The sequence below is a fragment of the Cervus canadensis genome, chromosome 15 (assembly GCF_019320065.1).
Source record: "Cervus canadensis isolate Bull #8, Minnesota chromosome 15, ASM1932006v1, whole genome shotgun sequence".
Lineage (NCBI taxonomy): Eukaryota > Metazoa > Chordata > Mammalia > Artiodactyla > Cervidae > Cervus > Cervus canadensis.
In genome coordinates this window covers 45,002,730-45,146,908 of record NC_057400.1, presented here as the reverse complement: position 1 = coordinate 45,146,908, position 144,179 = coordinate 45,002,730, and the positions used below count along the sequence as shown (strand labels likewise).

General features: G+C 37.8%; 1 protein-coding gene across 5 annotated transcripts; it reads left to right on the top strand.

Annotated features, from left to right (window-relative positions):
- Positions 1 to 65,363: 65,363 nt before the first annotated feature.
- Positions 65,364 to 121,926, top strand: SLC38A11 (solute carrier family 38 member 11). 5 transcript variants are annotated; one of them, XM_043488332.1, is made up of 12 exons: positions 65,364 to 65,443; positions 66,286 to 66,403; positions 68,553 to 68,627; positions 74,429 to 74,563; positions 75,540 to 75,605; positions 76,819 to 76,925; positions 79,079 to 79,158; positions 99,728 to 99,798; positions 100,465 to 100,626; positions 103,488 to 103,600; positions 110,123 to 110,254; positions 120,291 to 121,926. In XM_043488332.1, the coding sequence occupies exons 3-12, from the start codon at positions 68,567 to 68,569 to the stop codon at positions 120,582 to 120,584; spliced, it is 1,221 nt and encodes a 406-aa protein (XP_043344267.1). In that variant the 5' UTR covers positions 65,364 to 65,443; positions 66,286 to 66,403; positions 68,553 to 68,566; the 3' UTR covers positions 120,585 to 121,926. The 5 variants fall into 5 exon arrangements, with proteins under 5 accessions (XP_043344267.1, XP_043344265.1, XP_043344266.1 ...); XM_043488330.1 differs by having other exon boundaries at positions 65,373 to 65,639; XM_043488334.1 differs by lacking the exon at positions 65,364 to 65,443 and adding an exon at positions 73,155 to 73,247 and having other exon boundaries at positions 66,378 to 66,403.
- The last annotated feature ends 22,253 nt before the right edge of the window (positions 121,927 to 144,179 follow it).

Below are 144,179 nucleotides of genomic sequence, written 5' to 3'. Positions count from 1 at the left end.
AGTTAAAACATGGTGGGTATAAATTATGTCCTGTAAGTGTAAGATACACACTAGATTTTGAAGATTTACTACAAAAAGTATATAAATAATGGAAAATATTTATTGAATACTTATGTTTTAAGATCCTATTCTAAGCATGTGTGAGATCTTAACAACCCTATAATAAAGTAACCACTGGTCCCAGTTTGTCTGGACTGAGTAGTTTTCTGAAGGTGGAACTTTAGGTATAGAACCTGGAAACATTCAGAGCAAACCAGGATGTGCTGGACACCCTAACTCTACCTACCTAGAGTAGAGTACCTAACTCTACTCTATTATTTACCCCATTATATAGACGAAAACATTCAAGGCTCAGAGAGACTCAGCAACTTGTGAAAAATCACACTACTAAAAAGTGACTGAGAAGAATTCATGTTACACCTGTTTGTATTACAGAATATAAGCAGTATATTTATACTATATTCTATTTCCATCAGAGAAGATTGTTGCTTTTTATTCATTTCTCCAATGTACACACGCAAAATACATAATAGAAAGTGTTACTCCAAAATATGAAATAATAATAATGAACATCAATATATATTGATTCTTATAACTCTATAACACAGGTACTATTTTTGCTTCCATTTTACAGATAAGGAAACTAAGGCACAGATAGGGTAGGTAACTTTCTCATGTAAACAACTTTCCAGCAACTGGCCTTAACCAAGACAGTTTGCTTTCAGTGTGGTTAAACTGTGTTGTTAAAACAGGTTTTTTGTACCACTTGTCAAAGAATGTTGGAAGAACTTCAGAATTCTTGTTGCTACAAAGGGGTTGTAAAGAGCTGGTAGAAATATGGAAAAGCTAAGGTGGTAGCCTGGATTCCAAATCCACCTGTAAACACTTAATTCCAAGAGATTACTAAATTTGAGGTTCATAGAAAGTAAGGGCAGGGCCCTAAATACTTTTTATATGACATTTCATTTTTGAATTTGTAATTTTTGTCTTTTGGTTCACTAATGTATACTTTCATGTTACTTTAAAAATATACAGATAAGGAGGTTTCTGAGAATTTGCTAACGTAAGAATTACTTTTACTGTCTTTATTCATAAAAGAATTGGTTCTATATAAAATCCTTGAATTGCAACATTTTTCCTTATAAATTTTATGGAAAATTAGTACCAACTGCTGGTTTCATTATCTTCCTACATAGCAGAGGAGTCTTTCTATAAAGCAGAGGAGTCATCTGATGCCATCAGGATTTTTATCATGTTACAAAGAAGTTACTTTTTACGACCTCAATGATTTTGAATATTTTATAACTCTACCTGAATACTTTTAATTACCAAGATGTGCCTACCTATACATTTCTTAATACTGATTTTGTCTGGAATATATAGAGAGAACTCTTTCAACCAGCATTATCATCTGATGACATTTTTCATCAATTATCTTTGGTACTTCTGATTGTTCAAGTCTCCTCCTCAGAACGTGTGTAATTTTAAGACTGACTCTCCATTTTTGACTCTTCATAAAGATTTGATTTGACTTTTCTCCTCATTTTGCCTCTTTCTTCTACATTCTGAGAGAGCTACTCACTGTTGTTCCCATTACTGTGTGAGAGTTAGCCACTCAGTCGTGTCCAACTCTATGGGGCCCCAGAGACTGTAGTCCACCAGCTCCTCTGTCCATGGAATTCTCCAGGCAAGAATACTGGAGTAGGTTGTCATTTCCTTCTCCAGGGAATCTCCCCAACCCAGGAGTGGAAACCACATCTTCTGCATTAGGTGGCTTCTTTACCATCTGAGCCACGAGAGAAACCCATTGTTCACTGTGTTGTTCAGTCTCTAGGTTGTGTCCACCTCTTTGCGACCCCGTGGACTGTAGCCCACCAGGCTCCTCTGCTCATGGAATTCTCCAGGCAAGAATACTGAAGTGGGTTGCCATTCCCTTCTCCAAAAGTATATTATCTACACCTTAAAAATCTCATCTATGGTTCTTGAAGTTATTTAAAACTTGTCTCAGATTTTGACAAATAGGTTAAGTTTCAGCTTCAGACTGCAGTTGCATTGTGAGAATTCCCATTTATCTGCATCTCCATAGGTTTTGAGAAGTCATGAGAGGCTGCGATGAGAACTAGCTGGAGAAATTTTAAACACAAAGCTACTAGAATATCCCTACTTCAGCCAAGACATTATGCCTTACATTTTTCATGAGTTTCTGGTATTAAATATAAAATACACTTCCCTTAACTTTCTTCAGGATTTTCAATGAGTCTTTGAAGTTCAGTAGAATAACAACTAGCACTGCTTTTGATCTTTACTGTTGCTGCATAGTGACTCTTTGAAAATGCTGGGCTAGAAAATTTACATATCAACCTAAATAGCATCAAAGATCAGTGAAGCTCTCTGTGCATTGGACAGGCAGTTCATCAGACATAACAGGCTGCTTTCAGTTTTGACACTTCTGCTGAGTCACCTCCTATGCAACTGGGTTATCTGAAAATCATAATGGTGATATTCAACTCTACTGCTGCTTTTTAACAGGACAGTCAAATCAGAATAACTACCTTTAACATTAGGATGTATTTTCCCAACATTATTGAGTTTGATCCAACAGTGTTATAGTGGTGGGGGCAAAGCCCTCATAACTCAGAAATCTATTTTGCATTGGCAGGAGATGATCTAACCGGACATTTTCATCTCTGCCATTACAAGTAAAAAATTTGCATTAGCAACATAAAGTAGGCAGATTCCAAAACAAATTCAATTTAAAGGTTCATCATAATCAGAGGCACTGTGCTATCAGCTACTGTCATTTCCTTTCCAGGCTCCCTATAATTCAGTCTACATGCTACTTCTCAAATAACTGTGCATGCACGCTAAGTTGCTTCAGTCATTTCTGACTCTTCACAACTCCATGGACTGGAGCCTGCCAGGCTCCTCTGTCCACAGGGTTCTCCAGCCAAGAATACTGGAGTGGACTGCCATGCCCTCCTCCAGGGCATCTTCCCGACCCAGAGATCAAATCCCCGTCTCTCCGGCATTGCAGACAGATTCTTTACCGCTGAGTCACTGTGGAAGCCCCCTCAAATAACTGTATTTTTTCTAATTCACCTGCACGTATAGCACTGACATTCTAATGAACCTGTGATGAAATCTCCTTTTACGAATCAAGCGAAACTTGAATATCATGATGCATCATGTTAAGATCCTTATTTCCTAATACTATTCTTATGTGGTACGACACTGGGAAGGTGGAAGCATTTTCTCCAACTTTTCATTTCACTAACATGAAGCTTCCACTAATTGAGTTCCTAGTACCTGAACCAAATATGACATAAATTGTGATAATAATCCTATGATAAAGGTTTAATTCTCTTTTCTTTTAATTAAATGGATTGGTATATAAGTAAATTGTTTTTTAAAAAAAGAAAAAAAAAGAAAAAGAGCAGAGAAAAGCTCATAGGTTAATTGTGGCCAAGAGATATAATCTTTCTAATAGGTAAATGGAACAAAAAAATTCAAATGGTTTTTGTAATGTGCTTACTGATGCATATCTATTGCCAGTAAAAATATTATAAACATCATAAATTCAGAACTTCTCTGGCTCTGCTTTAGAAAACTGACAAATTTCATATCTGTACCACTACACCAAACAGGCTTAGAAACTGAATAAATGAATTTTAAACAGCATAGTAAATGCAAACATCTGAGTTTAGTTCAAAGACCTATTTGTGTGGAACATTTCTCTGACTATATCTCTGTTTGATGTGTAAGATGGGTGTACTATTTAGAATATCTGAAAAATAATGGCACAATGAAAAATAAAATCACAGTAGGGAGGTAATGATGGTACATACTTAAACTGGAAATGGTAACAGGTAAGATTATATAAAAAGTGCCCATTACAGTGATGCATTTGTATTATTCACACGTTTTACTCACATATATTTTTTTCAGCTGAATGTACTTACAGGACACAGGCTTCTCCTGATACCCCTACACCAGATCCCCAATTCCACTTCTGCCACTATCAGGGTAGGGCGCCATGTAGAGCTTTGTCCTAGCAAAGGGTGCCGGTGCCTTCACCTAGCTTCAGGGTCTGAGTCTAGCCCCGTACTTTCTCTAAGGCCCTCTTTCTACCCCATCCAGTTCCTGCCGTGGTGACAGAGGACGGTGCTGCTCTTCTGCTGGAGAAGGAAACGCCAGCAAGCATGTGCTCTGGTAAGGGAGACGCAATCATCTGTGTTTCCTAAAGAACTTTGTCTTTATAAAATTCCCTGTTGATTCAGTAAAGTGCCAAAAAAAATACAGTAAATTTCCTACATACGAAAGAGTTCCTTTCTGAGAGTGCATTTGTAAGTCCAATCTGTTCGTAAGTCCAACAAAGTTAGCCTACGTATCCAACTAAATGGACTTTAGCATTGGCTATATAGTATTGTACTGTAATAGGTTTACTTTTCACACAAATAATACATTCCTGAAAAAAAGATCAAAAATCTAAGAAAACATTTTTAATCTTACTTAACGTACCTTGAAAAATACTGTAGCGCATGACAACAGCTGGTTCACAGGGGCTGGCATCAAGTGAACAGGCAAGAGGGGTCACTGACTGGAGACGGGAGAGGAGCTGAGACATCGTAGAGCTGAAGGGTCATCCGCAATAGGAGATGGAGGGCAAGCTGCAGTTATGCTAATGCCTGAGGCTGATGGAATGCAAGTTCACATCTTTGAAAATTTACAACTTGAAGGTTCATATGTAGGGAACTTCATGAAAAATACATTTTTTTAATTAAAAAGAAAAAAGAACACCGAATAAGACATCTTGAAGGGTTTTAAGGGGTTGAACATTTCCCATCTCAATTTACTGCCATCAATGACTTTATCAGTATTTCTACTTCCTGCCAAACAAGTGACTGCTACTCTAGATAAACCATGTCCCCACGCTAAGGCAAATCTCTGCACTAGAGTTTCTCAACTACTGTAGTGTGCAGCAAGTAGGTTACTGTCTGAGGAGATGGTTCTATCTCTTCACCCCTCACGGCTGATAGATGAAGGCCTAGAGCACCCAGGATTCCTGGCTGGTAACCCTGGCTAGAAACACCTTCCTAAAGCCAAGTGTTTGATGTATAAATATTAATAGTCTCTATGTTTGCGACATCTTGAAAAGATTGGAGGCAGTAATTTAAACCAATAATTATTTAGGTGTCTGTACTGTGGGGTCCACTTCCACATACATACTCCAAGGCAGGTTTAAAATGAGGACTCCAATGTCTTTTCCATTTTCATTTTAAATATTGATCCACAATAATGTTTACTTACCTTAAGATTCCCTGGAGAAGGGATAGGCTACCCACTCCAGTATTCATAGGCTTCCCTGGTGGTTCAGATGGTAAAGAAAACACCTGCAATGAGGGAGACCTGATTCGATCCCTTGGTTGGAAAGATTCCCTGGAGGAGTCTTCTTGCCTGGAGAATTCCATGGACAGAGAAGCCTGGTGGGCTACAGTCCACAGGGTCACAAAGAGTCAGACATGACTGAGTGACTAACTCTCCCTGTCTCTAAAATCTCTCAGGGTTCTTTTTCACATACAAGATAAACTGAACACTTTATCACGGCCCCAAAGGCCCTTTGTGATACTGTTCCTGCTTCTTTATGCCAACATCTCCCAGCAAGTCCCAGTATTTACTCATTGCTTGATTCATACTGAATGGCTAACATTTCATAAATGCACCATGTTCTTCTTGTCTTTGCTGTTTCATTTGCCTTAATGCCTGCTTCCTTTGTTAACCTGGCATATTCTTACACACTATTCAAGACTGAAAATATAAATATAAGTATCGTTGCAAAGGTGTAGTGTCCTTGGTAACAACCATCTCCACAGCTCACCAAGGATAGTTCTTCTTACTTTGCAGCTCAGTATTCCTAGGCAAGCTGGTTCACCTTCTCTAAGATCCTAGAGAACCCTGTGAAAGCTTTAATTGTTGTATTAGTAACACTGCTTTAAAAGTATCAGCGTACAAACCTGCTATCCCATTAGCTGTTGAGCTTTTAATAATCCAAGAGTATATCTAACCAATCTTTTTTCCTGAAGTACATGGCAAATGATGGGGTAGTGATTATTTTTAGTTTTCTTTGCTTAGCACTCCTCTCCTTGAAATCAACAGCACCATCATCTTCCCCCCAAACACTCCTCCTTTTCAAAATTTGGAGCTGTTGTTTTCTTTCATTTCTCTACTTTTATGGCCACACGATTTGGTTTTCTAGTAAGTATGTGACTCAAGATTACCTTCTTTGGTCCTTTCCTAGGATAAAAATATTGGTAAATTGGAGGTCTTCCCTTTCTGTTTAAACTAGGAACATATGGTCCAGGAAGCTAACAAAAGTCATGGGAACAGATAAACTTAGTTTAAGAGCACAGTGAGAGAAGCAGAACTGAGAGAGGGAGAAAAAGCATTCTGATGGCACTGCAGACCCTAACATGGGGCTGTTCATCTCTATGGTGAGCAAACCCTTTTTATGATTAGTCTGGTTCAAGGTAGAGTTCCATCATGAGCAAAAAATGGTAAAAGAGAAGAAGATCAACAAATGATAAGTGGACTGACACATGAAGCAAGAAGGATAGGAAGAGAAGAAAGGAAAGGACGGAAGGAGGGAGAAGGAAGGAAGGAAATGGAGAGGGAGGGAGGGAAAGAGGAAGAGGGTAAAAAAGGGGAGGAAAAAATTGAAAAGTTAAACGGCACAGAAAAACCTTTCAACCTCACTAAACTCACTCAAGGATTCAAGTTTTCCAACTTCTAATCAGAATTATTCATGCTGGGTGGCAATCAAGTGTCAAACTGAAACTGAGGGTAGTCATCAGTTAGATCCATTAAACTATAACTTGCCTAATAAAAAATAAACAGCACAAGAGACAACACAGGAGACGATACACATGGACGTCACCAGATGGTCAAAACCAAAATCAGACTGATTATATTCTTTGCAGGTGAAGATGGAGTAGCTCTATACAGTCAGTAAAAATACCAGGAGCTGACTGTGGTTCAGATCATGAACTCCTTATTGCAAAATTTAGACTTAAACTGAAGAAAGTAGGGAAAACCACTAGGCCAGTCAGGTATGGCTAAATCTAATCCTGTACGATTATACAGTGGAAGTGACAAATAGATTCAAGGGATTAGACCTGACAGACAGAGTGCCTGAGGAACTGTGGACAGAGGTTCGTAACATTGTACAGGAGGCGGTGATCAAAATCATCCCCAAGAAAAAGAAAGGCAAAAAGGCAAAATGGTTGTCTGAGGAGGCCTTACAAATAGCTGAGAAATGAAGAGAAGTGAAAGGCAAAGGAAAAAAGGAAGGATATACCCATCTGAATGCAGAGTTCCAAAGAATAGCAAGGAGAGATAAGAAAGCCTTCCTAAGTGATCAGTGCAAAGAAATAGAGGAAAACAGTAGAATGGGAAAGACTAGAGATTTCTTCAAGAAAATTAGAGATACCAAGGAAACATTTCATGCAAAGATGGGCACAATAAAGGACAGAAATGGAATGAACCTGACAGAAGAAGAAGATATTAAGAGGTGGCAAGAAGAGATAGAAGAACTAGACACAAAAGATCTTAATGACCCAGATAACCACAATGGTGTGATCACTCACCTAGAGCCAGACATCCTAGAGTGTGTAGTCCTGGATTATCAAGCTTCGAATGGGCCTTAGGAAATATCACTATGAACAAAACTAGTGAAGGTGATGGAATTCCAGCTGAACTATTTCAAATCCAAAACAATGATGCTGTTAAAGTGCTGCACTCAATATGGTGGCAAATTTGGAAAACTCAGCAGTTGGCAACAGGACTGGAAAAGGTCAATTTTCATTCCAATCCCAAAGAAAAGCAATGCCAAAGAATGTTCAAACTACCACACAATTACACTCATCACACAGGCTGGCAAAGTATGCTCAAAATTCTTCAAGTGAGGCTTCAACAGTACATGAACTGAGAAATTTCAGATGTTCAAGCTGGATTTAGAAAAGGCAGAGGAACCAGACATCAAATTGCCAACAATCACTGGATCATAGAAAAAGCAAGAGAATTCCAGAAAAACATCTACTTCTGCTTCATTGACCATGCCAAAGCCACTGACTCTGTGAATCACAACAAACTGTGGAAAATTCTTCAAGAGATGGGAATATCAGACCACTTTACCTGTCTCCTGAGATACCTGCATGCAGGTCAAGAAGCGACAGTTAGAACTGGACATGAAACAATGGATTGGTTCCAAATTGGGAAAGGAGTATGCTAAGGCTGTATATTGTCACTCTGCTGATTTAACTTATATGCAGAGTACATCATGCGAAATGCTGGGCTGGATAAAGCACAAACTGGAGTCAAGATTGCTGGGAGGAATATCAATAACTTCAGATATGCAGATAACACCACCCTTACAGCAGAAAGTGAAGAGGAACTAAAGAGCCTCTTGATGAGGGTGAAAAGGAGAGTGAAAAAGTTGGCTTGAAACTCAGCATTCAAAAAACTACAATCATGGCATCCAATCCCATCACTTCATGGCAAATAAATGGAGAAACAATGGAAAGAGTGACAGACCTTATTTTCCTGGGCTCCAAAAGCACTGTGGACAGGGACTGCAGCCATGAAGTTAAAAGACACTTGATCCTTATAAGAAAAGCTCTGACAAACCTAGACAGCATATTAAAAGGCAGAGACTTTGCCAACAAAGGTCTGTCTAGTCAAAGCTATGATTTTTCCAGTAGTCATGTATGGATGTGAGAGTTGGACCATAAAGAAGGCTGAGCACCAAAGAATTGATGCTTTCGAACTGTGGTGTTCAAAAGACTCGCGAGACCGTTGGACTGCAAGGAGATCAGATCAATCAATCCTAAAGGAAATCAGTACTGAATATTCATTGGAAGGACTGATGCTGAAGCTGAAGTTCCAGTACTTTGGCCACGTGATGTGAAGAGCTGACTCATTAGAAAAGACCCTGATGTTGGGAAAGACTGAAAGCAGGAGGATGATGAGAGGACGAGATGGTTGGATGGCATCACCGACTCGATGGATATGAGTTTGAGCAAGCTCCGGGAGATGGTGAAGAACAGGGAACCCTGGCGTGCTGCAGTCCATGCGGTCGCAAAGAGTAGGACACGACTGAGGAACCTAACAACAATAAACAATACACTGTAACCTGCCTTCACTGTTCAGCTCACTTTAACTGTTTAGATGAAAACTTGCATTTCCCCCAAGCACCGCAGAGCCTAAACAGTTAGTAAAAAGATGCCTTTACTGCCCCTTAAAATAGCGTCTCTGACCCAAGTGTCTTAAGAAGTTTGCTCAAGTTGTTTTTTAGGAACTTGGAGTCAGTTGTTGTCCAGTTTGAGCTCAAACCAGTTGAGACTGGTTGGGACCACCGACCCTTCAACTAGGCTTGCACATGTATCTGATCAGTGGCCTTTTGATATCAGAGGGCCAAAAGCTCCACCCTTACAACATACTAATGCAACTATGTTCTGAACATGCTTCCCATGGAGAAGCAGGTAGCTTAGCTGCACCTACACAGAGCGAGCACTACCTCACCTTTTTCTTATCTCTATTCATCTTTCCCCACTCCCCAAGCCACCCTGTTCTTTGCGTAAATATCCCAAGCCCTACACATTTCAGGAGGTGGATTTGAGACATATTCTCAATCTCCTCACGTGGCTTTCTTGCAATAAACCCTTTCTTTTTAATTCACACAATAATTATTAGAAAAGAATTTTAAAACACCTTGCTTTTAAGTTAAAACATCTCTATTTATAAACTCAGAAGTCTTCCAGAATTTAAAAAAAAAATTATGTGGCTATGTCAGTTTGGTCACTAGCTTCCAAAAGTTTGTAACATTATCTTGAGATGAAAATAAAAGCAAATTGCAAATTTTGCTCTCTAAATTGACCAACAATTTGAAATATTGAAAGTTTAATACAAAAGGCTCTTAGGGTCTGATGGATATTTCACAATTCTCAACAAGGCAATTATTCTATATTGATTTTTGAAATTTTAGAGTCTAGTAAGCCACGTGTAGGTTTTTTAGATATTTACAAATAGCACTAACTTATTTACACTTCCTCTTAAAAACCGATTCTTTAAATATTGGCTCTTCGAATTGACAACCCATTATATCTTATCATAGTGTAATATGCACTAAAAGCAATATGCTAGGTGCTGGCTAGAAGCAGCAGATCTGAAGTAATTTTTCAAATGGAAATTAATTCAGCAGTCTAGGGAAATACTACCACAAAACAATGCCCTGCTGAATCTCATTAAATCAATTTGGAAAGGCATATGGGTGGAAAGGTAAAAATAAATCAATAAGATTAAAAAGGAAGTATATTGCTTTGCAACAAAAAGAGAAGAGTTATAGTATCTGGTTGCTAAGTAACAAGATTTTAAGTAGGAATTATTTGTCTTCCTTATAGAATAAGGCAATTTTGAGGATTAGAGCAAAATACTGTTTGCATATGGCCCAATTTATACAAACTGCATTTCCCTCAACAAGACCTCACTCCGTCTTTGAAGAGGGAGATGAGCTTTCACTGGCAGAGCTGTTGCCTAGCAACAAGATGCTAAGAAGGCAAGCTGAGCCTGCTCCAGAAAGAGCTCTCTCTCTCTCTCTCATCACACCGCAGTGACCTCTAGCACAAGCTGATGCCCTTGAGAGAAAGAACCACCTTAACAACCAGAAAGCTAAGGGAAGGGAGAAGTGCTTTGCTAAGATCACTACAAGGTCTAAGCTGCTGCTTTTGTTTCAAACAGATGACAGTGCTCGCTCTCCTAGGTGCTTAGCACGACACCAAGCATTTTCACAAACATGCTTTTATTTCTTTTTAACCCCAGCTCTCATCAGTACTGGGTCATATGACTCATACCGGACTAGTTGTAGGCCTTGGGTCTAGCCAATCATATCCGACTGTCAAATGTTTGCTGAAAAAAATTGATCTCCACCATCTTTGCTTTGGCCTCAAATGTTACATTCCCCATCCCCATCCTACAATAGGCAGGGTAACAAATCCTCTTTTAACCTTTTCTTCACAGTAGAGAGTCTTCAGCTACTCTTACCCTTCATTTATGTTTCCTTGAAAGACTTGATAAAGATTCTTAAGTTTTTGGTGTTTTTTTTATTTTTTTAAGTTGGCTCCTACTAAGTACACAGTGCTAGGTGCTGAAGATAAAATTAGGAACAAGACATAGTTCCCAGAGGGGCTTACAGGGCTCCGTGGGAGGAAATGGGAGAGACACACAATAGCCAAGGAGGTTGAAAAGTAGTGGAGCTGGCTGCCTGGAGGAAACACCTCTGCTGTGACTTGAGGGGCCTGGAGAATTCAGTTAGGCAACAGAATGGAGAGGCTAGAAACAGGTGGGATGGAGGTGGGGAAAAGGCATCTGGCTATGAGAACAGAGATATTCTCAAGACACAGAAATCCTGAGGCAGGTGGAATAGGTTAACCTCTATCTTCATTGTTCAGTATTCATTACGTTTCACTTATGAGTCAAACCGACCCAATAACTTTCTGTGGCAACCTAGCATATAGCCAAAGACAGTTCACAAATCTAACACAAAACCTGGTACATTTCAGCAATCTTTTATACAAACTACATTTCAATAAAATGTGCTTCCATATGTCTCCAAACAGGAGATGGGGTTTAGACTGTGCTAGATCAAAATAACCATTCATTCTGATACAAGACGGTATAACTGAGCATTTACTAAGTAAATCTTTTGTCCTAGATTTAACTACCCAAGAAAAATCAGGAAGTACATTCTGTCCGGTGATTGCAAATGTCTGTATTCACAAGCATTTACCTATTCCTAGGTGCAGGTCCCCTTTTTCTTTTAAAAAAGAAAAGTAGGCAAACCGATTGACCACGATTATTTAAAAAGATAAAACATGCGATTTAATTTTTGAAAGGATGATTCTGAAAACACTACGCCCAAAATTCGAGCCTCAGGTTTCTCAGATTTGCTCTTCAGTGCGGGTGTCTACCTGCCTCTCTGCTGCCCTCATGTGACAAGCCGGAGCATAGCAACACAGAAAACCTGGTCGAGAAACCTGCCAGGTCCTCAAGCAGGAATGACGTGACAAGCACATGTCTTTCTCACAGATTCCAGGAATCTGAATTTGTTGTGACTCTGTCACTGTGCAAATGGATTTCTATCGAATAATATTTTCAGAGCTTGTTTCAAATACAGGAGTTTTTTCAACATCTCAAAATATATGTTTAGATAATAGGATAAGGAAACCAAGATTTAAGTGGCTAATTAAGGCTCCAACTTTTACAACTACAGAACAATTATTGCCCAAACAAGAATTAAACCATACTGGGGTTTTTTTCCACCTTAGAAGTATTACATCATTCTTTGCTAGTGGAATGGTATATATCAGGGACTTTAACCTTCTTATTTTACTTGAGCTATTCTCTTTTTTAGGAAAAAGTGATTTTTATTACCTTGTATTATGCAGAAAATGTGAAAAATTCTTCTTGAGCTAACTTTCTTGGTATATCCTTCAAATATGCCAAGTCTTTCTTCTTTATTTCCATTCTATACCTCAGAGATTGTCAGTATTCTCAGAGCTTCATTCATATATGATACTTCTGCAGATGATTCTCAACTAGTCCTACAGATTCTCTTGTATACTAGACACTAATCTTTGAACATCTCATCAAAGTATTGAAATAAAAGGACAATTCCTCTTGCCTTAAAATCCGCTTCTGTCCTAATTGTCCTGTATTTTACTTGGGGGCATTCTTGCCATTTTTCCAGGCTTTTTTTTTTTCAATCCTCTTATCTACTTATACTGTATTCATTTTCCAACCACTCAATGCTAGAAATCCTGCCACAGGTTTGCTTACAACAGATAGAAGATTCCTTCTGAAAAGGAGATGTTTAGGAAGGATTTATAGAAAGGATGATTCAGTGGATAGATGGGTGGCTGGATGGAGAGGAAAAGATAGATATTAGATAATCATAATTTTGAAAAAAAAGTCTAAGAGGATAAGTATGCTAGAACAGGGAGATGGAATCTAAGTTGGGAGTACAAAAGGGACAGATTTCCACGATGAAGTGATTTTTAAGTAATATATATAAGGCAAGAAATTGTTAATCAGGTAGAAGGAAGGAGGAAAGCATTCCAGGCAGAGGGAGTGGGCAGTTCTTAAACTCTGAGGTAGGAAGGAGCTTGACATCTTCATGAAACTGCAAATGGGCAGGATGATGAAGACGTGACCAGAGTGAAGTGGTAGTCAAATTGCTTTTCCTCTCCTTCGGCATATTTCTAATTTACTAGGTTTTATAGTTAATTGAATCTGAATACCTTTAAATAGGAGATACAGTTTCAGAAGCCCTGGGCCCCACCATTCGCTACAGTCTTAAGGGCAAGTGGATTCCACATGCAGGCCCACTGCCCATTCCCTGAAAGTAGTGGCGATTGAAGGCGAGCCTTAGAACCCATGTGATTATAGAGATTTTACTCTCAGAGGGGAAAAAAAAATCTGTGGAAAATTTTTAACAAGGGAAGTGACACATTCTGATTTCAGTTTATAAAAATTCACTAAAGCTTTTCCATGAAGTGTGGTCCAGGATTTTCCATGGCCATTAAATGTGGAAAACATACATTAAACAAACATACCATTTGTTATGGTTAGGTTAATGAAGCCTCCTGGAGGAATGCTAGGACAGTAGGCTGTAGTCATGGGCATGCAAAAAGATCTGTCCAAACTCCTCCAAGCCGGGTGGGGTCTCATCCCAGCCTCTGTTTGGCACCATCTAGCGGCAGTTGTCCATTCGAGGTGAAATGCGGGTCAGGATGATGATGAGTGCTACGGAAAGGATTTCTAAGACAGTAGCAGCAACATCAGAAACCTTTGGTTTTGAGGAGTTCATCTAAGGAAGCTGGACTTGAGAAAACTGAGGGAGTGGAAGTTCCTTATCCACTTTCCAAGATGGGCGTTTCTGAAGTTTCCTCATGGGCCTCGCTAGCTCCTTCTGTTGTTACGCAGTCCCTAAGTCACGTCCCACTCTTTGTGACCGCACGGACTGCATCATGCCGGGTTTCTCTGCCCTTCACTATCTTCCGGAATTCACTCACAGTCATGTCCATTGAGTTGATGATGCCAGCGCCTTTGCACCTTTCCAATAAAAAATGAGAACTTTACCTCACCTCTGTCTGAGTATGGGAGGGGAAGGATGGGGAAGAGTAACCAGTCACAAGTTACCTTATATCAAAATTCTCATCATTATTACCAGTGGCTGTCACAGGTTTTTATGGTAACATTCCAGCCATTATGTGAAAATGAATCAGAGGTGGAAGAGAGGCTTTTTAGTGAGCAAATCATAAGGAGGCAATTACAGTGGTTCAAGTGACTTATGAGGGTTTATTAAACTAATGTGGCAGCATCAGAAATGGAGTAAAGGAGCAGGATATTTAGGAAGAAATATTTAAGATATTTAGGAAGCAGAATCAGCTAGATGGAGTGATTGATAAGATGCCAGGGAATAGAGGAGGGAAAGTGTCAAGAAATATCTATGATTACCCAGGTCTCTAACATGAAAAAGTGGATTACGTGGCTCAGTTGACTGAAATCGTTGGGAGAAAGAGATTTTCAGGTAAATAGTGTGAGTTCCATTGGGGAAATAGGTGTTTGAGGTCCTCTGAGACACTGGAGTGGATTTGTTGCTTAAGCAAATGGATATGCATGTCTCAGAGTCCAAAGGAAGGATGCTGGCTGGAGGTCTAAATTGGTGACCTATTGCTGTATGGATGATAATTGAAGTGGTTAGAAAGAATGTGATTCTGTGGGGAATCAAATTAGAGTATCAAGAGAAGAAGGACTAGGACTCAAGAATGAGGAAAATGAGGAGAATTCAGTGTTACAGAAACCAGAAGAAGAAATTATTTCCAGATGGGATGAGCAGTCAACCAAGCAAAAGCTGTTCAGAGGGCATGCAAGTCAGGACAGAAAATAGTGTGCCTGGGTAGTAGCTTCAGGACAGTACTGGTGACCTTAGCAAGAAGATTGTATGGAGGCCGCCGCCAAGTCACTTCAGTCGTGTCTGACTCCTAGTGACCCCATGGACTGCAGCTCACCAGGACCCTCCGTCCATGGGATTTTCCAGGCAAGAGTACTGGAGTGGTGTATGGAGGCAGTGGGAATCAAAACTGATGGGACTTATTTGCTAATTTATGAAAAAGCTAGCAAATGCAAAGTCATTGTGTGATTTTATGTAATTGAGCAGATGTAAGCAGTGGCATCTTGACGGTTCTTTGAAACGTCAAAAAAGTCCACCAGTAAACAAAAATCTCTAGCCTTCTAGCAGGGCTAGAGTTGAGAAGAAATTTCATTTTTAAGATGAAAGAGATTTGACAATGTTAAAATGAAAGACCAATAATGAGGGGGGAAGTAGGATAGAAAAAAAGATAGAAAAGGAAAAGTTCTTGAGGAAATGGGAAACAATAGCATTGAGAATACAGGAGAGACTGGCCTTTGATGAGAGGAGGAAGTCCTCTATTGCTATAGGAGAGGAGGGAGGTGGACCGTGGGCGCCTCATGGATTCTGTGACTGGAGTTCCCACTGGCCTTAATACTTTGTGTTTAGACACTTTTGTTAACCTCCAAACTGGTCCCCGTGCATCTGGACACACTCTCTTCCACAACACTCAGCACAGTTTGGCAAATTATATGTCATAAAGAATGGCTTCAGTAACATCTCTTCTCCACTTAAACATCTTCAGCGACTACAGAGAAGGATACTGAAGAAGAGGTGCAGGATACTCGAAGTTAGAATCAGGTCAGAATGGGGAATTTGCCTTTCCTTCAGCTGTACATCAACCTGAATCTCCTCACGCCTCTGTCCCTGTCTAGCCAAGCTCTTGTCTTTACACATGCTGGCTTCCCTGAGCTACTGCTACGTAAGTCATGACATATCATCAACTGTCAAGGTTTATTCTTACTTCCTCCATAATTTACACTGATGACTCATAAGAAAGCCCAGCAACACCCATTTGGTTCTTCCATTGTACTCACTTAGATTTCAATTGAACTCAAGACTTTACCCAGTGACTCTAAAGGCAGGCACCATATTTCTATTGGTCATTGCACCTAAGAGAAACCAGCAGGTATGATTTGCATAACATGCACACACACACAGATGTAAGCAGTATTTTGCAATAGTCATAAAAAAAGAAAAAGAAGAAAAAGACAAGGGGTCTTCAAGCAGTCACTTCTGTTGCAGCATTGTGCTAAAACTCACAGCTGTATTTTTAGGGAACATTCAAAACATGTTTCTTAATGGAAATATGCACAAAAGAAAAGTCAAAGGAATTAAACTGAGTCTAGTACTAGTATAGCTCTAATTAATTGTTTGACTTTGGGTAAGTAACTTCCCCTCTGGGTCTCAGAGTCCTCATTTGTACAAAAAATTAGACTAAATAATCTCTTGTTTTTCTTCTAGTTACAACATTCTATGAACCTCTTTTTGAGAATGAGGCTGATTCTGGGTGATTAGGCATTTTATGATTTAGAGATGGCTAGACAGTGTATTAAAAAGCAGAGACATCCCTTTGCTGATAAAAGTCTGTAAAGTTAAAGCTATGGTTTCTCCAGTAGTCATGTGTGGCTGGGAGAGTTGGACCAAAAAGAAGGCCGAATGCTAAAAAATTGATGCTTTCGAACTGTGGTGCTGTAGAAGACTCTTGAGGGTCCCTTGGACAGCAAGATCAAACCAGTCAATCCTAAAGAAATCAACTCTGAATATTCATTGGAAGGACACATGTTGAAGCTCCAATACTTTGGCCACCCGATGCAAAGAGCTGACTCATTGGAAAAGACCGTGGTGCTGGGAAAGATAGAAGGCAAAAGGAGAAGAGGGCAGCAGAGGATGATATGGTTAGATAGCAACACCAACTCAATGGACATTAATCTGAGAAAACTCCGGGAGGTAGTGAAGGACAGGGGAGCCTGGCATGTTGTAGTCCATACAGTCGCAAAGGGTCAGACATGACTTAGTGACTGAACAAAAACAACAACTAGTGTGATGGTTCTTAAAAGTCATAGTCCTTTCTTTGCACTTGGAAGGGAAAGAAGTGCTAATGCTATTATTTTTTCTGCAAGCCACATCATCTTTCTTAAGGAAATCTACTGCTACCTTGAGAATATTGGACATAAAAAAGTGAAATCATTAATACTCCTGAATTGCTTGCTGAGAGGCAATGTTTGATGATGGTTTCATGGATATTTTCTCAGTACTACCTAATAGGGAAATCTGCTTTTAGATCAGACTCTAAGCATTAAACTCTTCCCATCAAAAAAGAAAAAAAAAAAAAAGCAAACCAACACCATATCATCAGACAGCAAATAACAACTCTAGTAACAATAACAGTTAGTTCACCTCTGCAACTTGCAACAATCTGTATCTGTGTAAAATGATCAGTTAACATTTTACAGAATTTCTTGGAAAGAAGCATACTGTCAACAAAATAAATAGCTAAGAGTTTATTGATTAAATGAAGGCTTGAACTCATGAATAAATAAAAAGAACTAAACCCTATTCATTAATAAATATTGAAGCAAAGACTGAGATTTGTAATTCTGTGGTTGGAAATTAAAGCTCCGGGCCAAGGTAGCTACTTCCCAGCTCAAAGAGCAGCAGCGCTTGAAGGAAGAAGTTCATTATCAGAGTGTGGTTGGCATAGCAATAGCCGCCCAAAGATGCCCACACCCTAATTCCCAGAATTTGTGACTGTGTTACCCTACATGATACAGGAGACTTTGCAGATGTGATTAAACTAAATATTTTGAGGTGAAAAGATTATCCTGGATTATCCTAGTGGATCAATATAACTACAGGGGCCCTTATAAAAGTGAGCCAGGAGGTTCAGACTCAAAGAAGGTGATGCGATGAAGAAACCAGAGGTCAGAGGGATTGATTGTAGGCTCATGAGGAAACCATAAACTTTTATTTTCCTTCTTCTGTGTCTATTCTTCATATGGCTTTAGAAAAGTGAAAAAGCAAATGCAGAATTATGTGAATATATTGGTCTTACTCTTTAAATAGTTCTGATAAGTCTTTTCATGGTTTATTTTTAGGTACATGTACTTGTTTCCTATAGAAGCTACAAAAAATTACCATCAACTTAGTGAATTATAAACACTGTTGAAGATTTTCATGCAAAGAGTTATAGTTTTTTTTATTTTTTATAGTGTGCAAGTGCACGCATGTGCGTTTGTGCGTATGTGCCTGCTAACTTGTACAGAAAATACCCAAAGCCTTAAAAGTGTGAGTTCAGTCCGTCTCAACAAATTCTTTCACAATCCTTACCCTGAATTAAATACCTCATTTAGATGTTATTAAATATAGGAACGTGAACTGTTCATATCAATTTATCACCAATGAATATAAATGTGATTTTTTTCAAAGGAAATATTTTATAGCTATCAATATTTGATGGGTTCCTATGTTGTGGGGAATTCAGAGACAAAGAAGGGCCCATGCCCTCAAAGAACGTGGGTCATCCTAGAGGAAAGGATGATTTCAACTGTTTTATATTTTTTTATGAGGATAGTATATCAGACTAATACTTTAAGTTCTTTTAAATCATTTCTAGACACATTGTACCTTTGAATAAAACACTGTAGTTCCTAATAAAGATACGCAATCTATAGAAAGTATTAATTTTGAAAATGCTTCCCGATAGCATGGCTTACTTGTATGACTAGACATGAAAAGCATATTAAAGCTTAGTTTAGTCTCCAAAGACAGTGGAGAATATTTATTTTACCTTTTTCACTGAAACAGGGGCTTCCCTGGTGGCTCAGATGGTAAATAATCTGACTGCAATGCAGGAGACCCAGGTTTGATCCCTGTGTGGGGAAGATCCCCGGAGAAGGGAATGGCAAGCCACTCCAGTATTCTTGCCTGGAGAATTCCATGGACAGAGGAGCCTGGTGGGCTACCGTCTGTGGAGTTGCAAAAGGATGGGACATAGCTGAGCAACTAATGACTTTCTCACTGAAACCACAAAACTAAGCAGTTAAATGGTAGCTGCTGAGAGTCCATGCAACAAGTCACTTGAAGGCAGGAGGCCCCTCTCATTTCCACAGAGCCAAGGCCCCTATTCTGGAACCCACAACTCAGTAGCAGAAGAGCTTCAACAAGTTTGTTAACCCATTGAAACTGTAAGCAACTGTGTGTGTGTGCGTGTGCACATATGTTCTTTTGGCTATAGGGTCAATAAATGCCATCAGTGCTTAAAGAGGTCTCCAAAGAGAACTATACCCTTCCATAGGCTAATTTCAGTAAGCAAAAGTTTAGGTACTTGAAGCAAGTTTCATTTTTATCTTAATCGCACCATCCTGGTTATACCTAGATCAAATTATTTCATGTTTTAGTATTACATTTTTACTTGCTAAAATAGGGCTAATGATGATTCTCTGATGCCCCATATTATCCAAGGCTCCATTTGGAGACAGACAGAGGGAATAAATACCCTGACCTCACTCTCTTTTCCTCTCTGATCTCATGCTAGAAGTTCCCATCAGCTGAACTGAACTGTAAGCCAAAGTGCAAAATTGCCTCTTGATGTGCTTCACACAGCCTGTCCTCCCATGACAAAAAGAAGGGTATAGAAGGGCAGAGAGTGGATCCCGGGCAAGTGAGTAAAAGAAAGTTATCTGGTACATGTCTTCAGCTATGAAGTTCTTAAAGTTAAATGTAAGATGTGGACTTCATTTGCTCTTCCATCTCCTTCAAGTTCTTGCTCAAATGTCATCTCTTTGGTGAGACTTTCTCTCATCACCCTATTGAAGTATGAACACATGCCCCTGACTCTCCAACTCCCTTCCCTGATTGGAGTTTGATGGTAGGACGATCATTTTAGATGAGTTTCACATTTTCACTTGCTTATTTTTTTTTAATTGTCAGTCTCTACTCACTAGGATGAGATCCAAGAAAACAAGAATATTTTGTCTCCTCATCATGTATCCTCAATGCCTGTATCCGCAACATCTGGTACCCAGTAAATCTCCAAACTATGGCCTGAGGTTGCTGCAAGGGTTAAATAAAATGATACATTTAAGCCATTAGTGAATAAATACTCAAGCGTATCAATTACTAGCCTAGTGTGTGCTCAGTATTTATTAAACAAATGAATGGCTGTAGTAAGATATGAAAGAATAAAATTCATACAAGATATAATCTGATCATGTTCTTGCTTAGAGATGTATAAGGGGTCTTCAACGTGAAACAAAAAATAAATCTATATTAAAGTATAGGCTTTCGAGTCAGACTGCTCACAAACAAATCCGTCCCTTATTACCAGTGACTCTGACCATATATTAACTTTTCTACCCTTGAGTTTTCTTATCAGGCTAACCCAGAGAGAACAGAGCCTTGGCTTACTAAATGATCAATATCACTAATTACTATAGACATTGAAAGCCAAAGTGAAAAAAACAAGTTTTCTTTTAATCTGACAGGCTGTCAGACATTCACCAATTTTAAGAATTTAGTTTGCATGCTAATAAGTAAAGAGCTATAATTAATCTTTTCAGAGCTTCTCATTGCCAAGGTCTTTTCAAGATAGGACTAAACCACAGACACTTAGGAAAAAAAATATTTCAAAACAAGCAATGTTCCAAAGAGGCAAAATATAACTTCAAAAATCCCTTTTATGTGTTTGTTAAGAGTAATCCTCAAAGCAGGTGTTATTAAAACTTTCTACTTCCTGTCATCCAACAGTGTTATTTCACAATCATTAATAATTAATCATAGGTCTCTGATTCATTCTTGCACACTCTAAAAATAGCAAACCATGAATAGGCTAAGATCCTTAGCAACAGAATATTGAGTCCTCTATCAGCCTAACCTGGGTACCTATTCCCATTTTGCCAATAGATCTGTCTCAGAATTGCTAAATTAAAAGGTATCTCATGGCAAAGTCAGACAGTATGCTTTTCTTATGTGTATTTATTTCAAATTCATCTCACTAAAAGCTTCAACAGTTCTCAACCCCCAGTCAGAGAGAAGAGAGCTTGTGCTATCATCTTGAGACCTTGAGCACAGAGGCCAAGCGTCAGATTTGAAGCCTGCCAAATTAACACCCAACTGGCCAGCTACCTGATGGGAATTTTTGAGATCCATCATGGAGCATATATTTGAACAATCTCTGATAAGTGACAAAAGATCATTAATACTGGTAGCATCTAATTTTTTATTTAAATTTTAGTTTGTTAAACAGTGAAAAGCAGTACGCTATACTTTTGCAAACATGAGTTAATTTAATCCTTATAACAACCCCATGGGAAAACCTATGGAAAAGTTTCAGTATGCCTCCAAGAGCTACCATAACAAATAGAGGGTCCATGATTGAAACCCAGGCAACCTGGATCCTGAATCCAAGAGCTTAAGCCTTAAGTAACCCAACAAACCAGTATACCCTGGATTTGCTTAACAAATTTCTATATAGCTCTTGGCTTAACAGCAGGACAAATGTGGGGACAGGTTGGGTGTGTACATGTATTTCTTAGCTTAGTATTCAAAATATTCAACTTAACAAGTGATCACCTATGTTAAGACTTCACTAAAATGAAATAATAACCAGGGAATAATGCAGTTGAGCATAGAGACATATAACATAGCCTTGTATAAAACAGCAGTGTGATAGCTTAAGATTCTTGACACTTTGCCATAGGTAGTTCTGGGCTCACCCAGGAGTCAAAAACATCAATTCCTTTTTTTTTTTGGCCCATAAAAAGTAGTCGTTCTTTCTATCTAAAATAATGACAGACAGATAGAAGGACAGAGAGAATCAAGGAGGAAAAAAAAGGGATGCTTGCCATATCAGTAAACAAAGGATGTTGTTGCAGCCATCAAGTTATCAGATTATAGCTACCACCCACCCCTCAACAATGTACTCTGAGGGAACTCAGGATGTGAAAACACAGAATACTGGCCCCGGATAGCTGAGATGAATATCAGAGGAATGATTTCAGTGAGCCCAGACTCTTGTATCTTTCCATATATAGAAAAGCACAGAATATCTTATCTTGAGATATCACGTTTATGGACCATCATTGTAAACCATAAGAAAGCACAAGAAAGTAATAAAAGCAGAAATTATTAGAATTAATAAATAAAATGCTGGGTTTTGTGGGAAAAACTACTTGCTATAATAACCCTTCTGTTGTTCAATCGCTAAGTCATGTCTGACTCTTTGTGACCCCATGTACTGCAGCACTCCAGGCTTCCCTGTCCTTCACCAACTCCTGAGTTTGCTCAGATTCCTGTACAGTGAGTTGATGATGCTATCTAACCATCTCGTCCTCTGTTGCCCCCTTCTCCTTCTGTCCTCAATCTTTCCCAGCATCAGGGTCTTTTCCAATGAGTTGGCTCCTCACATCAGGTGACCAAAGTATTGAAGCTTCAGCTTCAGCTTCAGCTCCAGCATCAGTGCTTCCAGTGAATGTTCAAGGTTGATTTCCTTGACTGGTTTGATCTCCTTGCAGTCCAAGGGACTCTCAAGAGTTTTGTCCAGCACCACAATCCAAACGCATCAATTCTTTGATGCTCAGCCTTGTTTATGGTCCAACTCTTATTGGAAAACCATAGCTTTGACTACACAGAACTTTGTCAGCAAAGTGATATCTCTGCTTTTTAATATGCTGTCTAGTTTGTCAAAGCTTTCCTTCCAAGGAGCAAGTGTCTTTTAATTTCAGGGCTGCGGTCACCATCCACAATGATTTTGGAGACCAGGAAAATAAAATCTGTCACAGCTTCTACTGTTTCCCCACCTATTTGCCATGGAGTGATGAGACCGGAAGCCATGATCTTAGTTTTTTGAATGTTGAGTTTCAAACCAACTTTTTCACCCTCCTTTTCACCCTCATCAGGAGGTTCTTTAGTTCCTCTTCACTTTCTTCTATTAAAGTGGTATCATCTACATATCTGAGGTTATTGACATTTCTCCCAACAATCTTGACTCCAGCTTGTGATTCATCCAGCTTGACATTTCATTGCTAACTTAATTAGGAATAAAAAGGATAGGGGCATAAATACTGTAATAAGAAATAACCACTGAAAGAGAGGGAATTAAAATATTTAAGTACAACTCAATGCCAAAAATACAGAGATGAAACAGACATTTCCTAGTAAGTTTAATTGATTCAAATTGACCCTGTTAAATAGAGATAGCTCAAGTAGACTAATTTACATATTAAAAAAGTAGGAAAGTAATCTTTTTAAAAATCACCCAGTTGAAAACGCAACAGACCCAGATGGCTTCACAAGAGAATTCTACTAAGCACTCAAAGACCAGATAATTCTAATTATGTTCATTATTCCAGAACATAGAAGTAATACCTCCAAGATTTTTTCATAGAGCAGGTAGAACATTGCTAATTAAATCTAAGATGATACAGAAAACCACAGCAAATTACTGCTCACCTCAGAATCTAAGAGGCTGTACTTCCCCAACCCCAAGGCTTAGGAAGGAATGAGTATGCAAAGTCCTGAGGTTTGCTTCTCAAAAGCACTAGGTGTCTACACTGCCTAACTTGCCCTGCTGGGAACCCCTGGATTGAGTTTGCAGGCACAGAGCTTGGTATTGCATCATACCAAAGAAATGGAGGGAGAAGGTTTTAATTGAGCCTCTTACAGATAGGCTGGGGCTTCCCAGGTGGCACTAGTGGTAAAAATAAATTAAAAAAACAACCCACCTGCCAATGTAGGAGACATTAAGAGATATGGGTTCAAACCCTGGGTCAGGAAGATCCCCTGGAGGAAGGCATGACAATCCACTCCAGTATTCTTGCCTGGAGAATTTCATGGACAGAAGAGCCTGGAAGGCTACAGTTCATAGGGTCACAGAGTTGGACACAGAAGTGACTCAGCATGCATACACGCACAGACAGGCTGGGCTGCCTCTGTCCCTGTGCAAAGCTACCATCACACATGAGTTCACAACATCTCCCTTTACCACGTCCCTCAAATCAGGGGGTTCCCCACGATTTCCTCAGTTTTTCTTGCCCTTTTCTTCTGGGGTGGATTTGGGAGGTGGGGGTCAAAGAGTCAGTAATCCTGCTAGATCCACCCCTTGGGTAGAACTAAAACTTTTGCAGAGACAGAAAATTTCACTCATTTAATCAAAATGCAACATTCTTTTTTAGAATTTATGTATTTTTAATTGGAGGATAATTGCCTTACAATGCTGTGTTGGTTTCTGCCATGCATCAACACGAATCAGTCACAGGTATACATATGTCCCCTCCCTCTTGAGCCTCCCTCCCGCCTTCCCCCACAATCCCACCACTCTAGGTTGTCACAAGCAAATCCCCCCTGGCTATCTATTTACATACGGTAATGTATATGTTTCCATGCTGCTCTCTCAATTCGTCCTACCCTCTCCTTTCCCCACTGCGTCCACAAGTCTATTCTCTGTCTGCATCTCCTCTGTTATCCTGCAAATGGGTTCATCAACATTCTTGAAATGGAGTGGTGGAGGATAAAGTTAGAAAGTTGGCGCAGAATTCTGAAGGGTGGCAAATGACTTCATTTCAGTTTTAAACTAGATTTGGTAGATCCAGCAATGAAAGGTTTTCCAACAATGAGAGAGTTTTTTAAAGTGCTACAGAAAGAGCAATCTTGTGATCATCGCATAGGAGGCCTTTGTAGTATCCTGGAGAGTCCTGCTTCTCAAAGTAGGACCCACAAGCCAACAGCACAGGCATCACTGGGAATTCATTAAAATGCAACTCCCCCCCATCCCCATCCCAGACCTATAGAGTCAGAATCTCAATTTTAATAAAATCCTCAGGGAATTTATGTGTACAATACAGTATGAGAAGCAATGCCTTAGTCATCATAAAACAGAACCTGAAAAAGGAAGGAATGGATGCAAGAGAAATGGTGCTTTAAAGAAATGATAAAGATCAGAGAAGACAATAAGATTTCAAGATGGGCTTGCTGGAAACGTGAAAACTAGCCCAAGAGGCAAATTCATAATCAGTCTGACTGTAGTTAATGGCTTACAACTGCATTGCTGCTTATTTTTAAAAGAATTTAAGTTGTTAAATCACAGTATTAATATATTTCAATTTGAAAAAACAATCAATGGAGATTTGGCTATTACTACTTTAACTCTCAAAGATTTTGCAGGGCTTATGTTTTAAATGAAGCTATCCATCAGATTTTCCATTTTCTTTCTTACAATGTGGTAGATTTAGAGTCTTCCCCCAAATTTCCTTTGTCACTAACCTGGGCATTCCTCCAAGCCCAAAGATAGTAATGAAAATTATAGGCTCTTCCTACATAGTTTTCTTTTTTAAGCAACTAGATCTGGGTTCCATATTAGCAAGCCTCAATCTTTCCCTATTTGTAGAGGCTTTTTTTTTTTTTAAAACACAAGCACCTCCACAGTCCTGTTCAAAACAAAAACCTTCAAAAGAAGCTAAGTTTATTAGTGTGCAATTAAGGGAGCTGATTTATATAGTTCATCTAATGTCTTACCAAACTGACTTGAAGTGTTATAAATATCATGATAGAAATATAGAAATGTGGAAGTATCTTAGACAGTCAAATGTTGAAAAAGCCAATCACTGATCTAGAGTGTTGTCAGGGTGGTTAATATGAAGTAAATAACATAGTTAGAAATAGGAAAGTGAGCCCATCTGTGTAACACAAATGTATCAACGCCACTCTTAAGATGTTTCACCTTTAAGATAAAGTTAAAATTAAGAAAATTTAGTTGATCTCAGTAACATCCTGGTTCACTCTCAAACACAACAGAAAACTTATCTACAGACATGTTGAGCAATAAAATATATGATTACACTTAAAACTGAATAATAAGAGAAAGAAACAACTTCAGAACGATCTCTGCAGTTTTTAACTGGAAATAGAACTGCCATATGACCCAGCAATCCCACTCCTAGGCATACACACCGAGGAAACCAGATCTGAAAGAGACACGTGCACCTCAATGTTCATCGCAGCACTGTTTATAACAGCCAGGACATGGAAGCAACCTAGATGCCAATCGGCAGCCAAATGGATAAGAAAGCTGTGGTACAAACACACAATGGAATATTACTCAGCCATTAAAAAGAATGCATTTGAATCAGTTCTTATGAGGTGGATGAAACTGGAGCCCATTATACAGAGTGAAGTAAGCCAGAAAGAAAAACACCAATACAGTATACTAACACATATATATGGAATTTAGAAAGATGGTAATGATGACCCTATATGCAAGACAGAAAAAGAGACACAGATGTACAGAACAGACTTTTGGACTCTGTGGGAGAAGGCGAGGGTGGGATGATCTGAGAGAATAGCATTGAAACATGTATATTATCAATTATGAAACAGATCACCAGCCCAGGTTGGATGCATGAGACAGGGTGCTCGGGGCTGGTGCACTGGGAAGACCTAGAGGGATGGGATGGGGAGGGAGGTGGGAGGGGGTTCAGAATGGGGAACACAAGTAAGTCCATGGCTGATTCATATCAATGGATTGCAAAAACCACTACAATATTGTAAAGTAATTAGCCTCCAACTAATATAAATAAATGAAAAAAAAAGAACTATCTCTGCAGTTTTTTTTAAAAAATGCCCCTCAGAAGACAGAAAAAGATATGTCTTACAAACTAATAATTTTTAAATTAACTTTCCATAATTACATATTCTCTTCCTTCAATCTCTTAATCTTTTAAAATTTCTATTCTTCTTCTCTGAGACTCACCTATCACTTCCACACTCATCTGAAGCCTCCCAGGTCTACATCTGTTTTCTTCTCATTCTACAGTCATGATCTACAACAAATACACTTTTAAGTAATCTCTCTGAATAAAAAATTTATTGCCAATATTTCCAGTTTCAAAAACTCAAAAACTGGTACACAGGGAGTGTTCAGGGATTTTTCTGGTCTCCATAATTCTACATAATTAGTTTTATTACATATCTAACCAATATAGGATACACAATCTTTTCTCCCCGAGCAGTTGACATGCATGAACTCTTTATTCTTCCCTTGCTCACAGATTTTTCCCAAAAGCATATATATGCACATTCCTTCACTATATACTGCTTCAGAGAAATTATGAAGCCTGTTATGAAATGTCTCACTTTTCCTTATGCTGACTGTTCAGACTTTGGCTTGTTGGACGATGATAACATCTTTACAAAATTTTTTGCTTCATAATATTAAAGAGAGGGACACTATCAATTCAAACATTTGTTATTATAATTGCCTCATTCTTACACAATGACAGAGACTATTCAGGGGAAAAAAAATTGTTGTCAGAATACACTTTGCTCCCAATTATGCAAAATAACTATTCACCATGTAAACATTTCAGTGGAATCCAGAAGTTTTCATTACTCAAGGCAAAGGAAAAACTAAATGAAGCAGCATTTCCTGGATATGAGTCCTGGGACTTATAATTTTCAACTAAACAACAGGCAAAAGAAGTGCTACTGAAATCAAACTGGGTAAATAAGGAAAGGGAAACAAAATGTACATTTATACAGACACATACATAGTCTTAGAAAATGGGCCAGTTATGAGTGGGTCATTTTGTATAGTCAGTGATGTGGATATTTCATAAATAAATAACCTTTTATCCATCTCTGTGGAATGGACCTAGCTAGAAATCATTTTCACTGTCTACTCTTATCCCAAAGGAACTATTAGCATCTACAACTCTGTGCTTATAATAACATATGCTTGGGTTTATCCTCATATTTGAACAACCTAAAACTTTCCCTATAGGCTTAATTTCCTTAGCTCCCCATTTTAAATATTTTTTTTTCAGTAAAGAGAATTATGGTGGTATGAATTGACTTCCTTTGGGTTATTATTATTCATTTTCCCCACAAAATTGCTTTCTGAGAATTGTCTGATGCTTAGAGCTTCCTTGGAATAAATAAGCAAGCTCCTTTTTATTCTCCCCTATATGCTTCTTGAGACAGAAGTAAAATTTGAAAAAAATTCTAGCAAATGTAGCATCCCTCTATATTCTTTTTAGCATGTTAAGACAATTTGATTCAAATAAGTCACATTTTAAAATCTTGAAAGATCCGATAAAAGCAGATAATCTGCTTTCCATATAAACTACTCCATAGTACAGAAAAAGAAAGTTTTTCCAATTTATTTTATGAAAATATGATGAGCAAAATTTTTAAACCCTAGTAATATAGTTCTTAAATGGGTAGATCAGTGTCTCTAACAAATTTGGGTGCAAAATTATAAATGAAGTAATAACAAGTCAATGCAGCAATATGTTAAAAGATTGATATGATGATAGAGTAGAATTTCTATGAGAAATAAAACTATTGTTCATAATTTGAATATGTAACATCACATAAGTAAATACAAGCAAAATATATACGACCTATAAAAAGTTAATTGGAAATTCCCACAGCTATTCCTGTGTAAAGAACTCTAAGTAAAATATGATTAAGAAGAAGGTAAATATGCTAAAGACTAACTAAAAGAAACAAAGAGAAAAAAGCAAAATCTTGTAACTGTTTTTATTAAAGTCCAGAACAATGTTGGAATATCAACTAATATGATTATTTAAAATTTACTTGGAATTTCCAACAACTGCAATAGTATAAAAAAGTAAAATATTTGCTATGCATTTTGGAAGAAAAAGAAACGAAATCATCTATACTTTCAGATAAGATTATTATGTAGCCAGAAAACTCAAATCTATTGAAAAGCAAATAAAATTAATGAGAGAATTTGACAAGGGGCATATAAAATAATTATGCTACAATCAATAGTTTTACCTTTTTAATCATTAATACATACAGAAATGAAAATTAAATCAAAACATACTCATAACAACAGAAGCATGAAGTTCCTAGGAAGGTACAAGAGCTCCATGAAAATAAAAAGAATACACTATTAAATGAATAGGCATAAAAAGATATGAAATGAGAAGATATCATAGCATATCCATGTTATAACCATTCCAAATTAACAAATACACTTAACATAATTCTACAGATGTTAAAGGGCTTCTCAGGTGGAGCAGTGGTAAAGAACCCTCCTGCCAATGTAGGAGACACAAGAGACGTGGGTTTGATCCCTGGGTCGGGAAGATCCCGTGAAGTACGAAATGGCAAGCCACTCCAGTATTCTTGCCTGGAAAATCCCATGCACAGAGGAGCCCAAGGGGTTCCAAAAGAGTCAGACACAACTGAGCCAGCACAAACATTAAAACTTACTATGAAGCTACTATAATTAGGGAAGTAGTCCTGTACTGTATTAGGGCTTCCCTGGTAGCTCGCTGGTAAAGAAATCCGCCTGCAATGCAGAAGACCCCAGTTCAATTCCTGAGCTGGGAAGATCCGCTGAAGAAGGGATAGGCTACCAACTCCAATACTCTTGAGCTTCCCTGGTGCTTCAGCTGGTAAAAAATCTGCCAGCAATGCAGGAGACCTGGGTTCAATCCCTGGGTAGGGAAGATCCCCTGGAGAAGGGAACAGCTACTCACTCCAGTACTGGAATAAATTTGGAGAACAGAGAATCTACATTATATCCAAATATACCTAAGACCTTTATGTATGAAAAAACTGTCCTAATTCAGTACTACTCAATTAGAAACCTACATGAAACAGATACCAATTAAGACTCATATATTTTTTTAAATTCCAGGTTAATCCAACATATTTAATATAATGCAGTAAAAACACCAGAAGAAAACTCCTGGTAAATATCTTCATAAGCAAGACAGAAAACCAACCATCCTTTGAAGAAAAAAGTATAGCTCGTTATATTACCATAATTTATGGATAACCTATGGACTGTAGAAAATTTTAACAGTATATGTAACAGCAAAACAAGTTCAAAGTTGATAAGAACTCAAAAACAGGGGAAAACAAAAGCTATAAATTCATAGCAAAGAATATATAGACCAATCATTTGACAAGATGTCATTGGAAACATTCTTGATTGTGGTATAAAACACATAACATGAAATCTACTTCCTTAAAACCTTCTAAGTGTATAGTATAGTATTGTTAATTATATGCACATCGTTGTCCAGTAGCTCCTTAGAACTTTCTATCTTGCATGGCTGAAACTCTCTACCTAATGAGCAGAAACTCCATTTCCTCTCAATAAAATTCATTTTTGTTATTCAACATCAACAAAATTTTTAAAAATTCAAACTAAACAAAAATCACATCATTTTTCAGTCTTCAGACTCACAATTTTTAAAAAGAAGGTAACCCCAGTGCCGGCAAGGATGCAGGGAAATCAACAGTCTTTTACATCAATGCTGGGAGTCTAAGTTATCACAAACATTTTAGAAAGAAATCAAGAATTATCTATTAAAATGAAAACTCCACATACTTTTGGCCCTCAAATCCTATAGAAAAATGCAAGATTTTATATATATCCTACCAAAAAGTGTTGGATTTTAACTGTATCCTACAGAAAAAAAAAAAAAACTTTAGTATGTAGTCATATTTCTATAATGATTTAATTAAAGTATTATTTATTGTGACAAAAATTAACACTGAAGATATTTATGTCTGTAAGTTAGGAAACACATCTAAGTGAAGTGTTTATCTACCTTTTTTTGGATAAAGAAATTTACATATATTTATATATGTTTATTGGTGCCAAGAACAATGCTGGAAGAATATCTAGCTATATTAATTTGATTACCTTGGGGAGTGGGTAAGATTGGAGACCCTGGAATAGGGGGATACTATTGTTTCCCCTTTATTTATCTTGAAAGTCTTCTACTTGCTAAAAGAACACATGCTAAAGAATCATAAAAATTTATGGCCAGAATAGACTTCAAAGATATCTTGTCCGTTTCCCTCATTTTACAAATGGGTAAGTATAGCCCAATGTTGAGGAGCCGGAAGTTATGCAGTTGTGGCTCTAAATGAGAGTTTTGACTCTCAGATCTGCACTCCCCCAACTCAAAATATAAAACCAGGGACTTCCCTAGTGGTCCAGTGGCTAAGACTCCATGCTCCCAATGCAGGGGGCCTGGGTTCAATCCCTGGTCAGGGAACTAGATCCCACATACCACAAGTAAAGATCTTGCATGCAGCAGCTAAGACCTGGCACACCCATATAAAGAAATATTTTTAAAAACTCAAATTCTGAAATTAAGTTTCCGCTAACTCTTCAGCAAACTCTTTTATGAGCCCATTGCATAATACTTCTAATTGCTTGTCTTTTGATCTGCCTGTGTGATTTCTACACCACACACACACACACACATTTTCTCTAGTGTATACTATGTTAAAATTCCAATAAGTTAATTTAAATATCAATACTCCTTTAGAAAAGTGAAGTTATCTGTGTTGTCAAAAGATAAAAGACAAAGGTGATATTCAAAATATTTATCGGTAGGTATAACACAGCCTTGAACAGTCAGCCCTCAGATACCAGCCCAGGCAAAACAGATGCCAGCAGTCCAGGTGGGAACATTTGTCAGAAACAGACATATCAGACCTACTTAATTTTTTTTTAATTGGAATATAATTGCTTTACAATGTCATGTTAGTTTCTGCTGTACCAGGAAGTGGATCAGCTGTATGTATGCATATGTCCCCTCCCTCTTGGACCTCAGAGCTGATAAATCTTAAATATGCTGACACATTACATCTTTAAAAGGATTAGAATATTTTATTTGAAAATCCCATACCAGGCTAAATCCAATTTCCTACTAAAGAACCATTTTTGACAAACATTTTGGTTGTCACTAAGAACACCTGCTAATGGATATGGCTTCATAATGTTATTTGACATAAATAATAACAGAATTTAACTGATTCACCTAACAAGGTTTTCGTGCATAGAACAAGAAATGTAAACATCCACTCCACAAATATTTACTGAATGCATCCCATTTCCCAGGATCTCCCCCAGATACTGGACATGCTCCAGAATGGATTTGATTGCTGCTTTCATGAGGTTCATTATCTATGAGTAAGACAGACATCGATCAAGTAAACAAAGAGGTGAGTATACAATTACAAATATGAACAGGGTGCTGTAAAACAGAGTAATGAGGGAAGGGGTTCATTATGTAGATTAGCTGGTCAGGAACGGCCTGTTTAGAAAATGACATTTCATCCATTAAGATTAAGAAGAAGCCAGCCTTGCAAATGGCACTTGGCTCTTGCCAAGGCAAGTGTTCTGCTTTTTATTTATAAGACTGACTTATTTTTTTTAAATAAATCACAACGCTTAATTGGTACACCACTGATGCTCAATATACACTTACTTATTGAGTCTAACACTGGATCCTGTATGCTATTCCATCTCCTTAGCAAAAGGCTGCATATGTGTTTAACTATGGTATGATGGGGCACTTTAAGAAGAAATAAAATATTTTGAAAGTACTGTAAGTTTCACAGAGAGTGACAATATAAACCAGGAAAAAAGTACATGAAAAATGTACTTTGAAAACAAATCACTCTGAAGAGGCTCTGTAAAATTATGAATTTCGATTTTAATTGTCATGATAATTTCTCAACCATAAAGACTAACAACTCAGTCAAATGATTTGGCTTTCTGCCTAAGAGTAACATAGAATTGTTTCTTCTGCTTTTTACACATCCGTCAAGGAGTGGTGGGTTTCACTGCAAACATCTGATCTTCCAGCCCTCGAGATACAGCTCAGCATTTTGTAGGAGCAAATCTTAAAAGAAGTAAAATGCTACCCTCTAGTGGTCAGTGTACAAAACTGATGAAAACTCTCCTGCACTCTCTTCAACAGGGGCCAAGGCCTAGGCACAGAGCAGTGTCCAGATTTTAAAAGGGTTAGCAATTTAAAGGACCAGAGCACCTTGATATGATACAAGTAAACCCTTCAAGAAATGAAATTCTGAATCAGACAGGACTAAAGTGTTTTAAAATAGGGCCTAGCACTCTAATTACCATGAGTCTGCATATCACATTTTTCCTGCAAGGAGTTCAAAATTGGACTTAAAATCCAACTTATCTTAATTTCTGGTCCAATCCTTGCCATATAGAGACCTATTTAGACTAACTGTTCAATAGAAAATTTATCAGAACCTATCTCTTCTTGTTCCCAGCTATATGTGTTCTTCCCCTGATCTAAATTCCAGTCAGACTTGATTCAACATTTGTACAGGTCTTGTGTCCTGTTGGCAAGGAATATTTTCAGTCCTTCTGTGTTCCCTTGGGTGGGCATGGCATTTGGGGTGGGCCTAATAAATGTTCAAATGAATGAATGAATGAGAATTGAATAGAAAATAGACAGATGGATATGTCATCAAGGGTGACGTAAACACAATCACCCGTGTTTATAAGGAGAGAAAAATACTATTCATTGTGCAAATACCAGTGCCTCCAAGGCTCACTGCATTGGCTCAGAGGTTACACAGCACAGGTATTTTTAAAAACTCAGAAAGGTAAAAACAAATCCAAATTAAGCTACTACACTCTGTCTGTTGACACCAGGAATGGACACTGGCTCTGCCTGCTCCTTCTGTAGGATCTACAAGGATTATGCAGGTGCTTGAGCTCAAAAGCAGAGGAGAAGAAAACTTGAGAAGATTAGAGCAGGTTCCTCCTGCCCTCATGGAATGCTCTTCAGTGGACTGTAGAACTAAATGTACAAGTCAAGTAAATGCTTCCTGGGAGCTTTGTAGACGTGTCATAAACAATGGCTCCTGTACTTCTTGACCACAAAAGCAAGTCAATCCCTGAGTTCCTGGTTCTGGCTCAGGTGATGATATGTGAACAGTCATTGATAATGGTGGTTGTGATATAATAACATGTAACAGTGGGTCAGGAAGACCCCCTGGTGAAGGAAATGGCAATCCATTGCAATATTCTTGCCTGGGAAATCCCAGTGGACAGAGGAGCCGAGAAGGACATAGTTGACGGGGTCGCAAAGAGTCAGACATGACAGCAACTAAACAATAATATTAAAATCTTGCCCAGTTCACTGTTTAAATGGCCCCTGCTTGCCCTCAAAGGAGGCATCTGGGAAAGAGTAGACAGCAGGTATTTACACTTGGCTCCAGGGTTCTCCACCTAAGACCCCACTTGTCCTCTCCACAGTGGGTTGTTTGAAACCACTCCCATTTTCTGAAAAGCCCTTTTATAGATAACTTAATACAGCAGACTCCGGGGTAATTTTTAGTATCTACCTCCGACCTTTAGCACCACAGTGTGGATAAAAAAGCTCCATGTTATGCTGCGCTCAGGCACTATGACAACTGGATGACAGGCTTGCCTTTCAGCTGGGATTCCATTTTCCTAAAGAACAGGAAGTGCTGGCAGAGATAGGACATAAGAGGCAAAATGAAGAAGCTAAGGGAAAGTGCCCCCCCCCCCAACACACACCACATACAAAACAAGCAGCACACGTTCTAACTGTCCAACTCTCTTATAAAACGTGTTCAAGACTACTACCATTTTCTTACCATCTACTAAGTCTTTGACCTCCTTTTACCACAATACTTGGACCCCTCACTTAAGGCACTCCAGTGGTCTTGGTGAATACCACGATCCTTTCTCCATCTTTACTCTCTTTGATGCCTCTTCAACATCTGACACTTCTGAGATCTTTGATTACACATTCCCAGAAGAGCCTCCTGATTTTCCTCCCAATATAACCATTGGTTAGGAGAAGTCCAAGCCACTTCCTTTTTTAATATTCCAAACAATTTGGTGTGTTTTAAGTGTCTACTGTTAGTAAATTAAGTGTGAATACATACAAAATACAGTGGTATGATCTCACTCAGAAATCACGTCACAAATCTAAATTTGAAGTTACAAGGCCTACTGTGAGAGGTATGTGACAGGTGTGTCCTGCTTTTCTATCTGGCTTCTGCATCTCCTTCAATAACTCTTCTTCCTTACTTTTGCTACAAGATTCAATCTTCAGTTCCAATATCAGTTCATATATGTTCCATTGGGCTACTGATCCTGCCTTCTAAAGCCAATGATCATTTCCTACTATGACTACACAATTGACTTCCCAAACCTAACCTCTCACCTAGACTTCAATTCCAATCCCTCCACAGTAACCTCTCACCTAAGCCTCAATTCCAATCCCTCCACAGTAAATTAATCTCCCACCTAAGTCTCAGTTCCAATTCCTCCACAGTTGCCCACAGGCCATCTAAACCTTCCTATTTGCAAAGTGAAAACACCACCCTCCCTCTGAGTGGCAAAGTAGCTTTCCTATTTCTCCTGCATTAAATCTCAGCTCAGTAAAACCCAAGGATTCCATATGCAGAGAAGAAGGTACCTCTCCTATCTGATGAGCAAACAGGATGTTGAGACAGAGAAATCCAACTGGAGGAGCTTGAAACAGAGAAATCCATCTGAAGGAGACTGGTAGAAAAATCTGGTTATAATGTGATGGATTGTAAGCTGCTAAACCATCTAGAACAAGAAAGTCCTCAAAACAAAAGACAGAACTATGAGCTTTTAGATGGAAACAGGGGCATAGGTTATGCTGGGGTGGGGTGGGTGCTTCCCGGTGGCTAAGATGGTAAAGAACCAGCCTGCCAATTCAGGAGATGTAACAGACACGGGTTCAATCTCTGGGTCAGGAAGATCCCCTGGAGAAGAGAATGGCAATCCACTCCAGTATTCTTGCTTGGAAAATTCCATGGACAGAAGAGCCTGGCAGACCACTGTCCATGGGGTCACAAAGAGCTGGACATGACTAAGTAACCAACACACACAGAGCAAAGTAGGAAGCTATCTCCTTTATGCCACAGAGCCAAGTGCTATGTATTAATTACATGCACATCATAGTAATAAGCTGCAAAATATAATTTTAAATGACATTTAACTTTTATTTATCCCTCCATAAATTATTTATTCTGTGAATTTCTATAAGCAGTTACTAATCCCAGTATTAAAATAATGTCTCAGGAAATCTCACCATAGTCAAAGATCATCCAGTGGTACCATGTACAGTCTGACTGTCTCATGGATGCACCAGAGTCGATCTCAAGCAAGTTACTACAGGCACTTGAGTGTCTTCACAGAAGATACACTGTGCATAATACTGCAAGGAAGGAGATCAGGTGATGTTGGCAACTTCCCTGTGAAAAACCCTTCTAAGATTAGACATCATGATTGCTAGCTTTCTGACGTTTTCATCAAACAGAAAAATGTGCTCCTCAGAGTCCTACTGAGTATTACCTTGAGGTAAGATAATCATGATTGGATATCACCACTGGACCACAATTTCTGCTCTGAGAAAAGTAGTAAAGTAAAGCTTGAAGCTTCCCATTTAAAAGAGCCTCCCATTCTTACTGTTAGAAACTAAGCTGTAGGAAGTGGACTTTCTCTGATAAAAAACTGGACTGGCCCAGGTTACTCATCCAATTCTGTATTTGCAAAGATACTGACTCCTCATGTCTTTCCTCAATTTCCATAGTTCCTTTAATCCCTGGTTTCCATTCCTACAATTCTTTTGAAACTTGCTCATGAAGACTGTCACTAATAACCAAATTCTTGAGTCCAGTACCCTTTTCTCCATCTTCATCTCAGTCAATTTTAATCAATATTTGACCCTGTTAATGCCTTCCTTTTCATTGAAACTGATTTTTTTTTGGCAGTTTTATTCTGGCTGATCTGCATTTCTTTAGGATAGTCCTCTTTCAGTTCCTACTTTTTCCACTCACTAAGAGATTTTCTTTGGTTCTCACTTTCCCTCTCATTTACAACCCCTAGTTCATAGAGCCCCATTTTGTATCTCTCCCCTCTCATTTTCCCAGGCTTAACCACTTGCAGAATTTTCTCTCACCACTCCTCTCAAATATGAGTTTATCTGATGGAGATTTAATAAAGCAAATGTACTCTCCATAAAGATATCTTTGGACCTCTAAAAATTCAACACTGTTCCCAACTACATTTTCTCCATTTGTATTATTAATGGAAGTTAAACACACAGTCCTCCAAAATGACAGTTTTCACTCCCAGAATTGCTTAAGAAAATGAGCATATATAGTCCCCTGAGCTCTAAGAGATGATAATAACAGTGCACCTCTGTACTCCTTGAGGATATCGACAGCAGTTTTCATCTGGGTTCAGGGTAAAAGTTTAAGACATTTTAGTAGAACTATCCTTTTTTCATTGGCCAGGACAGTTGCAGACTCTGCTTACTTCTTCCCTGAATTCACCCACATAATACTGAACTAACACTATGATAAAGCAGGAATATATAAGAGTTTATACCTAATAATTAAGATCTGAGCAAAGCCTTGGTGGTATAACTTAAAGGGAAACCTAGTCATTTAATATGATTAGAGAGAAAAAAAAAATGCAAATCATAGTCAACCATAGATCTAGCCTTAGTTTCAGTTCTAAGTCATCAACAACCCTGAAACCCAGAAGCAAAGATCACATGACTGACCCTACCTGAGAACTTCCGTGTAGCCCAGTCTCGATGCAATCTTGAATTCATCCAAAGTCAGCAGCAATGGGACCCCTCTTCAAACAGCCTTTAACAGTCACCATCATTTCCCTTAAAGTTATTGCATTGGCTCATTGTGTACTTCATTTAGGAAGTCTTTGCTTGGGTCATGGCATCCGATCCCATCACTTCATGGCAAATAGATGAGGAAATGGTGGAAACAGTGGCTGACTTTATTTTTCTGGGCTCCAAAATCACTGCAGATGGTGATTGCAGCCATGAAATTAAAAGACGCTTACTCCTTAGAAGGAAAGTTATGACCAACCTGGACAGCATATTAAAAAATAGAGACATTAGTTTGTCAACAAAGGTCCATCTAGTCAAGGCTATGGTTTTTCCAGTGGTCATGTATGAATGTGAGAGTTGGACTATACAGAAATCTGAGTGCCAAAGTATTGATGCTTTTGAACTGTGGTGTTGGAGAAGACTCTTGAGAGTCCCTTGGCCTGCAAGGAGATCCAACCAGTCTATCCTGAAGGAGATCAGTCCTGGGTGTACATTGGTAGGACTAATGTTTAAGCTGAAACTCCAAAACTTTGGCCACCTGATGCAAAGAGCCGATTCATTGGAAAAGATCCAGATGCTGGGAAAGATTAAGGGCGGGAAGAGAAGGGGATGATGGAGGATGAGATGGTTGGATGGCATCACTGACTCAATGGACATGGGTTTGAGTGGACTCCGGGAGTTGGTGATGGACAGGGAGGCCTGGTGTGCTGCGGTTCATGGGGTCAGAGAGAGTCGGACACGACTAAGGGACTGAACGGACTGAACTTGCTTGGGTCATGAATATCTTTCATCACTCCCAGTAGTTGCTTCTATTTTTCCTTTTCAGACCTGCAAGTGTTCACTTGGGACTTGAATAATTTCATGTTCAGGACATGTATAAGATGAAGTGGACTTCTGGACAAAGGACTGGCTCCAGGAATCCCAGAAGTCTGTGGGTGATCATACCAAAGTTTTAATCTTCAAAGTGATGATGACCAAACATTTTATAGCTAAATAATTGGTGTTCCTACACCATAAGATCTTCTTAATAGGTGATCCTTTGACCAAAATGGGTTATTATTTAAGCCCATGAGCTCCTACAACTTATGCTTTCAGACTAGGACTTCTGGTTCTGGCTCATTTACAAACATTCACAATTTATGCTCTTATGATGATCCATTTATCTTCAACATGTTTTCATCAGGAAAAAAAATGCTCTAAATCCACATTTTAAAATGTCTCTATCATTGCAGCATTATTCACAACATATAAAAGGTAGAAACAATTCAAATGTACATCTATGGATGAATGAATTAAAAAATGTGATCTATACATACAGTAGAATATTATTCAGCCTTAAAAAGTGAGAATTCTGACATGCTGCAACACGGATGAAACTTTAGGACACTGTGCCCAGAGAAATAAGCCAGCCACAAAAAAGACAGCTACTATATGATTCTACTTATATGACTAACCTGGAGAAGTCAAACTCAGAGACAGAAACAGTAGTGGTTGCCAGGGGCTGGTGGAGAGCAAAATGGGTGATATTGTTTAAAGGGTAAGAGTTTCCATTTTGTAAAACGAAAACTGCTCTGGAGATGGATGGTGGTGATGTTTTAAGAGCAATATGAGTGTGCTTAATACCACTGAACTACAAACTTTGAAATGGTAAAGATGGTAAATTTTATGTTACATGTATTTCACCACAATTGAAACATTGGAGGGAAAATAACTCTGGTAATGTATCACTATCCTAGGACAAGTGTGTCTTTTTCCTTCCCACTTCTCATATTTTATGAGAAAACACTGCATCGTCTCAAACACCCCTATTCACACTGAGTACACCCAGGCTCTGATTTCAAATATAATCATTCCAGTCATGGATTACAGTTAATTCCAAGTGGTACAGATTGAAGAATGACTTACCAAGCCTTCAGATCTAAAGACAAGCAACAGAGTTTTAAGTAACCCAAGCTGGTGATAATTTGCCCACCTGGTGTTTATATTTACTCACCTCACTGAGTGGCCATCTGTCTTTCGTCTAGTGAACTTCAGTCTCATTAACCCTCTTAGCAGCAGATATGATCACAGCCAGCTTTGAGTAAAAGGTGTTCCAAATTTAACAGAGCACTACAGAGTAGTCTGAGTCCAGACCCATGCTTTTAAGACACTCTACAAATGCCTCGATGAAACATAAAAACACTTTAAAAAATATAATTTATATTATCAGCAACATATTCCTATTCATTATAATTATTGTATTACAAAGTCTGGAGTCACCAAATCTATCTAAAGAGCAAAATCTAGGATCATTAACAGTATAATCTCATAAGGGCAAAAATGTGTGAGTCAAGTTTAGAAAGCCAATAGAAATGAAAAAAGCAGCAAATTAATTCCTTTACAGTAGGAGGACCCCTCATGGATCACAGCCCTGTCATGGCAAAGGGGCTTGTATAACTCAATGAAGCTATGAGTCATGCCATGCAGGGCCACTCAAGATGGACAGGTCATAGTGAAGAGTTCTGACAAAAAGTGGTCCACTGGAGGAGGGAATGAAAAACCACTTCAGTATTCTAGCTGCAAGAATCCCATGAAGATTATGAAAAGGCAAAAAGATATGATACCAGAAGATAAGCACCCAGGTCAGAAGGTGTCTAATATGCTACTGGAGAAGAGCAGAGGGCAATTACTAATAGATCCAGAAGAATGAAGAAGCTGGGCCAAAGTGCAAATGATGCTCAGTTGTGGATGTGTCTGGTGGTGAAAGTAAAGTCTGACGCTATAAAGAACAATATTACATAGGATCCTGGAATGTTAGGTCTATGAATCAAGGTAAATTGGACATGGTCAAGCAGGAGATAGCAAGAGTGAAAATCAATATCTTAGGAATCAGTGAACTAAAATGTGACAGGAATAGGCAAATTTAATTCAGATGACCATTATGACTACTACTGTGAGCAAGAATCCCTTAGAAGAAATTAAGTAGCTCTCATAGTCAACAAAAGACTCTGAAATGCAGTACTTGGGTGCAACCTCAAAAACAACAGAAAGACGTCTGGTCATTTCCAAGGTACACCATTCAATATCACAGTAATCCAGGTTTATACGCCAGCCAGTAATGCTGAAGAAGCTGAAGTTGAACAGTTCTATGAAGACCTACAAGATCTTCTAGAACGAACACCAAAAAAAAAAAAAAAAAAGTCCTTTTCATCATAGGGGACTGGAATGCAAAAATAGGAAGTCAACAGATACGCAGAGTAACAGGCAAGTTTGGCCCTGGAGTTCAAAATGAAGCAGGGCAAAGACTAACAGTTCTGTCAAGCAAACACACTGATCATAGCAAATATCCTCTTCCAACAATACAAGAGACGACTCTACATACGAATATCACCAGATGGTCAATACCAAATCAGACTGATTATGTTCTTTTCAGTTGAAGATGGAAAAACTCTATACCGTCAGCAAAAACAAAACCTGGAGCTGACTATGACTCAGATCATGAACTCCTCATCACAAAACTGCAGAAAGTAGGGAAAACCACTAGGCAATTAAGGTATGACCTAAATCAAATCCCTTATGATTATACAGTGGAGGTGATGAATAGATTCAAGGGATCATATCTGTTACACAGAGTGCTTGAAAAACTATGGATAGAGGTTCATAACATTGTAGAGGAGAGAGTGACCAAAACCATTCCAAAGAGAAAGAAATGCAAGAAAGCCAAGTGGTTGTTTAAGAAAGCTTTAAAAATAGCTGAGAGACATGAAAGGCAAGGGAGAAAGGAAAAGATATACTCAACTGAATGCAGAGTTCCAGAGACTAGCAAGAAGAGATAAAAAGGCCTTCTTAAAAGAACCATGAAAAGAAAAAAAAGGAAAGCAATAGAATGGGAAAGACTAGAGATCTCTTCAAGAAAACTGGAGATATCAAGGGAACATTTAATGCAAGGATGGTCATGATAAAGGACAGAAATGATAAGGACCTGACAGAAGCAGAAGAGATTAAGAAGAGGTGGCAAGAATATACAGTAGAACTACACACACAAAAAAGGTCTTAATGACCCAGATAACCATGGGCATGGTCACCCACCTACAGCCAGACATCCTGGAGTGAGAAGAGGGCCTTAGGAAGTATTACTATGAAAACAGCTAGTGATGGAATTCCAGCTGAGCTATTTCAAATCCTAAAAGATGATGCTGTTAAAGTGCTGCACTCAACAATATGTCAGCAAATTTAGAAAACTCAGCAGTGGCCACAGGACTGGAACAGATCAGTTTTCATTCCAATCCCAAAGAAGGGCAATACCAAAGAGTGTTCAAACTATCACACAACTGGGCTCATTTCACATGCTAACAAGGTTATGCTCAAAATCCTTCAAGTCAGGCTTCAGCAATAAGCAAACCAAGAATTTCCAAATGTACAAGCTGGGTTTAAAAAAGGTAAAGAAACCAGAGATCAAATTGCCAACATCTATTGGATCATAGAAAAAGCAAGGGAATTCAAAAAAAACATCTACAATTGCTTCACTGACTACACTAAAGCCTTTGACTGTGTGGACCACAACAAATTGTGGAAAATTCTTAATGAGATGGGAGTACCAGACCACCTTACCTGTCTTCTGAGAAACCTGTATGCAGATCAACAAACAACAGTTAGAACCAGATATGGAACAACTAACTGGTTCAAAATTGGGAAAAGTGTATGACAGGCTTTATGTGATCACCCCACTTATTTAACTTATATGCAGAGTACATCCTGCAAAATGGGGGGCTGGATGAATCACAAGCTGGACAAGCTGCAATCAAGATTGCCAGGAGAAATTCAACAACCTTAGATACGCAGATGATACCACTCTAAATGACAGAAAGTGAAGAGGAACCAGAGAGCCTCTTGATGAGGGTGAAAGAGGAGAGTGAAAAAGCTGGCTTAAAAATCAACACTCAAAAAATGAAGATCATGGCATGTGGTCCCATCACTTCATGGAAAATAGAAGGGGAAAAAGTGGAAACAGTGACAGACTTTATTTTCTTGGGCTCCAAAATCACTGCAGATGGTGACTGCAACCATGAAATTAAAATATGCTTGCCCCTCAGAAAGAAAGCTATGACAATCTAGACAGTATATTAAAAGGCAGAGACATCACTTTGCCCAAAAAGGTCCCTATAGTCAAAGCTGTGGTTTTCCAATAGTCATATATGGATGTGAGAGTTGGACCATAAAGAAGGCTGAGCACCAAAAAATTGATGCTTTCGAACTGTGGTGCTGGAGAAGATTTTTGAGAGTCCCTTGGGCAGAAAGGAGATCAAATCAGTCAATCCTAAAGGAAATCAACTCTGAATATTCATTGGAAGGACTGATGCCGAAGCTCCAATACTTTGGCATCTGATGTGAACAGCTGACTCATTGGAAAAGACGCTGGTTTTGAGAAAGACTGAAGGCCAAGGAGAAGAGGGCAACAGAGGATGAGATGGTTAGATAGCATCAGCGATTCAATGGACAGGAACTTGGGCAAGTTCACTATCTCCAGGAGATAGTGAAGGACAGGGTAATCTGGCATGCTGCAGTCCATGGAGTCATGAAGAATCAGATGTGACTGAACAACAATGAAAGTTATAACGCACAATAAAAATATAGTAATCATTAACAATCCAGATAGCATAGAAATACATAAAATATAAACTGTTAAGAAGGAAAGAAGCCATTTACTTAAAATTTAGCATAGCTTTTAACAAATGGATCAAGGAGATGAAACAATTTCAAGAATTATAAAATACAGTAATAGGCATAATTAAGCTGGACTTTATGCAGAGAATGCACACTTTTCCACAACATTCACAGAATATAAAATTGACTTTATTGGTTTTAATAAAGCAGCATTTTTACTCATCCACCCCATAGAATAAATTCTTTTCATACCCATCGTGAAACTCAGGATGTTAAGAATATTCTTCTATCCTTAAAAGATGTTAGCCCTGAAGACAGAAGTATTTTGTTGCTATCCATGGGGTTGCACAGAGTCGGACATGACTGAAGCGACTTAGCATGCATGCATGCATTGGAGAAGGAAATGGCAACCCACTCCAGTGTTCTTGCCTGGAGAATCCCAGGGACAGGGGAGCCTGGTGGGCTGCCATCTATGGGGTCACACAGAGTCAGAGTCAGACACGACTGAAGCGACTTAGCAGCAGCAGCATAAGACTCTTACAGACCACATGTAAACAAAACTCACAAAAATCTCTTTACACACTTTATCTGGCTATACTAGGCTGAATAAAGTTCTCAAGATATGTTCCAATCTTGACTCCTGAAGTTGTGAATGCTACCTTATGTGGCAAAAGGTTCTATGCAGATGTGAGAAAAGATCTTGTGATATAAAGATTATCTTGGATTATCCAGGTGGACCTTAAATGCAATCACAAGTTTTTATAAGAGGGAATTAGAAGGAAATTTTACTCCAGAAGAGAAGAAAGCAATAGGACCCTAGGGGCAGAAACTGAAGCAGTGCGGCCAGAAGCCAAGGAATGCCAGCAGCCACTAGAGCTAGACAAGACAAATTCTCCTCTTTGACCTCAAGGGAATGTGGCCCTGCTGATACCCTGGCTTCAATCCAGTGATACTGATTTCAGACTTCTGGCCTCCAGAATCGTGAAGGATTAAAACTATGTTGTTTTAAGCTATCAAGTGTGTGCTTTAAGTCACCTGCAACAGGAAATGAACACACTGACCTTCGGACAGGTATCCACCTAATTCCTCTCTGAGATTCTCAATGTATCAGCAGTGATACTATTACTTTCCTTGTCACCCAATCACCTTGAATGTCTCTCCTTCTTTATAGCCAATGTTTGGTGGCGGGAGAGAAATAGAGCGAATTTATATCCTCTTTCTTTCTTTTTTGGTGAAAAAATTAAATTTTAAAAAATCTCCACAAGAGATAACTACATTATCATTTAAAAATGAAATCACCTCAGTTTGTATTCTTGTCCTTTCCTGGTGAAACTGCCAAAAATAAAGAAAGTATCTTAGCAACCTAAAAACAGTGGCAATAAAAGAAATGCAAGAAAAGCACAGTGCTTTAGCCAAGTCTATAAAACAATTTCTTACATCTCTTTCTTTTTACCAAAACTTTAGGTTGGTAATACATTTATCACTATAATTTTATCTTTCATTGACATTCTTGATGGAAAAGTGACATGCTCTATAGATGTAGAGGGTATAATAAATTCATTTTTATGTCTTAAGACTCAAGAAGCACACAATCTAATGTAGTACTTCTTTAAAGATTTCCCCCAACATGATTTACATGGACATTAGCATTCAAAAGATTCAAGCTGGTGACTTCAATTTAAAAAAGTAGATCCTGTATTTCTTTCAATAATTAACCAAAAGGGACATAAAACAAACATTTCTTTTGATGTCAGTATTCACTGCAAGATCTAGTTTGGGTCAGCTCAGTGCATGTATCTATGTTTATATTTTTCTTCCTCAATTGTTAAGAGCACTTTCACTGCTATAAAGTAAATAGAAAGTAAACACTGTGGATGAGTCATAGTCTAACTGGATAAACAGAAACCATTTCCAATGTTCACAGTAGAAGGAATGGAATATACACAAGTTCATGGGTAATGGTGAGGCTAAGAGTTAAACAGCCACTGTAATTAACCCTGGCGATGGGCAACAGCAGGAAGGTTTATCATTCTTAAACTGTAGGAACAACAGTAAAATGAGCAATACCTGGAACCAAGAGGCCAGGGTGACCCTTCGGAAACTGGGGTGGGTCTGGGACAGTAGAAACTGGGGCCACAAAGGAGGTAAAAATGACTAGAAAAGCCATGCAAAGCTGAGAGGAGCAAGGGGTGGTCTTGATTTCTTTCGCCTCCAAATCCACTTGTTACCCTGCCCTCCAGTCTTTCACCATTGACTTGAGCCTGCCTCCCCTTGACTTAATCCTACCAGAAGTCAGTTAACACTGGAGCCTGGCAAAGTCACTCCCAGGGAATCACCTGCCCCCCCGGGGGCAGAAGGGAGTGGAGCTAACAGCACTGATGGCAATCAGGCCCAGCACAACTCTGGTAAAATGATTTTGTAACGTTAGATAGTGGAAAATATCATTTAATTCAACCCCTTCATTTTACAGAGAGGAAATGGGATCCAGGGAGATTAAATCATTTACCCAAATACAAGCTTTTAAATCCCAGCACACAGTGTGCTTTTATTAGGATCTACTATTTACTATAAAACTGTCTTCTGTTTAATTGAAGCCACATGGTGAAGAGCTTGGTAGCTGGGCCAATTTCCCATTCATCCCTAGTATCTGATTCAGCACCCACTACACAGAAAACACTCAAGAAAATATTTACCAAACTAATATAAATCAAAAGAGAAACCATAGCCCATTGGCCAGTTTAAGGTAGTTTTAAATATTTTCCAATTAATACGGGTTCCTGTGCAAGATAAACAAGAGACTGCCAAAGCCACACCTCTTATATGTTTTAAAGAAAGCACACATTCTCATTGGCCTGTGATGGTTTAAGCTCTCTGCCATTCAAAACAAGGGCAAGAATATGATCTTCTCTGAACTATCAAACTCATCTTTTATCTGAAATCAGTGATAAACAAGAATGTCAGCAATGAAAAACTGTATAGATTGCGTAGGACAGAGATATACAAATAAAAAACTAATAAACATTTACGTGGTCATGTGTGTGAGGCGTTGCCTTGAGTGTTTCCCCCACAGCCATGACCACGGAGTAGAAAAGACAATGTAGGGAAAAGTATGTCCCAAGAGGGATATTTAAATAGCATGGTGGGTCGGGGGGGAGCAATGAGTAATTCTGCTGTTAGTAGTGGTTTGGAAACAAAAGAGACAAGTCTGCTAGAGATCTGATTTCTTCTGTTACTGTTCCTTTTTAAAGCTAATGCTGGAAATAAGGAAGGAAGTGGGAGGCGAGCAGAGAGGAAGGAAAGAATAGAGAGAAGAGAGGAGGGGAGAAACCAAAGAAGGGTAGACACTGGAGAGAATGCAAGTTGAAAACCCATTTCCTGCCTTTGGCCAAACAGTAATAAACATATTTAAGAACTCATTTTGCTGGGAACCCAACTGAGGTAAAATGAGTGCAACTCCAGCACTATCTAAAATATTAAACTTGTTCCCTTCTTTATTCATAAAAACGTTCATTGAATCAACATACTAACATCTGACAGAAGTCAAAGAAACTACAGTTCAATATTTAGGGAAAAAGAAAATACCATTTAATTTGAAGTGAAGAGAACTGGAACGATAAAGAGAGAATGGCTAAATAAAAAATGTTTTCTCTGAAATTACAATTATTGGGGGATTTTTTTTTTTTTTTTTTTTTTTTTTTTTAGGAAGCATCCTAGGCATTGGAAGAGAATTTCTGATCCTCAGATCAGTCATCAGTCACCTACCACTGACTACTTATTTAGGGCTGAGAGGAAAGGAGATCAAACACATCAAACACGTAAGAAAGGAGGAGAAGGTAGGGGGCGGGGAGGAACTATTCTGTTTCAACTGAACTATGCAAAGGAAAGTTCTGTTCAAAATTGTTACGAGAAGTCACATTAGGGATAGATGAAATGGTAGGTTTGCCCTTCTGTAAACAATTTTAAAATATTAAATTATTTTTAAATTTAGGATTTTTTTCCAGGTTACTGAAATAAAATGAAATTTTAAGTAGTTGATATGTTAAATAGGTTTGTTTTCAACAACTGATGTTAGTGGATTTAGATCAGGAGAATATATGTAACAGATTTAAGCTGAAGAAAAATTAATATCAGACCTCAAAGTAAGTGTAGTATGTGCTCAGTTGTATCTGACTCTGTGACCTCACGCGCTGTAGCCCACCAGTCCCCTCTGCATGGGATTTACCAGGCAAGAATAAAGTGGGCTGCCATTTCCTTCTCCAGGGGATCTTCCTGACCCAGGGATCAAACTCAAGCCTCTTGCATTTCCTGCATTGGCAGGCAGATTCTTTACCACTGAGCCACCTGGGAAGCCCAAAGATGAGTAACTTAAGGTAATTTCAGCTACATCAGGGTTTTACCTTTCTTATCTTATTAATAAAACTATAATTAATCATATTACTCTGCAAGTAAGTAAATAAACTAGGAAAAATCAGGAGAGGAAATTCAACATGCAGAAAACAGGATAAATTCAATTTAAAAAGTCATGTTCCTATTTTATTTGAGTGCTGGCCAAAAGATATCATTTCTTAGAAGAAAGGCAATATCAGAATTTAAACATTTTACAGACTGTATTAGAAAGATACATCATCATCTATCTAGTATGCTTGCCAAAAATATTCTGTCTAAATATAATCATGAAGAAATAGTCAGGCAAAGCCAAGTTAAGAATACTCTGTGAATGGAATAATTTGGACTCTGTTAACATAAAAACATGAAGGAAATTATGAAGGCAGAGAAATTGTTCTTCCTCTCTTACATGCATAGGGCAGGACTGTACTTCCCGGGCCCTGGCGGGTGGGTGGGTGGGCCCACCAGCTGAAGATAGTGATGAGTGATGAGTAAATACTCTGGGCCAGAGTATTTAACTTTAATGAGAAATCCACCACCATTTTCTCTTTTCTTCAGCACAGCAGGTGAGCAATTTTCTAGGTAGTAGCTGCCCTATAAAATTAGTTTCTGAATGATCACCATAGGTAGAGATTTCCTACCTACCCATGAAGGGACATATGAGCAAGCATGAGCACCGGGATAAGCAAGAAACACACATTTGTTATTTAAGCACTGATGTTTATGGATTTTTATTTTTTCTACCAGAGAATTAGCTAGCCTATCCTGACATAAATTAATCAGATTGAAGAATATGCTTGTGAAAGATGTGTGCTTCAGTCGTTTGGCACAGTATACAGCAAGGGAATGGCTGTTGCATGTATTGCTTATATGTTTAACCCAAAACTTCCAGTTTAGATGAACTCCTGAGTTCATTGTTCATTAACATTATAAGCTGCATATTTGTATAACTGTCTTTCTGTAAGCAAGATATTTCTACAGTTCTTTATAGAATTATACTAACATTATATAGATCATTCTTCATTTATCTTTAGAACTTCCCTGGCGGAAGGCTTGAAACTTTGCTTCTCAATGCAATGGGTACGAGTTCGAGCCCTGGTCTGGGAGCAAAATACCTCCCACATTCCTTAGGGCCAAAATACCAAAACATTAAAATAAGAAAAGCAATACTGTAGTAAATTCAATAAAGATTTTAAAAAATGGCCCACTTTATTTCTCTTTATTGGTTCTGAGCAACTGGAATAAGAAAGAGTTACTAGGAGAACTTACAAATATAGTCTCTTGAAAGGAAAAGGAAAAGTTCTATTTTGTAGTAACATTAGTCCCTTTACCAATTAAATGAAGATAAACTATTAAAATTTAATCTTAGGGGATCCAAGGACTAGAAGCTATTGGATAACATGTGGCTAAAGAATACATTCAGTTCAGTTCAGTACAGTCGCTCAGTCGTGTCCGACTCTTTGCGACCCCATGAATCACAGCATGCCAGACCTCCCTGTCCATCACAAACTCCCGGAGTTTACTCAAACTCATGCCCATCGAGTCGGTGATGCCATCCAACCATCTCATCCTCTGTCGTCCCCTTCTCCTCCTGCCCCCAATCCCTCCCAGCATCAGGGTCTTTTCCAATGAGTCAGCTCTTCGCATCAGGTGGCCAAAGTATTGGAGTTCAGCTTCAACATCAGTCCTTCCAATGAACACCCAGGACTGATCTCCTTTAGGATGGACTGGTTGGATCTCCTTGCAGTCCAAGGGACTCTCAAGAGTCTTCTCCAACACCACAGTTCAAAAGCATCAATTTTTCAGTGCTCAGCTTTCTTCACAGTCCAACTCTCTCATCCATACATGACCACTGGAAAAACCATAGCCTTGACCAGACGGACCTTTGTTGGCAAAGTAATGTCTCTGCTTTTTAATATGCTATCTAGGTTGGTCATAACTTTCCTTCCAAGGAGTAAGCGTCCTTTAACTTCATGGCTGCAGTCACCATCTGCAGTGATTTTGGAGCCCAGAAAATTAAGTCAACCACTGTTTCCACTGTTTCCCCATCTATTTGTCATGAAGTGATGGGACCAGACGCCATGATCTTCGTTTTCTGAATGTTAAGCTTTAAGCCAACTTTTTCACTCTCCTCTTTCACTTTCATCAAGAGGCTTTTTAGTTCCTCTTCACTTTCTGCCATAAGGGTGGTGTCATCTGCATATGTGAGGTTATTGATATTTCTCCCAGCAATCTTGATTCCAGCTTGTGCTTCTTCCAGCCCAGCGTTTCTCATGATGTACTCTGCATATAAGTTAAATAAGCAGGGTGACAATATACAGCCTTGATGTACTCATTTTCCTATTTGGAACCAGTCTGTTGTTCCATGTCCAGTTCTAACTTTTGCTTCCTGACCTGCATACAGGTTTCTCAAGAGGCAGATCAGGTGGTCTGGTATTCCCATCTCTTTCAGAATTTTCCACAGTTTATTGTGATCCACACAGTCGAATTAGCTGAACTTTATTCCGAGAGTTGCCACCATAAACTGTGTGATTGTAGACAAATTACTCAACTATGCTGAATTTCTTTCATACATGTTCAAGCTTACTTCAGGCCAACCAGGCCTAAAAGAAAAATCAAACTCTTTCGCTTAAAGAATAAAATACCATATGTGGATTTTATTTATACCTCCACTTTTTTTCAAAAAGGATTTAAAGCAGATTCCATAGTATTATTTAACATGGGAAAAAATTCTCAAGTAAACCCATCTAGCTTAGTCTACAGACAGATTCTAAGAATACCAAAATTAGACATTATTTTTATCTCTAAATTTCAAGGCAGTTTTTAACAGCTGTGATTAAACTACCAAAGTAAGGAATCTTAGAGCAATAACGAATATTGACTACAAATTAAGCTGATGCTCACATATTCTGTCTGGTGATTGGAGAGGCTACTTCTCCTTGTACACTATAATTCAGTGGAAAAAATAGCATACACAAAGCAAGTACTTCAGAATAAGGAAAATTCAGACTTAAAATGAGCTGTCGATGTAATGTGTCATGATAGAGAAGAAGAATAATTAAAATACGCCTTAAGGGCTAAGTACAATTTTTCTGTTGAAGAATACTGCAAAGAAGAGGGCTTCAGGGAAAACAATTTCGTCAAAATGGCCAAATCAATGATGCTTACAGGAGTTTCCTGTTCTTGACATCTGAGTCTTATTATAATGCTCTATTTCTTGTATTTCTTTGCCTAAATAGAATCTTGCTTCAGGCAACTTTTTGTCTGAACTTCTATGTGTAAAACCAGGGACTTTTATCAAATTGCTTCTCACTGGCTACTTAATGATAACAAAGCAATGAAACAGACTGATGCCCTGGGTTGTGCCATGGATTGTCCCAGCCTATCAGTTAGCTATAGGCTTCCCTGGTGGCTCAGATGGTAAAGAGACTGCCTGCAATGCGGGAAACCTGGGTCAGGAAGACCCCCTGGAGAAGGAAATGGCAACCCACTCCAGTATCCTTGCCTGGAAAATCCTATGGTCAGAGGAGCCTGGCAGTCTACAGTCCATGGGGATGCAAAGAGTCGGACATGAATGAGCAACTTCACCATTAGTTAGTAACACACGGTACAAATACAGCTGATTTAAAGGCAATTGCAGAACTCAGAGCTAACACACAAAGCATTGTCTTTTTTAGGCAACTCACCCTGAAATGCTCATAAAATAATTGCTTAAAAATAATAATAAAGTAGGAAGCAAAGTTACTTTATTATTATGTATGTGTGTATATAATATGTACCTAATATCTACCTAATATGTATGTGTGTTCTCAGTTGCTTGGTGGTATTCAACTGTGCGATCCCATGGATTTATGTCTCCCTAATACATTGGTTTAGAGATTCATTTTTAATAAGTTATCTGAAACCTGAAATACATTTTCACAAAGGGCAATAAATTCTGAGTAATAGTAAGATTTTTATCACAGACCTAAAGTTTACAGTGATGAAGAAATAAAGTGGCAAAACAGTAATTGAATAAAACATAAATTCAACAAAACGGTATCGAAAACCAATGCTTTAAATTTATTCTGATTTAAATACAAAGATAATTAAACTGAGAATGAAGAAAATGTGGTTTTCAATCTTTGTTCTGATACAGCTATGTGGCCGTGAGCAAACTGCCTGGAGATGATATTTGATAGGCAGAAGAAAATGTACAGTTTCTTTTAACTTCTTGAGAATTAGTTTTATCCTTCTCCTTTGATAACTTGCTCAGTGACTCATAAATACCAGAGAATTATTTAAACTTGACTCAATTCCTTAAATGAGTGACATTTTCTGTATTCAGTTATTATAAGCTCAACAAAAATTTATTGACGGTCTTTTGAATTGTGGATACTGTGTCTGAACAAACTATTTTAAAAGATGTGCTTGTGCAAAATCCTTTCGGTCATGTCCAACTCTGTGCGACCTTATGGACTGTAGCTCACCAGGCTCCTCTGTCCATGGGATTCTCCAGGCAAGAATACTGGAGTGAGTTTTCATTCCCTTCTTCAGGGAATCTTCCTAATCCAGGGATCAAACCTGTGTCTCCTATATTTACTTCATAAAATAAGATATATGATGTTCAATTCATTAGCCATCAGTAAAATGCAAATCAAAATCAAAATGAGGTATCACTATATATATATATATATATATATACTGTATTGTCTAATATTTTAAAGCTGCCTATATCAAGAATTGGAAAGGATGCAGAGCAACTAGAACATTCATACACTGCTGATGGGAGAGAAAATTGTGCATCAGTTATGAAGCTAAACATACACTTATCATGTTACCCCAAAATACTCCTCAGTGTTCACCAAGAGAAAACAACTGCCCATACAAAGACTTGTACATGAGTGTTTATAGTAGCTTTATTCATAACAGCTGAAAACTGGACGCAAATATACAAGTAAACTGATAAACAAATTATGTTGTATCAATTAGTGGAATACTATTGAGCAGTAAAAAGGAATGAACTGATGATATACTCATTGACACGAATGAATCTCAAAATCATTATCCTAAGTTGGTGAACCCAGACACAAATAAATATGTACAATATGATTTAATTTGCATGAAATTTTATAATGGAAAATCTAACCTATGATGACAGAAAGCAGATTAGGGGTTGCCTGAGTTCAGGAGTGGAAGAGGATCGACTGTAAAAATGCACAAGGAAATTCACTGGGGTGATGGGAATATTCTATATCCTGATTGGCAAAATGGTTACAAGGATGTATGTCTTTTTCAAAACTCAGAGCATACACTTAAAATATGGACTGCCAGATTGCCAGGATCTTCTGAGGGAATAAACAACCCTTGGGGTAAACTTACAGGAACTTCAATAGAGAGACCACCAGTAATATAAGAGGAATTTTCAAAACCTATGAAATCAACCTACAAGAGAAAGAGAAAACTTTTATCATTTAAGTCTAAAGAGCAGAAGCCTGTTTAAAGGACACCAGTCAAGAACTTGAAAGAGAAACATTTTTTTAGACTCTCAAATGCCAGAGATACTAAAATCTGTTTGGCAAAATGAAGTCTCCATAATATGATCCCAGGTCCTATGCCTCCTACCTTGAGGACTAGATCATTGGATCTTGAAAAATGAATTATGAATAATTTAACCACCAAACACCATGTTTGACTGTGAATATTTTTATTATAACTGGGATCAATGGAGAGGTTGCCTCTCTCAAATCTTATCAGCAGACACAGAAAGATGTCAGTTGTGGCTTTACCAGCAAAGTGACTAGGGATCATACAAACCAACACAGAAACCTATCACAAACGGAATATGGCATGACAATAATTTCAGAGTTTGTTGTGTTTTACATTTTGTTTTTTAACATTATTTTTAATCTTATCCTTACCCATAAATATGTGGGAAGTATATAAATGAGACATAATAAAACAAGTACAGAAAGTCACATAATACTTTAAATAGAAAATTATTTCAAAAGGAATTTCTAAAAGGGAAATAGATCTTCTAACTAGGGTATAGAAAAATAAACAAACAAATGTAGTTTTCCCTCTAGCTGAATCAGTGAAGAGTTATGGTTCCTGATAACCACTGGGTTAGGTTCCAATCCTTCACCCAGTCCATGACCAGCTACGTTGGCTTCCCTGCCAAGAACTGGGGCACAGGGCTGAGGAAAACAGTTTGAGCTAAAGCTGAGCCTGAGTATGGCCTGAACCATGATCAGTATAAATGGAAACACTACATAGTTCTCAGTTTCCTCTGGAACTTGTAATTCCCCAATTACACAGTACAAAGTAGGGCTGGAGCTAGACCTTGATCATTAAAAGTAAGATAAAGATGCAGTTATGGCAATTCCCCACAAGGAAAATAAGAGCAAAAGTATACATGATTTATTTTCAGTTTCCCTATTTAATTTGTGAGGCGGAGGGGAGAAAGGGGTACATTAAACTTATCAGATTGCTCTTATTTTTCCCTAGACCTCATTAATGGAGAAAATTTAGAGGTTTTCTAGTAGGACACACTCCATACCAAAAAACGCTCTCTGATTTTTACATTAAATTTCAAAACATACACACAGCCTTTTTATGGTCTTCTTACTCTGGCTGATGCTACTATTTCACATCTTCAGTCATCAAGTCCATGGCTTCTTCCTTTTAGATAATTCTCACTTTGGTTGCAGCACGATTCACATTATTCAGCTACCATTTTTTTCTACCTTTGTAGTGGGGACACTCAAGTCCAGGGCAGCATCACACATACAAAAATTCACTAAGGACTTTGCTGTCCTGTGTTTCTCACAACTTCTGGGTCAGGTCTCAGCAAAGCGAGGTCGTGAGAATGTGAACGCCTTCTGTGCTGCTCTTTTTCTGGCCCTTAGGGAAATGTGGGTCCTTTTGGACATTAAGTTGAAGAAGGTAGTAGTGTTTATAACAAACATACAGAGATTCTTATCATTCTTGCTCATATTATTTTAAAACTTTTTTATAACTGGCCTGAGGTCCTGCCTGGCTATGTGGTAAGAGATTACTTTGTTTACACTGACATTTTTCTAGAAAACATCTTAATAGTCTCATGTCCGCCTGCCAATGCAGGAGATGTGAGTTCGATCCCTGGGTCGGGAAGATGCCCTGGAGAAGGGAATGGCAACCCACTCCAGTATCCTCGCCTGGAGAATCCCATGTACAGAGAAGCCTGGTGGGCTACAGTCCATGGAGTCACAAAAGAGTCGGACATGACTCAGTGACTATTAGTAACTAAAGAACAACAATTAAGGAGATAGGTTGGGAGAGTTGCAAGAAAAAAACACAGCTGAGGAAAGGAAAATTAGAGCAAAATGAACTGAAATTAAAAACAAGTGCCTTAAAAAAAAAGATCAATTTAAAAAAATGCTCTGTTTCTTCTGGCTTTCACTTCGTTTTCCCATATGGCTTCAGTATAGAAAAATGACGAAGCCACTGAATATGTGATTTTTAACTTTACGAAATACATTGCTTCATGTTTTTAAAAAATATTTTATATCTTAACAAAGTGCATACCTTCTCTACTTTTTGTTCAGCAGTATATACATGGTACCTCCACCGTTAACAGGATGAAAGTATTTAGTAAAGATCAATATTGTGAGAGAAAGCTGTTCAGTCATGTCCAACTCTTTGCCACCCTATGGACTATACAGTCCATGGAATTCTCCAGGCCAGAATACTGGAGTGGGTAGCCTTTCCCTTCTCCAGGGGACCTTCCCAACCCAGGGATCAAACTCAGGTATCCCACATTGCAGACAGCTTCTTTACCAGCTGACCCACCAGGGAAGCCCAAAGATCAAACTGAAAAGTAATGAGGCATAATAAAAAAACAAACTAAAATCTGCTTTCATCTAGTTCCAAATACCCTTTTTTTCTTTCTTATATTATTTATTTCAATAATACATGTTTCCACCTTATTCTTTATATTGCCATAACCTAGCCTTATCTTATATTTAATGATAAATGTCCAACTCCAATTCTACCTTGCATCACAGAATTGGGAAATTACAAGTTCCAGAGGAAACTGAAAACTATGTGGTGTTTCCATGTATACTGATCATGGTTCAGGCCATGGCTCAGGTCCAACTTTAGCTCAAGCTGTTTTTCTCAGCCCTATTCCCCAGTGCTTGGCAAGAAAGCCATAATAGCTGGTCCAATGGTCTGGCCATTGACTGGATAAGGATTGGAACCTAACCCAAAGAAAACTCATCTCTAGGCTGGCAGCTTGCCAGGAGGAGTTATGGTTCAAAAGGCTATGCTCAACGGAGGTGAAAATATTTAGCTGAACCTGGAAATATGCCAGGAAAATTGAGTGACTAACTAGTCAGCTGCAAGAGAGGAATGGATAGATCCACAGAAAAAAGCCAAAATTCATGAAATAAAGATCATGATGGCCATAATAAACAGAAAGCAACCATCCAGGGCTATTTAGAACACAGCCAAGTTTTCTAGTCCTCAATCTTCTAATAACCACCTCTCATCATTCCTAAAGAAGCTCAAGTAAGTTTCTGTGACTTGCAAGCAAAGAACATCCAACATCCTTCCTATCCTTCCTCATCCCCCATAGCACTCCATTATACAACATCTCTGCCTAGTGGTCATGCCCATGTTTAAATATTTCCTGTAGAAATTTACCACTCAAGTTAGCCCAGTATATTTCTAGGTAATTCGGCTATAAAGCCATTTCTTATACTGAGTAAACTTTTATTCCCCTGAATCTTACATTCTCCAGCTCTCTAAAGTTTCATGGAACTATTCATCATCCTGATTACTCTCTTCTGAAAATGTGGCAGCTTATTTTTCAGTTCCCCATATTGTGACTTCCATAGCTGAAGACATCTGTCCATGTGTGGTATGACCAACACAGGGTGGCCTGAACCATCACTTTCCTTGTTCTGTGTAATATATCTCAAGTACTATTGGTTAAGATTATTTTCAATCACATTGTTGAATGATTTTAAATTTATTGTTAACCAATAGCACTAAAAACTTATTTTGAAATGTTTCAGATAACTCACATATCCCCCTCCATGGACCTATGTAGTTGGTTTTCAGATCCAAGATTAGGATATTAAATTTATGAGTTAAATTTTATCTTTGCTGGGCTAAAATTTTACCAGTTTCCAATTTTCCAACAAATGTCCCTGACCACCTATCCCAGCCACTTATGATGATTTAATCCTCTTTACTGCTATAGAAAATATGTCTATTTCATTCACTTGGTGCCTCATTTATACCACTTATATATATACCATGGTATATATACCATTTATACCATAAATAATCAAGTTATTTATTCTTTAGTGAAGGTTGACTTCAAGGTACAGAGCTGCTTCATCTTATTTTCTTATCTAGCAAGTACTATACTCAAAAACTTTAGTTGTAACTAATAATGATCAAAAAATTAATATTTTGAGCATATCCAGTGGGTCTTAACTTGTTGATCTAGTCAAGGCCTGTGGGTTTACATATATGTGACAGAGAGGGCTTATGCATTGGAGACTTGTACATTATTTCTCCTCATTATGGAGGATAAGTGTATAATTCTTTTGAAACATGAGTGGATAATTTTTACTTTCAACTGCTAGTATTTTGGATATGCTTTGCATCTATTTAAAACATTTCTAGTGAACACTTGTAAGACAGAACTTGTCACAATGGCTGAAAGGGTCATTTGGCTTGTGTTTTCAGTTTTTGAAAATTTTCAGACTTAGACATCAATTTTAAATGAAATTGTATACACAGCTACAGAGATACACAAAGTGGTTAAATTATGTCACTCAATAAAGTTTAAAACACCACTTCATTTTCATGCATTAAGAATGAATGTATTTTAATATAACCTACTTCCCAGGTGGTTCAGTGGTAAAGAATCCACCTGCCAATGCAGGTGATGCAGGAGATGTGGATTTGATCCCTGGGTTGGGCAGATCCTTTGGAGAAGGAAATGGCAACCCACTCCAGTATTCTTGCCTGGAATATCCCATGGACAGAGGAGCCTGGCGGGCTGCAGTCCATGGGGTCGCAAAGAGTTGGGCATGACTGAGCACACACACCCCTAACTATTGTATGAATCACAGAATGATAATGCACTGTATTTTGGAGTTAAAGAAAAAACATTAATTTGTTAAACAGAAATATTTAAGACTACATCACAACTTTGTGTCACCCTGTCCCATAATTTTTTTATTTTTTAATATCCTGGTTGCATTAATAAATGGAGATGAGCCAGGCCTTTCTCAGTTTCACAGAGGCCCTCGAGGCAAATGAGCATCACAATCTCATTATTGAAATATTCTCCTGATGGCCCTTATTTCTGGCCACATTAAAATTATTCTCACTTAAGAGCAAGGCTTTTTACAAGCTGATTCCTCTCGAGATTGTTTCTTCCCTTTGGTACATTTTTAATAAGATGCAGTAATTGTACAAATCACTGCTAGGTTCAGTGAAGGAAAAACAATATCATCAACAGAACAAAATAAATGTGACCCTTTCTCTCAAGCAGCTTATCATTCTCATAGGTGGGTCCACAATTACCAACAGCACAAAGTAAAGGACTAGGTATTGTAGTTCAGGAATAAACAAAATTACCTGAGCCCAGAGAGAAAGAGACAGAAATCAGATTGAGAGATTTGGGGAAACTTCCATATTTGGCCAGCTCCATATACTATGGGCAAGCCTGCCTCTAATCATAAAGTTCTTTTGGTCCTTTTGTTCCCACTTCCTGATTTTCACCCTACATGCCATTCTTGGTGAGAAAAAGTATTTCTGGCCCACATCATGGGGGAGAAGGCAGTGCCCCGTAGCACTCTGTAGATTTTTTATCTAATGGTGTTCAAGCTGAGGAGGGATGGAAGACTTAAAAAGCATGGATTCTTGTTTATTCTTTAGTTAGTATAGCAAATTAGGAGTCGAGGGTCTGGAATTGGCAAAACCTAGGAGGCATTCAAAACTCAAGGAATCTTGGCTAGCTGCTTAACTTTTTAAGTCTTGATTTCTTTATTTGTAAAAAGGGATATCCTTTTCATAACAGTGGTTATGGGAATTAAATGAAATAACCTATTAGTTTTCTATAGCTACTGTAACAAAGTGCCATAAACCAGGTAACTTAAAACAAGAGAAATTTATTTTTACTGTTCCGGAGGCTAGAAGTCCAAAATCAAGATTATCACTAGGGGTTATGTTCTATCTAAAACATGTAGAGGAATCCTTTCTTGCCTCTTCCTAGCTTTTTGTGGTTTCTTGACAGTTTTTGGTGTTCCTTGACTATTAGGCGCATCACTCAGCACTTTATCCTCTCATGGTGTTTCCTCTGTGACTCTTCACTTACTCTTCCCTCTGTGCATGTCTGTGTCTGTGTGGGCTTTCCTGGTGGCTCAAGTGGTAAAGAATCTGCCTGCCATGCAGGAGACACGGGTTTGATCCCTGGGTCAGGAAGATCCTCTGGAAAAGAAAATGGCAACCCGCTCCAGTATCCTTGCCTGGAAAATCCCGTGGACAGAGGAGCCTGGCAGGTTATAGACGATGGGGTTGCAAAAGAGTCAGACACAACTTAGCAACTAAAATGACAACAACAATGTGCGTTTGTAGCAAGATTCTCCAAACTTATTCTCCAAACTGAGACACTTTGAAGAATGAAAATGATGCTATTCATATTACAGTGAAACAAGAAGCCTAAACCAGGACTATCTTGGGCAAACCAGGTCTTAGAGTTACACTAATTTTAGCTCACTCCTGAGTACCTCATCCAATCTGACTCCAAACCAAAAATATCATTTTAGTGGTTTTATGGAATTCTAAGAATAATGTTAGAAAGCATCAAAACACACTAATTATGAAGTCACAGGAACAAGGTTCCATAAGAATATTCCTCAATAATAAGTAATATGGTGATCATAGAATAAAATTGTAAGAATTGTTTTGGAAGATGATAAATCCTATTTTAAAAAGAACACATATTTTGTTTACTTAGCCAAAAGTATCTGAGCAGTCCTTCTAGACCTCTAAAGACTGAGTATCCTCTCTCTGGAAAGTTAAAAAGCAAGAAGAAAAGTCTATCTTGTTTTAGACTGCACATTAAGTCTCTACCAATGCTAGCAGAATTAACAATCTAATACTGTGGAAATCATTTTTATTTAAAAAAAAAAAAGCATCCATTTTTATTTTTTTAAAAAAAATTACTCATCTTCTAGACTCCTTTCCAAAATTGAGGAAAATGTAACTTCCCTAGAGATGAGGGTTGAAAATTATTGTCTTTAGTCACAACCAAACTTGGACCTTAATGTCAGAAAGAAATCAGGTAGATTTCTTCAGGAAGAGCTTTGTAAGTTCAGATTTGCCAAGATAAAGCATTCTCTGATTATTTCTAAGATAACTAGGTGCTCTTAGAGGTCAGGGCTGCAGTGCATGGGGTGGCAAAGAGTTGTATACAAATGAGCAACTGAACAATAACAAGAAGTCTGGACTGTAACCAAATAATGAAGAAAAGTAATAATTCTACATGAGCATAGTATACTATTTACATAATTATAGAATCTGATAAAAAAAAAACCCTCAAATTTAGGCTCTCTACATTCCTGAAAGTCCAATACCCACGGCCTTTATCTGGGGCTAAGAGAGACTCATAAAAACTGTCTACAAGCATGTGAATGTGCACTTTTCCTCTACATCAAACACTGTCTAATCTGAGTAAACTGTAGGGTCCTAAAACACTAACTGCATTTACCTCTGCATGGAGGGATTTCAAGTGATTTTGTTCTATTCTTTCTTCTTCAGGTTTTTTCACTGATAATATAGTATTTTTGAAATTAAACAAATAATACTTTTGAAACTAGAACAGAAAGAGGCTATAGGAAATATCATTAAAATAAGTATGAAGACATTTCAGTTTCCAGTCCAGCATATGAGAAGCTGGAATATGCCACTTGGTCTTAAAAAGAAAAAAAAATAACCAAATTGAAAAATCAACAATTTTTCTGAGAATCTTCAGAGAAGTGAGGTCAATGAGACAGATCAACATACAGGGAATCACAAAAGTCCATGGGAACCAGTGCCAGGAAGGGAAATCTGAGTTATAACTGATGCATTTCTGAAGGATTAGCATCTGAGAGATAAAAATTCCAGAGGAACCCAGTCATCAGGGGCCCCCACACTTTTGTGAATTTTACCTCCAGAAACTCAACCAAGTTCTTATAGTAAATGCTGGAGAAAAATCTCCTCTTGCTTCTTGCAGGAGGAGGGAGAAAGAATCACTCCAGAGCATTAAACACTCCAAGCATCTTCTTAACAAGGTCTGCTGTCAAGATAAACTGTTTAACCAGAGCCTAAACTGCTAGGGTTTTAATAGAGCTTAACTGACCTGAGGGAAGAAAATACATATCTCCAGCCTACAATAACCACCCTGTTTCCCCTAAGGAGGAGGGAAGTACTAAGAAGTGCGTGTGGAGTTCCCAATCCAGAGGTATGCTGCTGCTGCTGCTGCTAAGTCACTTCAGTCATGTCCGACTCTGTGTGACCCCATAGAAGGCAGTCCACCAGGCTCCCCCATCCCTGGGATTCTCCAGGCAAGAACACTGGAGTGGGTTGCCATTTCCTTCTCCAATGCATGAAAGGAAAAGTGAAAGTGAAGTCATTCAGTTGTGTCCAACTCTTAGCGACCCCATGGACTGCAGCCTACCAGGCTCCTCCGTCCACGGAATTTTCCAGGCGAGAGTACTGGAGTGGGTTGCCATTGCCTTCTCCGAATCCAGAGGTATAGGCTTACTAAAAGACTGAGACCTACTCATAGGACCACAGAATGCTTCACCTCCCCCATCTTCACCATCATATTACTAAATGTCTATTTACAAGAGTTCCTTTTACCCAATACATCATGTCCGGCTGTCAAAAACAACTGTAAGACATACTAATGAGTAAAAAATAATCTGAAGAAACAGAGCAAGTATTAGAACCAGATTCCAATATGGGAGGAATGTTGGAATTATCAGACCAGGAATTTTAAAACCACAATTGAGATGCTAACTATTCTAAATGGATAAAGTAGACAACATGCAAGTACAGATGGGCAAGCAGACAGATGGAAATTCTAAGAAAGAACCAAAATAAAATGTAACAGAAATGAAGAATGTCTTGATGGGCTTATTTGTAGATCAGATGTGGCTGAGGAGTCTCTGAGTTTGAGAATATCTAAATAGAAACCTCCAAAATTGAAAAGAGAAAAAAAAACTGAAAAAATATTTCACCCCAGAATAGAATACTCCAAAAAAGTGGGACAACTATGAAAGGTGTAACATATGCACAATAGTAATAACAGAAGGAATAGAAGAGGAATAGAAGAAATGTTTGTAAAAACAATGACTGAAAATTTCTCCCAAATTAATATCAGACACCAAATCACAGAAACAGGAAGCTCAGAGAACACCAAAGAGGGTGAATGCAAAAAACTACTACACTTAACAAATATCATTTTCAAACTACAGAAAATCAAAGATAAAGAAAAAAATTCTGAAAAAAAAAAAATAGGAGGGGGAAAAACACCTGGCCAATAGAGGGAAAATGTAAGAATATACCCAACTTCTCCTCAGAGACAATGCAGTCAAGAAGAAAGTGAAGTGAAACCTTTAAAGGGCTGAGAGGAAAAAACACCTTACCTAGAACTCGGTACCCTGTAAAAATATCCTTCTAAAGTGAAGGAAAAATAACGATTCTCAGACAAACAAAAATGGAGGGATTCTGTTACCAGCAGACCTGCCTCAAGAAGCTTTTAAAAATTAGTTATTTAGGGAGAAGAAAAATGATATGTCGGAAACTTGGATCTGTAAAAACAAGAGAGGAGCACTGGAGAAGTGAATACTTTTTTTTTAATTCTTAATGGATCTAACAGATGACAGTTTGTTCAAAATAATAATTGCAATGATGTATTTAATCATATATGCTAATTTGTGTCCTCTTAGAATGGCCAAAATGTAGAACACAGACAATTCCAAGTACTCATAGGAACTCTCATTCATTCATTGTACTTGGAGAATACTCAACATGGTCAGGATATTGTTAACTTTGTCATACAAGTGTTGGATTCAATTTACAAATATTTTATTCAGGATTTTGAATCTATATTTTTTAGTGAAAAGGTTGTAATTTTCTTTCTTTTAATGTGCTTACATCCAAATTAAGATTATTAATTCTGAATATCTCAAAACTGAAAATGTTGCAATAGAAAAATACCACAATTTTAAAAGAAAGAAACTGGGAGAAGATACGTGCAAAATATTGTTGGCATCCCAGATATATAAATAACTCTCACAATAAGAAAAAGACTAACAACCAAAATCAAATGGGCAAAGGATAAAAAAATGAGATTAACAAAGGACAACCAAAATATTTAATTATATTCATTAAACATAAAAAGATCCACATCACTATATATTAAGATGATACAAATCTACACAATAATTACATTACACTTTAAAACTCACAAGAACATCAAAAATTTAAAAAGAAACCAAGTCCTGATGTTAACAATGCAGAACAGGAATTCCATCTCTGCTGGTGGAAGTGTAATTGGGGCTATCAGTTTCTAGAGCAGTTTGGAAATATTAGTCAAGTTAAAAATATGCAAGAACTACTTCCTAACAACTCTACTTCTAGAGAAATGGTCATTTAATATGCTCCACAAGAGTGCAAAATTAGAAATAATCTTAAGGGCTTCCCTGGTGACAAGATGATAAAGAATCCACCCGCAATGCAGGAGACCTGGGTTCGATCCTTGGGTTGGGATGACCCTTGGAGGTGGGCCTAGCAACCCACTCCAGTATTCTTGCCTGGAGAATCCCTATAGACAGAGGACCCTGGTGGGCCACAGGCCATAGGGCCACAAAGAGACGGACACAACTGAGTGAATAAGGACACAGCACAGGAGGATGGCTAACTGAACTGGTGAGACAGATAAAATGAATATGCTGTATCTACATATAACATAATAATATTGAAAAAAGTATACTGGCTAGACAAACAATAATGCTAACAGGAAAACAATATGCAGGATGTTTTATGGGACCATCTTTGTAAATCTTAAAAATATGCTTATCGTTATATATGTTTGGGCTCAGCTGGTAAAGAATCCGCCGCAATGTGGGAGACCTGAGTTTGATCCCTGGGTTGGGAAGATCGCCTGGTGAAGGGAAAGGCTAACCACTACAGTATTCTGGCCTGGAGAATTCCATGAACTGTATAATCCATGGGGCTGCAAAGAGTCAGACACAGCTGAGCGACTTTCACTTCACTTCAGATGTTGTTTACGGCTGCAAATGAATGAATTAAAATATAAAGCATGGCTACAAAAGATGCATGATAGTTGAGTCTAGCAATGAAGGGAAAGGAATGGGGAAGGGCAAAGGGATGTCTATTGTGGCATTAAATGCTTATTTTTGCAATTTGAAAAAATATGACAAAATATTAATGCTTGTTACTGTGATAGTGGAGAATATGTGAAGTTTATAATTCTCTTTAGGTTTTTCTATGTTTTTAAAATGTTTCATAGTTTTAAATAAATATTTATGAAAAAGAACCTCTTTAATTATTTGATAAGTAGATTACTTATAAGTAGATAAGTAATTAAAGAATGTCTTTAATTATTTGATAAGTTATATTACCATTCTTACTGTCCCTGAAACTGTTCTCTATGTATTCTCTTTGTGACTGAATATTCTCTGGGCCTGTTTCCTCATCTGAGGGTAAGAGGGGTGAAAGAGGGTTATTTAAGATTCTTTGTGTATACACCATGGAATATTACTCAGCCATTAAAAAGAATTCATTTGAATCAGTTCTAATGAGATGGATGAAACTGGAGCCCATTATACAGAGTGAAGTAAGCCAGAAAGATAAAGACCAATACAGTATACTAACGCATATACATGGAATTTAGAAAGATGGTAATGATAACCCTATATGCAAAACAGAAAAAGAGACACAGATGTACAGAACAGACTTTTGGACTCTGTGGGAGAAGGCGAGGGTGGGATGTTTGGAGAGAATAGCATCAAAACATGTATACTATCTAGGCTGAAACTGATCACCAGCCCAGGCTGGATGCATGAGACAAGTGCTCGGGCCTGGTGCACTGGGAAGACCCAGAGGGATCGGGTGGAGAGGGAGGTGGGAGGGGGGATCCGGACGGGGAATACATGTAAATCCATGGCTGATTCATGTCAATGTATGACAAAAACCACTACAATATTGTAAAGTAATTAGCCTCCAACTAATAAAAATAAATGGGGAAAACAAAAAAAGATTCTTTGTGGCTCAGATACTCCAAGTGCCTTTTCTTTCCCATCCCCTGACACTCCTCCTTACCCCCTTTTTATGGTTCATTACCTGACTCCACTATCCTTTCATCTTCCTTTCCTTTCTGTAAGTTATCTATTCTGAAAAGTCATCCAGCAACATCTGACAAAAGCATGCCTAGTAAACAAGTTTGCTAAAACTTTAGAAAAGTTTTTTATTTTCCATTTAAAACTCTTAGCTTTTCATGGGTCATCTCTGACATAAAAGGAGTAGAAGGAGCAGGAGAAGGTGGCAATAGAAAACACACTCCATGGGAGCCAGGATAAATGCCTTCTTACCTGGGTATCAGATGCCAGCCAAGGAGCAGCTAATTTGGGAATGGACTAGAATGAGGCCATCTTAACTCTTTGTGCCATCTGGGCAGGTCAGCGTGGGCACAATAAACTGTACTTGGTAACTGGAAGTTGGGTGGGAGGGTTAAAAAAAAAAAAAGAGGGAGGGGCGAAATACGGGGAGAGAGGGCTGCCCTCTTTCAGAAACAAACACCCTGTCGCATCTCCGCCTCAGCAGGAAGGTGCATTTGTCTGGGCAAACCCGGAGGGGAAAGCGCCTCGACTGCAGCGGCCAAGTGAGTCGGGGCGGCAGCCCGCGGGAGGTGGGGCGAATTGCTCCCGCAGAGCCTCAACCCGACTCTCCCGGCGCGCTGACGCCGGCCTCGGAGGCCGCGGAGGAGTCGAGGTCCCGCGCCCGCGAACCTTCCACCTGCCCGAGACCCGGGTGCAGCCATGGGCTACCCGGGGCAGCGGCCCGTCATCCCGCCGCAGGTAAAACGAGCTGGGACAGGTTCTGAAGTTGCCTTCACGTGCAGGAGTTCGGCTGCCTTCACCTGGGGTCTTGATTTAGCACCAAGATTGAGGGCAGGAGGAGAAGGGCGCGGCAGAGGATGAGATGATTAGGTAACATCACCGACTCAATGGACATGAGTTTGAGCAAACTCCGGGAGCTAGTGGAGGGCAGGGAAGCCCGGCGGGCTGCTGTCCATGGGATGGCAGAGTCAGACACGACAGCGACTGAACAACAAGGTTCTCAGGAGAAAAAAAATTTGTCTTGATCTTCTCTTTTTTTGTCAGGCGCTTTTCAATATAACCCCTTTCATTTCACACACACACACACACACACAAAATCACATCATTTGCTTCCTGGGAGATCCTGTACCCTAGGAGTTCATGCAACAGTCCACGAACTTGGCACAGCTGTAATCAGCACAGTTTAGGAGAGAGTGTGTTCACAAGCTCTGAATTACTAGATATTACTGTTACTTTTTATTATTATCTTCATCTTCTTATCGTTATTGACATTATTTATTATTACTAATATCGTGTTAGTCTCCTACATTGCGTATTTATCTTAAAATTTTCAAAATTTTTGATCTAAGTCTTTATTTAATCGCATTTTTATATACTGAAATAGAGCCATCGAGATGACAGAGAAACCCTGGTTTCTGAACATAAGCACAAAGGGAAAATTTGTCGTCAGTCTGCTGCCGTTTTTAATGTTGTCAACTCGATTATAGGGTCTGGTATAATAGGTAAGTGTTTGATTTTTTTTTTTTTAATTTTTCAGTGAAAAGGCCAAATTGAAAACATTTATTATGTTGCTAGCATTCACAGATTATTTTTAAAGGAAAAAAAATTTAAATTATAAAGTTGGTAATTTTCTTTTCATAAAAGCCTCCCTGTTTTCCAGTGTGCACACCATCAGTCTCTTATACTAAAGATGGGGTGGTGATTCATACACTCTCTCTACATTTGAAAGTATCCTCCCTGTGTGGTAGATTAAGGTGAAGCTGCAGATGGAAGATAACTAAAAAAATTTTTTCATGGGCTGTATGTCAGTTGATAATGTTACCAAGTTTACTTTTTTCCCTGTTTCTGGAATGTCTACTGTTACTTGAATCATCTTTCTATAACCTTTTGGAGGTGTAAAACCTCCAGATATTTGGATATATTGCAGATACAAAAGTTTAATGTGAAAACATAGCAATCTTATGAAAAATCAAATCCATGTAATATTTCCTTACCATTTATATAGTATTAAAATTTAAAGTACAATCTTGTTGTGAGATATTTAACTGTAATCAATAAACAGAAATTGTTTTTAAATGGATTTTTAAAACAAAGGAGCCAAGTAATCAGAATTGAAAGAGCAGCTCATATTTTCCCAGTCTGAAGCCAGGGGTAAATTTCTGGCAAAATTAAGTGTGTTGCATTATAATAATAAAGGCAGCTTTTTTTTTCAGTGCTTATTATTCTTTTTGTTATTTGAAAACATCCAATTTAAGGAAAAGCTGAGACAAATCAAAATCCTGCAGATGCTCGTTAAGACTATTACTTTTTCCCTGTAAAGTTTTGACCTCTTAGTCACAGTCATCTGGATTGAGTTACTTCTCTTAACTTTCTCAAATTGATGTGTTTCTTGATTTTACTTTCCATATATAGACAATTTTTTTCATATGGTAGATAAAATGTAGGAACTGACGCAAAGTAATAGCAAGTAGGGGCAAAGACTTGTTTGAAATTCTGTCTCCATGTGCCGTGGAGGTGTAGGCAGAATTCCAGAGTTAATTCCTAATATGAATACTTTAAGCTGATCCATGTCAGCAGTCTTGAAAAGTACCTCTTAATTAGGCTCAACAGATTTTTTAAAGGGGAAGGTTTTCAGGGAATAAAGCATTCTAGGTGGAAATAGTTTATGTACATTTTATTTTAAATGTTTCATTATACAAAATTAAAAATTGCCCATTCCCCCCCAAAAAAGTTCATAATAAATAATGTTATATACTCACTTCAGCTTTATAAAAAATACCTTTGCCTTCTTATTTTCCTCTCCTTTTCCTACAGAGTTGCCGATCTTGACCCCAGAGTTAGTCTTTCCTAGAATCTCATAACTTTTCTATTCTCTTTTTTTTTTTCCCTAAGATTTTTTTTTGGTGTGGACCATTTTTAAAGTTTTATTGAATTTGTTACAGTATTGCTTTTGTTTTATATTTTGGTGTTTTGGCTGGGAGGTATATGGAATCTTAGCTCCCTGACCAGGGATCAAACCCACACCCTCTGCATTGAAAGGTGAAGTCTTAACCACTGGACTGTTGGAGGAGTCCCCCAAACCTTCTATACTCATCATTGTCTCTGTTTTCCCAGCCAGCCTGTAAGGAGAGCTCTGGGTCACTACTCCCCACATATTCTAGGTCATGTGTCCCCGCACCCTGAAAGTGAAAGTCGCTCAGTCATGTCCAACTCTTTGCGACCCCATGGACTATACGGCCCATGGAATTCTCCAGGCCAGAATACAGGAGTGGGTAACCTTTCCCTTCTCCAGGGGATCTTCCCAACCCAGGGACTGAAGCCAGGTCTCCCACATTGCAGGCAGATTCTGGTAAAACCCTAAAGTGAACATTATTTGTGTGAACTGGCATCTGTTTTTTATTTGATGCTTTCTTATCATATTCTTCTACCTCATAAACTCACTCTATTGACATGTCCTTAACTTATACAACATTTGATCCTGAAATAAGTATTAATATGCTAACATTTAACTTTAGTATTCATATGCACTGTTTACAACTATCTCATATAAATATGTTAATATACTTAACCTATTTTATACGGTAATTGGGGAAAAATCTCTCTATTTGTATGTTTTATTAATGTGATGGGTGGCGCATATTTTTTTTCCAGGTTTGCCTTATTCAATGAAGCAAGCTGGCTTTCCTCTGGGAATATTGCTTTTATTCTGGGTTTCATATGTTACAGGTAAAAATTACTATATAATTGCTTATTCCTGCAACTTAAATCATGCAATGATTGTTTTACACAAACACACAAATACACGTCCCCTGTAATTGAATTTCCTAACTAAAAAGTACATCAAGGAATCCTAAAGAATTTAGACATTTATGACTGAGGAGATTTACTTTTCTTGCTAATCCTCTGAACAGATTAGAAGAATGTTGTATATTACTAGGTCTAAATCCTTTTCATGTGCCGTTTTCACTTTTTGCCAATAGTGGTAGGTGGAGGAGTCATTTTAAAGACTGATTAAGGCTGAGACTGTACTCTGAAAATATAGATGTCAGGAATTCCTTTCCCACAAAAAATATAGACAGGTGCACATGAATGAACAACCTTTTCAAGCTCTGTTCATGCAGGTGACACCAAGAGCCCGGTTCTCAGCCAGTGGGGGTCCCCACACCACCACCACCCCTGCCAGTCTTCAAGGGCAGCAGTAAGGCACTTCTGTATCCCTTTCGTCCTGCTTCCCACTTTGCATGTGATAAGTTCATTTACACCTACGTTTGGCCGCTTCCCCATCCAAGTACAGGCTTTACAACTAGTCATCTTATCTCACTGTTGTTCGCACCCCTGCCCTGTCGCCCCCCAGTACCCCTCATGACAAAGAGGCTTTCCTCTGCCTTGGGGTCTCTGTGACACATCCTCCCCACCTCTGCAGAGGTGGCTGCTGTGGGCTGCTCTGTGTGATCACCTTTTACCAGGTGATGCAAAATACCTCAGCGGTCCCCTTCTGCAGAGAGGCAACCTGGGCCTCAAGAGTGTCGCCTTCCTGTGAGGCTATCAGTCGGAGCCATCATTTCCCCAAATGACTGCTGGAAACCCCGAAGCTGGCCTCCTTGCCTCCAGGAGGGACCCACGTGTGGTGCAGCTGGAGCTGCAGAGCGCCACCCCCGCAGGGCTGGGCTGCCTCCGGTGTGCACCTGGCTTATCTGTTCACTCTCCATCTCCTGAGAGTGCTGCCTCAAATCCCATGCCCTAGAGTCTCTGTGTTAGCTCTACTTCTGGAGACTCTAAGATGCCATTCCCTATAAAATCTCAGTCTTCCAAAACCAGCCTGTAACTCAGCCATCTTTCCTGAGGCTGAGGAATAAAGTGAAGATTGCTGCAGAACCTACACTCCCTTCCTCCCTGCTGTCTTCTCACTACCCCCAACCCCCCAAACCTAAGCTGCTTTTAGCTTCTACAGCTCTTAATTTGTAGCTTAAGTAATAGGAAATCTATAACTTGGTGCTTATTCAGAGTTGCTGGTATTTAATTTTTATTTTATTCAAGAGAACATTTAGCATACTAAAAAAATCCCATTCAAGGATTTACCCTTGTTTTTAATTTCCTGTTTCCCAGTCAATCAGTACGAACAAATAATTAATTTCCTCCCAAGCATAATAACCATGGCTTATTTAAATGCACTGTGAACATTTGCACACATTGTAAACCAGAAGGTAGAAAAAAAAATTAAATATATATCACCTAAAATCTCAACCAACACTTGAGAATGAATAGTTTCTTAAAGCAAAGTCACATTATACATACACAGATCATGATGTGAATGTTTTTCAACTGATGCTGTATGTAAACCTACAGCAGTGTCTATGAGCAGGTCTTTCCCAAGTCATATATTGTGAAATTACTAATCAGTGGAAATTAGTTAATCTTATTAATTTAGTTGCATGATGAAAATCCTTGCTTAGTTTTGATAAATAAAGGATGACCATGCAGAAGCAAAAAAAAAAAATTGTAGACTATGATTCTTTTTTGTTTCTTAATTAGGATTTTAAGAGCAAAATCTACAAATAGGGTTATAATATTGAGTTGTTCTTTAAATTGACACTGCAATTATACAATTGTTTATCTCTACAATTATTCTTTTGTCTTTTTAAGGCCTTTGTCTTTTTAATGAGACATGTCCAGTTCAACAAGTGGTGTTTCTAAGTTCTGTTTTCATGTTTGTGAAATGTTGGGGAAGAAGAAAGAATTGTAAATATTTACAGAAAATGATTTTTAATTTGTTTTAAGGTTCTCATATTTGTTGATTAGAGAAAAATAATTTTTATTGTCTAAGCCTGTGTAACGATGTAAAAGAAAATTCACCTGTTGAGTAACACAGATTCGTTCATGGTTTATCTGTGATTTGCATATAATATATTTAAAGCGAGATCAAAATGTTATAGTGAAAGGAAATGTTATAATGATTGATATTTGAGATTCCTAAAACTTTTGAGAGATTTATTTATAGCCTATATTTTACATTTAAATAAAAGCATCTATTATTTACTAAATTCTTAGCAAATTGTTACTTTTAAGCAATACATTTTGAACTTTTGTAAAATTCAGCAGTCTCATTCCAAGCACACAGTTCTTCATCAAAACTTTACAGCATCTGTGAAATTGGTTACCTCCTATTACCAGTCCTCATTGATTCTCTTCCTTGGCCAGTAAGTTGCTGTTTAATTTTCCTGCCTTTAGCCTATATCTTTAACTTTCTGGTCTCTCCGTATTACTGAAAGAGTTATCTTTATAAAACTTCAGCCTGATCTGTTATTTCCCAAGTCAAAACGTTCCAAGACTTTGTTATGACCGTAGAAAAAAAAATTCATTTAAATTCTTCCGTGGTTCAGCGCAGTCTGCACTTTTAGTCTCAACCCTTACTAATCTGACCTCTCTTTTCACCCTGTCATTGTCACCGCCTTGTGTGGGACTTGGATTTTAGCCATTCTGTATGATCCCATTACCCACATATAGACTATGCCTTCACACTGACTACCTATGGATAGTCCCCCTGCTTGACATTATTTTTTCTTCTCTACCTAGTAAAAGCCTGTTTATCCTCAGGACACTACTCAACTCTTATGTGAAGCTTTTCCTACTGTTAAACAAAGGATATAGGATGAATTACTATGTCATTGGTGCTTGTAGAATATTTTAAAATTTATTTATTAGGTCGCTTATCATATTAAATTTCTATCAGATATGTAGACATCTAGCAATCTTGCTTTGCTGATCATTGATTCATTCACTAGAGTTTTACTAACACTGCTGCCATTATAGCAATAAAGAACATTTTTCCTGCCAATGAAGCTTACAATGTAGTATGTTAGGCAGGAAAAAAAAGCATATAGTTGTGATACTTCATAAAAAAATACCATAATATAAATATGTACGTGACAATAAGGATTCTGGCATTTAACCTAGCCTCAAAGGAACAGGCATGTTTTGGGGAGGAAAAGACCCCTTCACTGACTGTTTTTGAAAAAATGTGAGTGAGCAAAGAAAATAGAAGGATGCTTTAAGCTGATGGAAATGTGGAAATACAAAAGAGAACGTGTAAGTCATTCTGTCTGCTTAAAGTATAGGGTTGATGTTGGTAAGAGGGAATATACAAAGTTAGAGAGGTTTGCAGAGGCATTTGTGAAGCCTCCCTTGTAATGATAATCATTACCATTTCCTGGTGACAAGCTAGATACTAAGCATGATGCAGCCACTATAGTTAATCTTTCTGACTCCATGAGGTAGGTGTGCATGTTCTACTTTTTATGAAGGTGGAAATTGAGACTTTGGCAGGTTAAAATGATTTGCCTATGGTCAGCAGTTACTGGCAACAGAGTTGAGATTTTGGTTAAATGCATGTATGGATTCTGGGGCTAGACTACCAGGGTCTGAGTCCTGTCTCTTCCTTATGAGCCCTGTGATGTTTAGCAGTTTGCTTAAGCTTCTGTGCCTCACTTTTCTCATCTGTCAAATGGAGGATTGTAATAGCATCTACATAGGGTTTTAGTGATGGTTAAACATGTCAATAAGTATAAAGCATTTAGGAAAAGGCTTACCCACAGAAAGTGTTGTTAAGTATTTGCTAGTGTTTTTGTGGTTATCATCATTACTGTCATTCTCATCAGATTCCAAATGCAATGCTTTTTCTCACATCACATGCAGCCTATAGAAAATAGAAAACTAAAAATAGCACAAGTTTTCCTTCCATTAGCATCTGTAGCATGCCAGGCATTGTGGTAGGCATTTAAATACCATCACATCATCCTCATAGACTTCAAGGTTAGGGTATTGCCTTACTTTTCAGATGAGACTCAGACTTGCATTCAAGATCCCACAGCTAGTAAATGTTTTTTTCTGAGAAAAATTATGAAAAAGTTAATTTTTATTCAAAATCATTAGAGGATTTTCCTGGAGGATTTTAAGCAGAAGACATGGTCGAATTTATGCTGTGGTCATATTTATCTGGCAAGAGAGAAAATGTCTGGAAAGTAGATAAGGAGAAGATGGTGAATGAGAGAACTATTAGGAGTGTTTGCAGTAATCCAGGCAAGAAGTAATAGAGGTGTAAACCCTTAAAGCAGGTTAGAGATTAGACATGAGGAGATACAGTTGAATAATCTATGATGCAGTAGTTAATGGATTTAGTGACCAAAGGAAAATAGAAGGTGGTGGATAATGAGAAATATAGTGTGACTCTCAAGTTTCTCTTGATACTGTTCACAGTTTGGAGAAATATGAATGCAGAAGCAGGCTCCAGGACAAATATATAAATTAGAATTTGGACACCTAAATCAAGATGCCTACAAGATCTTCAAGGTAAAATATTTACTAGACAGCTAGATACAGAAATCTGGAGTTTTGGGAAATTCCTGACTGGAGATACAAATTCAGGAGTTACTAACATCTGTGTGAAAATTGAAGTCATGGCCATGAATAAGATCACAGTAGGACATCTGGAAGAGTAAGGAAAAAATAACCCCAGAATCCAGGATTTGGAAGAGTTAAAGAAACTGGTGAAAAAACTAAGTATAAATGGCTCAAAAGGTAGAAGGAAATCCAAGAGAAACTGGTGTCAGAAAGGAAAATGCTACTGAAAAGGCAAATACAATTAATATTTAAGAGGTTTCAATTGGATTTATCAACTTGGAGCTCATTGATGAACTTGTTAAAAGAAATTTCAAAGACGTGAGAGAATCAAGGTGGAAATGATATTGTGATGATTTGTATTTTCTTCTTTGTACTCTAATACATTTCCGAATAACTTAAAAGACAAAAAAAATCACTTGTAATAGAAATATGAGCAACACTAAAAACTAAGAATCATACCTTTTGCATAGTTGTGTACCCAGTACTGCTGCAGTGTTGTTCTCTAGGTATTCAAAAAGCATTGAGTTAAATGAGAGAGAGAGTAACTTTTCAAATTTCAACTCTAAAATTGGAACTTAAATCTCTAAACAGTAAATTTCAAAAAAATTCTTAGAGTAGCCTGCTAACCATAATAACGATAAAGTAAAGATATTAATTGTACTCTGTTATGAAGCAAATTATCTGATTCTCCTCAATCTACTTTTTTCTGAATGTTTAACAACACATTTTATTCTGTCTTCACATGTTGAATGCCTGTGAAATATTGGATAATCTACCTTCTGTTGCTTGGACATTTGAGCCACATCCTATTAATAGTTGTTGCATTGGTTATGTTAGGAAAGTGAAATAGAAAACTGAAGCTTTAACTTTAGTCTGCATACCCTCTTCTGTCTAGTTCATTGCATGGATATGTTAAGTCTATTTGCATCTTGATTAAAAAATATGTAACTGGAAGCAGTACAGTTTCATGAAAGATAACGTTTTATGAAAATAAAGTAAGCCTTACCATGGTAATTTACTTTAGCACTGAACTCTTCTTTGAAGCTTGAATTTTTAAGTCAAAATATTTTTTAAAAAACCTTTATATTAAACCTAATCTGACATTTGTTTAATGGTTATTTTTGCCACAGATTTCTCCCTCATTTTATTGATAAAAGGAGCTGCGCTTTCTGGAACAGACACTTACCAGTCTTTGGTCAATAGAACTTTTGGCTTTCCAGGATATCTCTTACTCTCTGTTCTACAATTTTTGTATCCTTTCATTGGTAAGGATGAATATGAACATGAATATTATAATTACTTTCATAAATGCACAACATTTCTGAATAAAATCATTTGAATAGTTGTTAGTCATTAAAGAATACAAATAGTTGAAATATTTTCCACACTGAGTGTTTAGCTATTTTTCCATTTTTTTCTGTTCCTTTTGGTCTGTTTTCTAAGTATTTCATTGAAATAAAGTGAGGGTGATTTTCACTGGATTAATGCTTGTGATTCCCTAGTTTGGTGAAGAATATTAGGTTGGCCAAAAAATTCATTTGGATTTTTCCATAAGCTATTATAGGAAAACCCAAACAAATGTTTTTGACCAACCCTATAGAATGATCTGGGAATAAAAGTAAATGAGAGAAATAATAGATTTCTTCTAAGCTAAAATTTTTTTTGAAAAGCTAAGGATTTGTGGAAGTCACGTCCAAGGCCAACATGCTACTTTAAGTTTGCACCCAATATTTCTAAAATAAGTAATGTGTTAACATTCACCAATGGCTAAATTGACTTCATTTTAAAAACTAATAACTCAGAAGCTGGTGTTCAAGCCACAGGTTCCTTATGTCTCTACAGAAGGCTAAGAATATATTTCCCCCAAATACTACTTTTGAAGTCTTCACAATTTTCTATTATTTTTCCTCACTTTGAGCAATATGTGTGTTCCTAAAGAGTATTTGGACACTGAACTTTAATAACAGAACAAATCGCATTTTAAATGCCTACCAAAATTCACTATTATTTAAAGATGTTCTGAAAAGAATAAAAGTGAAAATCTTTGTAATACAAATTGATATTCTCCCACAAATCTGCTGTCTAGTTATTTTTAAAGTCTTAATGTATTTGTAATCAAAATAAATATTTGAAAGTAAGCTTATGCCAATATTATAGAAGTAATAACTGATTACTTTCAAAATATTCAAGGTGAAATATATGATGACTTATTGGTGACTGTTGTTTTAATTATGCTTTTAGCCATGATAAGTTACAACATAATAACTGGAGATACTTTGAGCAAAGTTTTCCAAAGAATCCCTGGAGGTACGTCAATATATTTTATTATTATTATTAATTAATTATTTTATATAGTTATTCATAATTAATCATAATAATTTGAAAGTAAAGTATTTGCAAGTGGAGGAATTGGATGACTTCAGATATCCAGGGATATCTATGATCCAATCTGATTCTAAAGTATTAATCCACCTTTATGTATAGTTTAGTTCTAATTTAGCTATTTAAATATTATTATTTATGCTACATAAATGCTACATATCACCAACTCTCTGTATATCACTTTTCATGTACGATTTATGCTACAGCATTTCTTAAATAAGCAAGCTAACCTTTGTCCCCATTATTTGTATTACAATATAATTTAATGTAGTAAAACTAACCCTTTTTCATGTATAGTTTTATAAGTTTTGGCAAATTATACAGTCATACAACCACAGCCATAATCAAAATATAGAGCAATTCTATTATCTCCCCAAATTTTCCTCATTCCCCTTTGTTGTCAAACTTTCCCTCATCTCCAGCGGTTGGGAACTACTGATCTGACTTCTTGTCCTGCTTTTCCTTTTCCCAGAATGCCAAAGAGAAGGCATCTTGTAGTAGCTAGCCTTTAGGGGTCTGGCCTCTTTCACTTAGTATATTAAATTTGTTTGGGGGTTTGTTAGTGATGTACTTTTTTTCTTCTCTTTTTTTTTTTGGCTGAGGAGTTTTCTGTTATATAGATATAAACAGTTCATCTGTCATTCAGTTGAGGGGCATTTGGGTTGTTTCCTGTTTGACTTGATTATGAAAAAGCCTCTGTGAACATTTTAACAGACCTTTTCAAAATTTGCCACAGCTCCACTCCCTGTTCATCCTTTCACCATATCATGGCTATTTGAGTAATTCAGAGATTGTGAGTCTTTTTGTTTTGAAAGTTCCTCTTCTAATCCACATAATCTCCAGTAGGAAATATACCCTTAAGGGACAAAGGAAGATATAAGCGGGAAACCTGATTTGGGGGCTACTAAAATAATGTGAATGCAAAATACTATAACATTATTTGAGTTATAAGTTAATCCTTGATGTTATTATTTCATAAAACCATGAATAAGTTTCATGGCTCTATGAAATTTATTCAAAATTGTCATTTATGTATCACTTTATAGTAATTGTCATTTTTATAATTAAATATTTGACTACTTGGGTCACTGGTGTTACTCATATCTATAAACACTATATAATCATTATTGTATTTCAGTTGATCCTGAAAACTTGCTTATTGGTCGCCATTTCATTATTGTGCTTTCCACGGTTGTCTTTACTCTGCCTTTGTCCTTGTATCGAGATATAGCGAAGCTTGGAAAGGTAATTTTTACATTTTAAATAGGCAAAGAGATGCACTACGTTACCTGCATTAACTTTGTAAAACTACTCCCTATATGACCAAATTCTTAATTACAGTATTCATCTTTAGTTTCTTTTAGTTTACTTATACTTGTATTAGAGTAAACTTTGTTTGATAGTTTATCTTATTTGAGAGAACTGATAATTAAATACTTGATGAATATGAAATGAATAGGTCCCTTTCTTTTTCCTTTTTTAAGGAAGATATTCTGATATCAGACAGAACACTCTAATTTTAGAAAATATAAAGAACTGTATTTAAACCAAGTCTATTTACTGAAAAAAAAATCATTTTTTTGTAGATAGTTTAGACAATTTAAAAGTAAATTAACTTTAATGAAGTAAGAATGAATCAGTTAATTTTTTGTTGTAAATTGGCTTTATAAATGGCTTAATTATTTTTTTTTAAATTACAATGTTCTGCCCATTTTTTATCCAGTGAATTTAAATATCAGTATATTGATTGATTAAGAATCTGGCCAATATTTATGATTCTTACTGCTAAGGAAAAATGGTGATTTATTTGTAATAAAACCAATCAAATAAGTATTCAACTCACCACATATGCTGTATACATTAGCCTTTATCTGGCTGTATTTTTCTCCCTCACTCTCATAAAATGTTTGTATTTTACCCAAAATGTTATTGGTGTTGCATCTACATTATGCCAAGCATTCTGAGGAAAACAAAATTTTTTTTAAAGAGTGAGTCATATATTTTTTCAATCTATTTTGAAAAATCTAACAGTTGATTAATTTACTTTTCACTGTGATGTTGGTGTGTATACACAGTGGTGAAGACTCTCCTTCCAGGCAGAGCTGAGAGTGGAGATGATATTCCAGTTTTCTGCCCATGCTGTCTTCTTTACATAACAGGGATCCAGAAATAAATAAAAATGTATTAAAAGAGACTTTTTTGGTGAATTATCTGAAATATATGAACTATTTCCCATTTCTCATGTTCAGTATAGACATAAATGCTTTCTTCTGAGAGCAAAAGGCAAGGCATTTATGAGAAGAAAGCTAATATTCTATCATATTGATAACGCTTGAACATTTTGTCCCGAAATGTCCCTTGCAAATGTCATACTGAAGTATCTAAATAGATCTCCCAATGCAAAGCAAAGTAGTTAGGAACACTCATCTGGAGTCAGGCTGCGTATTTGAATCCCCTCCGGCCACTTTCTTGCTGTGTGACCTTGGGATTTTTTTCTTAATATCTCAGTGGATCAGAGGACTCGTAATAAAACCTGCTCTAGTTTAAAACTAACAACCCAAGAAATAAGATTAATGACAATCAAATGAAATTAAGCAATTTTATATTTTTCTTATCAGATAAAAATCCTAAAATGTGTTTATTCATTATAAAAAAATGAGTAAAAACATAAATTTAATGTAATGAGCGAACAGAACACATACACACACAGGCCGGTTTATATTTTAACCTGTTGAAATAGTAACAGAAGAGAGAGAAAGTAGCAAAGAAGACTCTGGAAGCACAGCTGCTGCTTCTCAGTCATGTCCAGCTCTTTGCAGCCCACCAGGCTCCTCTGTCCATGGGATTTTCCCGACAAGAATACTGGTATGAGTTGGACCCATGTCTCCTGAGTCTCCTGCATTGCAAGTGAATTCTTTACCACTGAGCCGCTGGGACAGACCAAAGGGCGAAACTCCATAGGAAAAAATGGACTAATAGAGCTGGAAAGCAGAAAGGAAGAAGCAGATGCATCCCAAAATGTGTGTGAGTGGGTGGGTGTGGGGGGATGGTGTGTAGGAAGGGCCAGTGTAAGATAACGACAGTAGCAAGAAAGCGATTATAGATCGAAAAAAAGCACAAGTCAGCACTAAAAACCTGACAAAAAGTGAAAACGTAACTTCACTTTATGAAACAGTCTTATTTGGTACTTGTTCTATTTGTGGGAAAAAAAAGAGTATGATCTGATAAAAATTTACATGCCTGAGATTATCAACAACAATTGGTAAGAATAAACTACTAGAGAATTGTATTCTAAAGGCTACATAAATTTAGTCAAGTGAAAAGTAAGTCACCTAATATTTTCAATTAAATTGTCTCTATTCTAAACTGATGCTATATCTTTACATTTTCTTTTGCAGATCTCTCTTATTTCTACAGTTTTAACAACTCTGATTCTTGGAATTGTAGTGGCAAGGGTAGTTTCACTGGGTCCACACATGTAAGTTTCTTTGCTTTTTTGGTTGATATTTGATTTATACCCATCATTTAGGCTTTCAGATGATATACTATAAATGCAGAAATACAAAGTTATGATAGTACCAGAAGCATCATTTAACTTTAGTATTTGATGAAATGCAAGAACAATTACATTAAAATAGACCTACATTTTCCCTTGGACCCTTCATGACTGATGAGATTAAACCATGTTTACTTATTTTAATAACCTGCTCAAAAAATGAAAATAAGGAAGGGATTTTGAATAGCGAGAAATAGGAACAAGGTAGTGCAGTGGTAGATAGCAGAAGGAGAGGATGATAAAGGGTAGAAATTTCTGTGTCTATCCCAGAGTTGAATCTGTTCTTAACAAAATTTTCACCAGTCTAGGCTGAAATGAGAATGATAAAGTATATAGTGGATGTTTTCTCTATTAAATGAAATATAGTCTCCTTGAAAATCACTTTTTTCTCTGTTCAGATTGTGTTCTTTTCTTGTATTAAAATGCTTTATCATTTGTGAACTGATAGTGATACTTGGTAGTAATATTTGTTTTTTATATTATTTGGCCAAATAAAATGTTAGAAACTTGGCATTGGTCCTCCAAATTTTAAAAATGTTACTTATCAGTAAAATTTGAAGTATAAGTTCTACTGATCTAAACCACACAGTTTTTATGCTTTGATTATAGAATAGATTTATCAGATGAACTGGATAATTTATGTCTGTTGTCCCAAGAGAATGCAAGAATGAAACTAGCTTTAAATTGGCCTTAAACACAAAATTGGGTTCCCACAATGCACAATAAATATTTGTTGAATAAATTAGTAAATAATACATTGTGGAGTTGCTGTGATACCTTAAATATTTTCTTTATCCTAAATAAGACAAAATTAATTTAAGATATAATGTCTAACACAGTACAAGGAACATGCTGGGTCTTCAATTAATGTTACCTATTAAGAAAAAAAACCTGGTGAATAGCTATAATTGATAATGCCATCCTCAAGGTAACATTTTTTTCCTACTGATCATTGTTCTGCAAAATCACTTCATTTTCCACTATATATGCTTATGTCAGGCTTCTTAATTTACCAGGAAAATATCAAAAATTATGCCTTAAATTTATTTGAAAAAAGTATGAAATATCTGAACTAACTTTATTTCATATGGTCTTTACAAAAAGCAATTATTTTTTAAGGATTTCAATAAAAGGGAAGAGTACAAATATTTCTATAATATTTATATTAATCTTCTCTTCAAATAACTTAGTCCCAGGTTATAGTTGTATTAGTCACTTTGGGCTGCTAGAACAAAATACTATAGACTGGGTAACTTGAATAGCAGATATTTATTGCCCCCTACTTCTGGAGACTGGCAGCTTGTTGGGTTCTTCCTGACTTGCAGAAGCCTGCGTCCCTGCTGTGTCCTCAGTGGCAGACCATGAGAGAGACAGCAAGCTCTCTGGTGTCTCCTCTTATAAAGGCACTAATTCTAAACCTAATTATCTCCCTAAGTCCCTCATCTTCAGACACCATTGCACTGGAGGTTAGCGCTTCAGCATACGATTTTGTGGGGGACACAATTCAGTCCATAGCAATAGTGTTTTTGAAATGTACCTGGTTCACTTCAATGTGGCCATATATTCTTTCATCTAATAAGCACTTGTTGAGTGCCTATTGCTTCTGTTTTGCTGTGCCGTGCCTACTGCATGTTGCTCATGATCAACTATGGAGAAGGGATTTATTTTAAAAAGAAGAAATGACAGGGCAGTATTAGGAGTGAAAAATGGAAGCATGAATGAGGGGCAGTGGCAGTGCTGGAGAGTCCTTAATAGTCCGAATTAAGGAAGGCTTCCTAGAGAAAGAAAAATATGATCTGGGAGTTTTGAAAGAGGAATCTGAATTTTCCAGATAGGTAAGAGTATAAAAGGAATTACAGGCCTTGGAAATGTAAGCATAAAGGCACAAAAGCACATATTAAATTCTACTAGATACACTTAGCATCTATTATTTGTGGTTGCGGCTGTTTAGTCACTAAGTTGTATCCAACTCTTTTGCAACCCCATGCACTGTAGCCTGCCAAGATCCCCCGTCCATGGGATTTCCCAGGCAAGGATACTGGAGTGGGCTGTCATTTCCTCCTCCAGGGGATCTTCCCAGCCCAGGGATCAAACCCACATCTTATGCTTTGCTGGCAGTTTCCTGCATTTCAGGCTGATTTGATACCAACTGAGCCACCAGGGAAGCCCATAACATCTATTATATTGGTACTGTACTGGGGTCTGGTTTTCAAAAGCTGAATTCAGAGCCGTAAAAGGCTAATAGCAATATCAAACAAAATACAATAATAATTTTTGGTCAAAATGTTAAATTGTATGAGACAGCTATTTTATTTGAAGCTTTTATCATGAAAAGGAATTCTAGAGAATACATCAAGTTATAATAAAAGGTGTTCTAGATTTGATAAATAGAGTTCTACAGGGCAATATTGAAGGGGAAAAAAACAAGTAGCTAAAAGGTGGAAGTAAATAAATATCATTAGTTGAGCCCCAGCAGAACATTTTAAAACAGTGATGTTCAACTCTGCTTCATATTAGACTTACTTGAGTAGCTTTAAAAAATGCTGATGCCAGACCCCCACTTGCAGAGATTCTGAAGAAATTGATGTAGGGGCCATGCAATTGGGTTTATTCCTTAATGATTGTGAGCCTGTGAACGAAGATCTAGAGCTTCTTGAGTTGAAGAGATGAAAATCACGACTACACATTTAAACTGACACATTTCTAAAAATAGACCAGAGATTTTGTGTTATTTATCTTAGTAACTGTTGTGTCATTATTTTTCATGATTCATCCTTCACTTTTTTTTTTTCATTTTCTTCTGCATACACAATGTGTGAGATACTGTTGTGAACACAAAGAGAAAATCTCTCTGCTCTGAGGGACTCACAGTTTAGTGGGAGGAATAAGATGAAATAACTGTCATGTGTGCATTGTATCTTGATAGAAAGGAAGGAGGAAGAAGAAGCCACTTCCTGGTGGCACTAAATGAATTGATTTTTTTATGGCCAAAGAGCTATTTATTTCTGTTGTAAACAATATGTGACCTGTATGTTTTAACCTTCCTCTAATGTTAATATCATATTTTATCCGAGTCTTTGAAATTTTCCTAATAACAGGGATTATTTACTTAACTAATCCAATATCTGGATGTTAAAGAAGTGTGTTTTTAATACTGTGCTGCCTTTTATTTCTGTTTAAATACTACTGCAAACAATTTCTGTTTATCCAGATTTATGGTCAGGCTAATCAAATCCTGTGTTCAGGGGCTGGCGTAGTAGCTAGTCAGGCAGGCTTCTTTCTGAAAATGTGACCGCCTAGAATGCCTATAATCCATAAAACATGAGAAATTCAATACTCTATGTGTGTTTTTCCTCATTTTTGTTCAGATGAATGATCAGAAATGCTGTACTTTTTCATAGGGCTTTTAAAGTGGTATTTGAAAAAGATCTTTAAACCTGCTATCAGAAAAAGAGGAAGGTCTGCAGTGGCTAGTGCTATTGACCTTGTTACTATGGAAACACCTTTTTAGTGGTCGTGTTTTAAAAATAAAACACACAATTCAATTTCCTTTCTCATAACTCATAGGGCCATAAATTCTGCTTTTTGATATGATTTCAAATATCTCACAGTCCAATGGCTTTCGGTTCTTTTTGGAAATAATGTTCAGTTTTATTGTATTTTCTAACCTTTTGCTTTCTAAAAACTGAGGTGCCAAGGCAATTTAATTGCTTTCCAGAAAGTGTGCTAGTATCAAAATGCAATAACACAGTTTTCCTATTTTTTTTCCCAAACTACAATCAGAAGCATTATCACTGTGAAAACCTTCATTCTGTGCCTCACTAATATTCAGTTCTTTACATTCAGGATGGAAGTAATAGTATGCAGGCCAAATTTACATCTATTTTCTCTTCATAAAACATCTGTTTTACAACAGTTTAATCAATAGTGCAGTGTTCCAAACATAATTTCCTACAAATATATCTGCACTTTTAATAGGTATTTATACATATAAAATATGTGTTTTCCAAGGATCTCAATACACTTTAGTTTTGTTAACCCCTTATTCATTCTAACCCTGAAATTCCACAATTAAAGCTACATAAAAAGAGGAATTACAGGGGGGATTAAAGAAGGATCAGAAAAAAATCATAAAGACAGAAGAGTATCACGTATTTGAAAAGGAAATGATTTGTTCTGGCAAATACCACTGATATTTTTTGATGATGCATAAATTATTGCCTTTTTCATTGCAAATGAAAAACCATAGAACTGGTTGAAGCAAAAGAGAATTTATCCCTTCACACAGCTATAAAGTTCAACACTGTTTCTATTATTAGATTTTGTTGTATTTAGGAGCTCAATCAATAGAATCACAGTTTTTCTTTTTTCATCTTTTGGCTTTGTTTCCAACTTTAGCTCTAGTTTCTGAAGAAGTTTCCCTCCTTGTGACAAGATGGCAAAGGCAGTCTTAGCCTACATCTATTTAAGTCCAACCCCATAAAAAGAAAAGGAGCTTTCTCTCTCTCTTTTTTTTTAACCTCAAACCTCACTTCAAGTATTAGTGTGAATTGGTTCTAATGAGAACCCATGATGATCATGCCCTGTGTTGAGTTGCTAATGTTTATGTTACATATTTACCCTTGAAACTAAGGCTAGGATCAGCTCAACTAAAGCACATAGGCTATGGGTAGAAGAAAAGGTACCCCAAAGGAATTACAGGCATTGATGCCAGGAGAAGAGTAGTCTTGGGACTTCTCTGGTGGTCCAGTGGTTAAAAATCTGTGGTGATCCCTGGCTGGGGAATTAAGATCCCCCATGCTGCAGAGCAACTAAGCTCATGCACCATAACTAGAGAGTCCATGCCACAGTGAAAGATCCCACATGCCACAACTAAGACTCAAGGCAGCCAGATAAAGAAATAAGTACTTTTCTTAAGAAAGAGTAGCCTTTGCATAGTGCAAACTATAGATGTTCAATTAAAGTGGTAGGAGGTTATTGGTAGGAGTTTCAATCAAATGATATAAGTGGAAGCTAACTTAGAGAAAATTAAGATATAAGTTAATTTGTCAAAAAACAAAACCTTTTGTCTTTTAAGAACATCAATGTATGAAAATCTGCTGACAAATGAGTGGCTTCAGTTATTACAAAGTCTGAAAAATATCTTTTTACCATAGCAGATTTTGAACATGTTATAGACCAAGCCAAAAGATGGAGCCAGAGTTCCCCAGGAGATCTTGAGAAGTTGGAACTCATATTATAAAGTGATCCTTGGAGAAGATGGAAGTAATGGGATAATAAAAATGATCTTGGGACAATAAAAATTTCATACAAAAACACTTTCTGGCCAAGAAAATTTTCCTAAGGCTACTTCCATACTAGCCAAATGTGCTCACTTATTTGTTAAAATACCATTTGACTCCAGGTTCAGGAGCACTAGTGTTAAGTGTTCTCAGACTAAATGCCAACATGAAGCAACAAATAGAACCATCATTTGACTTGAGTCTGCATGAAAATAGGAAAAAAGACAGCTGCAAGGCTATCTGTTCTCAAAGATGAGTCTAGTCCCTGTCACAGTGGAACTGGAGGAGCAGCCTAGTCTGGTCAATATGAAGAACTCATTCTATTCGCTATCAATTGTTTTTTATAAATGGCTGCCTTAATGAAGTTTGTCCCCTGTGTGTTATTTCCAGTTAGAACCCAGACTGGTCTCTGGTATAGATCAACAACCAAAGAGCAAAAAAAGAATAGCCTGTTCTCTCACTTAATAAACATTTATTAAATATCATAACTGATACCAGTCACTCTTCTAGGTATTGAGGCTACAAAGATGAGAAAGCACTGTCTCTGACCCCAGATATTTATAGTTTGTGGATGGAGAGAACAGACATTTAATCTCAATACAATATTTAATAGAATTATTACACAGTGCAATGGAAACAGGAAGAGCCCAAGCTGGGCAGGCAGAAAATATGTCAAGATAAGGCAGCATGTGATCATCTGCCTTTAAAACAATTACTTGGGTCAAAGAAGGAGAGGAGGGAGGGGTAGGGAGCTAATGCTGGCAGAAGTGAGTGCGGCCCAGAGGTGTGATGTATATAGTCACCTAAAGTTTTTTAAGATTTATTTATTTTTAATCGGAGCATAATTGTTTTACAGTGTTCTGTTGGCTTCTGCCATGCAGCAACATGAATCATCCATAGGTACACATATGTTCCTTCCCTCAGGAACCTCCCCCCATCTCCCACTCCTCTAGGTTTGTGACCTAAAGTTCTAATATTGGGAGGTACATTGGAAGGACACTGCCATTGGTTAGGGGAGCAGTCATATAAAATAAAGTTGCCCCTCTTGAGAATTTTCTCAAAAACTCTATCTTTATTTTATGTTTTTCCTGAGATATGTATTTTATCATAGGTTTAACAATGGTCATGTCTCCATATCATCTCTTTTGAAAAACTACCAAATGTGGTACTTTCCCAATCTACTGACCTCTGTTCTCCCATCCCCAGCCACTGTACAGCTTCTGTATTTGGTGATTCTGAAAGTCTGACTAGAGTGTACAAAGAAATGATCATAGAGACCAACATGGAAGGAAAGGTTTACATGTAGTGCTGAGAAGGTAGGATTTGTTCTTTAATGATGGGGCAGTTAAAGTTCTTTAGCAGGGCAGTAACCAGAGCAAGTCTCCATGCTGAACTTCTCTTGCAGCAGAAATGAGGATAGATGCGGGTATAAAGACCTGAGAGGAGGCTATCTATAGCAAAGGCATTCAGGCCAAAGGCATCTGGAACAGCATGAGACAAGGCTGATAGAAAAGAGGAGGAAAAAGAGGAGGGTATTGCTAAGGTTTTCAATTTGGATAACCGAAATGGCAGATGGTCCAGAACTCAATACCAAAAAAAGAAAATGGAAGAGTCCATTCATTCAGTAACCATTTACTAAATGCTTACTGGATCAGTCACTTTTTCTGGTGCTGGGGATGTGAAGATCAGTATTGCCCAGTCCCTTTCTGCAAGTCTCTTGTAACTTATTGGTGGTGCGGTGGGGTGGATAAACATGTAAAAGATAACCTCAATAGACTGACAGAATTAAGAACAGGGTGCCGATGGGAACATGGAAGAAAAACCCCAGCTTCTTTTAAGTTGTTAGCCAGGATAAAAAAAAGGAAACAAGTCTGGAAAAACACAGTTTTTTGTTTGTTTGTTTGTTTTTTAATATCAATTTTGACTAACCGTTGGGGTGGAGAGGAAGGAAGAAGAAGTTTTGGAAATGCAAGTCTGGAGTTCAGGGAGATTGTATAGAGACAAGATTTATAGAGACAGCACATAACAATAAGGTGAAGAGAGATATGACCCATGTAGAACTCCAGAGGTAAACCAGTTTTCCCTTGAACAACACAGGTTTGAATTGCTTGGGTCCATTTATATACAAAGTTCTTTCAGTAGGAAATAATACTACAGGATCACAATTGATCGAATCCAAGAACACAGAACTCAGATAGGGAGGATCAACTAACTATAAGTTATACCTAGGTTTTTGACTGCTCTGAGGGTCAGTACCCCTAAGCCTTGCATTATTCAAAGGTCAGATGTCATAATCTGGAGCTCACACATCTGAAATTACATTTGTTTTCATGGAGACCTTGAGCACTTGCATTTAAAAACAAAGGAATAAGTTCTGATGTTTCGAGTGATACCCGGGAAGAATGTTCCTGGACGGCTGTATGTGTTCACGCAGACTGCAGTTGTCTGCAGGACTGACTCAGAGGAAAAGTGAGCTAGGGAGCGAGGAAATGACAAAGTGCTGTCAGCTGATGCGGAGCTGGGGAAGTGGGCAGAACTGCTCATGTCACTAATAGCTTGTGGTGTGACAGGAAACACGGAGCCTTTGTTTGTGTGCCCGCCAGAGCACTTAACTCCCGGATGCGGCTGGTTGAAGAGGTTAGTATGTAAAGCTCTCTTAAAAACGCAGGCTCTGCTGAGATTGTATGATTTGGATGGTGCCTGTGTTTAGCTGAAAAGGGTTTTTGCAGGTACAACATGTGATGTCCCACCCTCCTGATTGGAGGTCTGATGGTCTGGTGATCATAAGCAGTCCCTCTGCTGCTTGCTTTCTCCAGTCTTTGAAGACTAGAGATGTATTTGGTAGGACTTGCTGTCTACTGCTTTACCTTATTATTCCTCAGCTGCTATAATGATAAGGACAAATATGTCTTTTAAAATAGGGTGCAAAGCTTGAATCCAAGAATCCAAGCTGAGATACTTTTGCAAAATGAATTTAGCCCCCCACCCCCAAACCACCCCACACAGAAAGAAAAGGCTTCTAAAAATTTTATAACATCTCTCTGGATTTTTCAGACTAAGAGGAACAGTCATTCTTGTAAAAGTATTTACAAACTGCTATAAGTGAGTCTCTATTTCTGTTAGTATTAAAATATATTAAAACACTAGAAGCACTGCTCCTCAAACAATCTGAACCTTATAATAAGCCTTCATTATGTTGCCATGATGTATTTGAAGCTTTGTAAGATGTTTTAAAAGAACTTGCCTCTTCCCAATATTGCTTTCATTTGGATTATTTTTCTCAAAAGAATATTCACATAGTTTTACAACATCAAATATTATAAATTGCTTTTAATTAAATAGAACTGCCTCCTAACCAAATTCTTTCCTATTTCAGCTGTTCTTTTGGCATTTACATTTTTATGTCTAGGTAACGTGCTTGTAACTGCTGTTTAAGGATTCTGACTGTTGTCCTATGGTAAATGAGGACTGAGCTCTTTTGAATAATTTTTCTTCTTCTACCATATCATAATGTGTGAAAACAACACAATTTTCAAAATTTAAAAAGCAAGAAATTTCAGAAAATCATCTATTTCTGCTTTATTGACTATGCCAAAGCCTTTGACTGTGTGGATAACAATAAACTGTGGAAAATTCTGAAGGAGATGGGAACACCAGACCACCTGACCTGCCTCTTAAGAAACCTGTATGCAGGTCAGGAAGCAACAGTTAGAACTGGACATGGAACAACAGACTGGTTCCAAATAGGAAAAGGAGTACATAAAAGCTGTATATTGTCACCCTGCTTATTTAACTTATATGCAGAGTACATCATGAGAAACCTTGGGCTGGAGGAAGCACAAGCTGGAATCAAGATTGCTGGGAGAAATATCAATAACCTCAGATATGCAGATGACACCACCCTTAAGTGGCAGAAAGCAAAGAAGAACTAAAGAGCCTCTTGATGAAAGTGAAAGAGGAGAGTGAAAAAGTTGGTTAAAGCTCAACATTCAGAAACCTAAGATCATGGCATCCGGTCCCATCACTTCATGGCAAATAGATGAGGAAACAGTGGAAACAGTGGCTGACTTTATTTTTTGGGACTCCAAAATCACCACAGATGGTGACTGCAGCCATGAAATTAAAAGACTCTTACTCCTTGGAAGGAATGTTATGACCAACCTAGACAGCATATTAAAAAGCAGAGACATTACTTTGTCAACAAAGGCCTGTCTAGTCAAGGCTATGGTTTTTCCAGTGGTCATGTATGGATGTGAGAGTTGGACTGTGAAGAAAGCGGAGCACCAAAGAATTGATGCTTTTAAACTGTGGTGTTGAAGACGACTCTTGAGAGTCCCTTGGCCTGCAAGGAGATCCAACCAGTCCATCCTAAAGAAGATCAGTCCTGGGTGTTCATTGGAAGGACTGATGTTGAAGCTGAAACTCCGATACTTTGGCCACCTGATGTGAAGAACTGACTCATTGGAAAAGACCCTGATGCTGGAAAAGATTGAGGGTGGGAGGAGAAGGGGACGACAGAGGAAGAGATGGTTGGATGGCATCACCGACTCAGTGGACATGGGTTTAGGTGGACTCCGGGAGTTGGTGATGGACAGGGAGGCCTGGTGTGCTGCGGTTCATGGGTCCGACCCATGAAGAGTCAGACATGACTGACTGAACTGAACTGATTTCTTTTCTTGTATTTTTTTTTCTAGAGTCAAGACGTGTTTTTGGTTCTGTTTTGAATCATGTTTCATTCGGTATTCAGTTTAGCTTTTTAAAAAAATTTTTGTTTTTTTTTTAAGCAGTTTTTAGGTTACAACAAAGTTAAGAGGAAGGTACAGAGATTTCTCACAAACCCTCTAGTCTCACAAATGGATAGCCTCGCCCATTATCAGCATCCTCTACTAGATGGTACATGGGTTACAATTGATGAATCTAGGTTAGCACATCATATTACCCAAAATCCTTAGTTTACATTAGAGTTCACTCTTGGTATTGCACATTTTGTAGGTTTGCACTAATGTATAATGACATGTATCCATCATTATATAAACATGCAGTGTATTTCACTTCCCCAAAATTCCTGTGTGTTTCCTCTATTCACGCCTTTCCTCCACCCCTAACCACTGGAAACTGCTGATCTTTTTACTTTCTCTGTAATTTTGCCCTTTCCAGTTGCCTTTTCAACTACAGTTGAAGTCATAGACTAAATAGCCTTTTCAAAATGGCTTCTTATTCAAGTAATATGTATGTAAGGTTTGTTCATGTTTATTCGTGGCTTGATAGCTCATCTCTTTCTCATACTAAGTAATATTCTATCATCTGGATATACCAGAGTTTATCCATCAACCTCCAGAAGGATTATCTTGGTTGTTTCCATGTTTGGCAATCAGGAATAAAGCTGTATTATATTGGTGTGGCAGGTTTGTGTGTGGAATATGTTTTCAAATTCTTTGGGTAAATACTAAGCAATGTGATTGCTGGATCCTATGATAAGAATGTGTTTAGTTTTGTTAGAAACCATCAAACTGTCTCCCAGAGTAGCTGTACCAGTTTGCATTTCCACTGACAGTGAATGAGAATTCCTATTGCTCCACATTCTCACCAACGTTTGGAGTTGCCAGTGTTCTAGATTCCGGCCAGACTAATAGATGTACTTTTTTTTTTTTCTTGTAAGGGGTACAGTGGTATCTCAGTGTTGTTTTAATTGGCATTTCCCTGGTGACACATGGTTTGGAGCATCTTTGCATATGCCTGTTTGCTCTCAAGATATCTTCTTCAATGAGGTGTCTGTTAGGGGATCAGGGGATCTTTGGCCATTTTTAAATTGGGTTGTTTGTGTTCTTATTGTTGAGTTTTATGTGCTCTTTGTATATTTTGGAGATAATGAGTCCTTTGTAAGATGTCTTTTAAAAATATTTTCTCCTCGTTTAGCTTTTGATTTGGCTTAATTTTGTTATTCCTTTTCCAAATGCTCAAACATATAAGATCATCCGCCAATCTTGTTATTTTTCACTAGAGACCTCCTTTCAGAACCTTTGTCCTCTTTCTTTTCTGGATAGAGTAATTTCTCAGTTTGCTGTCCCACTGTCTTTCTGGGACTTCCTCTCACCTCTATTTTGTGTTAGACACCCTACATTCAGTTTCTCAAATCCTTCTTTTTTCTTTGTGTTGTCCTTTTGCTAGAGCATCCTGAGTAGCATCCTGGTATGTCTGAGTCCTGCACACACAGGGCTTTAGCAGAGATATTCAGCTCTCTCACGTCATTAGCTCCCTCTGTGTTGTTGTGCCTTTTTCCATTCTCAGCAGTTATGAGTGACATTCTAAGCATCCACTTCCCTTTTTTCAAAATATCTTCTTTCATTGATGTCTCTTCTTCTGCCATCCCCTCCCTGGGGATTTGTCTTCCATTTAAATTCCTTTGGTATCATTCTAGTAAGGTCTGAGACAAGAAGTTAAGTTCATGTGTCCCATCCACTGAGTTTAATTGGATGTCCAGGTTTAACACTTGATTATTAATTTGCCTGCAGATTTAAGTATAAATCCAAGCATTTTATTTAAAATACATTTTCCTCTTTAGGAAAGTTATTCCACTGCGCCATGAAAAACAGCAGACAGAGAGACTGGGGGGATAAAAGAAGAACTACCTGGATTAGCACTTAATTGAAAGTTTGGGGAAAAGATTTCTGTGTAAAAAAAAGGACTAAAATAAGATTTTATATTACTTTGCTAAATATTTCTTTAGCTACCCCCCAACCCTGCAAAACTGGGAATCAATTACCTCTGCCTGTTATTTGTGCATTCAGTGAAGTTACTACATCTTCAATTTGGTAAAAATTAATTTTCCATTGCTTCCAAAGACTGTTCAACACACACACACACACACACACACCTGAAGATTTTATATGTGCAAGGCCATATCACCTTATTGAAATAAAACATAGGTCCTCCAAATAATTCCTGAAAGTGAAACTTTCAGTTTCCTAATGTAACAAGATAAGATAGCTTCTCTCTCTCTATGAAAAGGTAGGGCTAAGAGTTCAAGAAATGAACTTAAATGTCCCTGTAGTTATTTATATATTTAAGGATGCTGATGATGAAATGCATAAATATTCTTTCATAGTGTTTCCCCGTGGTGAAATACAAAAGAAAAACATTTTACTTTTGCAACATGGACGGAATAAAATGCTTTCTATAATCAGAAAATTGTATAACAAAAAAATAAGAATAACCCTTAATGTGTGTGTGCATATATATAGATACAATCTTAAAATTTTTTAAGTTAATGTTATACTTTTTTCCCTCTCAAGTGATAAGTCTAAGATGTTATCCAAGTGGTGATTAAATAATCAGGCAATTTGCCTGTCTATCCATTTTCGATGTCAAATATCTTAAGGTTCGATGAGTGCCCTCTTTTATTCAAATGTTTAATTATCTTCCACTGGTGGTAGTCACACCACTGTAGCAAAATTTATGTCACTACAGAGCAGCTCCCCAGCTAAGCTTGGGAAACTGACTCTGGAGCTCAGGTATAAACCCTGGAATGAGGTGAGCAACTCCGAGGACCCTGAACTTGAGTGGCCTTCTGCAGCTGGAAATTGCACTAATTTGGCCGGCCCGGTTGTGAAGAACATTGTTTGGGGTATGGTGGGTGGGAGAGAACACTGAATATTTACTGTGACTATCCAAAGCATAAATGAACCTTTCATCTTTTTCATCATTATCAAAACCAGTTACAGATATATCGTCTGTTATCAAGATTAATCATTCACTTATTTAAAATAAGAATCACTTGCCTTTGTCATAGTCCCTTCATTTTCTACAAGAGTATGAATACCATGGTAGACATTGCATTTCATGCACTTGCAGGTCCTTCCACCCAGACTAAGACATGTATTATTACTTTAGTGGCAACATGAAGAAAGGGAAAAAGAGCGGAAGGAGCCCCATCTAACCCTGGTTGTCCACTAGATACCGCACTTTTATTCATTTTCTCATAGCCCTTTTAAAAAATACTTATTTAGTGGGCTGCATGAGGTCTTAGTTGTGGGGCACGGGCTTAGTTGCCCTGCAGCATGTGGAATCTTAGGTCCCCAACCAGGGATTAAACCCAAGTCCCCTGCATTGGAAGGTGGATTCTTAACCACTGGACCACTAGAAAAGTCAGATATATAAAATAGAATTAATACTGTCTCTGTTCTACAGCAGAGAAAACTGAAACCAGTGTCATTAAGTAATCTGCTGAGAGTCAGCCTGCTAGTATATCATAAAGGTAAAATTTAAATCCAAGTCTGTCTGACCCCAAAGCTCATTTTTTTTTCCATTTCAGCTTGCTGTAATTATGTTTTTTCTTAGTTGAGAGAAAGTTCTTTCACAATGGGAATTGAGTTCACTATTGTTCTAGTTTTCCCTTATTGATAGTATTAACCACAATTTTATCTATAGCCAGCAGGAATGAAAGAAGCAGGCAGGAGCCAAATGGGGATTAAAAGCTGGTTTATTCATCATTAGGTAACACTGACGCTTGCTGAAAAGACGCTGTTGACATCAGTGGACTAATTTCAAAGCTGTTGGCTTCCACTGCAGACTCTAGAAATACACCAATAAATGTGGTTGGTTTCAGCTCTCAAGGAAATGAATCTTTATGGCACCAACAGAAAAATCTAAACCAAAAAGAAATCAGAGAGCAGTTCTATGGAGGATTCTTCAGAAGAAAATTAGCCTCTCTTTGTGCAAAAGAAATACTCCTGAAGAGTTGTATGTTAACTAATGTTAATTTCATTTTGAAAAATCATTTGAAAACCATTTCTACTTTACAGGTAACTTATTGTGAATTATTCTTTAAAATTAAAAAAGGGAAGTGCTCATCCTATAACCTAATCACTTTGTAAAAACAGATTGTCTTCACTTGATTCACACTTAATAATATTTCAATATGACTACTATGTACTGTGTTTTCCCTCTATCCCTATTCATAATGACAATTTTGATTTGTTTCTCAGTTTTTTTTTTGCTTTTTTGTTCTTTTTTTCAAATTTTTTGGTAGCCATGGTTCTTTCTAAGTTAACAAAATATTCTTGTTTATTGTTACATTCATCTCCTCCATTCTTCTACCTGCCTCTCAGAAAGTTCAAGTGGCTGAAACTTATGACGTAAGCTACAATACAAGAAAAATGAGCCCTCTTGAAGTAATTTCTTTAACTCTTTTAGACCATTAGAAGGTAATTATGTTTTCTGCAACAGAAAATACCTATAGAACTCCATTTAGATCTCTTTTGTCCAACACAGTAGCAAACAGCCACATGTGACTATTTTTTTATTTTACAATTTTTTTATTGAAATATAATTAATTTACAGTGTTGTGTTAGGTGCAGGTGTATGGACAAGTGATTCAGTTTTACATATAAATGTCTGTGTGTGTGTGTATATATGTGTGTGTGTGTGCGTGCGTGTGTGTGTATTCTCTTTAAGACTCTTTTCCATGGTAGGTTATTATAAGATACTGAGTAGATTTCCCTGTGCTATACAGTGGGTCCTTGTTGTTTACTATTTTATGTATAAAAGTGTATATGTTAATCCCAAACTCCTAATTTATCTTCCTTTACATGTGACTATTTAGATAAAATTAAATAAAATTAAAAATTAATTTGCCCTAGCCATAATTTTAAATGCTCAGCAGCCACATGTGTCTAGTGGTCATCATGTCGGACAGCACAGATGTAGAACATTTCCATCAGCATAGAAAGCAATTGTAAGGGAGCAAAATTTGCCACCCCGAAATATGTTTCTTTGGCCAGCGGATTATTTCAAGCTGAAAACAGTCAAGACCTGGAAGACTCAGGAAGTGCCTTTGACCTTCTTCCTCACTGCTTAAGAGAATTTAGACAGAGGGACATTCCTGAAATAGAGCTATCCCCAGAGATACCAGCAAAGAGTATGTAGTAGGTGTGGAGGAGAAACTGGGCAGGGGCTCCTCAAGGCCCAGCAAACATTTGTTTACCAAATATTTACTTTTCCATCTCCATGTGAATTGCCTTCCTTACTTTTGAAGTCCCAAACCACTGCCCCCAGCATCCTCTTTTATCTTTAACTGAAGATGGTATTTAAGGTAAGGTTTTTGGCCATTTGGGCAGTTTCCCCTGGGTCTCTCCTTTGTATTGGTCATTAATTTTTTGCTTCATTTTCTCCTGTTAGTCTATCTCCTGTCAATTTAATTCTTAGAGCAGCCAGAAAAACCTAGAAGAGTGGAGGAAATTTTCTTCCTCCCCAACACCCATTGTATGATGCTATTCTAGATTATCATACAGAATAAAAGATATTTGACCTCTTTGTTTTGTCTTTTTCCCCGCAGCATTTCCAGTGGTCATAACAGTGATTGCCACACTAAGTGTTCAGCAAATTAATATTTGTTGAAAATTGAATGAATCGAATGACTTTCCAGCAGGAGGAACATAATTTCAGTCATAGAATGTGGAAATTTAAGGTTAAAAACTAGGTTCAAATTCAAAAAGCTTTCATTAGAAAATATTGTACAATTATATAAAGTTCAGAAAGCAGTAAATTGAGCTAGATCTTTTTGAAACAGTTTTCTATATTTGGTTCCAGTCTTTATCAGCAATGAACTATCATATTTAAAAGTCAGTTTATTTCTCTTTCCCCAGAGGTTAACCATTATCCTTAAGTTGGATTCATTTCTTTTTTCCCAGACATAACTATTATTCTTAAGTTGGTTTGAATCATTCCTGTTCATGCCTTTGTACTTAGGCTATGCATTTCTGTATTGGCAATAGTATTTACTTTTTGATTAGAATGTTTGTAAAATATACATAAATAATCATGATGGTAAAAGAAAAATGTACATTCTCTAACATAATCACTATTTTCTCCTCAATATTGTATTCAGTATATTGGGCTGGCCAAAACATTTGTTCGGGTTTTTCCATTAGATGTTACGGAAATCTCCGAATGAACTTTTTGGCCAACACAATATTTCCATTTTGATAAAATTAGCGCTGGGTGACTCTTTTTAATTGCTCTATAGCACACAATCTCATGCTTTAGGAATTTAAATTGTCTGCTTATAAGCTTTGATTGCCTTCAACTCTACTGAATATTGCCAAGTTCGTCTCCATAGTGTTTACAGTTTTTGGTTCCTCCCGTAATAATTGTATCTTGTTCTTTCCTAGCAATTTCTTAACATTGCTATTATTGAACTATGTGTAAAATGATTTTTTGAAAGTGTATTTCATTTGAGTTTCTCTAATAATTAAGGAGGGTGAGCAACATATAGCATATTTGTTGCCATTCTCAATTCTTTTTCTATCAATTAACAGTTGTCTATTGTTCATTGGAACATTTTTCCTTATGTTATGCAGGAGCATTTAATGTACACTGGATAATAACCCTTTGTTGGCTATATGCAAGACAAATTTCATCTGTCAGTTTTTAGCTTTTCTTTACTTTTTAACTTTGAATATGGGTTATTTTACTGTACATTTTATGCATGTTCTGGACGTGTGCTCAGTCCTGCAGTTGTATCTAACTCTCTGTGGGTCTCATGAACTGTAGCCTGTCAGACTGCTCTGTCCATGGGATTTTTCAGGCAAGAATACTGGAGCAGATTGCCATTTCCTTCTCCAGGGGATCTTCCTGACCCAGGGCTCAAACCCACATCTCTTGCATCTCCTGTATTGGCAGACAGATTCTTTACCATTAACGCCACCTGGGAAGCCCCTATACATTTTATGTTTACCTTCTATTAATTTAACCAGGTTTATCAATTTTTATCTTTATAGTTTTTGCTTTTATAGATTTAAAACAAGCTCTGTTCCATCAATATTATGTTTTATTCTTTGAAATTAAATATTAGTTTGGAGGGAATTGACATTACATGATGTCAGTTGAGTCTTCCCATTCATAAATATGGTATATCTCTCCATTTGTTTGTCTTTCAATAAAAGTATATCATACTATTAATATTATGCATATTTTTTAGTTTTTTATCATTGCCATTTAAAAAATGTTTTTATTTGTGTACATCAATCCTATTGATTTTCGTGTATCGAGCTTGTGTCCAGTGAAATTGCTGAATGTTTTTATTAATTCCAATTGCTTGTCAGTAGATTCCCCTGAATTTTCTGTGTACATAATTATATTGTATCCAAATTTATCACTTCCCAGTGATTACATATCTTATCACTATGTGTTATTTTATTGCATGAGCTAGGAAATCCAGTAGTATATTCTGGAAGCAGTGATAGTGAACATCATCTAGTGCCTGCCTTTAATTGTAATATTTCTAAATTTTCACTTTTAAATATGTTATTTGCTATAGGTTTTGATATACATTCTTTATTAGGTCAAGAAAGTTCTGCTTTAATAATAACTTGCTTAATATTCTTGTCAGAATAAATACTAGATTGTGGGCTTTTCTACATGTTTTGAAATGGTCAGTCATAAGCTTTTTATTCTCCATTAATCTGTTAATGTGATGAATTATACTAATAGATTTTTCTATTACTGAACTACTCTTGCACTTATTGGAAAAACTCCTCTTAGACATGGTTCTTTCTCTTATACATTGCTTGATTGCATTTGATAATATTTCATCTTCCATTTTCAGCATCTGAAATCAGAGCCATCTATGCTTTACATTCTTATCCACACTGGGTATCAAGATATCACAAAATATATCAAGAAACTTTCTCTTTTTTTGTGTGTGGAACTATTTTTCTGGCCTTCCCATGGCTCAAACGGTAAAGAATCTGCCTGCAGTGCAGGAGACCAGGGTTCAATATCTCTATCGGGAAGATCCTCTGGAGAAGGGGATGGCATTCCACTCCAGTGTTCTTGCCTGGAGAATCCTATGGACAGAGAAGCCTGGTGGGCTACAGTCCTTGGGGTCACAAGGAGTCAGACATGACTGAGCAACTAACACACACATTTTTCTGGAACTCAATCCCAGGCTTATTATAAAAGATTGGAAAACCATATTCAGTGTCTCCTTCTCTTTCTAGATTTGGACATATTTTTCCCTATATGTAACATGTTTTTGGTATTTTTTCCTCTTATGAAATTAGCATCGTTAAGATGAACACAGAATCCAAAATTATTGTAGTTACTATTTCTCCATCTTATCTAGGAATTTCAAGGAACCATATGGACTAGGAAGAGCGTTTTAAACTGAAATGAATGAAGAAAAATAAAACTCGTACTTTTTTATTACTCATATAAGAGTCAAAACATAGGGTACCATCACAATCTGTACTGAAAGGAAAAATTATCACTAACATGCAAAAACCCTAACAGGAGAAGCAGATCATTTAAAATGTTAGAAAGTTAAAAATCTTCAAGCTTCTACAGTTATTAATGCTGCCTTTTCGAAAAAAAAATCTTTTTAAGGACTATGGGCCAAGTTTATATTTTTCCACATTAACGTGGGAATTTGACAGGTATGCTGCTATGGGTAATGTTCACTGCAGTCAGATCAGTGGAGGCAGCAGGTGGCAGCAGCTCCCACTCAAAAATCTCTGAGACTCAGCAAGCCTTGTAACAGCAGGAGGCCTCACTTGTATGCATACTTAGCCTCAAAGTATGCTACTTTGAGTTTGTAACTGCTCATTCCAAATATGCAAAGCAGTGACATAATGCATAAATCGCGCTAACTCTGACCAAACAAATGAGACATTTTTTGTGTCTGCCTTGAGAATGAATCACAAACTTACGAAATAGATGGTTTTACACCTGGTGCCTTTCTACTTTCTAGGACCCTTCTTTCCTGTCCTCCTCTTCCGTCTTTATGCATTTTGGGGGTCTCACTCAAGGCTTTCCTTTTCAGGGAAGCTGGCCATACTTTTGGATCTTTGCTACCTTCTATTAAATGACACTGTATAATAATAATGTTCAGACATAAGCTGATAATACTATTAACCATTTATGGAATACTTACCATATGCTAGGTTCTCTCCCAGATTTTACATATTTTTCTCATTTAATTTATATAATAACTCAGTGAATTAGGCATTATTATTATTATCCGCATTTTATAGATGTCAAAATTGAAGCACAGGGACTTCCCTGGTGGTCCAGTGGTTAAGAATCCACCTTGCAATGCAGAGGACGTGGGTTCGATCCCTGGTCGAGGAGCTAAGCTCCCACATGCTGCAGAGTGGCTGAGCCCAAGCTCCACAACTATTGAGCTCAGGTACCCCAGCAAAGAGTCCATGCAGCGCAAAGGAAAGATCCCGCGTGCTGCAACTAAGCGCCAACACAGGCAAATAAATACATTTGTAACTAAATTAAAAAAAAAAAAAAACTGAAGCACAGAAAGTATTTGTCTAAGATCACTAATAAGTACATAGGGCCAGAAGATCGATACAGACTGGAGCCTGTGTTCTTCACTGTTCATCAAGGAGACCAATCTGTGACTATAGCCAGGGTGGCAGATACTTTAATGACACCAGGAAAGAGGGTTATTCAGGCAGTTGCAAGTGCATATATTTCTAAAACCTCTTTGAGAAGTGTGTACACAGGCGGGAATTGGAAGTGACTGACAGCTCAGTAAAGAAGAGATGGACAGACCAAAGAGGCAAAGCTCAGCTTCTTTACTGACTGTGGAAGCTTGACCAGATGTGTCATCATCCAGAGCTTGACTTTCCTAATGCTTTCAATGGTGATAAGAATACTTCAGTGTTGCTGTGAAGATTGAGATAGCATAGGATGGTTCCTGGAACATCGTTAAGGACCTTTTCAATTAATATTAGTTCAGTCCACCCTTCTCTATAAAGTTTAGTGCCAGCTGTGAATTTCCTCTGGGTAGGATGAGCCTGGAAGAATGAGTTAGAAGGAAATGAAGGGCAGCACTGATTAATTGAGGAAGAATTTTGCTTTATTAATGTTATCTTCCTCATTGAGTATCTCAAATGTGCATAACAAATGTTTCTTATTAAATTGACAAACACAGTGACAGTATTAAGTAATCTATGTTAAATATGTGAAACTAGATTCTTTCTAAGTGTATTTGGCGTACATGTTCAAGGAGCAAGGTTAACAGATTACATCAATATTCCTGGGGAATGTATTTACAATTCAGGAAGATGAATGAGGACTCCTTATAAATTTCTGACTTGAAGATGTTCAGCTTATAGCGTGACATCATTTCTTGTTTTCTTGTATGCTTATGCCTGTGTTTGTTTAATCATTCTTCAAATTAACCGATTCTCTTCTAGACCAAAAACAGAAGATGCTTGGATATTTGCAAAGCCCAATGCCATTCAGGCTGTTGGTGTGATGTCATTTGGTGAGTACATGGTTTCCAAGGTCCTTTCTCAATGAGGGGTCTTCTGTACCATGAAAAAGTGCTTTGCCTCGTATTTGTGTCTGGAAAGCAGATGTCTTAAGTTTTAGACTTCCTATTAGCAGCGTATGATCCAGTTTGTGCCAGCATAAAATTAGGCGCAAACCACTCTCACTCATCACTAAAATTTGCTTCAATTTTAACAAGTCTTTTCCTCATGCAGAAAACTCATTAAAGTCTTCTTGTTTCTTAACTTGAAAATCTAGCAAGTGTTAACAGACTTCTTCCTTGCATACAAAGTATTGTGAATTGGCCAGGCATCTAGAGTGACTCTGTTATATCCCAGATGGGAAAGGAAGCCCTGGGCTGAAAATATGGTGTTGTTTAGATTTCCTTTAAGATTGGAAAGGCCACTAGGAAATGGGAGAGAAAGTTGGATAGGCCTGGTTTATATCAAGAGTGACATGAAAAGATCACATGAGCCTAATACAAATGAAATTTCTCATTCCTACAGCTGTTAGAAAGATTATTTCTGGCATTTCTAGTAAATTAGTATATTTGAACTTCAATTCATTAGTATTTCAAAGTAGCATATGTCTCTGAATTTTCCAAGGGAAAAGAACTATGTGATTTGCTTTAATAATGCTTTTTTCCCCCCTTGTATTGCAGCATTTATTTGCCACCATAACTGCTTCTTAGTTTATGGTTCTTTGGAAGAACCTACAGTAGCTAAGTGGTCTCACATCATCCATGTGTCCACCTTGATTTCTGTATTTATCAGTATTCTCTTTGCTACGTGTGGATACTTGACATTTACTGGCTACACCCAAGGTAAAAAGAGAAATTCTATCTTAACATATTTTGGTGTTCGTATGGAGTGGTGCTATCACTTCTCATTTATTATACCCAATGCTCTACTTCAAAGTAGAACACATTCCTCTACCTGCCTCCCTTTCCTAATTTTCTCATTTTTAAACTGCTAAGCTTTTTCTGTAGTCCATTCTCCTTCCTTTGATGGTTTCACTTCAAAGCACATGAATTCTGGCTTCCCTCTCTACTAGTCCACTGCAGTTTCACTTTCAAAGACAACAGTATCCTCTCAACTCATCAGGGCTAACAATCTTCTTGGTTCTGATTCTCATGGACCTCTCTGAATTACTTAACAGTTCTGAGGACTCCCTGTAGAGAAAAGAGTCCAACATATCATCATTCACTCCATTCATGTTTTTTTTTTTCCTCTGAGTGCTTCCACTTTGCTTTCAAATCCTATCTCCTCTCCTTCTTTTCTTCTGTTCATCCAACAACCAAGGACATTTCTACTTAGTTGTTCTACTCTTGCTTTAAAAATGCAAAATACCACCTTTCCCACAAAAGCAGCCCATTTCCTCCCACCTCCATTCTCACCCTAGGGCACTGAATTCACTTCTTTTCTTCTGTTCATCCAACAACTGAGTGGTCATCTCTTCTGTGTCCATGACTCTTACATTCACTCATCTATGTAGTGTGCTAGTTAGGGTAGTCTGGCAGCCAGCTAAATGCCGTGATTCATGCATTCCATGGCTTTTGCAGGTCTATTATTGCATTTGACCTTCAGACAACCCTAGGAAGGTAAGTGGAATAACTAGTTTTACCCCCTGCTTAGAACACAAAGAGGCAGAGTAACTTGCCCAAGCTGGCTGGTGACAAAGTGGAAAACACGGCTCCTGACTCTCAGTCCCATTTTCTTTTCATTCCGTCTTGCTGTTACCCCATTTTGGCCACATATAACCCACTAATAGCTGTCTCTTAGCCTCTAGTTCTTCTTGGCTTACTTTTCGGATGCCTTTGAGGTACTCTTGGGTGAATGGTGCATTGTTCCAAATTTAGGTTACAGGTGACTATGATTTTAAGGAGAGATTTCTCAAGAAACAAAGAAAGATGACTTCAAAAAAGAGTGATTAATATCATAATCCCAATGCTATCAAAAATATAATACCTGTGTGTGCCATTACAGTATAATAATGAAGTGACCTTGAAAGTCTTGATAAAAATTGTTTCAAAACATTGCCATATATCACTAAAGCTGCACAGTTTGAAAGACAAATGGCCTTTAGGCTCCAATCTCCACAGAATCTTGGCCTCAAAATGCCTTTTCTCTAAGACATAAACCCTTTCTCTTAGTCACACCTTCCTGGTGTTTTTATCAGTAGTAATTGTTCAGATATAATTAAGTCTTTACATAACAAAGCTGACAGGTTGATTTTGGTCTTTTTTTTTTTCCTTTTCTAGCTATAATTCCCTAAAATACGCTTACAGTCAAGCTAGAATAAGCTGACACTGTTTCTTTAGGCCATTTTGCCTTAAGCAAATCCAGTCTGGTTTGTGCACACTGCAGGCTTATTTTCTCTCTCATTACACAAACTCCAGCTTGTGGGGCAGTGAGAAATCTATTGTTCTTGAGTTTTCCAGTGACTTTTGAAAAGATGCAGGGCCCGTATTTTAGTGGAAGTTAGAGAACAGGGAGTTTGAGTCCTTTTTCCTAGAGTGTTGGAATCTTTTCTGTCAACCTTGAACTAACCACGACTGCCACTCTTGCTTTGTGATTTAATCTCCTTCTGCCCAAAAAGGACACTAGAAATTAATGTACATTTACTCCAGTTAAAAGGAAGGCGGGGAAAATAAGACTTAAAGAAGTCTTGGGAAGAAGCAAGTCATTCAATCTTTTAATGAAAAAGAAGTATACAGAGGATTATTATTAATTTTTTTATATATAAACAGTGTGGTAGTGTGTGACTTTTATCTAATTTTCTATTCAGTTTAACTGAAAACTATGACAAACGTTTTAAAATGTAAGTATTTTATTTAGGAAATAAACAACCCCAAATATTTGTTTCTATATTGGGAAACTTTTCGTTGACATGATCTGTGCTCTCATTATATCCTGTATTTCTTCACATGTGTCTAACAAAATAGTCTCTAAATAAGAATTGGTTCCAAGGTATATATGGTCCATCATTTAGTTTGGAACTAATTAAATATAATACTTTGCCTGGGAACTAACCATATTTTCACCATTTTCAGTCAGCGCATTTATACTTGGGCTCATCAGAGACCATGAAAGATAGTGTGTGTTTGGAATTCCTTGCTGTAGCCCTGGGTTTGTGATTAAACTCTATAGAGTGATACACAGGAAATTCAGCTCCTTACATGTACTAGTCTACTGTTCCTTTCAGGATTGTCCTTGATCTAAGAATAACATTTCAAAAGGAAATTTGTTTATTTTAACAACTTTTTTTTTTTTAATAATGAAGTCACTTACTTACTAGGAACAAAGACCAGAAGCAAGTTTATAAAACCAATGCACAAGAATTTAGGGAGTTGATTCTGGTATAAGAAGACAATGGATAAAAGTATTTTTCAGACGTTGATACAAATTTAAGGCTAATCTTCTGAAAACAAACAATGAGAGTAAGAGAAAAAGCATTAGTGATAAATTTTCTTTCAAGTGGAGCATGTGCTAGTTTTAATACCCAGCAGCAATTATGTAGCTTTTGAATGTAAAATTTATATTTAGACTTAACTGTCTGTTGTATTAATTAAAGGATGTTTATGTACCTTTACTTATATAATAAATATACAATATCAAATTTATTAGGTATTTATCTCAAATATCCAGTATCTATTAAGTAAATCTATTTTATATTGTTCTCTAGGAGACTTGTTTGAAAATTATTGCAGAAATGATGACTTGGTAACATTTGGAAGGTTTTGTTATGGAGTCACTGTCATTTTGACGTACCCAATTGAATGCTTTGTGACTAGAGAGGTAAGCATAGTCTCTTTCAAAACTTTAGCTAGGTCATTTCTCTACTGCATTAATTTAGTACAATTATAAATCATTTGATTCTGCAAATTCCCAAGTGCATGACAAGAAATATAATTCATGAAATTTTCTCTTTTAATCAGTTAAAAGATAATTCATATTCAAATGTTTACGAGATGTTTTTTCAAAAGTTGGTTTTGAAAATCATGTTTGGTGGTTTAGTTTATATTAGCATAAATATAAATATTTATACAACTGCATTCCAAAATGAATGTCAGCCTTTAATAGAGTCAAACCAAGATTTTCTTTTACTCATTCTTACAAACAAATTAGCACTAAGGTTTAAAACAGGTTTTACAAAATTGTCTTTTGGCTAAAATGTTTTATAAGTCAACATGTATTAAAAGCACCATAGGACAGATATGATCAATTGTATTATCTTTTAAAAGACTAAAATATTTTATCTTTCATGAAAACTTAAAATTTATTTTAAACCATGAGTTTTAGAGATAATTTTATTTATATATTTACTAAGTTTATAAATATTTTATATAAATATAAAACAAGCATGTATTTATGCATAAATTTATAAATATGTTTATTATGAATTTTTATCTATATCTGCATATTGATATATTTCACTTATAAAGTCATCTCCAAGTTATATTATATCATCTACCTGGATTCGTAGAGGAAGATTAAGTAAAAGAGAACTGATTCCTTTTGCAGAAAGTTGGATAATGTGGCTTTGTCAGGAATCCCTTATATAGCAAACTAAAAATCCACTGTACCATTTAGCCGAAAAACATGATCCTGCTTCATAGTGGTTCTTTCAGGAATCACACTGAAAAGGCTTAGTCTTAGGATCTATTCCTAGAGGCTGTTTATACAGTACACTGTCAATGGATCTAATGTGTGAAGTGAAATGCATGCAAAGCTTCAGATACACTAACTAATGGGCAGGCTTCTAGAGGCAGACCAGTGCTTGCCTTATGCTGATTCTGGGTAAGGAACAGCACAGGGAAAAGGAATGAAGACATGGTCAGCACTATGTATGTCCCTTACAGTTAGCATTTGTCCTCACTTACAAATATATAACCCACAGACCAGCTCACCCCCTTGAATACAGGGAACAGTAGATTGAACTTGATGAATAATTTTGAATCAAAGAGCTAACTATTGTTGGATGCAGGAAATGGTTTTATTTTAGTTTCCACCCAGTACTTTAGGTTCACATCTGATCCCTAGATCAGCAGTGACAGATGGTATATTCTCATGTGGCTTCTGGTGAGCTGCTCGTGGACTTCTGAGTCACTCCACCTGCACAGCTTCTGTCTTCAGTACTTGAGACTTGTGTTTCCTTTCTAGCTGCCCTGACAGGAAGACAGAACTAAATCAAGATCTCTGCCATGGTAGCAGATAGTGGGCAGAGGAACTTTGTATATTCCTCACCCATTCACTTCCTTTTTCTTTCTCTCTTTTCTGCACATGCACACACACACACACGCACGCACACACAAACATACGATTGGCATTAATATAATCAAAGTGATTTCTACTCACACACAGGTAAAGTAGCTGGCCATGTCCAAGGATGCCACAAAACCAGTCTACCCCTAATAAATATCTGCACTAGTTTGCCCCACTGAGTGAACTTCATCATTAAGAATGCACTCAAAATGAGATAATATTTGGAAGGACATTACCAATTACCAAAAACCAAAATGAGTAAAAGTGATTAGTGAAAGTGAAAGTCACTCAGTCGTGTCCAACTCTTTGTGACCCCATGGACTAGAGAGTCCATGGAATTTTCCAGGCCAGATACTGGAGTGGGTAGCCTTTTCCTTCTCCAGGGGATCTTCCCAACCCAGAGACTGAGCCCAGGTCTCCCGCACTGTGGGCAGATTCTTTACCAGCTGAGCCCAAGGGAAGTCCAAGCATACTGAAGTGGGTAGCCTATCCCTTCTCCAGCAGATCATCCCAACCCAGGAATCGAACCAGGGTCTCCTGCATTGCGGGCGGATTCTTTACCAACTGAGCTATCAGGGTAGCACAGTGATTAGTATCCCCATTTAATTATTAGCAGAGTTATGTCAGTATCCACTCAATGGGGCACTGTTACTTAACTAGAAATGTTACTTATCACAGCTTGGGGAACTGACTTCCTTAAGGTCCCCAGCATCTGATCCAGTCCTACCATTTCCAACTCTTTTCTTGTGGTTCTTTTGCAGTTACCACCCTGTTTAGACTGTCTCCTCCTTGCCCCCCCATATGTATCTTTCCTATTCTCTTTGCTCTTTTTCACACTCTTGCCTTGGTCTATAATTCTGCTCTAAATCCCATCTGTGTTTCAAGCTCTTCCTCAAGCCAAAGTAAGAAAAGGACATTTCAGGAATACGATAAAGCCAGTTACTCACATGGAGACAGAACTAGATAGCTAAGTTCAGTTCAGTTCACTTGCTCAGTGTCTGACTCTCTGCAACCCCATGAATTGCAGCACGCCAGGCCTCCCTGTCCATCACCAACTCCTGGAGTTTACCCAAACTTATGTCCATTAGTCGGTGATACCATCTAACTATCTCATCCTCTGTCGTCCCCTTCTCCTGCCCCCAGTCTTTCCCAACATCAGGGACTTTTCAAATGAGTCAGCTCTTCAGCTTCAACATCAGTCCTTCCAATGAACACCCAGGACTGATCTCCTTTGCATGGACTGGTTGGATCTCCTTGCAGTCCAAGGGACTCTCAACAGTCTTCTCCAACACCACAGTTCAAAAGCATCAATTCTTCAGTGCTTAGCTTTCTTTATAGTCTGACTCTCACATCCATATATGAATACTGGAAAAACCATAGCCTTGACTAGATAGACCTTTGTTGACAAAGTAATGTCTCTGCTTTTTAATATGCTGTCTAGGTTGGTCATAACTTTCCTTCCAAGGAGTAAATGTCTTTTAATTTCATGGCTGCAATCACCATCTGCAGTGATTTTGGAGCCCAAAAAAATAAGTCAACCACTGTTTCCATTGTTTCCACATCTATTTGCCATGAAGTGATGGGACCAAATGACATGATCTTAGGTTTCTGAATGTTGAGCTTTAAGCCAACTTTTTCACTCTCCTCTTTCACTTTCATCAAGAGGCTCTTTAGTTCTTCTTCACGTTCTGCCAAAAGGGTGGTATCATCTGCATTGTTTGAGGTTATTGATATTTCTCCCAGCAATCTTGATTCCAGCTTGTGCTTCTTCCAGCCCAGCATTTCTCATGATGTACCCTGCATACAAGTTAAATAAGCAGGGTGACAATATACAGCCTTGATGTACTCATTTTCCTATTTGGAACCAGTCTGTTGTTCCATGTCCAGTTCTAACTGTTGCTTCCTGACCTGCATACAGGTTTCTCAAGAGGCAGGTCAGGTGGTCTGATATTCCCATCTCTTTCAGAATTTTCTACAGTTCATTGTGATCCACACAGTCAAAGGCTTTGGCATAGTCAGTAAGGCAGAAATAGATGTTTTTCTGGAACTCTCTTGCTTTCTCTATGGTCCAGCAAATGTTGGCAGTTTGATCTCTGGTTCCTCTGCCTTTTCTAAAACCAGCTTGGACATCTGGAAGTTCACAGTTCACATATTGCTGAAGCCTGGCTTGGAGAATTTTGAGCATTACTTTACTAGTGTGTGAGATGACTGCAATTGTGTGGTAGTTTGAGCATTCTTTGGCATTGCCTTTCTTTGGGATTGGAATGAAAACTGACCTTTTCCAGTCCTGAGGCCACTGATGAGTTTTCCAAATTGCTGGCATATTGAGTGCAGCACTTTCACAGCATCATCTTTCAGGATTTGAAATAGCTCAACTGGTATTCCATCACCTCCACTAGCTTTGTTCATAGTAATGCTTCCTAAGGCCCACTTGAATTCATATTCCAGTATATCTGGCTCTAGGTGAGTGATCATACCATCATGTTTATCTGGGTCGTGAAGATCTTTTTTGTACAGTTCTGTGTATTCTTGCCACTTCTTAATATCTTCTGCTTCTGTTAGGTCCATACCATTTCTGTCCTTTATCGAACCCATCTTTGCATGAAATGTTCCCTTGGTATCTCTAATTTTCTTGAAGAGATCTCTAGTCTTTCCCATTCTATTGTTTTCCTCTATTTCTTTACATTGATTGCTGAGGAAGGCTTTCTTATCTCTCCTTGCTATTCTTTGGAACTCTGCATTCATATGGGAATATCTTTCCTTTTCTCCTTTGCTTTTGCTTCTCTTCTTTTCACAGCTATTTGTAAGGCCTCCTCAGACAGCCATTTTGCTTTTTCGCATTTCTTTTACTTGGGGATGGTCTTGATCCCTGTCTCCTGTACAATGTCATGAACCTCCGTCCATAGTTCATCAGGCACTCTATCAGATCTAGTCACTTAAATCTATTTCTCACTTCCACTCTATAATCATAAGGGATTTGATTTAGGTCATACCGGAATGGTCTAGTGGTTTTCCCTACTTTCTTCAATTTCAGTCTGAATTTGGCAATGAGGAGTTCATGATCTGAGCCACAGTCAGCTCCCGGTCTTGTTTTTGCTGACTGTATAGAGCTTCTCCATCTTTGGCTACAAAGAATATAATCAATCTGATTTCGGCATTGACCATCTGTTGATGTCCATGTGTAGGGTCTTCTCTTGTGTTGTTGGAAGACGGTGTTTGCTATGGCCAGTGTGTTCTCTTGGCAAAACTCTATTAGCCTTTGCCCTGCTTCATTCTGTACTCCAAGGCCAATTTGCCTGTTACTCCAGGTATTTCTTGACTTCCTGCTTTTGCATTCCAGTCTCCTATAATGAAAAGGACATCTTTTTTGGGTATTAGTTCTAAAAGGTTTTGTAGGTCTTCATAGAACCATTCAACTTCAGCTTTTTCAGCATTTCTGGTCAGGGCATAGGCTTGGATTACCGTGATATTGAATGGTTTGCCTTGGAAACGAACAGTGATCTTTCTGTCATTTTTGAGATTGCATCCAAGTACTGCATTTTGTTGACTATGATGGCTACTCCATTTCTTCTAAGGGATTCTTGCCGGCAATAGTAGATATAATGGTCATCTGAGTTAAATTCACCCATTCCAGTCCATTTTAGTTCACTGATTCCTAGAATGTCAACATTCACTCTTGCCATCTCCTGTTGACCACTTTCAATTTGCCATGATTCATGGACCTAACATTTCAGGTTCCTATGCAATATTGCTCTTTACAGCATCGGACCTTGCTTCTATCACCAGTCCCATCCACAACTGGGTGTTGTTTTTGCTTTGGTTCCAACCCTTCATTCTTTCTGGAGTTATTTCTCCACTGATCTCCATTAGCATATTGGGCACCTACTGACCTGGGGAGTTCCTCTTTCAGTGTCCTATCATTTTGCCTTTTCATACTGTTCATGGGGTTCTCAAGGCAAGAATACTGAAGTGGTTTGCCATTCCCATCTCCAGTGGACCACATTCTGTCAGACTTCTCCACTATGACCCATCCATCTTGGGTGGCACTGTCTAGTTCTAAATTATATTTGACTTTTTTCTGTCCTGTCAAAAACTGATTACTATTTGTTTCATTGGATTGTTTGAATCTCTCTAATTAGGATGTTAATTCCTCAGAATAGGAATCATCTCCTAGACATTTTCTCTTAGCATTATACAGTGTAGGACACATTAAATAGGTATTAAATAGGTAACTGGGCTTACCAGGTGGTGATAGTGGTGAAGAACCTGCATGCCAGTGCAGGAGATGTAAGAGACACAGGTTTGATCCTCAGGTCAGGAAGGTCCTCTGGAGGAGGGCATGACAACCCGCTCCAGCTTTCTTGCCTGGGGAATCCCATGGACAGAGGAGCCTGGTGGGCTACAGTCCATGGGGTCTCAAAGAGTCGGGCATGACTAAAGAGAGTTAGCACACACACAAATAGGTAACTGTTGAGTGATTTCCTAATCTGAGTATCAGTGGAAAATGGTAATCAACTCTTCTCCATTTTTGCTAAGGAAAAGCAAGATAAAATAGACTTAACTTGTACCAGATAGGATTTAGGTTATATGAAGTTAGTTTCCTGTTAGTAAAGGATATTAAACATGCATTATTATTAAAATATATTGTGCTGACTCTTTCCTTAGAGGTCCTTCAGATAATCTAAATAGCATCTGTAGTTTGTGTTAATGGTAACCTTATTGGACTCAAGGAAGAAGAATAAGGTAACTTCTCAAGGTCTCTCTTACACTTCAGAAATATGTTTGTTCCCTCAGGAGTATGCCATGTTCTGAGTCTGGAATGTAAGCCACTGCCTGTTTTAACGGTTCAACAAAGAATACTTGTTATTGATGTGAGTGTTTGTCTGTATGTAAATAGTTTGGAAAAGATACAACATTCATTCATATGACTTAAGATTTGATTGATTGCCTTACTGAATTTTATATAGTCCCAACTACTATAATATAAAATTCTCTTTTAAATCTCCTGCACAGCTCTGAGAGTCCCTCTCTAAATAATCTGTTTATATTTGGCAGGTAATTGCCAATGTGTTTTTCGGTGGGAATCTTTCATCAGTTTTCCACATTATCATAACTGTGGTTATCATTACCGTGGCCACACTTGTGTCACTGCTGATTGATTGCCTTGGAATAGTTTTAGAGCTCAATGTAAGTACATTTGAAGATTATAAAAATCTCTTTTAAAGTTATGTTTGCATTTAACATGAGATGTATTTTTCCTTAATAAAGGTGTCATTTTCTGAACTGGAATGAAAATGTGCTTGTTATATTATAGTAAATATTTGTATAGATGATATTATGTGGTTTTCAGGACTCTATATTTTTAGAGCAGTGGTTCTTCAGTGGGGGAAATGCCCTTCTATCCCCACCCCCAGAGGACACTTAGCAGTGTCTACAGACGTTTTTAGTTGCCACAACTGGGTAGGCTGATGCTAATGGTAACTAGTGGGTAGAGGACAGGAAAGTGGCTAAGCATCTCACAATGTGCAGGGTAACCCTTACCACAAAGAATTATGCAGTCCAAAATGTCAGTGGTGCTGGAACTGAAATACTAGTTTAAGCAGTTTTTCCATATTTTGTTTTCTATAGGGCATAGATATAATTGAAAATAACTATAAACTAAACAAATCTAGGGGAAATTCCTTTGCAGAGTAAAGACAGGCCTAGAGAGGCTCATTAAAATACGTAATGAAGGAAGTTATATCCATACCCCACATTCACTTACCCTGGCACATTTTCTTTAAGTATTTCTCTCTCTCTCTCGAATATCCTTTGTAATCTATACTGCTGATTTCCAAATCTATGTCCTCATCATATCACATTTGAATTAATATTGGGGTTTTGCTTCAACTAGCACATACTTAAGTTCTGCTTCCAATTTATCACCATCCTGCTTAAAAACTCTACTTTTCTCTCAACAAGCATAAAATCTGTTGCCTTTATCACCTGACCCCAAGCTATCTATGGAAAGTTATTTACCAGTAACTTCCCAAAATATATCCACAGCTCTAGTTGATCTTATTTTTGACCTATGAGTAATCCATATTAATTCTGTCTTTTATCCTATCGCTTATGTTTATTCTTTCCTGTAATTATTTTTTTCTTTCATTTCTCTCCAAATCTTACAAAGATTTAAAGTCTAGTGCAGCTTTAATATGTTTATTTGTTGATCAGATATATATTAAATAATTACAATTGATCTTTGAACAACATGGGTTTGAAATATGGAATTTACTTTTACACAGATACTTTTCGATAAATATGCACTACATGAACCTCAGTTGGTTGAACCTGCAGATATGGAGAAACAGAGTATGCAGAAATGTATATGTTATATATGAGCTTCCAACTGTTCAGTAACCCCCTAGCTCCCACGTTATTCAAGGGTCAATGATACAGTTGCCACAAAAGCAGAGATACAAGGATGGGAGGAAATCAGAAAGGATCTGTGCTTTCGTGGAGCTTACAATCTCACAAGGAAACTTAAAAGTTCAGCTACTATATAGGCAGTGAAGAAAAGAAAAGGATGTGGGTGGACTCCTAAAAGACACTGTTTAGAAAAGATTGACAGAATTTGGTAACCAATTCAATTGGGAGGTCAGGGTGATAGAGGGGCGCATCAAGAATGACTTCTGGGGACCCAGCAATTCCTCTTCTGGGTATTTATCCAAAGAAAAAAAAAACACTAATTTGAAAGTGTGTATGTACTGTGGAGTTCTTGACAACAGCCAAGATACGGAAGCAACCTAAGTGTCCATCAAGAGATGAATGAATAAAGAATATGTGGTATGAAGGATTAATCTCAAAAATATACAAGCAACTCCTGAAGCTCAATTCCAGAAAAATAAATGACCCAATCAAAAAATGGGCCAAAGAACTAAACAGACATTTCTCCAAAGAAGACATACAGATGGCTAACAAACACATGAAAAGATGCTCAACATCACTCATTATTAGAGAAATGCAAATCAAAACCACAATGAGGTACCATTACACGCCAGTCAGGATGGCTGCTATCCAAAAGTCTACAAGCAATAAATGCTGGAGAGGGTGTGGAGAAAAGGGAACCCTCTTACACTGTTGGTGGGAATGCAGACTAGTACAGCCGCTATGGAAAACAGTGTGGAGATTTCTTAAAAAACTGGAAATAGAACTGCCATATGACCCAGCAATCCCACTTCTGGGCATACACACTGAGGAAACCAGATCTGAAAGAGACACGTGCACCCCAATGTTCATTGCAGCACTGTTTATAATAGCCAGGACATGGAAGCAACCTAGATGCCCATCAGCAGATGAATGGATAAGGAAGCTGTGGTACGTATACACCGTGGAATATTACTCAGCCGTTAAAAAGAATTCATTTGAATCAGTTCTAATGAGATGGATGAAACTGGAGCCCATTATACAGAGTGAAGTAAGCCAGAAAGATAAAGAACATTACAGCATACTAACACATATATATGGAATTTAGAAAGATGGTAATGATAACCCTATATGCAAAACAGAAAAAGAGACACAGAAGTACAGAACAGACTTTTGAACTCTGCAGGAGAAGGTGAGGGTGGGATGTTTTGAAAGAACAGCATGTATATTATCTATGGTGAAACAGATCACCAGCCCAGGTGGGATGCATGAGACAAGTGCTCGGGCCTGGTGCACTGGGAAGACCCAGAGGAATCGGGTGGAGAGGGAGGTGGGAGGGGGGATTGGGATGGGGAATACGTGTAACTCTATGGCTGATTCATATCAATGTATGACAAAACCCACTGAAATGTTGTGAAGTAATTAGCCTCCAACTAATAAAAAAAAAGGAAAAAAAGTGAAAAAAAAAAAAGAATATGTGGTATGTATATACAATAAAACACTACTCAGGCATAAAAAATAAAATCTTTCCATTTGTAGCATCATGGTTGGATACTGAGGATATTATGCTAAAGTGAAATAAGTCACACAGAGAAAGACAAATACTGTATTATCTTACTCATATCAATATGTGGAATCTAAAAGAGATTAAACAGAACAAAATGGAAACAGACTCATAGATACAGAGAACAAATGACATACAGAGAGGAGGGGCAGGGGTGAAATTGGTCAAGGAAACTGAGATACAAATTTCCAGTTATATGATAAATAAGTCACGTGTATGTAATATACAGCATAAGGAATATCTATAATATTGTAATAATTTGTATGAGGACAGATTGTTCCTAGAGTTGTTCTAATGTTCATTTCATTATGTATGTAAATGTTAGATCACTATTTAGTGCAACTAAAACTCACATAGTATCATATGTCAACTGTATTTCAATTTTTTTTTCCATTTATTTTTATTAGTTGGAGGCTAATTACTTTACATGTATTTCAGTTCTTAAAAGTGACCAAAAAAAAAGGACTCCTTGATTCTACTTTGTGGAAGTAGGATAATGAGATCATTTGGTGAAACATGAATAGAAGTGATTCTCCTGCTTTAGAGTCTTTCCTCTTCCCCTTCTACCATCCTTCTGGAATTTCTACTCAGAAGCACACCACTTAGCATTGATCAATCATGTCCCACTGGGAGGGTGGGCTTTTATAGATAGAATATCAAGTTATCTTTTACTCACTCCATTGAGAGTTAAGGGGGAGGTGAAGGTAATATTCCTTCCAGGTGCCATTTGGATTTGAAATCCCAGATAAAGGTAGTGGAAGATTCAGTCAGGAACACACTGTTGGGAGTTTTCCTGTATCAGATCATGTGGAAAGTAGAGAGCAGGCAACTCCCCCAGCCTTCAGATGACTAGGGAAACATCTGTTCCACCAGAAATGGAAGGAAAGTTCATAGGAAACATGGACAATTATCCAAGGTAACTTTTACCTACTTCCTGATTTTGCATAGGCTAAATAAAAGCTAATAGGTTCACTGAAAGGCATTTCATGTTCCAACCTCGATCTATGTAAATGGATGATTGCAACCTAAACGTAACTTAATTTAAGTACTGCCTTATATCATGTATGGTCTGGACTGTCCGTAAGCTTGCCTTTACTATCAAAGTACAAGTTCTTTGGAGACAAGAATGGTACTTAATTGCCTTCTTCATCTCCCACAATATATATAGCACAGTGCTAAGAACACGGCACTCAAATTACTGCATGGGCCACTGTCCATTGGGAGCACAGTGGAGGGCCTATGTCTACAAATGCTCCTGGACACAGAAGGCATTCTTTAGTGTGCATGACCAGTCCTATCTGACTCTTTGTGACCTACCGGCTATAGCCCACCTGGCTCCTCTCTCCATGGGATTTCCCAGTGAAGAATACTGGACTGGATTGCCATTTCCTACTCCAGGGGATCTTCCCAACCCAGGGACTGAGCCTGCATCTCCTGCATTGGCAGGTGGATTCTTTACCACTGAGCCACCTGGGAAGCCCATTCTCTAGTTGTGGCATCAAGCAATTAAGTGTTACAAAAAATGGTTGGGGCTGACAGTAATAGTAATCCTTTAATTATGCTGAGGAGATGACCAGCGCAATTCCCAGCTCTGTTATTGCCTGTTTTGTGAAATGTCTCATTTGAGGTCGCATGTTTGTTTGAATATTGTAGGATTGTGATATGAGAGAACATATGTTTATCAACTGCCTTACTACTCTCTATTTTGATAGCCTAACAGTTTTTGTTCCCTTTAAGTTAACCAAGCATACACATATGGCTTATTTTTCAGAAATGATATATTTATGTAAATTTGACCATTACTTTCTATTAATTCCAAATCTCCCTGACACTTTGCACAACAAAATTATAAGCACATAATGGTGGGCTACAGTCCATGGGGTTGCAAAGAGTCAGAAATGACTGAGAAACTGAACACAGTCACATTAAATATTTCCAGTTGTGCCTATGTTTAAATTTTTTGTGGTTAAGACAGAATTCTGGTGTTGTAATAAAATAATAATATTTCATGAAAATCTGTTATGAAGTCAAGATCTGAGCTGAGTTTGAGGACTATTTTTAAAAATTTAAAACTTGATTCTAGATCCTTAGATTTTTTTTTTTTTTAAGAAAAACCTGGCTATATAGACATTTAAGAAGAGTGCCAAATTGTCATGATCTAAGAACTCAATTACACTAGTTTTAAGAAATCTGAGATCTTCATTCACTTCCAGACCATCTGAGTGTGTATTTTTTTAATCAGTGAAAGTCTTTTTGTAAGTGCAGTGTCACAGTCAGGTCTTTTGTGGGTATTTGTTATGTTTTACAACATCAGATCAAGCAGCGGGTCACAAGCACTTTAGAAGCAGCTAAAGCATGTGATGTTTCCCCTCCAAACAACAGTCTGAGCTAACACGTAGGGAGCATTTACTCTGGGTCAAGTGTTTTGCGTACATTATCATCATTAATCTATATAAATTTCACATATGAAGATACTGAGGCACAGAGCGATTGACGCCATTAACAGGCCACACTGGGTTTTTTTTTAATTGAAGTATAGTTGATCTATATGGACTTCTCAGGTGTCCCCAGTGGTAAAGAACCCACCTGCCAATGCAGGAGACAGAAGAGACACAAGTCCGATTCCTGGGTCAGGAAGATCCTCTGGAGGAGGGCATGGCAGCCCACTCCAGTGTTCTTGTCTGGAGAATCCCATGGACAGAGGAACCTGGAGGCTTACAGTCCATGGGGTCTCAAAGAGTTGGACACGACTGAAGCGACTTAGTACCCACTCATGCATAGTTGATTTAGAACATTATATTACTTTCAGGCGTACAACTTAGTGATTCAATATTTTTATAGATTATACTCCATTTAAAGGTATTATTAGTATGAAGCAATGGCTATATTTTCCTATGCTATACAATACATCCTTGTAGCCCATCTATCTCATACATAGTAGTTCATATCTCTTATCTCCTTCCCTTATCCTATCCTCCTACCTTACTCCCTCTCCACTGTAGCCACTAGTTTGTTCTCTATATCTGTGAGTTTGTTTCTTTTTTGTTATATTCACTAGTTTGTTTTGTTTTTTAGATTCTACTTATAAGTGATGATATGGTATTTGTCTGTCTGACTTATTTCACTAATCATAATGTTCTCTTGGTCCATCCACATTGCTGGAGATGGCAGAATTTCATTCTTTTTTGACTGAGTAGTATTCCAGTGTATATATGTGTATGTGTGCATATACCACATCTTCTTTATTCATTCATCTGTCAGTAGACACTTAAATAGGTCACACTAGTTTTAAGTGGTAGAAAGTGAACACAAGCTTTCAAATCCTGTTGCCCATGTTTTTAGTCATTATGCTAGTCAGGGATTTCCTATGTATAAGGCTTTAAATCATGCAAAATAAATGTATTCATGTCTCCTCCCATTTTTTAAGTTAAAAATCTATGCATTGAGTTTACCTGTAAGTGAGGTTAAGAGTAATTCAGAATATACATAGATAGACTTTAGTAAAGGGTTAAATACAAAAAAATGAAATTAAAAGTTTTTTGTCTAAGCTGATAATGTTTAGCTAATAGCCTTTACCTTAGTTAATAAGGTAGTACCTTAGAAATTATTTTCCTATTGTGACCTGTGAATCATCACTAAATAGAGAAGGATCTTTACAGTTGATGATAGAATCAGACCTTCAATTTGCAAAGTTAAGGAAATGATATTACTTAGTATAACTAAAATGATATAGAATAAAATTATTCAGGCTTACATTAGTTATTTAAGAAAAAGCAAAATCCCATTTAGAACTGTTTCCTTTTTATTTTATTGTTTTCATGGCAGTAGATCAAAATGACTTATTTTCCAAGGCAAATGCACCCTCAATTTTAAAGGATTCATTTTAGAAACGAAGTAAGTTCCATTCTTGTTAATAAGAATCCAACATCTTGGCACTAGTGTTGCTGTTAGAGAAAGGAGGCGTCTGCAGTAATTGGGTCCTCTGGGTTTCTACTTGCAGCAGAACAAAGAGAAAAGATGAAGCAGCTGGTGCCTGTGGCCAGGCTAACCAGCCCAACAAGCAGTGTGCGGCGTACAGTGGAGGGAAGAAAGCAAACCTCTTACCCAGCAAGCGCACACAGGCTGAGCGGGCTGTAGTCCAAGCTGCCGAAGACCTCTGAGCTAGAATTTCTCTTTAAGGCATAGGAACACATTTCATGAGTCCAGACTGATTACAAAATAGAAATTTTAAGGATGTTTAAGCACTCTTTTCTTTAGTTTTCAGCCTCCTTGCATCAGACGAGAGGTTTCTGTTCAGGTAGGAGGATTCAAATACTTTTCCAATCTGTACTGCCAGTAAAAATATTCAACACCCTCTGTTATTTCCCACCTGCAAACTGCAAAATGCCCTGACATCAGTAGTGTTTTTTATCAAAGAATAGTGCTTTCCCCTTTTATAAATAGGCTATATATTTTCTTGTCTCTTCATAAACAGTTTTAGCATTTATGTGCTGTCAGGAAATTTCGAAAATTATTACTAAGCCAATGGTGTATCCTCTGACAAGGCTATATTAGATAGATGAAATTAGTTGGGCTAATTTATAGGGAATGGGCCTCCCAGGTGGCTCAGTGGTAAAGAATCTTCCTGCCAATGCAGGAGACACAGGAGATGTAGATGTAGGTTTGATCCCTGGGTTGGGAAGATCCCCTGGAGGAGGAAATGGCAACCCAGCCCAGTATTGTTGCTTGGAAAATCCCATGGACAGAGGAGCCTGGCGGTCTACAGTCCATGGGGTCGTGAGGAGTCAGACACAACTGAGCGACTGAGCACACACATACACACAATTTGTAGGGAATAGAGCAGATGTTTTTATCATTTTACTGATAATCTTGGGTCCTAGCAACAATCTTTACCAAGACGGAGCTTTCAAATGTTAGGGAAGTAACTGCTATCTAGACAAGATACTCAACTGGACTTCTTCCAGTACAAACATCAGCTATAAAGTTTTCCCACTAATTGCTACTTTCTCAACCTTTAAGAATTATGACATAAACAGAACACCCATTGCTTTGTGCTGCCCAGCAAGTTAGGTTTGGAAGAGTCCCAAAATGCTGACTGATGACAGCTTCTGAGCCGCAGCTGGTTGCAGTTTCCATCCGGATAGCACTTTCACACTCCACAGTTCCTGATGAAGTTGCTTCGTGTGTTCCTATGAACGGCCTTTTATCACTCTTTCTCTACACACACGTAGACACACACACACACGTGCACGTAATCACACATGCATGCATACACAAACATATTGTTGTTTAGTCACTAAGTTGTGTCTGACTCTCTTGCGAGCCCACACTATAGCCTGCCAGGCGCCTCTGTCCATGGGATTCTCCAGGCAAGAACACTGGAGTGGGTAGCCATTCCCTTCTTCAGGGGATCTATCCGAGCTAGGGATCAAACCCGGGTCTCCTGCACTGCAGGCGGACTCTCTACTACTGAGCCACTAGGGGACTCCTCCTGTGTTTGTATTTTTTATTTTCAAAAATTATTTCATAGAAATCAAAGGATAATTATTATAAGCATGGATTAAGTATTTTTTGTAATTCAAAAAAACATCAGTTTCAAATGTCATAATGGAGCCTAAGAAATACACAATTCATTTAACTCTAGCCATATGAAAATTAATCCTTTATATGCTGTGTACTTTTGTAGGTATTCATCTGTATTCAGGTACTATGAATAGCAAAATTATGTTGTTCATATATTTCAAATCAGAAAATGACACCTCTTAGTATTTTCTCATTCTTATGCCTGTGACTATAGAAATATTTTCCATGAAGTGTGGTTCCTTCTATTCTTTCCCAAATTTTTAGCTGCTACCTGGCTAGTCTGACTTCATGTGTTCCTCTTAATTGATATTTCTCCTGACTTGCTGTTTTTGTTAAAAACTTGTATTTTTGAAATCATATGATGTATATTTTTGGTATGAGAGTAGCACTTAGTATAAAGCAAAGTAAATTCAGTAAATGGTGATACTGAAAAAAATCTTTCTTTTAAAAATATTTTAAGGTATAATCTGTTCTTTTACATCATCCAACCTCAGAATCAGTTTTCTATGATTTTCCCCTGGGGTTACTTTACCAAAATAATGCCAAAAAGCTTTCAAACCATAGGTGATAGGTGTATAGGGTTTTGTTATATGATTCTTTCTACTTTTCTGTATATTTACAAATTTCCATAATAACTTTTCAAGTTTGGAAAATATATATTTTGTGGAATACTTCTTTTTCATTCTTAACCTTACCATATTTACTGAGTGCCTGTTTAAAAAAAAAAGCTGGTGTTTTATGACTTAGGAAAGTACCATTTGTCATATGATTATATTTAATATATTTTAATAATATGTTTATTTTATTTAATACATAAATAATTTTAACATAATCAGAAAAATATATTACCTAAAATGCATTTAATTTTAACATGATTTCATTTGCAGAATTCCTTACAGATTTGGCCTCCACAAATGGAAAGTCTCTTTCCTTTGAAGTCAGTAACTTGTGGTCTTTTTTATAATAGATAGCAATATTCCCTGTAATTTTCAATCTGACATTCCCCCTCAGGTTGGACTTATCCATAAACTAATGTGGGGGCGAGAGGATGAGTCATAGCTATTTAGTTCTGCTGTCAATTTTCTAGGATAATTAATGTGAGTAGTTTTACTTGAAAGAGGATTTAGAAATGCTATTTCATGCTAAGTACCCTGAGGGGTACAGTTTTCCCTTCTCATACAGACAGGCACCTACTTTCTTACAAGGTCATGAAGAGAGGAGAGATAAGACGCATGCCCTCTGTACACCTCCAAATATTCCCCTTCTGTACAAAGTTGACAAATAGACCTCTCAGTTTTAAATGGCAGAGTAGGTACACAGCAATTTGAGATGAAGAGTATAAGGAAATATGATGTGACTGAAAATGAGGGAACTTTTAAGAGTTTGCCAGGAATCAGCCATACCATCTGCTTTATTTTTTTATATTATTTTCTGATTATTATTTCTTAAGCCTGATATACCATTATATTATTTTACTTTTCTCATCTGTAAATGTACTGTCAGCAAAGGAAAGTCTTTCTTGGAATTATTTTTCTTTCCTTTGATTTAACTGAAGCTGTCAAACTTGTAACATGCACAATGACAGATAGATTTTCTAGGTGTTTTTTTCCAAACTGTCCCAGAAAGGCTCCACTCAGCAACATTATCTTCTTTCTTGTTTTCAATCTGCAGGGCGTGCTCTGTGCAGCTCCCTTAATTTTTATCATTCCATCGGCATGTTATCTGAAACTGTCTGAAGAACCGAGGACACACTTGGATAAGATTATGTCCTGTGTTGTGCTTCCCATGGGTGCTGTGGTGATGGCTGTTGGATTCGTCATGGCGGTCACCAATCCTCAAGACTGCAGCCACGGGCAGGAAATGTTCTACTGCTCCCCGGACAATTTCTCCCTCACAAACATTTCAGCTTCTCATTTTCAACTGACAACACAACTTTCCATTTTAAACGTCAGTATCTTTCAGTGAGTTGCCTCCTTTAAAAAAAATATGCATTTTTATAGACTTCTAAATTGCATAGTAACATTCACACAGGTTTTAATCTCCATATTATAAAATTATTACTTTGGCATTTATGAGAATTTGGTTTCTTTACTCTTTACTCCAATGTAAAAGATAAAAAGGAAAAGAAAGTTGAATGTATTTTATCTTAAACTGGAGAAAATATAAATGTTTTAATGACTGTACTGCACAAATCTTAAAGGCAGAAGGAAAAGTGAGGCCTTTGACATTTGCTGCCATCCTCTCAAAGCACTTTTCTCTTTTTAAACCAATATATTGTGCTCTAAAATAAGTAGGTGATTGTGGGTTTAAAGTTTGTGTGTCTCCTTTAAGAAAAACATAGAGGGCTTTTTGTTTTTTAAAGTCTAAGGAAAACTCAAGACTGTTAAAGAGACTAGATTTCCCAGGAACTAAGTGAAGCTCTCCATTGTCATTAGCATCCCTTGTTGAGAGGGAAGTGACTCCTTGGCGTAATGAGAAAGTCCTGCCCATGTTAGGAAGCATAACTCATAGACTGGGCGTACAGAGCAAGGTGTGTGAGGAATCAAATTACCTCGCAAGTTTTGATCCTGTGAGAATATAATGGTAGTGCCATTAAATAAAGTATAAAATGAGGAAAAACCACAAGTTCTTCTGAGGCACAAGCTCAAGGGATCAGTTCTGCAGCAGCTTTGGAGCTGTTGAATGTGAAGAGCAAGTAAGAAGCTGAATTTTCAGACTAGAACCTCAAGAGAAGAATCAGGGCTACTCAAGAGGTATTCTCATTACTCTGGGGGTCCTTGGAGAGACTCTTGGATGCTCTTGTTGGCTAGATTCTCCAGAAGGAGACAGAAAGATGGAGTGTGCCATGTGGGGTATTCAGCTTCCATGGTGGCTCCGACAGTGAAGAATTTGCCTGCAATGCAGGAGACTCGGATTCTATCCCTGAGTCAGAAAGATTCCCTGGAGAAGGAAATGGCAACCCACTTCAGTATTCTTGCCTGGAGCATTCCATGGACAGAGAAGCCTGGTGGGCTGCAGTCCATAGGGGTCCCAAAGAGTCGGGCATGACTGAGTGACTAACACATATAACTAATGGAAGAGAGGGGGAAAGCAAGATCAGGTGGGCTAAATGGACCTGTAGTACAGGCTGACAGAACCTCAGCCAGGTCCACAAGGAATCTGGAGCATATATGGCCCATCAGAGTTGTCTCAATTCAAACGAAATAGCCAAGTTTGAACACCCCTGCCTCCATCAGTCTTGCACATGGGCAGCTCTTTGCAGCTGAGCAGACCCTGAAGGAACTGAGAGCTGGCAGTGGTTGGCTGACGGCTGGGTCACCAATGCTTCCTTGTGGGTGGGTGGGGGGGTAGGGATCTGTGTTTGTCACAGCTGGCCTCAGTTTTTAATGAGAAGTTTTTTATATCTCAGTGAATATTTCATGTTTTCATACCCATGACAATCTTTTAAAAAAACAAGAAAATTTGGGCCCATTTGGATGGCTAGCTTAAGTTATGTATCACCCATGATTTCATTTCTCACCTTTTCATTTATATTTCAGTCAAGTTATCAAGTTGACAGTCTATAGTATTATATTAATTGTTGTCGAATAGTGAGATTATATGACACAGTTAATACACACCTGATGTGTTTGTACAAATCACAGCCAAAAAAAAAAAAAAACCCACAAGAAGTATATAATGAATAGTTTCACAGCAGTTTGAATACAGAAGTGGTGAAAGCTGAGTTGTCATGTGACTTATAATAAGAAAGGCCTATTGAAAGCAAAGAAAACTGCCTCTTAGCCAGCAGGGCCATGCTCAGGCTTTGAGTGGTAGTATTTACTCCAATAAAACATCATCCATGCCGCTAAATTAATACAAATTATTTTGGCTATATAGCTTTTCTGTATTTCATTTATACAGTTGGTTTTTGTAGTTGGTTAAGAATCATAAAGTTAGGTGATTTGTATTCATTCTTATATTGAAACATGTTTTGGTGAAATACTAATAAAAATACTAATACTAGTGCTAAAAAATACTAATAAAAATGCTTTCATTCCTAACTGAGAGAATGTGAGAAAATTTTGCAGCAGTTCATCCCTACATTACTCAGGACTGAGAAACACTGACCTACATAGTTATTAGATAAAGTCATAGGAGATGAGATTTCCAAGGGTGTACAAAGAAAAATACGTCAAGGATAAACGTAATTTAATGCGTAACCTTCCTATTATCTTGTACTTTTGCTATTGCTTCAGATACATTAACCTTGGCTCAAGCTGGTGAAAAGTTCCAGATAGGAACTGAGTGCTGCATTAATGCCTAACAAATATTTGTTCTGGTTTTGTGTTTTCCAAATCAACTGTAGAAAAAGACTACCTTGGACCCAGTTATTAGCTGCAAAGTTTACCAGCATCTTTCAAATTATGGTTGAATAAGTGTTAGAAATACGTCTATTTCACAAGAATACTTACTAATATTTTGCCAACGTTCAGAACTTCGAGAACCACCCCTTCTATGTTCTGCCTTAAATTAATGAGGTTTCCACTGAAACTTATTCCCAGCGCCTGCTACCTCTTACCCCTAACAAAACAACTTGAATATTTAATCCAGTTTTGCGCTTGTTTGACCTTATAAAGTTCTTCTTAATTTAAAAAAGGAGGAGAAGGAATAGTATCATTACACACTAATGCACACATAGAGCACTACATTTTCTTTAAAGGATATAGATCGGATGGCATCTGTAAAACTTACTAATTGGATCTTTGTACCTATCACTTATAATTGGATCTCTAATCTCAACCCTAACTTCCAGTATTAAAACAGGGAGATTGCTTTGCCTCTGACTGGCTACAGTGGTATCAAGCAATAATTGTTGTCTCTTGTCTTTCCTAAAAAGACTCTGAAATCCTGGTTATCCAATCAGGAAAATCTCAACTAGTCCTCCTCTGTAGTCATACTGCGTAGCACACATCACCTTAATTAAAGATGAATTTGTTGGAAAGGAGCAGGCCTCCTTCTGGTTTATCTGCTGTGATCTTCTCAGGAAGCTGTGCTAGTCTGTTTTTCAGCAGAGCTGGCCACTGACAGAGCCAGGTGTTGTCGGGTATTCTCAAGCATGGACCAGCAAGTGACCATGAGATGAGGAACCCATAAATGCTTAAGTGACATTGATGGAGGTAATAATTAGCTGCACCAATCAAATAAGCTCCTTGAAGAATTTGTTATTATTCTAAAAAGTGTAGAAAGGATTTGCCCAGATAACAGAGTAGACATGCAGAGTGCATGAGAGGTACCATGAGCAGGAGAACATAAGACTGGGAGAGAAAGAAAACAGTACAGTCATCCTCTAGAGCCGTGGTTCACAAACGTCAACACGGGTCAGAATCATTGAAAAAAAAAAAGAAAAGTGTTAGTTGCTCAGTCATGTCTGATTCTTTGCAACCCTATGGACCGTAGTCCACCTGGCTCCTCTGTCCATGGAATTCTCCAGGCAAGAATACTGGAGTGGGTAGCCATTCCTTTCTCTAGGGGCTTTTCCCATTCCAGGGATGGAACACAGGTCTCCTGCATTGCAGGCAGATTCTTTACCATCTGAGCCACTAGGGGAGGCCCAAGATCATTGGAGGGCTTGTTAAAATACAGGTTGCTGGGCCCCACCAATAGTTTCTGGTTCTGGGGTGAGGCCTGAGAATTTGCATTTGTTCAAAGTTCCCAGGTGATCCGACTGCTGTTCATTCAAAAACCATATTTGAGTAAGGATGAAGGTTGGACAAAAGAGAGATGGCAGATGGGGCCATTGGTTCAGAGGCTGAGCAGAAGACAGCAGTGTGTAGAAATGCCAGGCTGGAGTTCAGAAGGGAACTGGGAGTGGAGACAGGAGAGAGGGGTCTTGGCAGAGTAACTGTACTTTTCCTTTGTCTCTTTGAAAACTCATTTGGAGAAACTCAAGGAGGGGAGAGGAGAACCCAGACAGGAAGATTAGTGAAGAGCAATGACAAGGGAGGGGAGGGGAGCGAACAAAGAAGGAAACAGATTACAGTCTAAAGACAACACAGCTGCTGTGTTAAGCTGAAGGCCTGGTTTGGAACCTACAGGCATTCAGGGAAGACTGTGTGAGCGCCATAGCTCTTATTATGAGAAGGAAGAAAATATACGGTTTCCTCAAAAATACACCAAGTTTTCCTAGGACTAAACCAAATGTCTTACTTGGAAAAAAAAAATCTTATTGGAACATGAATAAAACTGGGCTATACTCATAATAACATCATGCAGATAAAGAATGCATGTAGCTATCTTTAAAGGATCATTCCACTAAAGTCTGCTCATTGAAAATGAAAATTATCAATACATTTAATTTTAGAATTTTTTACTATATTGTTCCTTTATAGTGCTATGCTAAATGTTTCATTTTTTAAAAAAGGCATATAGAGATTTAGCCTGTCCTTCATTCCTAACACCTGCCTGATTCTGGTTCTTACCAACTCACACCCAGACTCAGGCCTCTTACCTGAGCATTCTGCTTCCAGGCTCTCCTCCCTTCAAGATTATTTGTGCATCACTCCAAATCATTTCACTAAATGAATGCTTTAATAACACCAAATGCTTGTTCAAAAGCTTTCCATGATAAACTCTTCTACTTACAGGATAAGGTACAACTCTGAAGCCTGTATTCAAAGCTTTTATAACATGGCCTCAACCTGTTGTTCTGACCTCATCTTCCATGACAGCAGGAAGGAACTCTTTTTTCTGGACTAACTAAAGCATTGCTTTATACCAAAATTGCTTTCTGCTGCTATTGCCATTGCTCTTGAATTCTTGCCATTTCCTCATCTGAAATATCCAAGCCCTTCTTTCCCATCCTCATCACATTCTATTAGTCCTCCAGTCTTCTCCCCATGCCATCCCTGACAACTCTAGCTGCAAGGTAATTCTACCTCCTTTGGGATTCTTTGTCTTGCAGTAATGTTATATGAAGAAACCATGTCCAGTCAACCAGACCAAAAGTGTGTTTTAAAGTCTCTTTATTCTTCATAGTCCATAACATGGTGTCTTAAAAGTAGTAAACACCTAAGTATTAGAAGTGAGATTGATAGTATAAAAAGGGAAAATTGTTGATTGTACTTACAGCCATACATATTATTTTAATTGCACTTTTCCAACTATAATAATTGTCATTCAGTGAAGTACCAAGTTAATGTGATGCAGTCATTCATCTAACAAGTTGGTTTAGGTAATTAAATTGAGGTTCTTGTTTTGCTTCACTAAGCACAGAAGCTTCACAGAAACTGTTTAGAATATTCTTTAAAGAATTCTTCAAGTGCATACCAATTAGCACGTATCTTTTTGTTCATTTTGACTGCTAAATACAAATTTTCTTGTCTCTTACTTATTTGCAAGCTCCTCGGGCCTAAGACCATACTTAATATTTTTTGCCAATATATACTCATATATCTTACTCATTCAAGATGCTTGGATAAACATTGAATAACTTGAATTTACCTAATTCAGAGGTATTTAAGTAAAATTTGTAATTTGCAAGAAAAACTTTCCTCAATTCCTTCATTTATTATTGTTCCTAAAGAAACAAACAGTCAAAACTTTAAAGCATACAATTACCACCTTGTTTAATCTCATCTGACAGCTTAGTAATTTGATAGAACACTAAAAAAAAAAAGAGGTGGTTTAGGAACACACAGGCAACAATTTAAGGAAAACACCTGAGGCAACAAAAGATTTTGCAGTTTAAAATTTGAAAGCCTTTGAAAAATTTTATTTCCAAGGCACAGTGGCAGCTGTGTGTTTATTATCTTTTAATTTTGTTTTGCCAGAGGACAACAGGGCTAGTTCCAGAAAAACAAATCCACTCCAGGCTTCTTACAGTCAGGTCCCTCTCATAACAGTAGTGTTCTTTAGTTCTTTAGGTTCTGAGAGAAAACATCTTCTAAGAAAAAAAGCAAAATTATTGTACCCCAGAATGACAGCCTTTGGGTGGCCTCTGACATTTCTTACACAACTTTACATTCTTGTAAAGTCTTAAAAATAATTTTCTAAGTTACCTTAACCCTTTTAACTGTTGTTTCTCTGTGTCCAAGACATAGACATGGAAGTTGAGTGATATGACCTTGGGTTTTATGTGCTCTGTGTTTCAAAGCATTTCATAATAAATTTAAATTTGTTTTTAAAAAAACTACAAGAATAGACAGGATAGGAGTTAACAATAAAAATATTTTTAAAAAATAGGGCTTAGAAAACCCTTGGGTTTTATAGAAGGGGGTAGTAGATTGTACAAACCTAGTGGGAGATGCTAGAAGACATTCTGGCCTTTCAAAGTAGATATTTTAAAGAGACTGAGAAATTTTAAAGTATTAGCTTCAGGTGGCAATTTTTCTCAGAACGAATGATTTTAAATGTATAATCTACATGCCATCTGAGGACTCCTCACCCCCAAGTGAACTGGCTAAACTTGATCCTAAACCCCATCCCACACTCAGGAGCCTACTCCTTAATTTTGGTAAATTATTCTGGCTTATGTTCTTATGATTCTCTCTGAAACCATAAACCAGTGTTCTTTTGCTCCATACCTGTAAAAGTCCATGACACTCCAGATGCAAAACACAGTCCCTTCAACAATTTCCATAAAAACCTATTCACATCGTTTGTTTTTGTTGTTTAGTTGCTAAATCGTGTCTGACTCTTTGCAACCCCTTGGACTGCAGCTTGCCAGGCTTCCCTGTCCTATCTCCTGGAGTTGGCTCAAATTCATGTCCACTGAGTCGGTGATGCTATCCAACCATCTCATTCTTTGACTCTCCCTTCTCCTTTTGCCTTCAGTCTTCCCCAGCATCAGGGTCTTTTCTAAAGAGTCGGCTTTGATTGCATTGTGTATATTCTTATATTGTGGTGGTGTTACACCTTTTGAAAATTTAGAGTGCTTAGGAGGAAGAGTCACATAGGCTTCGCCTCCTAAGCTCCTCCTCAACTCATTTTTCATCTCCTTCAGATTAACCAGCACCTATTTCACTGTGACTTCCTCAGTGAGGTCCCAGCACCTCCAAGCCTCTAGGAGACCCCAATTCCACTTCACTCCGTACTTCATCATTGTATTTTGTCAACACAAATTCCATTCTCTTCCTAGGAAGAGTTCAGGTGGAAGCTGTCAGCACCTTCACGTTTTTCCATTTCCTGACAAACATGTACACCATCATTTATATTCTGAATTGCACTTCTGGTGGCTTCACTTTCCATAAAAAGAGAGGACCAGAAGACTTCTGCTTGCAAAAAAAGCAAAAATTAAAACTTGGAAAAAATGAAATTAAAACTTGGGTTCATGGCATTAAACAGGAACAGTTCCATTCAAATGGGTAACAGAAGGTTGATCAGCTCCCACTGTGGTTTCCCAACACAGCGAACCCACATGGCTTAAAGCTGTGTTCCCACAGGCCCCTCCTGTGTGTCTCCAGCCAGTGTAGTTTCTCAGCTCAACACCTGTACTATGCTCCAAACAACAGCTGTGTCTTTGCCTACTTCCTCTGCACACCGGATAAAACTGGCCTTTCAGAATTAGATTAGAGCAAGCCCAGCTGTTCTGGAATTCCTTAATCACTTATTTTTGCATGCCTTTTTTTTTTCCTAAATAAATGTTAAACAGCTTACAACCTATAGTCATTCATATTTTTTCAGTGTTTATACTGCCTTGCACAGAGTAAGTGATCAAAAACAGGAAGGACTGAGCCATGAAAGTTGATTGGGGAGAGAGATTAAGAAAGGGACAGAGAACAACCTGGAGAAAATAAAGCAGCAGCACCAAGCACCAAATGTCTAGGGATTGGGTCCCGTAGAAGAATACGAGCTCACGTGGAGCTTGAGGGATCCTTCAACGAGTTCACTTGTTCTACCATTTCATCTGTGCAGGAGTTATTGTTGCCATTGCTGACCCGCCTGTGAGACCAGTGCTCATTCTTATCATCATACCTGATTTTCTGTTTACTGGGAAGGTATTTGCAGGAAACACTAAGAGGATTTTTTAATAATTGTGTCAAATAGATCCATAAATTATTTAAGTCCCCCCTTTGACTGGAGGAAATTCTCTAAAAGCCAAACAGAACCTAATCACAGACCAAATAAAGACAAATGCATCAAACCCATAACTGGGTTCACAAACATGCAGCATCTATTGGTGATTAAGAGCTGGGAGGTGGTTATACTGCCTGCCTGAAAAGTAGAGTCCATGGACCAACAGCACCTTGGGAGCTCTTTGGAAATGCAGATTTCAAGGCCCCACTCCAAATCTAATGAGCCAGAATCTGCATAAAAACAAGAGCCCCAGGTTGTTCACCTTCAAATTTGAAAAGCACCAATGTGCAGGTGGCCCTGTTCTTTGGGAAGGGGCTTACCGGGAATCAGCTAGGAATCTTAGTTAAATAAGAAACCACCTCCTGGAGAGTCTATTACATCCACACACAGGGCTTCTGTTACTGATGAGAATGTGTGATAACACATTCCTGGGAATTTAGGGAGGAAAAACAACTGTAAATCATTGATTTATGGCAATAACAATTAAGTCCATTTCTGTCTATTGTGTTTTTCTTTCTGGAACAATCATGCATTTAAAAAATGATTTTTTCCAACATTCTCTAAAATTGAAACACATTGACCATATATTTTCTTTGGATCATAATGGCAGGGTTGTTTTTTGTTTTTTTTTTTTTTTTTTTGTAACTGTGGTAGAAGCAATGCTACAAATGAGGAAAACAAGATTTCCTGTTGATTTCTAGTTGTTTTTTCATTTATTTTTATTAGTTGGAGGCTAATTACTTCACAACATTGCATGATTTCTAGTTTGTGTGTAAAGAGCCCAGATGAATAAATGAGAAACTTTTTGGCATAGAAACATGCCTTGAGTTTATGATTTTATCTGTCATAGACAAACAGCAGGGGTGGGTGTGGAGTCAGAAATGTCTTGGCAATGAATATTCAAACTCTGAGCATAGTGTTTATATTTAAAAGTATAAAGAGGCTATCTTAATAAATAATATATGAAAGTGACCACAATTCTCTTTCCTTTGCTTATAGATTAAGTAAGTAGGTGATTAAGCAAAATATTCACTGTCATAAGATATGCTCTTTAGACTGAAGAGCAGCTTAAAATACATTTTACTTTAATGAAGATGAACGTGTAATTACTTTGTTAATATTAAAAACTTAATGAAAGGTGTATGCTTTATTTGGGCTTCCCACATGACTCAATTGTAAAGAACCTGCCTGCCAATGCAGGAAACACAGGTTTGATCCCTGGGCTGTGCCGTGGTCCCTGCGAGGGTTGGAAAAGAATTTCCAAACATGAGACAGAATGGGAGGGAAATAAAGTTTATTAGAGTGGGAGACTCTGTTAGAAAAGCAGGCCAGCTCAAGGAAGAATAGACGTTGAACAGGGGTCCTTAGTCCACTTTTATACCCAGGGTACAAGGAATGGGATAGGGGTCTTGCAGATCATTTGCTGATTGGTTGAGGTAGGTATCCTGGGTGGAGGAAAGAGTGAGGCAAACACCTTCTCCCTGTGGGGTAGGAGGGGAGACAGGTTATACTGCTCAGGAGGACTGAAAATCCATCAATAGTTACAACATGGGCAAGGGAAGGATGATAAGGGTCTGGTTTTTCAGTTCCTGCATTCCAAAACCTTCCTTGGTTTTATCTGCTCTTTCATCCGTGGGTCACTACCAGCCAAGAAGATCCCCTAGAGTAGGAAATGGCAACGCACTCCAATATGCTTGACTGGAAAATCCCATGGAAAGAGGAGCCTGGTGGGCCACAGTCCTTGGGGTGGCAAAGAATTGGACGCGACTGAGTGAGTACACACGCATGCTCTATTTAGAACTAAGCAAGGACTTCCCTGGTGGCACCATGGATAGTAGACGTGCCAATGCAGGGGACACAGGTTCAATCCCTGGTCTAAGAAGATCCCACATGCTGAGGGGCAACTAAGCGCATGTGCCACAAGTACTGAGCCCAAGGGCTGCAGCTCTTGAGCTGTGCACCTACATCCTGTGCTCAGCAATGAGAGACACCACTGCAATGAGAAACCCACACACCGCAGTGAAGAATAGCCCCTGCCTGCCACAAGGAGAGAAAACCTGAGCGCAGCAAGGAAGACTCAGGGCAACCAAAAAGAAGTAAATAAATAAATGTTGGGGGGTAAGAAGAAGTGAGCACAAGCTAAGTCATACAATTTAAGTTTTGTGAGCGTTTGGTATCCAGAGAAGGGAGAGTATTCCTCATTCTAATGTCAAGAGCCCTTGACTATGAGGGCGAGCCACAGAAAGTCCTGTCTAGGTGAGGGAGACTGGGCTTCCTCAGCCACCATGTGACAGGGCTTGAGATCTGAGTCCAAAATCAGAAGAACGAGTCTCAACCTTGTCCTTATTCTCACAAGCAAGGGATCTAATCTTTTAAACCGTTTCCCTCACCTGTAAAGTGAAGAAATCATAATATCCTAGGTTCCTGTGAGAGTTTTCCCTAAATTTGTTGATAATTTGAATCACTATGTACTGTATTGCTAGTGCTCAATCACTCAATCATATCTGACTCTTTTGCAACTCCATGGACGATAGCCTGGCAGGCTCCTGTCCATGGGATTTTTCTGGCAAGAGTACTAGAGTGGGTTGCAATTTCCTTCTCCAGGGGATCTTCCCAACCCAGGGATCAAACTCAAATCTTCTGCATTACAGGCAGATTCTTTACCCCTGAGCCACTTGGGAAACCCGTGTACTGTATTGCATATACTTATTTTCTCCCACTGGCTTTTTTGCTTGATGAATTAATGATATCATGCCTTTATGAATAATGTATTAACTTAAAAATATTTGTTATTTATCTTTTAATTGTGTTATCGATTATTTTATCTGGTGAAGTTTTTATTTTACATAGCCAAATATATGTATTTTTAAGATTTTTTTCCAATAGTATTTGTAAAAGTTGTTCTTGCATGTAAGAGTACAGATGGACTGGTTCTGACTTACAATTTCTTGCCTTTATGATTAGGCAAAAGTGATACGGATTCAGTAGAAACTGTAATTTGAGTTGTGAATTGTGATCTTTTCTCAAGCTAGCCATATGCATTGCTTTCCTATTTGGTGATGCTGGGCGTGGCAGCAGCTCCAAGTCAGCCACGCCACCAGGAGGGTAAATACAGACACATTTGCAAGTTTTCTATAGTCATATGAGCATGCTGTTATTCACTTACAGTGCAGTATTCAATAAATTACATGAGATATTCAACTCTTCATTATAAAATAGGCTTTGTGTTAGATGATTTTGCCCAACTATAGGCTAATGTAAGTGTTCTGAGTACACTGAATGTAGGCTAGGCTCAGCTATGATGTTCAGTGGTGTATTGAATGCATTTCAGCATATACCATTTTCAACTTATGATGGATTTATTAGGACTTAAGCCCAGGCATATAGTAGAGGAAGATCTGTAGATAACTCTTCACACCAATCTTCTAGCTTTGAATTAACTACAATTTACTCATGTCCTTTATTTTTATTATAAAATTATAAAGTACAAATTGTAAATTAAAATGAAACGTGTGTGTGTACGTGTGTGCATTCAGTCATGTCCAACTCTTTGCGGCCCCATAGACTGTAGCTTGCCAGGCTCCTCTGTCCATGGGATTTCCCAGGCAAGAATACTGGAGCAGGTTGCCATTTCCTATGCCAGGAGATCTTCCTGACCCAGGGATCAAACTCCCCTAAGTCCCCCACATTGGCAGTCAGGTTCTTCACCTGGGAAGCCCCTTAAAATGGAATAACAGCACAAATGGAAAACAAAGATCACCACACTGTTAATATTTTGACTTACTACCATATAGCTATTTTTCTGTGTATATTTTTTCCAAAATTGAGATAATGGTATTGTGACCTAATAAGAAATATATATTTAGTCTCTACTCCAGTTCCTGACACAGAGCTCCTAAAGCCCTTGCAATTTCCTAAACAATAGGGTGCTCAGAGCATCTTTTGTCCTAATAGTTTATCGGTCTTTGACACAGATTCCTTATACCAGAGCTTTTAACACCCTTGGAATCGCTAGAAAGAGTAGTGTCCTTTTGTATGCTAATGAGAGGACGGGTGGCCTGTTCTCTCATTAGCATACAAAAAGGCATGATTAGAAGTTTAAACTTTTATTCCCACCTGTAGGGGAGGGGAGATGGAATGGAGATAGACTTAATTACCAATGGTCAATGATTTAATTACTCTTAAGTAATGGAACTTCCCAAAGACAACACGGTTGGGAGAGCATCCTTCTGGGAGGGTGGCCTGTGTGGAGAGCATGGAAGCTTTGTGCGGCCAACCAGCCCCAGTACCTTGCCTTGTACATCTCCCCTGACTTGTATCCTTCATGATAAATCAGAAATAGTGAGCAGGTTGCTTTCCTGAGTTCTGTGAGCCATTCTAGCAAACTGTCTAAACTGACGACGGAATTGTGGGAGCTCCTGATATACAGAGGCTTAGTCAGAAACACCAGACATCTGGACTCATGACTGGCATCTAAAGCAGGAGTAATCTTATGGATGACAAAAGACAAAGAAGCAAAACCATCAAAAAAGCATGAAAATCAGCTTGAAGAGGTTTGTTTCCATTGATCAAAGACAGGATGATAAGAGCATCAATCAAGATAATAATACCAGTGATTTAAAATAAATCCTGTATTGTTGTAAAACATTGATTCTGTTTCCTGTATTGTACAATGTATCTTTGTAGCTTATTTTATACATAATAGTACCTATTTGGGAACTTTTTTGGTATTTTATTTTTTTTTTTTAGTATTAAGGAAAAAAATGTATGAGCTCATAATCTTCTGGTGCTTGTGAAAGAAATTTTATCTGTACCCAACTTAAAGAACAGTTAGTATGAGATGATAGAGTTAGCTCCTAGAACTCAAATAATATTTATTAGTAATACTTTATTTTCCTTTTTGCAAAAAAATTATCATCAATTATTAATATTTTTTCTTAGCTTTCTGTTATTTTTTTGTCACAAATGTAGTTGGCTAGAATATAGAGAAAGCAAGCTTATCCTCTAATTGTGTTGAAGGCCTTCCCTGGTGGCTCAGTGATAAATAATCCGCCTGCCAGTGCAGGAGATACAGGTTCAATCCCTGATTGGGAAAGATCCCACATGCCGAGGAGCAGCTAACCCCATGTACCACAACTATTGAGCCTATGTTCTAGAGCCCAGGAGCCACAACTACTGAGCCCATGTGTCACAGCTACTGAGACCTGTGTGTCCTAGAGCCCATGCTCTGCAACAAGACAGGCCACCACCGTGAGAAGCCCACGCACAACTAGAGAGTGGCCCCCACTAGCCACAACTATAAAAATAAGCCGGAGCAGCAAGGCAGACCCAGCACAATAAAAATAAGTAAATAAATAAAAAGTTGTAGAGGTTTATAATTATTATCTGCTGTGATGTTTTAAAAATATAGTTTTCCAGCATGCAAATGTGACTAAAAGACAGACAGTTTCCAGATGGGGCACTCAAATTTAAGGCATGAATAAGTCTCTCCTCAGTGGGTTCCTTTGAACACTTGCTTTGGACAGGTTTCTGGGTGATCACAATGCAAAATAGTTCCCCCCCAAGACCACACATGAAAGATCACTGATTTTTTCGTTTTCCCTCTTCTTCTCAGCAATACTCAATCCTGGTGATGTCTGCAGGAACACATTAACTTCAGAGTGCGTAGCTTACACAACTCACTTAGAAACGCAGAATCACAGACTCAAAAATGTTTGAAAAGGCTCTAAGTCTCTATTGCAGTGTGAGAAATTTTCAGAATACAGATGATATAGTGTTGAGGTAATTTGCAAGTACACAGTCTCACATTCCTCAGTCAACTTGGCACAGGTTTAAAGTTTTAAGCAGTCTGTTCTTGGATGGTTTCACTTTTATTCCTCTCAGATGCAGCTGGCCCCTCCTTTGGCCTTGACCCAGGGTGACTGTCCTTTCTTGCTAGACTTACCGTCATCCTAGGCCTCCTCTGAGTTTTACTCCTTTCCAGCCTGGGGCCCAAGTCAAGTTTTTTGCAGTCACATGAAAACTGTTCTGGTAGCTCCAAATGTGAACTGAGAATTTTCTCTCCAACCTTCCTCTGAAGTCTGGGCAACAACAGCTTGCCTGAATAAGCATCCTCCTTGGAAGAAAAGCTATGACAAACCTAGACAGTGTATTAAAAAGCAGAGACATCACTTGCCAACAAAGGTCTGTATGGTCAAAGCTATGGTTTTTCCAGTAGTCATGTACAGATGTGGGAGTTGGACCATAAAGAAGGCTGAGCAGGGAAGAATTGATGCTTTCGAACTGTGGTGCAGGAGAAGACTCTTGAGAGTCTCTTAGACTGCTAGGAGGTCAAATCAGCCAATCCTAAAGGAAATCAACCCTGAATATTCATTGGAAGGACTAATGTTGAAACTGAAGCTCCAACACTTTGGCCACCTCATGCAAAGAGCCAATTCATCGGAAAAGACCTAGATGCTGGGTAAGATTGAGGGCAGGAGGAGAAGGGGGGCAACAGAGGATGAGATGGTTGGATGGCCTCATCGACTCAATGGACATGAGTTTGAACAAGCTCCAGGAAATAGTGAAGGACAGGGAAACCTGGCATGCTGCAGTCCATGGGATCGCAAAGAGTTGGACATGACTGAGCGACTGAACAATAACAAGCATTCTCCCATTATAAGTATATCCCAGGTTTCCTCATAATTGTTTTACTTTTTTTCCCCTCTCTCCTTCATATGCTTCAAAATTTTTAAAACTTGTATTATCCTCTTCTTTCCACTCCTGATCACACACACCTAAAGATTCCCCACCACCACCCTCCAGGCCAAATTCGAATGGAAGTTTCTATGAAAATGTGCAGGCTCTAAATGCATCCTTAGACTTGCAGTAAATTCTGCCTCACAGTTGAACTCTTTGACCCAGAAAAACATGGAGAATCACACTTTGCAACTTAAATGCAGACAAGGCAGATTTGTGATAGCCACGTGTAGAGCACAGCCCTGGGGATTTTCCAATTCCCTCCGACCCTCTCTTCCAAAACCAACTTTGTTCTCTGTATAGAGAAGCAGAAATGTGTTAGAGGCACTGCGTTCCTGGGAAAACCTATAGCTAGGACCTGACTTATGTGGAAGTTTGATAGTACATTCTTTGCTTCAAAGTGGGACAAATCTAAGATGTAATTTATGATCCGGAGTATCCTGTGGAATCTGAGACTCAGCAATCATTGGAAATTTCTCTCTTGCTTGTCTTCTTCCCCATCTTCAGTCCTGCTGCCATTACTTCCTTCCCTACTTCTCCCAGGAACACTTAGTAAGTCTCAAATGTTGATACGTGAATCCAAATCCTCATCACAAGATCAGCTTCAAGAGAATTCAAACTGGGTCCATGCCATGAACATGCCAACATTTAATTACAAACACTCCCCTGAATTCTGATCATCCCAGATTTACCAGAATTTGAGAGGAGGAAGTTTGTACCTCCATTCTAGCTGCCCCCACAAAAAAAAATCTAGAGATAAAATTATGCTAGGGAATTCCCTGGCAGTCCAGTGGTTAGGACTCTGCACTTTCACTACCAAGGGCATGAATTCAACTAAGATCCCACAAGATGAGCAATGCAGCCAAAAACAAACAAGCAAACAAACTATACCTTGCTAATTGTTTATATTGTATTAATTTCTTGGGTATAGGCTTAAAAAAAAAACAAAAACTAGTGTTCAATTCCATATTTTTAAAAATCAAAATTTACCTTTGTAAACAAAGGTCTCCCAAAGTTTACCTATGTGGGTTTTTTGGGGGCTTTTTTTGGTATAAATTAAACAGAAAAGGGATGGATTAGTTTATCCATATAGTAACCTGAATACAATGTCTTGTCCTATATCTTTGCTCCCAAATATTTTAGGTTATTTTCTTTTATAACACATGGCTCAAAAATGCGATCAGTTCCAGAAGTCATTACAGTCGATTTGGGTTATAAATCAAACTTTACCACATTTCCAAGTTTATTATGCAATATTTAAGCCATGTATATACTGGCTTCCCAGGTGGCACAGTGATAAAGAATCCTCCTGCCAGTGCAAGAGATGCAAGAGATACTGGTTCGATCCTTGGGTTAGGAAGATCCCCTGTAGGAGGAATGCTTCCATATTCTTGCCTGGAAAATTTCATGAACAGAGGAGCCTGGTGGGCTACCATCCATGGAGTCACAAAAAGTTAGACATGATTGAGCACACACCACCACAAACATATATATAATAATTCATAATTTGAGTTTTTCACGTAGTGTCAAATTTTTAGTGTCTTTTTATGTTACAAAACATTTTCAAATACATGAAAACCCTATTAATGAACACATATTTTTATGGTGAATAAATTCACCTTTATTTTTTCCAATTTTTCTCAATTATGAATATAATACAGTATAAATATTTTTTTTACTGTATATAAATAATCTGGAAGGAAATACACCAAAATATTATATTTATGTTAGGATGTTTTCCTTTTTTCTACTTGTCCTTATTTTTGAAATAATTATCATGGGAATATTTATTTTCATAGTGATAAATGTCAAGAACAAATGAACAATAAAAGAAAATAGAAATGTTTAAAAAGCATAGCTTCCTAAAATATGTAAGCTCACATGATTTTTATAGATTTTTAAAGACATCTACATGTTAACCCATGAAGAAAAAGTTCCAGATCAAAATGATGTTTTGTGATTTTTTAAAAAAGTGACTTTTATTTGGCCATGTTCATTAATTGATTAAGCAAAGTATTTCACAATGAGCATCACTATGATGAGGCAGGTTTGTTTGGTGCTTATATAACATGCAGAGATTCAGAATTCATATTCACATGTAAAAACCCTTAATCAAAATAAGAACACCTACTAACATAAGCAGATTTGTTGCAGGAAGGGAGACCCCTTCCAGGGCCCAAAACTGGGCTCTTGTCTAACACTCGGAAATGAATTGTCCGAGGAGACACATGCTGACAAAGCAAGAGATTTTATTGGGAAAGGCACCTGGGTGGAGAGCAGTAGGTAAGGGAACCCAGGAGAACTGCTCTGCCGCGTGGCTCGCAGTCTTGGGTTTTATGGTGATGGGATTAGTTTCCGGGTGGTCTTTGGCCAATCATTCTAATTCAGAGTCTTTCCTGGTGGCGCACACATCGCTCAGCCAAGATGGATGCTAAAGAGAGGGATTGTGGGAAGTGGACAGACACGCGGTGTCTCCTTTTGACCTTTCCTGAACTCTTCCAGTTGGTGGCAGCTTATTAGTTCCGTATTCCTTATCAGGATCTCCTGTCATAAAACAACTCATGCAAATGGTTACTATGGTGCCTGGCCAGGGTGGGCGGTTTCAATCAGTGTGCTTCCCCTAACAGATTGAACAGGAAACAGAGCAAGATGCAAGAATTTAATATTTTTCCTCCCTAAATGCAAAGTAATGATTTGTGTTTGAAATGTACATTTATCGGTATTCTGGTTATCATTTTTATATTTAGTCACTGCTTTTAATATCAGAGTTCTAAGGAAAGGCTTTAGTCTAAAAAGTACATTATATACTGTTGAGTACCTTCGACTTCAATTTCAGACTTTTCACACTTCAAATGTGAACTTGTCTTAATCCGTTGGAAAGAATGTGAAGATTTATGGAGCTAATTAAGAAACAGAGCACTTCTACTGAGAAAAGAGTTCTCTCATATCAATACTAGATAAAAATATTACTTAGTTTGATGTAAAAATTTCAGTCATTTATAGGTGTTTCCACAATGATTCTTCCCTTAAACTTGTTTCAAATACACTAAATATGTGACATCTCTATATCGATACTCAAAAAGCATGAAAGCATCTAAAATAGTAAAATATCACCAAACTTTAGCTCCCACTCAATTTTCATTCAGTAATCACTGTCATAGCATTTCTTTTTTCTCACCATTCTGTCTGCCAAGAGCAAAACCATAGCAAAAATAGGCATAATTCTTAGGAACAGAAATTAGACATCAGATAAAGCCTCATAGAACAAACAACCAAAATTTGAAAAAGGATGATTAACATGAGACAGCTATGCTACCATAGCAAGAGGCTCTGGATAGTCTGTCTCAGGGGGTCTGAAAAATAAAATAACTATGTGTGTAGTGGACCCATCTGGACTCAGGCTGAACTGAGTGACTTTGAGTTCAGTCACTTTGGAAAGTCACTTTGACCTTTCCAATAACATGAGCTTGTGATTATTCATGGAGGAGAAACTCTTTTGTGTCATCTACAAAATTTGACCTCTACAGCTTTAGTTTTATGGGAAAAGCAACACAAACTTACTCTCCAGGCAATGATTTAAGACGGAAAAATATTTATGAGGTACAAGATTGTAATGCCTTATAATTTAAGGTGCAAGAGAATAAGTTATTTTCTTCACCTAAGAGGTTTTTCATTGGTGCAGAAAAAAGTATATAAATAGTTAACATACATGTGTACATTAATGAAGTATTTGGAGAGTTAACATTTTAAGAGCACATGTAATTAATGATGTCTTGCATGAACTCAAAGTAAGAAAAGTCAGTGTGAACGACCTTTGAATTGAAAAAAGGCAGGCTGAACTGTCCTCAGTAATTATTTTGGCTGAATAAATTCTGAAGCAATGAAAGAGGTTTCAAAATTCTTTTACAGAACCCATGCGACTCAATATAATTCATAAGCAGTGAAGTCTTGGGAAGAATCATGGCAGCTTATTTAGATTAAAATCTAACAACTAGTAAAAACATTATTCTTGTTGTAGTCATCATACACAGCCCACCTTCTCCAACTTTGTGAACAAATTAGGAACAAAGCCAGAAATTTTTTCCAGTTATTCTAGTAATTTTGATCAGCTATAACTAGTGTTTGAGAACACAGATTTTTAAAAGATATTTTTTCATGCCCTTTACTTATCATCCAGTGCACATCCCTAATATTTGCATATCAATTAATCTTCTTCTTTAGTTCTCAGTAATGTGAATGCAACTAAACAGGTCAAAGACAGTGCCAAGATTTTCACACTGTTTCTTATTTAAATATTAATCACTCACACATATGAAACACCGAAGAAATTTTGCTGATGAAGAGCCGCACTTAGGCTAGAATCCTGGCATGGTTCATTGCCCCATGGATGAACTGTAGAGCACCCTGGGGACCAAGCACGTCTCCCAGCATGTTAAGGCTCATTGCAGCATTCTTTTAGCTTTTGCTGTTTGTTCAATATAGTAAGCAAGCATATAAGCAAGTAGTGAGTTTACCTCATATTTGTTCTTAGCCAGTTTCCTTTGCCCTACACTCCCTCTCTGCTACTTAGAGATTCACCCCAGCTTGCCTCCTCCAACTCCAGTCTGAGGAGTGCCCTTTGTTGCCCTGGCTGCCCACCAAATTTACCCAGAAAAGGCCAAAACAAATAGCACCATTGACAGACATTACTAAATGTCTGTCATTTTGCCAGGAGCTCCAGCAGACTCACGACCCCCAGGGGGTTTCTAGGAGTGAGCTGAGTCTAATGCACAAATCCCTGGGCTTTCTGGAGCGCTCTGCTGCCTATGGATCAATGCTCTTCTATAGGCAGGGGGTGACAATGATTTCAGGATGATTTTTCTGACTCATTTACAGAGCTTGCCCATGGCTTCTGAGTATAACAGAGGTAAAGATGACGTCCCTTCAAGAGGAGACAGATTGGTAAATAAATGGCTGCCTAGTCACACCAGGAAAGCAACAGCATTTCAAACTATGCCTGCCCACTAAAACCCCATGGTATAGGATTTTAAAGTAATGTAAGACTTTACTAACAGTGAGAAAACCACTGAAGAGCTTTGAGAAGAGGAGATGTGTTTTTAAAAGATTATTCTGGCTGCCATACAGAATACAGATGGAAGAGGACAAGGATGGAGGTAAGGAGATGAATCCAAAGTCCACTATATTCATACAGGGAAGAAAAGATGCGGCTTGGTTTAAGGTACTGACAAGTGGGTGATATTATAAAAAGACTGTTCCAGTTTACAGGAATTTATCTGATGACCTTCTTTATTGCAAAAATCACATAGCAGAGCTTATCACAAAGGCCACTTCTAGAATCCCAAAGTACAACTGTGTCATCTCTGTGTTACCATGTGTCTATTAGCTAACCTGCCTATGCTTCAACTTTCTCTTCCATGAAACGGGCCAATAGTAGGACTTTTGCCTGTGAGGTTATTTTGAGAATTAAGCACTGATACTTATAAAGTTCTTAGAATGGAGTTTTGCACATAGACAGTACAAATAAATACAGCTAGTATTATTAACTTTCTACTTTCTGTTCTATAGAATGGCAAATTGGGTGGGCATAAGTCAGTCTTTCAGTTGTTATAAAGAGAAGGACAAAAAGACAGGCTTGCTTTACCCCACTGGTAAGTATTAACTGATCTGTGATGAACTAGTCCTTCTACTCACTGGCTCTGATCTTGCAGTACTATGAATGTCTCTATTAAACAGAATTCAGTTTCGTCCACAGCTGATTCCTGCCCTTGGAGTCAAAACATGGGAGTCTTTAAAAGACACAAGCAAGGTTTTGTTATCCTAACAGGGTTTTCCCTACAGGGAGAAGTTAGGGTATTTCTTCCCTTCTCTCCGGGCATCCTGAAGAACCTCTAACAGTGTCTATATCTCTTCTGTGACTCTAGTCCCGTTAATAGTATCCTCCAAGTCATCTTCGGGGCTTCCCAGGTGGCTCAGTGGTAAAGAATCCATCTGCAATACAGGAGATGTGGAATTGATCCATGGGTTGGGTGACCCCCTGGAGAAGGAAATGGCAACCCACTCCAGAGCTCTTGTCTCAAAAATTCCATGGACAGAGGAGCCTGGTGGATTACAGTCCATGGGGTCCCAAGAGTTGGATACAACTTAGCGCCTAAACAAGTATTATCCTCACCCTTTGCCCAATGATCACTGGTCCACCTCTCATCATGTGATGTCTAGCTGTACCCTGAGACTAACTTCTGGTGTCTGGGAACCACACACATTTATCTATTGTCCTTCCAGTCCAAGAGTGATGATCAGAGTTTCTCCGAGGTGCCTGCACCACCCCTTGTCTAGCTTCTCTGTGTTCCATCACCTGGGTAATCAATTCTCTGTATTAATTCCCTCTGTTTGAGAGATCGAGGGTAGTTTCTGTTTTCCTGGTTAGATAATGATAGAACCTTCATGGAGTCGATATATTCATGGAGTTGATGTAATACAACACATTGGCAAAGATCAGAGCCCACTATGCACAGAATTATATAAACATTTGGAGGCAGGAAATTTGGGAGGGCATAGTTTATCTTCCATGAGCTTTCATAATAATTTTATCCATGTATATATTTATTTTGGCTGCCCTGGGTCTTCCTTGCTGTGCGCAGGCTTTCTCTAGTTGTGGCAAGCAGGGCTCTACTGTTGGTTGCGGTGTGCAGGCTTCTCATTATGGTGGCTTCTCTTGTTGCAGAGTACAGGCTCCAGGGTGCAAAGTTTTCAGTAGTAGCACATGGCTGGGTGGTGCTGCTCCCAGACTCTAGAGCTTGGGCTCAGTACTTGTGGCAAACCAGCTTAGTTTCCCTGGGGCATGTGGAAACTTCTTGGACCAGGAAACTCGAAACTATGTCCTCTGCATTGGTAGGCAGATTCTTATCTGCACCACCCCTGCACCACCAGGGAAGTCCCACGGCAATTGTAAATGACACTTAGACTTTTGTTGGAAAAATAATAGTTGCTTATTTTAGAAAAAAAAAAAAGAGAAGTGTAAAAATAAAACCTTTTTTTTTTACTAGTTACTATTAATCAGTGAATTGCCATATATTCATGGCAATACATTTGCATCTTCTATTATGGATTCACTATTCTCACTGCTTTGACTGAAATTCTTAGAGTGAAATCATTTAAAGAAGCAGAAATTTTCCCATGTATTAATGTGATTTTATTCAAGAATGTATTCTGACTGGTTGGCTATTTTCACTTCAAAGTATTTGAGTGGACCTTCAACTCTGTTCTCAAAGCCAATATAGGAAAAATCAATTTTAATGCAACCTATGTATTTAAAACAATATATGACAATAAGAATACAATTATATTCTCTCCTCTATTGTATTAATACTTGTGTACTTCACAGTAGGGTTTGGGATAGGAGGTGGGAGAAGCAGTGTTTATATATATCAGATTCAATTTCAGTTTGTTACAGATTGGAGCTATTTAAGATAGCATAGATACCAATTTAACATCAACTCTATGATAGCAGAGTTTATGAGAGGTGGGTAGGAGAGAAATGAGGATTTATTAATCAAGACTCATCTGACCCCTACTCCTGCTAAATGAAAGACCAGCAGGAGGCAGTGACAGTTACTAAGGAGGAACAAGCAGGCTTTGTAATCACGACTTTCTGCTCTCCTGGAACAAGAAAACAGAGGCAGGGAGAGAGCCTTCCTTCCAGGGGCAGACTGGATATGTTCCTTTGAAATACACTAAAGTATCCAACCTCACATTCCACCTTAACCCCTAGGTAACCTCTCTTCAAAGACGTATCCTGAGCTTTCTCTTTTTATCCATGAGCACAGACCTCTGTTTAGACCTTGCAGATAAGAACATCGGCTCACATGACTTTAAATCTTACAAATCAATTATAGTCTTCATGGCAACTGGAAAGAACTTACTTCAAAAAGTATAAAATAGTCTAGAATTTGTAAAGAGTTTATCACATTTATTTTGTAGCCAACCCAGAAAGTCTATATGCCAACCAACAATCATTATTAACTCATCTATAAAACTCATCATTAAGATGCATCCCTTAATTTCTCTTCATTACATGCTTTCCTGTAAAGTCAGTATTTATTCTACCACCTTAAGATTCCAGGAAGGGATCAAACAGCAATAAGGGTCTTATCTTCCAAGGGAAGAACTACCTTAAGAAGAACTACCTTTACAAGGCTGCAGACAGCTAGCCTTCTGTGCCGGAGCCAGAGCAGAGTGAACAAAATCACTTCCCTGTTGGTAAGGCGGAGTTGGCAGCTGTCTCTTAACAACTGAATCCCAAGGCTAAATAGGGCTACAATGTCTTGTTGCATCATCCTCAGTCTCCTGGAGCACATTCAGAGTGTCTTTTTTTTTTTAAAGATTTTAAATAATAGTAGATGTTACAACTTTCTACTCTAGTAGTTTAAGTTCAAAATGTGTTATCAAAGCCGACCTCACTTCGAAGTCAATAATAAAACATCAAAAAGTATTACAAAATTACAAACAGACCAACAGAAGGCTGAGAAAATGTGTACATATAGTATAGAGTACATAAACAGTATACAGTCTAGAGTACATATTGGTATAGAGTACATACAGTATAGATGAAAGAACCTAGTTTAATTATGTTGCTCTTGTGCCTGAACAAAATACTTGACATTAAGTTCTTTCCACATTAATTCCTAAATAACTTCTCTTCAAAGACCTATGTCTTGAACTTCCTCTTCCTAATAAGAGCACAGAGCACTGTTTGTACACAGCATAGGA

Coding starts and splice junctions, on each gene's coding strand:
- SLC38A11 (XM_043488330.1), top strand. CDS start 65,601: ATGGGCTACCCGGGGCAGCGGCCCGTCATCCCGCCGCAG. Junction 66,404..68,552: donor TATAGGGTCTGGTATAATAG/GTAAGTGTTTGA, acceptor TTTTTTTTCCAG/GTTTGCCTTATTCAATGAAG. Junction 79,159..99,727: donor GTTTCACTGGGTCCACACAT/GTAAGTTTCTTT, acceptor ATTCTCTTCTAG/ACCAAAAACAGAAGATGCTT.